At 46.3% G+C, this 100,981-nt stretch overlaps 1 protein-coding gene across 11 annotated transcripts; it reads right to left on the bottom strand.

Moving 5' to 3' along the window:
* Window positions 1-23,309: 23,309 nt before the first annotated feature.
* KTN1 (kinectin 1) lies at window positions 23,310-100,544 on the bottom strand. Of its 11 annotated transcripts, none has more exons than XM_063332385.1 (44): window positions 100,341-100,544; window positions 76,816-77,368; window positions 75,080-75,217; window positions 72,526-72,693; window positions 70,065-70,195; window positions 67,982-68,098; window positions 65,204-65,344; window positions 63,302-63,408; window positions 61,603-61,735; window positions 60,481-60,568; window positions 60,014-60,180; window positions 59,304-59,372; window positions 57,421-57,458; window positions 56,726-56,816; window positions 56,348-56,416; window positions 55,580-55,617; window positions 55,372-55,462; window positions 52,957-53,025; window positions 51,572-51,606; window positions 51,343-51,433; window positions 50,351-50,419; window positions 49,428-49,465; window positions 48,646-48,736; window positions 48,415-48,483; window positions 46,774-46,811; window positions 45,992-46,082; window positions 45,800-45,877; window positions 44,872-44,909; window positions 43,740-43,830; window positions 43,575-43,643; window positions 43,115-43,152; window positions 42,081-42,171; window positions 39,958-40,044; window positions 37,986-38,075; window positions 36,807-36,887; window positions 36,228-36,317; window positions 36,046-36,138; window positions 34,622-34,693; window positions 34,040-34,123; window positions 33,742-33,825; window positions 31,324-31,407; window positions 29,587-29,679; window positions 24,931-25,054; window positions 23,310-23,822 (listed from the first exon to the last, which is right to left on the bottom strand). In XM_063332385.1, exons 2-44 carry the CDS (start codon window positions 77,336-77,338, stop codon window positions 23,818-23,820), a joined length of 4,092 nt encoding a protein of 1,363 aa, XP_063188455.1. In that variant the 5' UTR covers window positions 77,339-77,368; window positions 100,341-100,544; the 3' UTR covers window positions 23,310-23,817. The 11 variants fall into 11 exon arrangements, with proteins under 11 accessions (XP_063188455.1, XP_063188461.1, XP_063188459.1 ...); XM_063332391.1 differs by having other exon boundaries at window positions 76,921-77,368; window positions 100,341-100,489; XM_063332389.1 differs by lacking the exon at window positions 33,742-33,825 and having other exon boundaries at window positions 100,341-100,489.
* Window positions 100,545-100,981: the final 437 nt, after the last annotated feature.

Raw genomic sequence — 100,981 nt, 5'->3', positions numbered from 1 at the left:
TCCCGCCTCCCTGTCTTCGCTGGGCACCCCCAAAACAAAGAGCCCAACCCAAACCTGATTCCCTCCCGCCGCTGCATCTTGATGCTCCTACCGCTGTGGGACATCCCATCTCCTGTCATTGAGGTGGCAACGAAGCCACCGGCACCAGCACAGAGTGACACTGGGGTAAATGAGGACAAACTCCGGCCTTTCTTTACGGTTGGAGTCCGTGATCTTAAAGGTCTTTTCCAACCTAAACGATTCTATGATTCTAAATGATCCTGTGACTCTTCCCAGCTCAGGTGAGCCCTGCAGATGTGCAAAACAGCTGGATAAGCGGCTTCTACTGCAAGGACAGGAAATACTGATAAAAATCCCTCTAGCTTTTCCCTGATTTGGGCCAAAATCCTGATTCTGCTGATGCCAGGACCGGACTGGAGGAAACCTGCTGCTTTCACCACTACATCGGCCACCAGCCACAGATTTTGGTGTGAACACGAATGTAAGGTGTTGTAGACGGGCTCAGGGGCTGCTCAGCTGGGCTAAGGGGAAGAAGGACACTTATTCTGCCCACACACACACACCGTACAGCATCACTGTACACACAGCAGTGTGTACAGCACTGTACACACACTGTACGTGGTTATTTTAGCCAGAAACCTGAGTTTTCCCTCATAGATCAGGATTTTTCTATGGGCCCCGTAGCTTTTGACACCTATTTGGCCAGAGCTGGTTCAGAAGCAGGGAAAGCCCAGGCAATTCCCTCCTGGGAGTGGCCTCACAGACATTTTGCCAGAGCCTGGTCAAGACAGGATGTGGTTGGGTCTAAGAGTCATCCCCAAACCCCTAAAAACAAGGGGCAGTGCCTGCTCTTAATGCAAAACACAGTAATTTGCCCAAAAGAGCTACTGATATATATGGTGTGTCCAAGAATGTCTACCCAAGAGCCCGAGAGGGGAAAAATAGAGCCTTTTCCTAAAGTGTCTGAGCTTCATCTGAAAATTAAATAGGTGTTTCTGCCCTTGTTCGTGACAGGACACTGCCCAGATGTTGCGTGGAGGCACCTCCTTGGCTTGAAGGCCAGGTGCAAGGCTGAAAGCCATCATCCCATCACGCGCCAGGCCAATTTGAGCACCATGTAATGAATTTTCTTCTGAAGGAACGAGTCCTTCCTTACATTTCCGAAGCAGGCAGTATTTATTGCTTTGTTTACACAGTGCTGCTTGGATCCTGGTAAATCACCGATGTCTCTCCTGACCCCAAGGTTTGCCCTGACCCTGATATTCACTTTGCCCACCTGAAGCAGATGCTCATGTTTGAGCACAAGGTGGGTCAGCAATGTAAATGCAACACGTGGCTCTGAGCCAGCACCCGTCCCGAGCCAGCAGCTCTGGTGTGGCTGGGAAACACAGAGGCTGAGCAAAGCCCACACGTCCGTGACCGCTAATTAATCCAGGGAAGGGATTAATGCCTGGCTGCCAGGGAAAAATGCAACACTTCGCCGCTCGGGAAGAGCCAGGAGAGGAAAGTGGTGCTCAGCCGATGCTGTAACCAAGAGGTGTCCACCCTCTACAGGGAGCTGCATTTGTCCCCAGCATCACCCTGCCCGCTGAGCACACCGTCCCCGGGGGGACACCCTCCCGGCCTCTCTGCTCTCTCCCTTCCAAAAAAGCCTCTCATTTTTTTGTGGTTGCACAGCTCATTTTCACCATTGCAAGGCGGGAAAGCTTCTCCAGTCCTGCCAGCTCCCACCCGAGCACGGATGCTCATCCCCTGCCCTCCCAATTCTCCCTGCCCCATTTCCTATCTCAGACCCCCACAGCCCCATCCCCACCACCCCCCCAATCCCACCGGCTCCCCCACAGCAATACCCCCAACAAGCAAGGATTCGTCCCAGCTCAATTTGATTTCCAGGCATGGATTTTGTTGGGCAGACCACTGTGCTGAGCTCCCGGGCAGGGAGCTACCATTAATTCATCGCATGCCACTCTGCAGCCAGCCAGCAGTTTGTTATCTCACCTGAGAGCAAGGTTAACCTTTTTTTCCCCACAAATAAAACTTTCCACAATGATTATTCACCTTAACAGACGGATTGCGGGAGGAAACAGAGGAAAAGACATTTCTAGGAGGGAGAATTCTGCCTGGGAGCTGGAGCCATCCCCACGACCCCAAACACAAAGTCAATTGTCGGTCAAAATCTTCCTTTGCAGGGTTCAAAGGACAGGCAATAAGCAAGCTCAAATTATCGCTGGGCCTTAATGAAGTTGCATTCAGCCTGAGCAGAATTGCCTGCTTATTCATGCAAATTCACTGTAACCAGCTTACGCACACTATCCAGCGCAGGGACCTGTGGGAGATCCTAGTTGCCTGGGGGAGATTAGGAGAGGAAACTCAGGACCTCATATCGGTGCGAGCAGCTAAGGTGCTTCCAAATATCCTGATTAATTCCCAGATTGGCCCCGCATTAAGGCAGTATAATAGGCCCTTATTGTCTGAGTGCATATGACTGTTAATGATGGGGAAAGTCCCCGAGCGCTTGGGACAACCTCCAGCCGAGCAGCCCTACACTTCCAACCAGGGAAAAACAGCATCGCATTGATCAGCCGCTTCCCGGGCCTTAATCAATACTTGCTTTGACTACGTGGAAGCGCCCATTTATCTGTCGTGTGCAGATAATAATGAGATTGTCGAGGCGGCCAGCTGAAATAAATGCTTCCTCCTGGGAGGATGCTAACAACCCCTGTGATGCCGGCATCAGCGGGAATTCTCATTTCTCATTCCTGCACAGTTGCAAATTTTAGATACAAAACCTCCTTGGCTTTTGGTGTCTCACGGATGCATCCACAAGCCACTGCTTGCCAGAGCGCACTGGGGCAGGCCTATGTTTTGCACAAACCGGACAGGCTCCCAGGGTTTGCTCTGGAGAAATTTGGGCACTCGACGCCAATGACCCTCACCCAGCTTCAGCTCTGCCTTTGGGAGGAAACCTGCGTGAATCTCCAAAATCTCACTATCAGTGAGTCCAGAGGCCTCTCTGCAGTCATCCAGGCGGGACCAACCTCATCCAAGGTGGACTTCTGCCCCGACATTGGCCACCAAGGCCATGCCTGCCCTGGAGGAAATGGGTGCTGGCAAGACACAGCTCACCTGGTCCTGAGATAGAAGTGAAAAATGGGTCAAGTGAACCCATCCAGGGTTCATCTTTCATCAATGGGATGAGCCGAACATGGAGATTTACATGCAGGCACCCAGGGGGACTCCTCCTCTTGTGGCCATTAGTCCAGAGACACCTGCAAGAGCAAAGGGAGTTACTCCAGGTGCAAGAGCCACAGTTTAGTGTCAGTTTTCAGTCACTGTGGGGTAAATCCAATGTAACACAAGCACACACCATCACTTGTGTGCAGCTGCTGTCTTGCAAGCGATGGCTGTGTTTGGCCTTGCTGATGAAGCCCCATAGGAAGGAGCAGCTGAAGGAGCTGCCCAGGACTCGGGGGATGGAGGGAAAATTGAACAACATTGGGCTGGGAACCCCACGAATCTCATTTTTTTGTACCAGATGTAAAGTTTAAAGCCAACAAAAAAAAGGAGATTACGCGCATTTAGCTCAAGGCCGGGGTTTGAAGAACAGGAAGAGACAGGGCAAAGGAAAAACCGTGGGGCACAGCACAAAGGGCAATGTTCAGCACAGACCATTTGCTCCCCAATTAGACACTTCCCACCCCCAATTTTTAAGAGCAGATAGCACCTGTCTCCAAGTGGTGCTGGGGTGTTCCCAGGGCAGATGGTGAGCCCGTTCATGGGGGAAAAGCCACATTCCTACAAAACGCATGAGCAACGCTTGCTCTTGCATGGCAGAAGAGGCAGCCCATATTTTGTAGCTTCAGGAAAGAGGGGTACCTTTAGAAACGTGTTATTTTTCCGTTTGTTATTTTCCTATTTTTAACGAGGCTGTTGCAGGGACACTAATATCAACTTCCTTTTCCTTATCAGCTGAGGGGAAAAAAAACCAACAGGCTGCTGACCCCGGTTAACTCCTTCCCGCAGCCGCCAGCAGCAGGGTGCTCCGCGCACGTTAGCCACATCCCCTTGAGGTCAGTGGGCTGCGGCTCTTCCCAAGGGTATCTATTTCAGACCCAAAAAACTCCCCTGCTGCCACAAATCAACAGCTGAAGGGGAAAGGGGGGCTTGTTTTTAACTGAGCCTGTTAAAACCACTGGGTGCCCGTGAAAGCACGTAAGAGCCACGTATTTCCAGGAGCAGCTCTGTGGGCCTGATACAGCCCATCCACATTCCACTAGACACCTTCAAACACACCTGAAAGTGCAGGGCTGGGGCACTAAATATCTAAAGACAAGAAGGACTAAGGGTGAAGGTGATTTAGCAGGGGCTGGACAGAAGATGGGCAGGACAGCCAGGGTTCAAACCCAGACCTTCCTTCACTACAGCACTGCTCCAGGCTGTCCAGGGGGTGGTGGGATCACCATCATTGGTGTATTATGGTTTTCAAGACCCTAAAATACTCCATCCCCATTGCATTCAACTCCCCCCTGCCATGGAAATGCTCCAGTCACAGGGTTTGTATCTCTTCCACCAGTCCAGAACCACCAGCCAAGCGAAATGCTGCCATGACCCAAGCAAGTCCCACAAGGAATTTCTTGCAGACAGGGCCAAACTCCAGCTAATCTAACAGAAAGACACGGCTGCAAAACATACACGTGTGGCTATAACCCTGGAAAGCCAGAGTTAATTAAGCCTCTCACTGGCAAAAAGCTTTTAATTGCATTGCAGCAGCCTGGCTGGAGGCTGGGAGGTTTGTACAGGGAGACTTCCCGTGCTCACACTGCCGTGGGACACCAGCCCGTCCTCCGCAACGGAGAGCCCAAAGCAGCAGAGGAGACAGTTACCACGTGGAGGTAGACCCAGCACCAGGGATCTGGTCCTGCTCCCCAGCCAAACCCTCATCTCCAGCCCCTCCAGTTCAGGTGAAACCCTGGAAGAGTTTCCAACCCTGACTTCTCCCACGGGTCCTGAGCAACTTCCCTCCGGCCCCACACATTGCTCCCAGGAGGGGTAAGAGACCTCCTCTGCCCCTTCTCACCCCAAAATACTGCTCTGGAGACCACTCCTGCATGGCTGGCATCAAGCCCATGCTCTTCATTCCTTGGGTATTTAGGGCTGGACCCACAGAAGAGTTTAAGTCTATCCAGGATGGAAGCGCTGGTTGAGACCAAAGGTCCATGTAGGCGCAGAGCCAATCTCTGCCGGTGCCCAAAAACTCAGCCCCAAAGGGAGAGCATGATAGCAGTATCCCTGCCAGTGCCAGAAGTCACTGCCCCACACTCTGCTGTGCCTAAATTCCCCCTCTGCCCACATCCCAGAGCCGGGACCTGCTCTCACTCCACTTCCCAGGCAGGATGCCCCATCTGCGAGTTTGCACAAGCAAGAGGCACTGAATCCTCACACTCTTACACTAAAAGGAAACACACAGTCCCTGTCCCTTTGCCCTCTCATTTTCAAGTTCCAGCTTGAAAACTAAGCCACGTTAACCCCCAGCCAGGGCTGCCTGCCCTGACCTCCCTGGCTCATTCCCACCTTCCTAATTGCCTCCCGGTGCCTGGACTTGTTCAGCCCAGCCCTCACGGTGGATCGTGGCTGTGATTATCTGTGGCTCTTTCAAATCCCTGCGTAGCTGCCAGGCTGCTCCCTACCCAGGGAGAGGAAAGTGGAGCAGCTCCTGGAGCTGCAGCCGGGCAAACACAGCCTGGAGGCAGCATAATAAGGGTTATTAAGAAATGAGATGCTGGGACTCATCGGCTGGGAACAGGGAAAGGGAGATGCTCCAGTGGTGGAGTTGAGGTAGAAGCAAGGTGCTGCTGCACCAGCAGAAAACCCCGGGTTCTGAGAGCCAGCGGTCATCGGCTCTGGTACCGACTGACCTTGTGCTGAAAGCCCTGTCCCTTGGCTAACAAGTCCCAAGCTACACCTCCACTGCTGTCACCCAGACCCTGCAGCTCCTGAAACATGGACAAAAGAGCAAACTCTGCTTTGCAGGGCCCACGCAGAGGAAGAGTTGGTTCATCTGGATGCTCTCCTCCCCACGAGGAGGGACGGGGGAGATGGAGACATGGGGATGCATCTCCAGGAGACTGGGAGCACCAGCTACACCCAGGAACACCTCTCTGGGTACCAGTAGGGTCAGCCCAGGACCCCACTTCCCAGCCAGTAGATGTGCACGGAGATCCCAACCTGCTCATCCAACGTGAGCCACCAGCGTCCCATCCCCACATCTCCTTTTGCTACAGGGTTTTGGGTCCCTTCCCCCAGCCCTGCTACTCCAGGATGAAATTCCACCCGTGCCTGACTCTGAGCTCCGGGAATATTTCCAAACGGCACGAGAGCGTCACGCTGGGGGGCAGCTCCAGTGCACAGCAGCCTCTCTGCCACCCGGCTCCTCTGGGATAACGATAGCAGCCTCCGTCCCCCAAAACAAATGCAATTGCATCCTACGCCTGCGCACCCTACTCCCCCTAACAGCTGGTGCTGTGGCCAGTGGGGACGGTGCTGCTCCCCTGGGGCTGTCACCACCTCTCTGCGGCACCCTGGCTACATCACGCATGGGCCAAAAAGGGGCAATGCAAGTTTGGCATCAGTCTGCAGTATCGAAGCCTTCCCGGGGTCACCGTCAACTAGTGCGTTGGCAAAACAGGGATATGGTGGGAGCAAAGCTCTTTCTGCTCTAGTTTCTGTAAATAAGCAGAGATATCTTCATTTATGGGCAACACCACACTGAAGAGGAGCGTGGTTTTGCCCATGGGCTGACCCTGCCTGCTAAGAAACCCATCACCGCATGACAACCTGCCTTTTCCAGCTTTTGGGGATTTGGTTGTAGGTAAGATCCAATGGTAGATCCAATGGCAAATCCAATAGCAAATCCAATGGAAAATAGGGCCAGGCAGCCAGGGGCTGGGAAATCGCCCTGGCCCATCCGCCCAGCCCAAGGGCAGATGCTGCCCAGGTCCCTTTGCAGAGGATAGCTTTGAGCATCCCTAAGGCAGGCAGCACTGTCATCCCTCATCTTCCTCATCCCCAAAGATCCTCCCCTCCCGCCACCCTTCCCAGCCACCCACCTCCAGCCCCAGCACATTCAGAAATGAGGACTTTGCATCTACAGGGGCAAAATACCTCTATTTTAGAAAAAAAATAAATTAAAGCCTCGGTGCTTACGTGGCAGGCAGGAACACACCAAGCGCGGAGTGCCAATGCTTTCTCCAGCATCATTCCCTTCCAGTGGCAGCGGCTGGACCCGAAGCTCCGTTGAAGCTCCATCACAGCGTAAAGCTAAGGCAGCTCAGTGCCCCTCTGCACATGAAAAACAAAACCCACGAGAAACGCAGTGAGAAGAGCAACGCTGAGCCCTGCAAGCACCGAACGTGCGGCTGGTTGCTGCTGCAGGGCTCAAGCTCCCATCAGCGCCTCTGCCCTGGGGAGCAGCAGCCCAGCAGCACCATCCCAACCCAACAGAAACCTGCTGCTCTACGTCAATAAGCCACCCCAGGCCCAGCACTAAATAAATAAGCCATCTCAGGTCCAGCAGGCAGCATCCTCAGTGATGGAGACCAGCCGCAGTCCCACCGACCCACCGCTCGTGGCGGAGGACTCGAAGGCTTTGCTCCCGTCTAAAACACCTCTTGCAAGGAGGTTGTTTTGGCTTTTTTTGGTTTAGGGGTGTTTTTTATTTTTTCTTTTTTTCCCTTATTTCCTTCTATGCTTTCCATTCAAAAATAAAAGCAATGGCAGATCTTTTCAGGAGCAGAGAATAAAAGAGCTGTAAAATAAGGCGACTGCGTCTGAAAAGCCGCTGTCTGTGTTGTCTGGGCGTTCGGCAGTGCCCCTGCTTCCCTTTTGAAGTGTTCTTGTAAAACCCCATTATTCCTTACTCAAACACACAAAACAACTGCAGTCGGGCCCCTGTTTGAAGGAATAATATCTTCGCTTCCATGCCAGCACTTTGCCACTAATGTTTTACTGCCTTTAAAGCACTTCACAGCCTCCCTCTCCCCGTGTCCCCTCGCTTTTCACGTACCAAGGTGTTCTGCGGCTCCCAGACATGGGCTCCGGCAAACCCGCCGTCCAGCCCTCGCTGCTCCCCCTCTGGCGGGATGAGCTCCGCGGGGCCTTGGCACGAAATGAGACTGCTCGGCCCATCACAGGAACAGGGCTTGGAGAGATTAAAGACCAAAAGGCAGGTCCTGGGGAAACCATTCCTCTGCTTTCCACCATCTCCCGGGCCGAATTCAGCTCCGCTGCTCTAAGCATCCGGCAGTAACAGAGCAAGCCCCAGCCTCGCTCTCCACATTGGGATTTATTTCCCTGTCCTGTATTTATTTACCATCTATTTTCTGGGGTTTTCCAAATGCAAGGAAATCTCCCCCCACCCCCACCCCAGGTGAAAGACTGGGAGAAGATTTCCCCAGGAAATCTTACCGGTGGGTCCTGCGGGATGCCCACCCCCAGCCACAGCCACCCCAGCGCTGCCCCCCTCCCATCCCTCACCCAGCTGAAAATTCACCAGGGTTTCCCTTCTAAAGGCAAAATAAAACACAAATATTCCTTAATCAAGCAATAGCGTTAACCAAAAAGACCATTGTCATGGGATAACGCTATCCCTGACTCCCCACAAATGCAGGGAGGTGCAAGGTATTTATTTCCAAAGGCAGAAGGAATGAATCCTCCAAACACTTCTATCACAAGGACATAATTTCCATTATACCCTGCGACTGGTGGAGATGTAATCGTGTCACTTGATGGATGGCAGCGTACGAGGATGCCAATTGCATTATTGACCCGCTGAGTCCGGGCTGCTCCCGAGCATTGCTTGCCTTGGCCAAGGAGAGACCGGAACGTCATATCCACACAAGTGCATTTTGGAGGTGCGCGAGGCTTTTTCAAACCTATTTCTGGTGGAGGAAGGTTTCTTTTCACAGCAGCAGTCCTATCAGCTGGGTCCCATCAATTTTAACGCCCCGTTAAAACGCACCATTTCTGAAAGGACATGTGGCAGGCACAGAAATTGCAAATGAGGTTGTTGCCACCTGCTCCCGCAAAATGCAAATTATATTAATGCAGGACAAAGGCGTAACTTCACCGCAGCCGGCTGCTGCCAGGAGGCCAGCGGCTGAACCAGCGCAGCACCAGTGCTCCCACCAGGCCACAGGGACTGGGGGAACAGCACCGCACCCGGGCATGATCAGGACCTACTGGGATCATCTCGCAGGTGATGGGGATGCACGGATCCCTTCCATGGGATGCATTCGCCTGTCTCCTTGCCAGGGCTGTACAAACTCAATTAGCAAAAAAAAAAAAAAAACAAAAAAAACCCAAAAAAACTCAAACCAAGATGTCTGTAGAATCATAGAATTGTCTAGGTTGGAAGGGACTTTTCATATCATCAAGTACAACCATAATATTTATATGTCAATGAAATTGCTCCTGTTGGTGTCAGAGCAGCCGGCGTTGCCATCACAGGGATGCTCTTCCAGGCATTGAGTAACACGGTCAGCAGCCAACTGTCCTCACCAAGCCCTGCAATTAGTCAAAGCATTAGGATGTATTTTAAACCCCTCTTTTATGACTGCTGTGCGGTCAAGGAAACATGGCAGGGGGGTTGGCTATTTCCAGGGAAGGAAAGAAATTCCCCCCCGCATTACATGGGGGCTCCAGCAGACATTGCCACTGTGCAGGGCTCAGCCTCCCCTCCTGCAAACCACCCATCCCTTAGAGCCTGGGGCAGCTGCCCAAATTTTTAAGGCCGGCCAAAGTCCACCACCGACTTCTCTCATCCACCTCCTCAAAGAGGAGAAAGACCTAAGGGCGACCTGCGTCCCCGGGAGCGCGCCGGTCACGTGCGGGGCAGAAAAATGCAAAGCACAGTAATTATCTGTTGCAGAGCCCTGTTAATGATTAAGTTTGGGAGACGCTAACAATCAAGCCTATTGAAAAGACTACAAGGGTTTCAAAGTGTTTCCTCGGAACCATGTGACGGCAAATTGTTCGGGGTAGACGGCTCTTAATTCAAATGCTCGTTGTCATGGGGACAGGATAACACCCCTCCTATTCAAGGATGCCACACAAGAAGCCTACTATTTGCTACAATAGGCTTTTTAGTCCAAGCTACACTTTATAAATAGCCAAAAAAAAAAAAAAAAAATCGGGAGATTAATATCAGCGCTGACCTTCCGTAGCACAACGGAGCCGAAGGGCCAGTGGGTACCAGGGCTGAAGAAGAGCTGTGAGAGCATGGACAGATGGATGGACAGAGGCGGGAAGCGGATCGCTGTGGCCCGTGCTCTCACGGTGTTGATGGAGCTCAGCCACACGCGTGTGGGCGGGGAGTTTCTTTTTAATCCCAAAATGTCACCGGCAAGGTCGCCTCCTCCTTGCACTGGAGCCAAAAAGCAGCCTGGATGCTGCCAGGCACCAGGAGACGCCAGCTCCTGCAGACCTCCGTAAGGGCAGGAGCCCAGCACCAGCTGGGAAACCCTGTTGGCATCAAGGACCCTGTATCTGGAGCAAAATCCCACGAGGGTGTTCATACCAGCACGGTCGGTTTAATGCATTGAAATGGTGTAGGTCCTGCTGATAAAACCTCTGCTCTCACCAGTGGGATGGGAGCAGAGGCCTGACGATGGAAAAAGGCAGCTCCATGGTGCACGAGGAGGAGGAGGAGATGGACTGGATGTCCCCAGCATCACCCACCTTGATGCACCAAAGCAGACACCCACCCCAGACATTGCTCCAGCCTCTCCGCAAGCCATCATTTGTCTTGAACCTCTGTGCAGGACCAAGAGCCCCTACACCCACCCTCTGCTGATTACCCTTAATCTCACCTGACTGGCTCCAAAAAACAGCAGGAGATTTATCGGTTCCTGCTACCGCGCACCACGTGCAGAGCCCCAGGAGGCCCAGCAGCATCCAGGGCAGGAAGAGGCACCTACCGCTGCCCCAAACAAGGGCCATGGGGATAAAGGTGGGAGACACCAGCTCACGTCCTGGGGAAGCTTAGGCCTAAATTGAACGAGAGAAGCCATCACTGACAGTAGAAATATTGTCTTCACACAGGGCTGGGGTTACACCAAAGAAGATCCTGGGGAAATCAAAGAAAAACAACAGCCAAGAACATCTCTTACAGCAGCCTGAGCAGTATCCTGGGCTTGCTGGAGTTGTGTGTGACTCATGTTTCTATCAAGTCACCTTGCAGCCCTAGTCCCCTCCGCAGAGCCCACCATACCCCTCTGCCTGCCCCTTCTTTCTCGTGTGGGTGACATCTCTGCCATCGGTCACAGCCAGGCACCAACCACAAAGTGCTACCAAATTCCAGGATGTGGCCAAGGAAAACCACCACCAGTCAACAGCTGAAGGAAAGCCAATGTTCCTCCTCATTGCTCCCACACATGGGAGGACGGAGACCCACCTTATTTCCATTCCCTGAGTCCAAACGGGACTATTGCACCACCTGAACCTACCGCCAGCCTCCCCTCTTCCACGTTCCCCCAACTTCTGAAAGACTTCACTTCCCAAAATCCTTGAGTGACAACCACTTGTCCTGAAGACACAAAGGACCACGAAGGAACTGCCTCGGCTTCTTCCAAAGCCAGGTATCCTCAGACCAGCTGCAGCACCACCCATCCCATGGCGTCTCTTCCCCCATGCGTAGCCCTTTGGAGGGCTCTCCAATAGCTTACGAAAAGCCACCAGGCTTTGCTGCTTCACCCAACACCTATAATCACTGGGACAACTGATTAAGTGGCACACATGATCCCCAAGGAGATGGTAAATCTGATTTCTCGGCATCTGCTAACAACAACCTGCTTCAAACTCCTTAGGACCCAGAGCGGTGTCTGAACCCAGCTCCCCCCAGGGAAAAGAGCAGCACTCGCTCGCCCAAATCAAACCCTCCCACAGGGAAGTCGTGGAGCTGAAGCCTTCAGGCAGGTTCTGCTCCTTTGCTCAGAGATGCCGAATTTAGGGCTAAAAATCAGCTGTAGCATCAGCAGCTGCTGCGTGAGCCATTCGCTCGCCTTCTGCTCACAGGGGCCGGGGAAACATTTGTACTAAATATGAAATCAGTTTCCCAGGAGCTGCTAAAACACGCTAGGAATTTCTGGAACAAATCGTGCCGGCTTTAGAGAGCTTTGTTCACATTTGGGGTTGCAAACACAGGACCGACGGCTGTACGGGATTTAACGACGGATCCCTACAAGCGCATGTGTTTAATCAGTGCATCTCCTTGCCTCGGGACACCAAAGTGGGCTCAGGGAGGGACTGGTTAAGCTGATGGGTGGTTATTAAATAGGTGGCAACCAGACATGGCTCAGGACTTCCCACGCTGCAGGTCACTGCAGCTGGGAGAACACTGCGACATCCCTACCCAGCCCCTGGGCTCTGCCCTGCGGTGGTGGCTTTGGAGACAGGGCAAAGGCCTTGGAGGGCTTTGGTTCCCACCCTGCCTGAAAAGCCTTTTTTTTTTTTCCTCCCCCCTTAGGTGAAGCACAAACCACCCAGCAATCTCCCTGGGGCCAGGAGCAACGCAATGGCACTGGAGGGCCCCCACCAAAGTGTCCTCACCTGCTCTCGGTGAAGGCATCTCCGAAAGCAACCGGGGCTTCACGCTGCAGGAGACCATGGGCTGTGACAGCTTTATTGTTTCCCCTGATGAGGAAGGAGGAAAACCACCACCTTCTTGCGTGGGAGCAGCGCTGAAGGGGGAGAAGCGACCTGCCAGACGGATGACTCATTTCCATCGCCACCTCCTCCTCCAGTGCTAAGCGCCCTCGGAAAAGGAGAACAGGAGGCAAAATCCTTCCCCTTTCAGGCTCCCACTTTGCCTGTGAGAGGAGGGGAAAAAAAAAAAAACAACCACAAAACAAACACACAAAAACCACAGAAATACAGCCAAAACTTCATCCCTGCAGCCACAAAGGACGCGTGCTGCTGCCCAGGTTGAGCAGTGATGGGGCGAAGGCTCTCAGAGCATCACCCTCGGGTGCAGGCTTGGACCACATCAGCAGCTATTAGTAACCCCCGCGAACTTGATTTCCCAGCCCTGGGTTTCCCCCACAGCAGCATCCCAAACCGAGAGGATTGGGGAGGGGGGGGACAACCCGGCTCCCGAGCAGCGGCATGCCCCAGCCCCCCCCAAAACGAGCTCTGTGGAGACATGTGCTGTAGCAGCCCCCAGGGTGGGCTGCTGGCCAGGAAAATCTCTATCCTCGTTGCGGAAACGACTGGGAAAGGCACAAGGGAGGGTCAGGCTTGCCTCATCTCCAAGCCAGACCTGACCAGAAGGCTCCTGCAAAACCAAGGCCGCCTTCACCGCTCGCTCCCGCGCCTGGTAACCAAGCAACTTAAAGCCAGGTAGGAAGAGACGCGAATCATCCAAACCCCGCTTAAAACTGGCAGGACACACACCGCCGGCCCTACCGTTGCTCTGTGCAACACGTAAATACTTCAGATGCACGATATTAATTAAGATGCTCTTCGCTCAAGTGTCTACGCTGCAGCTCTGGGAGACGGAGGTAGGAAATGGCGCAATTGAGGTGCAGCATTTTTAATTGACCAGTACACGGGATCCATTGTGAGCCATGACGGACAGAAGAACCACACATAAATAGTTGGGAACCTTTTCTGCTGCCAAGTACCAGCCCGTTTTGAAGGTCTTCCTACCTCCAGGATACCTCATTCACCCCAGTCAACAGCAACAAGAAGAGACTCGGGCCGTTCACGTAAAAGTGGGGGGGGGGGGTTGGTGGGAGAAAAATTATGAAAATGGTAAAAAATAGATGAGAGGAGAAGACTGAATAAAGTCAGGATGCAGCAGCTCAAAGCCTGGGTGGTTGCTGGTCTACGTAAGCTTAGCTGCTTTAATCCGAGCAGTCTTCTCCGATTCATAAGACACCCATCACCCTGCTCCCAATGTACACAGTGCGTTTATTACACAGCCGGTGAGCAAATGGTAACGGAATATTTTAATCAGATTTTAACAAAATTAAAGCCCGTGCGACCCGAGTGGGAGAGCACGGTAAACACCTTGAAAGGAAGGTTTGACGCGCCTTCCCAGCCCGCTGACTTCAGGTTGGCTCCGTGAACAAGCGGCGCCCACTCCGCTCCGGCTTGGACAGCAAAATGACGCAGTCCTACCTCCTCGCCGCTGCACCCGTCCCGGCACGATGCCCAGCGATGGAAGGGTTTCTCCTAAGAAGGATCCCCCCCACCATCACCTCCCACCACTGCAGAGTGCCCCCAACACGTAATCCCCCTTTCTCTCACTATTATTCCCTCCTAACGAAGGTGTCTAGCGACGGGGGACAGGGGGAAGCGGAGGAGGAACCTCCCCTTTCCAGAGGGAGTGATTAGTGAAAGGTTTTTCTATTACTGGGTTATCGCTCCCCATTTTTTCCTTAATTGAGGCGGTGCACCTCCATCCTCTAAACTTCAAGGATGACAATAATTAGCACAGCTAGCCTTTATTACTCTCATCATTTCTCCCCTTCAGGAAGTACAAGATCTAATGCACCAGCGATGAATACGAAAACGGGCTTTGCCAGGCACACGCTTACGGACCTCGGAGCCGCCCTGCCATCTTGTAATGAGCGGATTAGCAGAGAATACATATGTGGCCCTTTAAAAGAGAATATTTATTAAAAATACATCAATATATCACTGCTGTGGCACACACGCAGCTTATTAAGAAGAGACCCCCCCCCTCTGCTGCCGACAACAGCCAGCTCGGAAACAGAGACACAGAGATAAACAGCGGCTCCCGTAATTAAGAGTAGCCCTCGCATTAATGCTGGGTCCTGTTACAGCAGCCTATTGCTGGCCACGGGGCCAGGAGAGCCGAGACAACAGCAAAGGCTGATCCTGAAATGTGGATTTAGGTTGTAAAAGGTGAGCCTGTAACACAGATGTTCCGGAAAAAGTAAGAAAAAAAAACACCCCTGTGTTTGAATTTAGCCATCCTTGGGCAGCGTTAACTGCCAATTAGGAAATAGCGCTCCTTGCCTTACGGGTTAAATACATACATATATCAGAGAATCACAGAATGGTTTGGGTGGGAAGGGCTTGGTGGTTAAGGTTGGATGGAAAGGTTGGAAGGTTAAAGTCCATCTAGTTAGTCCAACCCCCTGCCATGGGCAGGGACACCTTCAACTAGATCATGTTGCTCAAAGCATGGGGCATCTCCCACCTCTCTGGGCAACCTGGGCCAGTGTCTCACCACCCTCAGCATAAAAAAATCTCATCCTTAGATCTAGTCTGATAATTTAAAGCCATTCCCCCTTGTCCTGTGGCTCCCCTCCCTGATCCAGAGTCCCTCCTCAGCTTTCCTGGAGCCCCTTTAGGGACTGGAAGGGGCTCTAAGGTCTCCCCAGAGCCTTCTCTTCTCCAGGCTGAACCCCCCCAACTCTCTCAGCCTGTCCTCACAGCAGAGGGGCTCCAGCCCTCCCAGCATCTCCGGGGCCTCCTCTGGCCCCGCTCCAACAGCTCCGTGTCCTTCCTGTGCTGAGGGCTCCAGAGCTGGAGGCAGCACTGCAGGTGGGGGCTCACAGATGATGCGTTTGTATATATGATGTATATACATGTGTGTGTGTATATATATATATGTGTGTGTGTATATATATCAGATCAAAGCCCCAGTTGGCACAAGATGTGCTTAAAACATAGTCACGGCAGGACCCCTCTCCTCATCTTAGTCCGTAGCATTTTCCCCTTTACCCAGCTATACGGGATGAAATCCCTTCAGCTTCCAAAAGGAGACGAGACACCGGTTACACAACCCTGCAAACACAGACCTGCCAAAAACCCATCAAATACCGCAAGATTTACGATCAACTCGCCCCAACTGGCAACAACAGGAATCCGAGAGCAAAGAAAACTCGGGGAGGGTTTGTCTTTCTGCCTGTTCAGCCCCTCCGGCCCCCAGGCGCCTGGCAGCAACACGAATACGTGTGTTTAAAATACACCTGTGCGCTGCGAAGCTCTTCGCAAGACACCTCTCATCAGGCGGGCAGAGAGCCAGAGCGAGAGCACTCTGCCGCACGTCGCTCAGGGACACAGCAGCAAAACCACGCACTGGCCCCGTTTCCACCCAAAATCAGCACGGAACCCAGCCGCCCTCCCCAGCAAAGCAGGGGGAAAGAGGAGGTGAAGGATGGGCATGTATATATATATATAAAAAATAGACATAATATATGAAATATATAGAATAAAACAAATATATGTATTATACACATATACACACACACATAGAGAGACGTTTGCCTTCCCCAGAAGTCATGTTTTCAGGCATTCTCCCTACAAACACTTATTAAAGGGAGGAGCTGCGTGCTCCCCCCGCGCCAGCGCCAGGTTGCTCTTGCTGGTTTTCCTCAGCAGGTAGCAAAAGCGCTTTGAGAGGAGGGAGGTATCAGTTTCTCCTTATCTCATCTGGGGAAACGTGAAGCTCACGGTTACGAAATGCTCTGCTGGGTTGGGAACAGGGACAGATCCTGCTACTGTCAGTACAGCCACCAGCACAGTCTCCTTAATCCAAGACTATCACTCCACTGCAGGAGCAAGCTGGAGATTTAGGAAAACCATCCTATAGGAGACAACTTACTGTTGAGGAGTCAAAGTCCTGCTGTATAAAACCACGGACAAAGGATATAAACTGGGGAACTTGCAAAACAACTATTTTTTTGCCACATGTAACAACTGGTTGAAGGCTGCTGGTCCCCCAGTCAGACTTGCTGAACACCCAGCGAGGCTGCGGGGGAAGCAGCACGTGAGATTTCGGCTGTTGTGTTTCCTCACCCGATTTACAACTGCATCCATTGCATTAATAATGACCAGCCAGGACCGGCGTTGCTGATACGAACCCGCTCCCACTGCTCCTGAAATATTTATTGATTTTAAAGAATTATATCCCAACGCCTGATGCAGCTCAGGTTGTTTTCAATAGGGCTGGATTAGGACAAGCCTATTTGCTTAAGCAAGAGATCAGGCCTTCAAGAATGGCCCCAGGCAACATTAACGTACCGTAGAAACATGTCTGGGTCTGAATATAAGCTTCAAAATGGGCTCAGGCTATTCCTTCTCCGTGCTTTAAGATGTTCTTCTGCCAAGAACATCATGAGAGTAAAGCCCATGGGCCTCCCCAGGTCCCCATCCATCTCATGGCTTTTGGTCCCACAGAGAGATATCAACAGGACCCACAGCTGTATTTCACGGAATCACAGAATACCAGGTTGGAAGGGACCTCAAGGATGACCTGGTCCAACCTTTCTTGGCAAAAGCACTGTCTAGACAAGATGGCCCGGCACCCTGTCCAGCTGAATCTTAAGCATCCAACGATGTATTTGATGGTGACTTTGTCAATAGAAAGAATTGCTGATGGCCAGCCGGAAAGCAAAAGCCCACCGGGACCTCCCAGCACATTTGAGCTGGATACTAACCTTAGATCTCTAAAAATTAACAGGATGATCTTTATTACAGCGTGAGCTGTCTGCCTGGTCCCCATCCCTTGTCCAGCTGAGCACAGAAGGGGGTTGGGGCCAGTGCTGCTTGTGGAGTCATGTGATAGTTGCAGTGGGGCTGAGAATGAAGTTTTGGGGTTTGAGGGGGGGCAAAGCTGCACAAAAGCAAGCGTTAATGCCCAAGCACCCGGGATGTGAGCCTGCCCGTCCTGCAGAGGAAGGGTAAACATCTGGCCTTTGCCCCTGCGGTGCAAGAAGAATCTTTGCAAAAACAGGGAGGGGGGGGGGAAAAACCCCACCATCTTCTGCAACATGGAACAGGCCCTGCTCAAAGGCCCAAGTTTCCCCCCAGTTTAATTAGCTCCTCAGCCATGCAGAGCCAGCTTCCCCAGGCGCCTGGAGATGTATTTTTAGGTGCAAGCGCTCCAAAAATAGAAGCCTCCCCGCAGGAAGCTGAGATCAGCCATCGAGGAGCCACGTGCAGGTGGCACTGAGGATGCTCCAGCCGAAAGCACAACCCGTGTCCATCCCCGAGCACAGGGGAGATCAAAACAGACTCCCTTCGGGCAAGGGCCTCGGGACCTTCCCAAATATATACTTGGCAAAAATAAAAGTGTAAAAATAATCAGTCTTTTGTACAGATCTGAGTCGCATCCCACCTGATCCACCCCAGAAGGACCACGGTTTCTCCTGGACGTCTGCTGAAGTGTCCCGACGCCACATGCCAGCGCTGACACCCAACAGGCGGGAGGTGCCCAGCAAAGGCGGTGGGGAGCAGGACATTCCCTCATCTCCGTGAATGATGGAGACAGGCAGAAAGAGGAAAACGCTCATCATATCTGCCGGGCTCGGGTTGTATGGCAAAACTCTTCCCAAGCTGTTACAAATCGTCATTGCGGGTATTTCGGAAGGAAGGTATTTTGTTTTCTTTCCTAGGAAGAACACCAGACTGGAATGAGGGGGAAAAAAAAAAAAAAAAAGAAATATGTAACTTTTTTCCTCCTCTACCAACTGAAAAAGGGCAATTCAATTTTTAGAAGGCTTGGGGATGGTTTAGGTGTTTTGGCAGAGTAATTTTTCATTTACAATGGTTTCCAATTGACTTTTCTTTAAAAGAGCCCCACCCTGAGTAAAAAACACAAAGGGGAGTTCTTTGGTCCTGACTCTGGTTTTTGTTTCTTCCAGGAAGAAAAAAGAAAAAAAAAAAAAAAAAAAAGAGAGAGAAATTGGTTTTGGGGAAACAATTTGGGGGGAAAAAAACCCATTCCATCAGGCTGGCATGATTTCTCTCCCAGCTGCTGAGCCCAGGGATGAAGGTGACACCTGCCCCTCGCAAGGGTTTTGTCACTGGTTTGGCAACGTGCACATGGTTTGGGGGAACGGCTGGTGGCTGAGAACAAGGAGAGGTGGTTTTGGAAGGGGACACACCACAGGCAACCTTCTCCAGTGATCACCAGAGCAAGTCCTGGCATTCCCATGGGTTGTCCCTGTACTCCTGGTCTTACATGTAGGCTTTGAAAACTCCTCAAGGCCTTTACTGACCCGTTTGCTTTGGCGGAGTCTCACAGAGGACAAGATCCAGATGAAGCTCCGACAGGCTGAGGCCACTTCTCAGGTCTCTAGTCCTGCCCCTGCGACAGGCAGAGCTCTCAGCAAAACCAGCATCATTCATACCTTCAGGAAGCTAGTCCAGGCTTATTTTAAGCAAGTCCAGGAAAGAAGATGCCCTCCATGAAGACACTTGGCTAAACCTCCCTCCATCGAGCACCCATCACTCCTCTCTCGCCACCACAGGACACTGCTGCAGGGGAGCCACAGGGATTTGTCAGAGCAAGCTAGATCTCCAGAAACAGGTGGAAGAAAATTACTACTTTTCCAGCATTCAAGCTATCTCCATTTCATTTTTAAAGTTTTTGGAGACTGAGCATCCCATAGCGTTGTCAGAGGCTCTTTCTCCGTAAGACCTTTCCTCTCCAGCCAGGACACGAGTGTTCTGAACCCATGGAGAAGAATTTGCTGGAAGATGACATTTAACCAAACAAATCTGAGTATATCAAAGGGCCCAGGCGATGAAGGGAAGCTCCTGCACTGTGCCGTCCTCACCTTGGATTTGGACTGCCTCCTGACTTTGCATCCTGGCTAAGTTTAGCCGACGAAGCAGGCAGAAATGGTGTTTCTCCCCTCCTGGGTGCTTCCTTAAACTCCTACCTGGCCAGCAGCAGCTCTCCCTGCTCACAGCTTCCGCCAAGATCTGCAGAAGAACCCCCCAGTACAACCCCCCTGTCCAAGGCGAAAGGCAGAGCCCTGCCAAAACCAGCCAGGCAAGAGCCTCGGTGACCAGCATATGATTCAAAGAAATTCCCATCTGACTGCGAAGGGCACTGCAAGTGCTGCCGAAAAGGGCCAAGGTCACACACCAGGCAAGGGGGACACTGGGACCATGGTGGCAGGGACCCCCAACAGCCCCATGGCACCAGGAGCCCTGGGGAGAAAACACAGCTGCGCCGCCGCAAAGGGGTTTTGCGGCAAAATCATTTGAATTATTCGGGGTTGAATTAAAGTTGCATGAGATTTCTTTTTTAATCACGATAATAAATAGCCGGGTGAGTCATTGCCCGAGAAAACCCACCGGCAGCTATGACATGAACAACGTGCTGCTGGCGTCTGCTGGGAACAGCTGGGGAAGGGTGGGAGGTTCCTGCTTAGGGAGGACGAAGAGGCAGCACAACTTCAGCGGGAGTAAACAGACGGCTCAGAGCCTCCCCCCGCGTTTCTCGTTTCCCTTTGGAAGGGGCTGGTAAAGAGCAGAAAGCAAGAACCCCATTTTGCAGGAGAAATCGGGCCCAGCAACGCCCGACAGCCAGCACCGCACCGCAGGCAGCTTACAGCGCACAGCTTCGCCCAGCGCCAATCACGCCGGCCTCGCAATTAAATAAATAAATAATACCCATCGCCAGCATCCGAACATCTCCGTTTGGGCTTTTTCCAAGAAAAGCATCCCTGTATCCATTAGCTATTGTCTCCCTCTAGCGCGGGCAGAGCCCAAGCTGCCTCCTGCCGCGGCTCCCGACCAGGCTGGAAACCAAGGGCTGAAGGTCTGCGGAGAAGCGGAGGCTCGCGGTGGGGCTGGGACAACGCGCACGTACCAGCTCTACCTTTGTTTTGATGAATCAGCTCCCCACACACATACGGTTGTTTTTTTCCGGTCTTTACGCTTCATCGCAGCAGATGCTCAGGGCAGGAGGGATTTCTTAGTGACCCAATCAGCAAGCTAAAGCCTTCCAAATTTCAGAGACGACTCCCAGCAGCCGCATTTTACCAAGGGCTAGAGAGGACACCAAGATGGAACAGCATCCATTCCCCTTCCCACCGGCTCCAGGGGAACCATCCTAACCTCTCTTCACCCTTCAGAGAGGGGATTAGGGTTTGCTCAGCTGGGCTGTTCAGGGGATCTTTTTACAGCTGCCTGCAACGCCTCCGTACGTCTCCTAAAGCAAAATAAAAAACCTGCACTTAAATTTCAAAATGAAAGGTCTCGCATCCTCTCCTGTGAGGATTTCTGCTGAGAAAGGGAATGATGCTGCAAACCTCTCCCTTTCAAACTAAGCACTGCAGCAGCACCGTCAGCCCTTGCTCCGCAGCTTAACCCCACAGAAAATCAAGAGCCCGGAGACACAGATTTCTATCTCCATGCTCACCCCACCTTTGCTTCTCCAAAGGTTGCACCCAGACACGCTCCAGGCACTGCCTTCCCTTCCAGGAGCATTTCTTCCTTAAATGAGGCACCATCAGCATTTGAAAACCCGTGGGTTTTTTAGGAAAAAGAGACACCCCTTCACCGGGAGACCCCAGTTTTCATTGGGACATTGCCAGCGCCAAGTTCCAGCTGAGCAGTTGGAAGGGAGGCGGGATGAACACAGCAGCTCCCCAACCTGCTCTGCCTTCGTGGCACCACACTGGGGACAGACACAGGCAAACCGACCCTGCCCCACTTGGTACCTGTGCAACCCCTGTCTCACCACCAGCTTTCTCAGGGTCTGCCAAAGGAACTGCCCCACCTGAACACAGGGAAGGAGGTCCACAATGGAGGGAATCCACTGGTGCCCATCTCTGTGTGATCTCCAACCAGCAACGCACACAGCAAGACAACATGCAGGAAGGCCCCGAGCACCCCTAGACCAGTTATCCACAGATCCTGGAAGCATTGTGACCTGGTGAGCCCAGGGAGGATGGGAAACAGTTCCTTGTGAAGATTCCCTGCTGTCCATTGCTCTTATCCATAAGGGCAAAGGAGAGGAGCAAATCACACAGCCCAGACCCACATGCATGGGGGAGCCAAAGGAGAGTATCTGATCTAGGAGAAGGTTGAGCTTCCACCCAACCACACACCAGAACACGGATACAACAGCAGAAACTCAGTCTGCTCTCCCACACGACCACCATAGGCAGCACCTGCCTCCACCACCAGGCATTTTACTGAGTGACAGAGCTTCAAAGAGGAGGAGCTTCCCAGCCAGGGTGGCCATGAAGACTCTCCAGATGGGCAGGATGTTGCCATCAGAGCAACACCACAACACTCCCAGCCCAAACTCCCACCACTGAAGCTCGTGGGTTATGTTCATAAATAGTTTCCAGTCAAATCTTCACAGATCCATTAAGCTGCTACTTACCCAAAAAAATAGGTCTCTCGACATCTGCCAAAGGATCAGCCTCCAACCATAACCTGGGCAAGTGTGGAGATCCTCCAGGGTTCAGGTTTTCCTTAGATCTAGTTGCAGGAGATGTCCCTGGCACTAGAAATGCTTTCTACTTCACCTATAAAACAGTTAGACTAACAGCATTTGAGTTTTTACTCCATGAAATAACATCTCCAAGGAACATGACAGCTTTAACGGCGACTGTTGAAACCCAAGGGTAGCTTTTGTGATGAAACATGGGTTTTTCACTTTTCTCTCCCTCTTCTGAGCTATTTCACAGCCCTCAGCAGGGCTTGCATCACCCAGGAAACCACTGGGTCCATTCTTCACCTCCTGGCTGGCTGCTCAAGAGGGGTGGATGACAAAAGAATATTAACCAAAAAATCCCACAAAGGTGAGCATGAAAAACTCAGAGTGAGCAGTCTGAACCATTTTACCACTTTGGCCCCTGTTTTGTTGCCTTCCCTCAGACAAATCATGTCCTCAAGTATTATCAAGAGCCCAGGAACATCTCACCTTCCTTACTGGAGAATCTTCTACAGAACTGAAGGGTTCCCCTAAGAGACACTTAAAAACCCAAAGCAGAGGAGGGCCACCTCATCACCCCACATCCCCCGAAAAAGCCCCATCCCAATGTCCCTCCCCAGGTTTGTTCCCAATGAAGCCCCCAGTAACAGAGCATCCAACCCACCCCAAACCTCCTTCCACCACAGATTCCCATCCAGGAGGCAGGTCCAGGGCAAACAGAGATACTTGGCATGCCGGTGGTGGCCAACACCCCCACAAAAGCTGGCTTTGCCATCCAAACCCACGTTTCTAACTGTTCCTCTCCCGTCTACTCCCCAATTTTTCCCCAAAGACATTACACGACATGGAACCACAGTTCGCCTGATGGTTTTCTGGGGAATTCTTGTGGGCTTTTTAAAACCTTAGCGCCTTTTCTTCAAAAGAAAGACTTGCTCTGAAGCTTGCAAGCACCCCAATTTGCTGCTTCTCAAGCTTGTGCCTCCTCCTCTGCCCAAAACCAAGTACAGCCTGATGTTCGTTTCAGGGAAGGGAGAGGTGGAAATCTCACCCGAGTCATCCCCATTCAGTTCAAAGAAGAGAGCAGGAACACCTTGAATAATAGCATCCCTTTATTTGCTGACACCATTACAAAAACTGATTACATTAGCAACCAAAAAAAAAAAAAGGAAAAAAAAAAAAAAGGAGTGTTTACTTGAGGTTGAAGTCAGAGGCAGCTAATCCCAAAAATGTAATTAAGTAAAACAGTGTACAACATCAGTATTAAAATGTTATATCCCATTGGTGACTTTACCACGTTGGAGTTTTCTGAACAAGTTTTATTGAGCAAAATAAGATAAAAGATTATGTGTTTACTGTCTCTCCAGGAATGTAAAGGTCTAATTATCCAAACAGGTTCGTTTTTATTATAAAACTAAACTCTGGAGGTGTCTACAGAGTTGGGGTTTTTTCTTTAAATCAGTAGTCTAACAAGGATTAGAAAAGACAAAACTCTGTTCAGTGTTTCTGACGAAGTAGAAAGGGTGAAAACATAAATAAGGCTTTAATTTGGCAAAATATAATACAATGCCTTCTGCTATCCTCAAATTAACGATTCCCCCGTGACTTCATTCTGCAAGAGAAACACAAAACGCCGGGTCAGCCGAGCCGTTTCCAAAGGGCAGTTGTTCAAGCAAATCTGTGCCTTGCCAGCCTCTTCGTTAGTACCGGCCTGCAACGAAGCCCAGGGGAACGAGACAGGGTGGTGGCAGCTGAGCAAGAGCAGCCTCCAAGAGCAGAGGCCAAGGCAGAGCCAACACCTTCCTCCCATCTGCACCGAGCCCGTCCCACCAGACTGGCCTCACCCCACCACCAACACCATATTACCGGCCTTAAGACCAGCTTGTGCCGCCCATGCAGAGGCAGGAACAGAAAAAAAAAAAAATAATACCTAAATTAGGGAAAAAAACCCAAGTCCCCATCCTCAGTAGACGAGGGGAAGTTCTGACACTTCTTGTAGCAGCTCGTTCAGTGCCAAGGCTTTGCTGCCCCCCAAATGGCACAGCTCCCAACCTGTCTTCAGACCCCGCTCACAAGCTGCATCTGCTTCCTGAGAAAGTTTAGCATCTCCAGTTTATCCAACCGTTAGCTAACTTTGGGTCATTTAAGAAGTTTATCAGAATGATGCAGTCAACCACAAAGGCCCAGGTTTCCAAGTTGGCTGTATATTAAAATAAAAGCCTTGTTTGTGTTGTCTATAATTGGATGAAGAGTTCATGCCAGACTGATGCTACAGATACTCATATCCCCGTGACCACAGCAAGCCATTGCCCGTAACTCAGCGAAAGCCCAGTGGGACACTTTATATCCTCCATCCCAACACAGTCAGAGCATAGAAGTGTAGACATTTTGCTCGTGGAACCGGGATGAAGGAAACAAGGCACTGGGAGAACAAAACTTTGGGAAACCTGCTGCATGAAGCAGAGGCAGTGGAAGGGAGGGATAGAGAGTTACGTGCCTAGAGAGGGACATGGGAATGTGAAATTAGTCCCAGGTAACTGAAGTATGTATCCGGAGAGGAACAAATCCACTGCCTACTAGAAGCTTTTGATGATCTGCACACTGAAAGTCTCAGATTTTGACACCTGACTTGTTAAATCTGAACGGGGTCCTGCCATCACAGACCAGTGTCCTTCCTGACATCCACCCTGTTCAACCAGGCGGCCACCAGTCGCACCTACCTACTAGCTGGTAGTGTTCTCGTCCCTTTGACAGCATTTGGCTTACTGACACGAGCAGCTTCTTGAGATGACCTACATCCTGGTTAAGATTCACCGCCACATTTAGTCTTTTATCAGTCAATTCCTGGAAGAAGAAAAAAAAAAAATCATTAAAAACTCATTTACAATCTAATTACCAAGAAAGCCTAGAATTAGATCCTCCGTATAAAATTACAACTCGCTGCGCAGATGGGAACAATTCTTGTAAGTCAGAAGGTTATGGCCACATTTAAAGAGAACACAGTTCAAAGTCAAGAAGCTGTTTCCCATTCCAGGGAATTACCTGTACAGGCTGAATGGCAGTGAGAGCATCCCTGACCTCCAGCTCCCATCCTCCCTGCCCAGGCCTCCGCTTACTCGCTGCTTCCAGGAATTGTACTCATATCCCCAGAAAAAGTTATTGGCCCGGGTCGCCAGGAGCCCATCTGAAAACCCCACGCAGACAAGAGCACGTGCTTCACTCCGCAGACCAAGCACAGCGGAAGGGATGACTCCTGACCCCCACAGCTGTAACAACAAGGCTGCGGGACCACCAAGGACTCGGTCTGTAGGTGGATCTGTGGGATGGTGTCCTCAGCAGCATGCGATGCCCAACACAAGGCAGCTCCAGCTGTGAAACCATTTGAAACAGCTGGCTGGAGACACACACCTTTCCCCACCCACACCGCAGCACCAGTGGCTCCTGTTCAGGCTGGGGACATGGGCTGCTTGCCCACCAGCTGTCCCCACAGCTCCACCCTCCGCTGCAAGCCCTTGTGAAATCCCTGCTTGCCAGAGACACCCAGACTTGGATGAGGACTTCACGAAGCAGTCTAAGGACCAGTCATCACAGAGAAAAGGCAAAAATAAAGCTACTGAGAGCTAAAAAACTGTTTTCCTGTGCTGAGGTGAAAATGACGAGCTTGCTTTTTAAAACAAAAATAAATGCTTTTTTTTTAAAGGAATTCAACAGTTTATTGATAGGGAAGCATCACAACTTGAAACGGACTCTTTCCCCCTCCCCAAAGCCAGTCTCGCTGAGCTAACAGGGATATAATCCCTGTTTTATTACCTTTATTGATTAGCTCCTCCAGAGACATACAAAGAACTCCACATCTAAAACACATTACTACTCTTTATTCAGCTCGTAATACAGCCGTGCAGATAACCCGTCGGAGAGTTTTCCTTTGCAATTTAGCAGCTAAAAATACGCAAAATCCACCTTGGAGTCAGCAATACCGAAGTACCTGATTCTCAATATGAGCACAGAGGTGTTTGCAAGCGCTCAGCGTTGGCCAACTCCGCTCCACCTAAAAGTGGTTTTACTAAAAGAATGAGACTGATGCCTAATGCTGTTGCAAATCTCTCCCTGGAGTTTCAGGGAAATTAGAGCGAGTTCAGAGAGGGCCACTTTCCCAGCTCCCATTTGGATGGAAATGCCGCAAGCCTCGCTACTAACGCAGAGCGGGCAGTAAATCAAACTCAACCACCTGCACCATTACGGAAACTACTTTGGGCTCAGGCAAGAGAACAAAGCAATATATTGCAAAGCTCTTACTTAAGTGCAACCGGTAAACAATTTTTCTACTGTAAAAAAATCATTGGGAATCTGTATTAGAGTAGCCTTAACCTCTTTTACCCTTATTAAAGTAGAAAATCAGGTCGGTCAAGACTAAGACTTCGCTTAGCAATCTCATCCAGACTGATGAAAGTGGAAAGGCAAATGCAATTAGCATCCCAGCAAATGAATGAATGGCGGCACTGACCAATAATGCTGGGTATGAAAGTGTGTGTGCATTAGCGTAGAAACCATCACGAGCAGAAGCAATGAAGGAGCCTTTCAATTCACTCTCAGCCCTCGTCTCTGGGAGGAGCTCTTCTCTCCCTTCTGTCCTTCCTCCCCGCCTTCTGGTTTGTGGCTTCACTTCTATCAGGCAGTGTTTACTCATCAATTACAGACATCCCCAGCCCTCTCACGGCCAATCCTGACCAGCTACTGATGGATTTGGGCTCAACACAGCCACACAGTGGCTTCTGCTGACCTAGGAGCGCAAAATCCGCCTTATGCAGTCATTGCTGTGCCCCAGCCCCATGCTCTCTGTGACTCAAGGGAAAGCGTGTCTTGGGGATGAAGAGTAAGAGGATGGTAGTGGGGAACCCCCTGCCATCACAGACCCAGTGGCTAAGACAGGAGCTGAACGGACAGATTCCCCTCTGCCATGCTTTAATCGTACGGCATTTCCAGTTTTCAATGATGCACACACAGTTTTACACTGAGATCTGGGGGGAAAAGCACATTACATTTCACGTAAGCCTCAGAAGTTTACTGCCTAAGCAAGCTGATGAATATAAATGACGTCCTTAAAGAATACTAAAAGGCACCCTTTAGTCATCATCTAGTCCCACAAGTGACAAGGAAGCTGATTAGAAAAACCAAATGGTCTATTTTTAAATAGAAAGAAAAGGAGTCTAAAGAAAACACACAGAACGTGTTTGAGGGTTTACGCAAGCATCATTTCTCAATTTTGTGGGTTGGTTTCAGTACCCAGAAGGAATAAATATGCCCATTTTCGAGCATGTGTTTTCAGGTCCTTCTTAAAAAAAAAAAAAAAAAAAAGACACTGTTGCTAGGTGGAAGTGGCTAGAAGACTTTCTTTTTTTAATCCGAGAGCTATTTTAAGCTGAATTTTTAGGCTTCTGGGGAGACAGCTTCTTTTTTCCCCTCAAAAAAAGAAAAAGAAGCAAAAAGGGCTTGGGGAAGAAGATAAAGAAAATGTTCTAATTCCAGCCTCTGCAAATGGCTACCTGTCAAGAGTGCCGTTTAGACAATTAACGTATTTTTCCTAACGAAGGCTTAATTACAGGTTTCTTAGGACTGTTTTTCCACACTCCTCTTCAGAATAAAGTGATGGATATTCTCAAGGAAACCTGGTTTGGGTTCTGCAACGCGCCCACGCAGCAACAGCAGAGCAAGGCACAAGCCAGAGGGGTTATGCCAGTTAAGGCTAGAGCAATTAAATCAAACTAGCATACTTGAGCCACCACAGGGCACATCTAATGACACCCGGCTCTGAAGGGCTCACCAGCGTCACCAGACATAAAATGCCATGGCTACTGGCATCGCTGTTCTGCTGTACCACTCTTGGATAAGCCATAGAGGCACAGCAGAGAGCGAGCAGTTGGGCACTGGTCTGAGAAGGGCTTTTCTTCTCCAACCTGCTGCAGGCAGGGACACTGAGCACCCGATTGTCACTGTCACTGCCTGGTCTCTGCTGGCAACACAGGAGAGGGCTCGGCAGACCTACCATCTCTCCAGCTCTCAGGGTGGGACACCCATGGTCTCACAGGCCCAGCTACAACTCTGGCTCAGACACAGTGAGCCCACAACGCAAGGGTCGATCAGCATCCACAACTGATTGCTCTGGAAAAGCCATTTCATTTCTGCTAATGACTACAGAGGCAAAGGCTTTTCTACAGTACTCCTTAGAGGACTCCCGAGCTTCCTCCCGCAGCTGATGAAGCTGCTTATTTTCAGCAGCTAAAAGGAGTCGATATAAATTATTTGTCCTACCAGCAAGTGCTCCTCTCCCCCTCAAACGCCAGTGTTTCCTTCCACTCCATCCATCAGAAGAAAATGGGTAATGAGTTCCATTGACACCACTTAGCTGTGTAAAACGTGCTGGGAAGGCATCTATCTGCTTTAGCCTTCCCCTTCCCAATTGCCTTCTGGAAAGCTGTTCTGAAGGTATTTTGAATTTGGTGTGAAAGCTCTCTTTTCCAGAGATGGGGAAGCCCAGTTCCAAAGCCACGACTCAGCCACTTGTACAGGTGGTGTCTTTTTAGGGCCAGCACTGGGAGCACCAGTTACACAAGCAGTTCAGCAATCATCTGTGCAGAGTAGCCCACGGGCCCAGGCGAGTCGCCTGCAAGTGTGAAAACAGGCCACCCCAGAGTCCACCCAATTCCAGCCCCTGCAACTGCAATGCCATTGCTGGAGAATAAAAACACCATCGGTCTAGAGAGTCCCGACTCACAGAACAAAGCAGAGATTCCCAGGAGCCAGGACCAGCTGAAGATGAATTCTAGCACCTACCAGTGGCTAAGAACACGCTCTTGCCCACAGCTACAGAGGACCAGGAGGGTCAATGCTCTGGCAAGAGACATTCTCTGCCCTGGTGTCAGAGGGCACGGAAGACCGCCTTCTTTCTTTGGCGTTACAGATGTCAGCAAGTGCCGACCCAACAGTTAGCATTCTACGCTCATTTAGTTATCAGCAGATTTATTTTTAGCTTCCCTTCTTGAAGGGACAAGTCTGGGGATATTCCCGCTTTTGTCCAAACCAAACCAACAACCCACTGGAAGCCCAGATCTCCTGTCCATAATTTCTCCCCTTCCTCCTTGCAAATTGAAGCCATGGGAAAGAGATCACGATCCAGATGACAGCAGCACTCCCAATGCATCCTCGGGATTCAGCTCCAGGACACCACCCTGACAAGTTGTAGGACAGGAATTTTCACCAACCTTAATCTACCATCAGCAGCACATATTCTGTTCCTTCACTGGACCTCACTTCCCAAAGTTCATACTTTGCATGAGATTTGAGTTGCCCCTGAGCAGGGGCTCAAAAGAAACACTCACCGACTCTGTGCAAACATCGCTGTTTTCAATAACGTTGGCATCCCCAACAACTTTTCCAATTTCTCTCTCAAGAGATGCCAAAGACTCCTGGGCCTGTAGGAGAGGGGAGAAAAAAAAAAAAAAAAAAAAAAATCAAACCCACAGAGGAGGCACAATTAGCAAAGGCTGAGATGCAAAACCCCACCTCCCCAAGAGCACTAGAGACACAGGAAATCCTTGTTCAGGAGGAAATCTGTTTTATGGCAGATTTGCCCAGGGGACTAACACGTTTGCCAAGATTGACATGTCTCCTTTACAATCAGGATGTTGCATGTCAGCCTGCCTGCATTTGAAAGCAATTCTACTGGGAAGCTTTAATAGTCTCATGTCAAGTTATTAGGAAAAATTGTGCAGCGATTTTTTTTGTGCAAGCGTTAACAGCACAGGCAAAGCCTAATCATAGATCTGCATTTATGTAGAACATACCATGAACTAGGGACATCAGCATCACTCACTTCATATGTCAACATCCCATATAATCATCCCGAGCAAAATGTTTTAAACACCTTATTGCAGGAGGTCTCCTTTGTCTTCTCACCTCCTAGAACTGCTTTTGTCATCATCTGTCCCTTATCCCAGGACAAGGCTCTCCCCACTCCAGCCCTGCAGGAACACAGTCTAATTTCCCTGCTGTGCATCTCCCGCAGAAGGAACACGGTGTTACACAGTCTGGAGGCCGAGCTCAGCCACTCCGCAGGCTATTCTTGCCTCCATTTATCAATTCTCCCCCAAGAGGTTCATTTCTGGGGTGACAGACAGCACTGAGACCTCTCACGCTTAAAGATTTCCCACTCCAATCCATCTTCCATCTTGCAAGAGCGACCACTGAGGAGGAGCAGAGGTAACCCACCTGCTTGTCTCATCAAGCTCGCGTAGAGCTAACTTTATAAAGATTTGCGGTCTCCTGGGTTCTAGCCAATTTGTAACTACGTGCAAACAGGCAGCCAGCTTGTAAACCAACTTGTAACCGCTACCCTTTGAGACTGGATTTAAAAGCTTCAGGCTGTGGTGAGGGTGTAGGACTGTGGGATGGGCTTGTTATTAGAATCATGAATGTGATTAGAATGTGTTGGGTTGGAAGGGACCTTTAAAGGTCATCTAGAGCAACCCCCCTGCAGTAAGCAGGGACATCTTTAACTAGATCAGGTTGCTCAGAGCCTCATCCAGCCTGGCCTTGAATGTCTCCAGGGATGGGGCCTCCACCACCTCTCTGGGCAACCTGTTCCAGTGTCTCACCACCCTCATTGTAAAGAACAACTTCTCAATGTCTAATCTAAACCTGCCCTGCTCTAGCTAAAAACCATTGCCCCTGGTCCTCTTGCTACATGCCCTTGCAAACAGCCCCTCCCCAGCTTTCTCGCAGGTTGGGTTTCTTTAAATAAAGAATTATTTGTCAGCCCCAAATCTTGTTCCCATTGTCATAAAATTATCACAGACAAGAGATTCTTTCAAAAAAGCTTACTAAACAGAGCTGTTTGCTGCATTTTTATCATTTAGCAGACATGCGGGTATCTTGCATGAGCTCTTACACCCACAGTCCCAGTCCCCTGGGGAAGCAACGAGTGGAGTAAGACACCCCACCAGGCAGGCAGTCTGCTCAAGCTGCTCAAATCACCACATTTTCCAGCAGTGCAAGATTACAGAACTCAAGGGTTTCGATGACATTTAGATCTGCAACGGTTAAGGGCCTCTTCTTACCTTGGGCAAGTCACCAGCTACCTTCTGTCTCTCGTTTTGATCAACTTTGAGTTTTGATAGTGTTTCGTTTAGCTGTGTTTTCAGCTGCAAAATAGTTAACAAAGAAAATCAGTTTCCCCTCGCATACACAGAGCTTTCATCTGTCTGTCCCACAGATTAACCCAGTGCACACTGACTGCAAAGGGAGTAAGACTACGAACAATTATCGCACACGTTGGATTAGTCAACACGTATGACGAGGTTTACAAGGACAGTCAAGGAAGAGAGACTCCATCTGTAAAGATAAATGTAAAGAATGGAAACTACAGAAGAAAAGACATGGTTGGCATCAGCTTGATCACAAGTGGTTTTGACTTTTAAACTATATTGCCAGTAGGAATATTAGCAATACTGAAAGTACGTAAGCCTCTCCAGCACTCTTATTACCAGTCAGCCCAGACTTCAACTTAATTCACGGCAAATATGCAAAAACGTAGATTGTCATCTTCCTAATTCAGGCTACGCAGTCACTTTCCTGCTGAATAAACTAAAAAGCTCTGCTTGTCATCTTCATAAAGCACCGCTCACTACAACTATGTTGACTTAACCAGTCTGTTAATGTCACATCAAGGCATGAATCACTGACAGGGCTATATTAAGTTGTCGATTGTGTTTAGAATCAATCCAAAAAAGTGAAACTATTTCAGTCAAGAGGGCTGAATGCTTTTGTACCGGCTACCTTAAACTACAGCCTTCCAAAGGATATAAACATTTTTTTTAAAGAATATTTTGATTGCTCTTCAACACAGCATGCAGAACCAGCCACAACACTTGAGGCTTGAGCCTCAAAGAGGAGCGCTAACAAGAAGCTCGAGTGCCAGTTTTGTTGGATTTGTGCCTCTGAAGTGCACTGTGCTGATGTTCACTATTCCTCCTGTCAGTCTTCTTGGGAGCCAGCAGGGGATTAAAGAAGTGAACAATAGGCTACTCAGAGCCCTGAGTTCTCACAGATTTCCAAACCTACGCATTATGTTTGTCTCACCCTTGCAAGGTTCCCCCCTTTGGGACACCTGGACTGGTGGACGCTGGTTTTCTACATTTTGGGGAAGCACTGTGGAGCTTCAGCTTCTCTCCTTACTCGCCTTATAAATTAGTGGGAAATGCTTTTTGAAATCCCATCGTTTCCATGCCTCAACCTCCTGTAAAAATCACTCACGTACACTGGACAGCATTCCCGAGCCATTTGCACAAAGTTAGTTGTTTACCGCCTCCTCACGCTTCCACCACCGTCACATTGCAGCCAAGCTGCCCTAGCAGGGAGCTCAGCTTTTTAAGCTTTTGTTGTTACAGACGTAATAGATTGTTGTCTCTTATATTCAAGAGGTTGGCGTTTACTGATTAACTCCCAGATATGCATTCAATTCCCATTTCCCTTGCCTTCAAAATGGGAGGCTTTGGTTGCTGAGGCGGGATGCTAATCAATGCTATACTAGACTTGCCAAGCATACTATTAACTTAAGCGGATTGTTATTGTCGTGGGTTTTTTTAAGAAATCAACTATTTTAACCCAGTTACATTAGTGGCAGTACCCTGGTGAGATCAGCCTGCAGTGACAGGTTGTACCATCAACCACCCTACAGCACAAAGGCATAGTGACAGAGACAACCTTCCCCAATTCTGGCTCAAAAGCAAAAAAGCACTGTTAAAAAACAATCAGAAGAAGGATCTGACTGCTCCTGCAGCCTTAAAACACACATCACTGAGACAAGCAAGAAGTGAAAGGGCTCAAACTGGAAAACCATGCATCTTTGGGTCTACAGGTCTGGCCTGGGTTAATCCAACTCCTTCTTGAGAAAAGCTGGGACACGAGCATTATTGGCTGGAGAGCATTTCTAGCCAAAGACGCTGTAACACAGAGCATGCACAAAGCCAGCACAGCTATTCAGCCACATCAGGATGCCAGCTGCTGAACAGCTGGACACTCTGAATTCATCTAACATTGGTTTGGGCCAATTTCTGTACACAAAGAGGAGGATGGAAAAGGCTCTGCACAGTCAGAGCACAGATACCACAGTTGCATCCTCAAAAGCTTTGGAAAAAAAAAATAATCCTCAAGTAAAACCTGTTAGAGTTCAACTTTTGTTGCTTCAAGGACATTGTATTTGCTGTTGCGTATGTCTACACTGTAAAACATTGATTCTCAAGAAGTTTCAGGAATGAAAGTCTTACAGACTTTGGAAAAAGTCTTAAGAACCAGACATGCTATTGTTAGGAGCAGAGAAAGAGACAAATTGTAAAAGTCAGACTACATAAATGATTGCAATGGACAAAAATATCAAGCTGAAGAGGTTAGCAGAACAGACAGGATTTGAAGTAAGTCTCCGCTTCATAAGTATGCTGGGAACCTAGTTTGTACCCAGCGGAGAACAAGCTTCTTACCAAATTTAACTCTTCATTCTGTCTTACTGCTTCAGAATATGAATCATCAAGTTTTTTCTGCAATTCAGTCAACAGATCTTTGAGCTGAAATGAAGTTTATTTAGAGTTTTAGGATTTGTCTCCGTAGGATGCCCACTTTTCTTCTGCTCAGTTATTAGTGTGTCACTCTACCCTAAGGTCACAGTATATAAACTCCTCAGCCACAGGGGCTAAGCATTAGATTAGTTTGCCAGCCAACTGGTAGCCAAACAAAAGAAAAAAAGTAAAAAAAAAAAACAGTTTGGTCAATTATGTTTACCTCTCTGACTTCTGAAACATAAGTAGATCGTTCTATTTCTGCCTTTTCTAGTTCACTTTCCAAATGTTCTCTCTCTTTTTTAAGCTAGAAACAGAAAAACAGAGTTAAAACAGATGTTTTCAGTGTCATCTTACAGTATCGTTTTCTTGATTTATTATTAGCAATAAATTTCTATCAAATACCCCACGACATTTAGAGAGCATTTCAAATCCAGTGATTGCACAACACACATTTAAAGTGTTACACTTCAAAAAGATAAAGAATCAAGCCCAAGATTGTCAACAAGCAGTAAACTGCTCAGTCTCACAAGGAAAGAGCCCCAGTAAACTGCTCAGTCTCACAAGGAAAGAGCCCCAGCGGGTAAGTACAGAAGTAAAAAAAAAAAAAAAAAAAGGACAATTTCCAGTACCCAGCTTCCCTGCTCCATAAAAACACTGTCCAAAAGATTCAGTTTAAACTACAGCACAGGCTGCACTGCTTGGAGGGGAGAAGTTCTAGGAAGTTTAGTTTTACAGCTTAAGCCTAAATCATGTTTTAAGTAACAGAAAGCTTTAAAGAGGAAAAAAAACCACCTGCACTTACAGTTTCAACTTCTTTGATTCCTTCCTTTAACCTCTCTACCTCGTGCTCCAAAGAAACAACTGAAGAATGCATCTGCAGTTTTCAAGAGAGATAAATATATCATTTAGTTGGGCTGGTCTAAGACAAACTCTCCACATACACACAAGCTTGCTTCTACGATTTATAAGTATTAAGGATGAAAGCAGAGTGACTGAATAAAAGATGCTCACTCAAATAATTCAATGTACTGAGTCTCCATTAGAACACCTTTCCTACCTTCTCCCAAGGTAAGAAGTTCTTTGACGTATTTAGAGCCTAGATGCCTGAAAGATTTGGAACACAAGGACTAAGACAGTTGTCCATTAGCCATGGTAAGAAAAATATTGTTCCTACACAGGGAAGATTGTCTCCATCCAGGCAGTATATGTAGCCAAACCCAGCATGTTTAGCCTTATTAGAGGCTGCGTAAGTGCAGCAGATGGTAGCACACCTACAGTTCAAGATCTGACAGCCTTTTATAAGCCCCTCAAACAAGATGTTTATAAATCATCTGTCTGTGTGCTCCAGGCTCATACTCCAGCAACCAAACTTACTAAGCAGAAGTACTTTAGAAAAAAAAATTTCTTTCAAGAAAGCAGTTTGACCTACTTTTAATTCGAGATTAGGAAAGAAACATAAAAGGCTTTTTTCTTACCACTTCTGCTAGCAACACAGCCTTCCTAAAAAGGAAAGCTTTGCGGGCAATTTCAAATATAATTAGTTGACTGTAATGGATTAAGCACTATTTTAACAGCTTCCAAAAAATTGTTATGATTATATGATACTTAAATTTTAGCACAAAGAGTCTGTATCTGTTCATAAATGTACTTTGAAAAAAACAGGTTTTTAATAGAAACATGGTCTGAGTTGCCAGGATCAGAAAAATATATATTCCTGGGCATATTAATGGGACACATGTACATTCCTGAATCTTTGGCTTCCTCTCCTGTCAGCATTAGTATTACTACATGCTCCTGGGCTGCCTCCTGCATCACCTGCAAAGGACTTGGACACAGCCTTGTCAGAATGATCAAAGACCTTGTATCTGTGCTGCTCATTTGTTCTTGCTACTGTAAAGATGGCAACAGAAATAGCCAGACAAATCCAAAGGCACCAACAATTCCTCCACTTTTTAGGTTTTTAAATGGGAATACGTTCCTCAAAAAGTATAAAAGTCACTCTATGCATAAAACTGAGTATCAGAGCACCAAAAATCCTATTGTTATAAGGAGGGATTAGTCCTGTTATACTGGTTGCAGACTTCACCTTTTCCACCCACCGGTCACACACACATCAAACCAGGCAGCCAGGGCTGTTCTGCACCTGCCTTCACAGCCCACAAACACCCTCTGTGACTTCAAGCAGAAACCACCCGGCTGCCACAAAAAGCAGATCTTCAGAAATACCTGTTTAAGTTCCTTCTGTGATTCTTCAACTTTTATCTTCCATTTGCTTTCTTCTTCTTCCACACTCCTCTGTAGCCTTTGTAAAATCCCCTCCTAAGAAGAGAGAAGGGTTTGAAAGCTTAGAGCAGAAGAAAGGCAGCTTGCAACATCACAAGGCGCAGGCAACTGGGCATCCCGCTTACCGTCTCCGCCAGAACCGATTTGTATTTCTCACACTCCAGTTGCAGCAGTACGTGCATCTCCTCGGCCTCCTTCAACTTCTGCTCCATAGCCTGGCAAAGGAGAAGAGGGACCAGAAGAGTCACATCTCAGCTGACGGATTTGTGTTCTATTATTTATCTTATTTCAACAAACCAGCCGGCATCATTCCCGTTGACAAGTCTGTCTTTCCAACCCATGGAAAGACAACAGCAAGTGCAACATTCACCTACAACTCTCTATACTCAATCACAAACTTTTTGTGAGTTATCGCAGTAATTCTGAGTCCCCAGAAAAAAAAAAAAAAAAAACCAAAAAAAACCAATTACTTGAAAAAAGGGAACAGGGATTTTGAATTTCATGAATGTTTTCATAACTCCACAAGGTGCTTTTTGAAAAGGCAAATACATTTCTAATTTACAAGGTGCAAATATCTAGAAAACAATTTTCTTGTCGCCTGTTTGCCAATCTGAACTTCACAATCCAGAGCACAATTTGCAAGATTTATACCGGAAAAATACACTATGGCACACCCAAGGAAGCTGCCCGCTGCTTGTGCCTACCTTGACGTCTTCAGATCCTGAAGCCTCTCTCAAGTACTCTTTAGCCATCTTTTCAAACCCACAGATCCATTCGCTATGACTCTGTTGGGAAATGCATTGGGTTAAAGCTCAGAATAACCTCAATAGATCGACGTTCAGGATATTTGTTTCCCAACTGCAAGCTTACGGGGCAGTGTTTCAGTCCCCAAATTCCCCGGAGCTAACACGCAGCCCAGTTGAGCCGGCAGTCGGCAGGGAGCAATCCAGGAGGACGAGGTTACGAGCAAGACACAGGTCACAGGGACTTGAAAGTGCCGAAATACAACTGGGTGACAGAGGTCTCCCTGCAAGCGGTGGGGCTCTACAAGAAGTGTTTGAAGACTTAAGGGAATCTTTTCCAAAATCCTGGAGCCGTTAAAGCAGATACTTGCCATATAATTCTAGGGACCTCGCTAGGAAGACTGAAACCTTCCAGAAAGAGTCTTTTTACAGACTATTTCTAGGTCATCAGGAGACTAACTTTAGTACATTTGAGAATACTTTTCAATATGAATATGCAAAACCTCCAGACGTTACAAATCAAACGCAGACCCCGTTTTTCCAGCCTCACTTCACATCATTCACATAATCTAAACCACACGAACCCATTGCATTTCCCTCGCAAACAAGTGAAAGCCACCAAGAATATAAAATTGGAAATTGGTGGTTTTCAAAAGGAAACTTTGGGAACAAAACAAACCCTCCGGAATGGTGTTAACTGGCAGGGAGGCAGCGCAGCCCCTTTGGAAGGGGCAGCCAGCCCTTATCTGCACCGCAGGCAGGGAGGATGGATCTCCGCCATGCCAGACGGCGAGCAAACATGCAGCAGACCTTACCCACCCCTGAAAATTTACTATCTCGGTTAGACATAAGATAACACAGGCAGATCAAACAGATGGTGGTTGGTTTTGGGTTTTTTTACTGCCCCAACAACATAATAGCTTTTCTTTTGTTTGTTTTAACACTTTTCTTGAAGGAAGTCTGCAGTTTTGCCCCTTTGCTCCTGGCAAGTACAGGCAAAACCAGCAGAAGACACTCATGTCCCACTGCAAAATCCTTGGGGCAGATGGGACTGTGGGAAACAGCTCCAGACTGCCCAGTGCAGCAGGACCAGAGCTCCCCATCCCCCAGACATAGAGCAGGAAGAGCCACTTCTCTTACCACATTAGAAGGAAGAGAGACTTTAGGAAAGAGCTTCTGGAGTAGTTGGCGCGTCTCCACCTCGACTGCTTCCAAATGCTGCTGCTTCTCCTAAACCAAGAGAAGGGCTCACATGAAGTTGGGCAACACGCTCCACAGACCTGTCAATAGTCTCTTCTAGGCCTCGAGTAACTTACTTAACCCAGAAAGTCTCTTTTTTTTTTTTTTATAGTGAGAAAGGCTCTATAGTCTCTAAAATTGCCAGTAAATTCCTTCAAAAATTGACACTGAATTGCTTCAGAATTTGGCCTTCGCATTTGTTCGTGCTTGTAAGCTTTTATTTTCATTAAGTTCTCGTCCAATCTAGCCTGTCTGTACAGAAATTACACCATCGTTCACTTGTTCACAACACAAGACAAACTACACTGTGCTGAGTAACCGCGTCCACAGATCACACCTACCCTGCCACTCAAGGTGAGCGATCTCAAACCCAAGAAATTTGGTCAATCAACGATTTTTTTTAAAAAATCCATACTTAAAGTGATTTTAGGTGGGGAAAAAGAGTCACCATAAATTAACATCACCACATCAAAACCAGATCATTAAAGTCAAAAGGAAACTTTGTGTTAATGCACATTTGAACCAGGCCAAGAAAGCAAGACTGTATCTTCTAAATATTACTTTGAAGAACTCGAAAGGGAGACCCTTACATCCTCCTTCCCCAAGCTTGGATGCAACGGGAAATAATTATTAGAGCTGTGTGACAATCTCCGGGTTTTCTTTGTCATTGCTCTGCAAATATAAATACACAGAGCCAAGGGCACCACAGATCCATCGTTCCACTTATTTAACATTAAAATCAGACCAGCCACTGTCTGTTTGCTTGCTCTGCCAGTGGCAGATTGGTTTGATTTAGCCATATGATGCTCAGGCTCCCATATAAATTTAAACGCAGAAAGCCTGAAATCACAGAAGGCAGCTTTCAGCAAGAAATCCTTCCCTAATATTTGGGTTTGTGGTTTTTTTTCTTTGCCATCAGTGTTACTGCGCCTTGCTGCTCTGAGTTCCTCTGCTGCAAGAGATCGGTGGCATTAGTAGGCTGAGATTCAGAGACAGAAACGGACAGGAGACATTAGGTTGTGAAGTTGTGCTAAGTGCGTTAGTTTGCAGCAATTTAGGAACCACCCAGAAGTGGCAAATGGCTGTTTGATGAAGTCTTCTGACTGCAAGAGAAAGCAGGCAAGCGTTAGCACACAGCAAAAGCAGGTACACAACTTTTTGGGGCCCAGCAGAGAGTGGAGACACCTCCGAAACACAGACGCACAATCCCAAACCAGAGCTTCTCTGCTTCTAGCTACCCGACTTGTGTTTTTAAAGTCATTTTGATGCCTTTTTTTTTTTTTTAATTTTTTTGACTTCTGCATAGTGACAATTAACACCAGATCAGGCTCATAGCAAATGCAAGCTCCTTTCAGAGCCATTCACGCCCTGTATGGTTTTAAACATTGGCTCTGACCGGGACCTGTCGAGCTTCCCATGCTTTCAAGGAGGAAATTCACAGCTGCGGTGACACCGTTTTCCTAAGAAGTTCACGAGTTTTTAAATAATAATCTAGTTCTAGTTCTTCACGGGCCCAATAAATTTATTCGAGCCCAGTGAAAAGCCCAGTAGATGAAAGCAGGTCGCTCACCAGCACAGTTTTCGTTCTAGAGCTCCCCACAAAGAAAAAACGATTCACGACAGCTCTAACAATTATGCAAACAGAAATCAAAAATCAGCATGCCCACAAATTAAGGATTAAAAAAAATAATAATAATAATAAAAGAAACCTAAAGACAACAGGAAGAAGCAGAGGTGAGAGTATATGAATGATCACCCAGAACAGACTATATTTAAATTGCAGTAAAAGTTAAACGCCTCCATTTCAATTAAAAAACCAGCTGCAGATCTGCTTCTAGCTTAATGCATCGTTTCTAGCAGTTAACATTACAACCTTGGCAGTCTTGTTCACTTTGTCCTGCAGCAATTTTTCAGTTGATGCCAATGCTTCCATTGCTTTCCAGTTTTTCTCCCGAAGGTCCTAATCATTTTTAGAAAGAATGATTTCAGTTCAGCCAATATTCAAAACTGTTTCCGCTTTTACTTCAGAGATATATTTTGCATTACATTCCACCATTTGCATTTAAATGCTGGTCACTGCAAGATGATTTTGCCGGGGAAGATGACATACACTAGCAAAAACAAGTGTGATGTTCAAAGTGTTTGAATGAAAAACGGGGGGGGAAAAATGCCAATTTCTGCCCAACCTGCCCCCAATATCCAAAACTGATCCAAGTGTTACTGCCGAGCATATCGCTCCAGCAACCCCACACTTTGACTGCACTTGTAAGAAGAAAAGAGGGAAGTTTTCAAAAGTAGTGAGGAACACAGACACCAAATCACAGATTACACAACAGAGTGTTAGGCATGTCGCGTTGCAGAACCCAGCATGGCCCCCAGTATACATGGAGGTGGACACATTTATGCCCCTGATCTTGCAACCAGATCTAGCGGCATCGATCCTTATGCCTCAGCCCAAACCTACTACGCCAGCACGGATTTTTTTTTTTTTTTTTTTAGAAACACAAAGCTCAGGGCCTCGGTTGGCAGCACTGACCCCATGCAGCTCTCTCCACTGTGCCCAAAGAAAACTGGTTTGCTCACCAGTGCCCTCCTCGGACGTTTTTCGGATTTCACCAGTGGTGGGCACAGCCCAGCACCCCAGCACCGTGAGGAGATACCACCGTGCCGTGCCGCGCTCCTGCATCTTTCTTGGCGAGGTCATCAAACGTGTACTCCACAAGACGTCAACATGCAAGCTCAGTCAGAAGGCTGAGAGCTCTTATAAGAGGAGCCTCACAGCTCTTATCTAGGAAGGATGATGGGACTTGCGGGGAAGAGATTACGGTGCTTGGGATTTAGATTTTTTTTTTCCCAGGCCCTTAGAGCAACCTGCTTTAGAAAAGGGCTATTTTTGAAAGGCTGTGTGTTTTTAATTCACCACACAAAGTGGCATCCAAATCCTAGCGTGTACCTACACTAGTTTTGCTTTACCACTTCCATTTGCCCACTATCCAAAGGGCTGTTTCACAGGACATAAAGTCAAGACTGGATAAAACTGCGATGTGGAAAGGCATGGTCTGCCCTTAGCAGTAGCCAGATTTCTGCCTGCACCACGAAGGGTACTTAGACCTTGCAATTCCCCAGGAAACAGGCACACATATGTTCTACCCTTCCAGCTCATCCATCTTCTGAAAATACCCAGCCATTTTCCCCTCTATGCTTTATTTCAGCTCTTAAGCAACACTACTTCAGTTAAAAATAAAGCTTATTGCATGGTATTCATTGGATTTTATACGCCATCAAGAAGAGACAGGTGAGCTGAAACCCCTGTACATTAACAACTTTCTTCTACATAACTCAAAAGATGCCATTCTCTTGCCCTGCACAGATAACGTATTACGAGGAGGTAACTTCACAGCTCTGTGATGGAAAATACAATCTTTACTTCCACCACAAACAGCCCATACTGCATCATCAGAGGCTGCTGTAAAGGAAGGCTCATTGTCCCTCACCTCCTTCAGAAGATCGGGATTAGATACTCTCAGGAACAGGAAGAGCCAGAACTGAGACCCCCTGAAGGTAATGTCTCCTCCCACATCCCCGCACAAGGACCACAACTCAGTCCGAGCACAGCTCTCTTCATCCTCCCACCCTCTCCCCCCAAACCCCCTCTTCTTCCTTTGGCAGAGGACGTGTTTCTGAACAGGACTAACCAGGCTTGCATCCAAGTTGGAGAACCTGCTGCGGGATGTGTCCCCCAGCAAGTCTCCTCCCTCTCATCAAATCAGCAGCTTGTCAAAAAGCTGACGAAAACTTGGAGCAGTAAAGCAAGGTATGTTTAGTCACTCCCAAGAAAAGAGAGGAGTGTCCAAGGGAGGCAATACGGCAGAAAACCGCCAGAAACATTTTCTAAGCAGAACGCCCTAGGCATTGGGGAGTGCTGTGCACACAGGTTTGGCTGTTCTTTGGGGTTGTTTTTTTTGTGGGGGGGCAGCGGGGGAAGAATTTCCTTACGTTGTTCTTTTTCCTCTGTTGCTCAAAAGCATTTCTCTGAGAGGCGAGCTCATTTTGGAGACTGGCGATTTCCTTCTCTTTCCCTGCAACCCTGAGTTAGCAAAAAGAATCACAGACAAGTCAGAAGACATTTACGAAATTTCAAATGAAGCCCTGACACCCTCTCATATACACACTAACTTTCCTTCCCTTCCAGCAACACATTCTCTTTGAAAAAGCTGCTCTCACTGACTTGGCAGTATCGCTCGCTTCCTACTGCTCTGTGAACTGCAGGCTGCCAGAGCAAAGCCCATTGTAAAGCTGTTGTTTGCCTACAACAGGCATCTGCACACATTTATCAAGGCCACGGAAAGGCAAGGCATTAGACGAGGATAAATCAGCCAGCCCACGCTAGTACAACATGGCAAAATGGGCACTGCCTGCTGGATAAGAGCATTCTTTTTCAAGCACCCAGTCCACAATTTATAAGTCATTTAACTTAAAAAGAAAAATAATTCAGCCAGCCAAAAGTGCATGACAGTGGCAATTTGTGTAGCGCAGTATAAGCTGGCATGGCATTAGCTTCCACATAGTTCTTTAGTGCGCTTTAGCTCTACATTGTAACACACTTTTTACCCCTGAGATTTTTCCCTGGGAAGAGATTTCCACCGAACGATTTTATAATATGAACAACCCTCTACTAAGCTGAAGTTCCAAGAAAAAAGCCTGTCACTTTTGCTTGAAACACCAGCATTTAACTCTTCAGACATACAGCTGGGCTGGCATGCGTTTAAAATTAAATCACTCAAGGCTTGCTTGCATTATGGGCACAACATACTGCAAGCACTGTCTGCAGAAGACTGCAGCTGAGGATTATTAATGCGAGTAGAATCTCTATGTTTAAGCTTTATTAGACAGTAAAGTGTTTTTTTTTTACTCGCCACTTCTCACATGCTGATATTGTACATTTGGCATTTATTTCATCTTTTAAGTTTCCCAAGCAGTAAGTGAAATGAAGCGCTTATCTCTCGCATTCAACTTCTGGCAGTACTCACGCTTGCAGAAGCTCCTCGCTTTGGACAGCCAGAGATGCCTACAAACAGATGAGAAACTCATTAGGAGCAGATCAGCAAAGAGTGAGGCAAAGGGTGTGATGTGCCTCGTTAAGCAGGCACCACTGTGACACTAAGCGGCTCTCTTGGCCTTCAAGGGAGTCCCATCCAGCCTCCTTTGGCCAGAAGATCCCTGGCTGTGACACAGCGTGTAAAGACAGGGGTGGAAAGCTAGGCAGGAACACAGGAGGCGTAAGAAAGAGCACAAGGCTGCAAACTTACACAAAAAAGGGAAGCAGGAACAGAGAGGCAACAGCCAGAAAAGCTGGTTTAGTGCAACCCAACCCTGAAGCTGTCCCTGGATTTGCACGGTCAGTGCAACAGCTGGTTTTCCACACCATCCATACAAGCTACCACCACCCACTTTGACTTCACCCAGTAACACTGCAATTGGAAGCTGTACCTGTTTGCAGTTCTCCTGCTTTAATTCTTGAATTTGAGCTTTGAAAGATTCGTTCTCCTTTTGCATGTCCTGTTGAAAGAAGAGAAGCAATATATATACATATAGATGTACACTCAACAATACATACGCTCCTTAAAACACAAGACACTTGTATCAAAACTTTACCTGCAACTGTTTCACTTGGCTTGCAATTTCTCTCTCTTTTTCTTCCACTGCAGCTTTCAACTTCTTCATTTGTTCTTCTTCCCCTTTCAACCTGCAGAGATGGTTCAGAAGGCAAGAAAAAAGGGTTAAAGTAAGAATTTATGCTAAAAAGGGACAGAAACTCTAGCTGGGACAGTTTGCAGCAGCAGAAGATAAGTAAATTTTGTATGCTGTATATAATAAGAAGCCAAAAGGAGAGCACACACACATATGGAGAAGAAACTATTGCACTATGGCTTTAAACCAAGGAAACTAACAAAAATACATGCCAGCTGCAACAACGTGCATTGCAACCACTTTACCTGCTAAGAACTGGCCTGAAGCTAGCTAGTCATTCCACGTGCCAATCCACAAACACCAGTCACAGCTCATCTCAACAGCGTTGAGAGCCAAAGTGGGAGAGAATCCATTGATCACCTGAGCAAATCCTGCCAGCCAGCTGGCTCTGAAGGTGCCAGGGGCAGTCCACTAAAGGTGCAGCTGCTTTAGGTACCACGTACTGGCTATACAGGAGCTGTGCTGGGAGGGCAGCACATAACAAGAGCTGCATTAAAGACAGAGCCTTTTTTGGCACGGTCTCATACAACCTTCCTCTAACTTAGAGCAGCCAGACAAAGCAGAGTCAAAACAGAAGGAAGTCTGGCAGCTTTTCTCCATAAAACAGGAGCTGGAGAATTGGCTACTGCGTCTCAGACTGAAAATGGCAAACTGTATTTGTTCATTGCATTTACCGACTCAGCCACAGGCACTTAAATCCACACTCTTTTAAACACACTAAACAGAAGGAGAAATTATCACCAGAGACAAGAAGCGGCAGCGATTTCACCAGTTAGTAGAGCCCTGGGTGATCATTCACTTTTGCAGAGTGTATGAGCACCAGTACTTCGGCACGCCAGGCAGGGACGCCAGACGCTTGCTATTATACACAGCAGCAGACGCGCTGGCTGGTGTACGTCCATCGGCACTAACAGCTTATTTTAGCAAAGCCCATAAAATTCTTGAACCAATTCATACATTCCAATTTAAGACAAATGCCAGCACTGAATGCTTATTATCAGCAGGCGCTTGAGAAACTGCTACTAAGCGTACTCACAGGCTCTCCAGGTTCTGGACTTGGGATGCAGCAGGTACCTGAAAAACAAAGCAATTCCCAAGCTCATTTTTATAGCACAGTAAAGCTTTCAAATTAACAGCAACTCCTTGCATGAGCAGAGCCACCACACAGCTTGCAAGATACTTGCCAAAGAAATACCAGGAATTTTGCATCAGACATCGCTCCAAGAATATCTAAACACATACTGGATTTTAGAAGCACAGCTTATACTAAGCATCCCGAACTTCACACCAGCCAATTTCTCTCCATTCCACCTTTCCCCTGGGACAAATGCCTGTCTAGACACCCACCCAAAATAAGAGTGCAACTTAGTTTCTCCCCTTTATCGTTGGCAAAAATCCAAATTGAGCTAGAATACCATCTGATTGGAAAAATTCTCCCATTACGTAACACCTGGCTTCAAGGATGTCCCGTTCCCGGTTCTCGAGTCTAGTGCAGGAAACCAAAAGCCAAAATATTCCAGTCAGTTGCAACTTCTTCAAAAGGTAAACGCAGAAAGGAATCACAGCAAAGCCTGACCACTTCAAGGAGCTGCTATGCTTAGTTACAGCAAGAGTTCCTCCATGACCACAGGCCTACAGAGATGCTACTTCAGTCTGACAAGGAGGGACCTACGACACAGCTGCGATTCTGTCCATCAGCTTTGAAGTTTTCAGACCGCCAAAGCTACTCATTATGCGTAGTATCATCCAGGTTAAAGAAAAGCTCTCAGAACTTGTCATCCATGTAAAGCCCATTTCGGATGAACACAGTTGGACTAGTGGGCTCTCTGCACTGTAGACTGCCAGTTCAGTCAAGTAGGATTTAAAATAGCTCTGTAGGTTGAAGCCAATGCAAACCCTTTGAGAGAGGTAGAGGACAAAAAACACCTTCCAGTTCAACTGAGCATCCACTCTGCAGGCCATACCTGTTGGAGCTGTTGCAGGTTCTGTTGTTCTAACTCCTGAACTTTACTGGTTAATTGTGCAATTGTATCCTTCTGACCCTTCAGACAAAAAAAAAAAAAAAAAAGTAAGTTTGGAAGTGTAAGTGTAACTATTCCACAGCCAGAAACACCACAATAGAACTTATTTCCCTTTAGAATACAAAGGAAGCTTACCTGCAGCCATTCTCCTTTCTTAACAATCTCTTTCTCCTTCTCTTCCAATAAGGCCTCCATGGTTTTCACCTGCTTTTCCTTCCCCTTCAACCTGTACCATTAAACATACAGACACACAGCATAAACCCTTGCTTTTTTTTTTCTTTTTTTTTTTTTGGATGGATAAAAGACATCCTGTGCTTTGCAGCACGTAACAAAAGCAGCATATGTGATCAAAGGCATAAACACAATTCATCTGCTAAAAATCAATGTGTGAACACTTCCACTTCAGTCTGGGTTAGCAGGAGATGTCCTTGATCAATGGTACTGCTCATTAAATGAAAGCAGACAAATTCTGCGCTGACATATATTGCAGGGGTTTCGTACACATGTGCTCTCCTCATCTAAAAATATTTCCTTCTCCCTCCCCAGTTGGGGACACGAGGGACCGACGACTGTGGTGGCTCAGTTCTCATGTATCCACCCAGCTACAGCACAGATATTACACCAAATTAAGTTTGCCATAGTGCCCTGCCTACGTCCTTCCATCCTGACTTGAATTTAATCCCTTGTACTTTAATTGGGGCTCATGAAGCCATGCAGCTCTTCACCTCGTTTGCTGTTGTCAGACAGGACCGGGTATTTCTAATAAGGCCACATGTCTACTAAGACCACCGCTAATGGCCTGGATCACTTCACACGGAGTGCAGACACCAGGCAAGAACATTTTAACTTAAATTAGACTGGAGCAGGGAAGTGAGGGGTGCACAGGGCAGATCAGACGCGTTCACAACCGTACTTACAGAGTCTGAAGTTCTTTGACTTGTGATGTAATCGACACCTAGAGAAAACAATCAGTACTTCAGTTCAATGCACACGGAAGAGACATAAATGCTATAAACTGCTCTAGGGAGAAACAGGGGAAAAAGCCATTAGACGTTATTAAAATAGGCACTATTTGTCACAGTTATGTAAGCATAAACATGTTTTTTTGGTGGGAAAATATATTATGAGAAGACAAGTGTCTCTACTATTTACTTTCTCCACATTTAAAATGTGACTTTCAGAGCAGAAAAGAAAACAGTGCAAACGGGAACACAAGCAGGCCCACCGGAGCACCATGAGACACAAAGGAAGGAGCAGACACCGACGATGACAACCATCTCACTAGCAAACATGGCGCAAATCAGAGAGATCATCCCTGGTCTTTGCACAAGCAAGTGCTTTTTAGATGCTCTCTGCAACGTCAGCACTCCCTTAAATTCCCATTTTAAGGCTGAACGTGGATTGAAGAAACAAGATTTAGTGGGAATATTCCCTTTGAATTTTGTATAAAAGCCTGACAGTGGCTATCTGTGTAGATACTGCCTGTCCAAACAGATTAGTTAGTCCTCTACCACAACACGGCAGGAGTTTCCACATTCCCAAAAACCTCTTTTTGCTTGCAGGATACCAAAAGCTGCATATACACCACCTTTGGAGCAAGCATCCCTCATAGGCAGCTTTCCAGAGACAGCAACTCTAAACTGCATTTTGTTCTGGGCTCTGTGTCAGCTCCAGGGAAGGAAACTCACACAGATAATTCCTCCAGTTCCTGGGAATTTGCTTTGGAGGAAAAGCCCAAGACGGAAACACATTCTATGCAGCTCTGCCTAAAAAGGACAAAACTTTAATGCTAAGGAAAGAAGAAAAGGGGGTGACATGTCGGAATGTAGCTAGAAAGACTGAAAAAAAAAAAAAAAAAGTGCAGACCAAAAAAACCAACCCCCACACTCCACACAAACAAGCAAGCAAACTTCCTGCCAGCACAATGGATTAAGCTGCCTGCAGAACGGGCTCCCTAAGGAAACGCGGGTTCCCGTTGTTTTGGATGCTAAACAGCGAGCATGCCAGAAAAGCCAATACTCCTCCATTTCTGCATTCCTGACAGCTAGAGTAAAACTTAACCTGCCAAAAGACAGGCTTTCTTTGGACACTGGAAAGAAAATAGTCTTAGGTTTACCTGGAAACCAAATCCTATTTGGGCCAGTAGTATTGTTCTAGCAACGCAGAAAGGCCAAAAGGAGAAGCACCTTCAGCACTTGAAATTTCTGAGGTGCCAGCCTCCAAACGTCCTAGGGTTTCATGCTTACTACAGGGACAGCATGCAATGTGCCCAGCCAGAGCTAATGCTACAATGCTTTAAGTTACAGCAATTCTCGCCAAATTTCATACTAAGAGTCCAAAAAGCTAGGGCATCCAGAGGAATGTGGTTTCTGAAGGACAGCAGTAGTTATACTACGTATTTACGGCTTTATAGCCAAGAATAGTGTAAGCTCCACCATTAAAAAGTTCCCTTACCCAATGACATTCACCAGTGAAAGGAACACACACTACAACAGAAATGAGTGAGCAGCGCATCCAAGGCAAGGCTGTTTCACGCTTCTGGGACTAAGGTATTTTACCTGTTTTTCCATCTCAAGCTGGGAATTTCCTACTTCTTCTTTCAGAGCCTCTATTTCCTGTGTCAAAGCCTTTTCAATGACAAAACAGACAGGATTGGACAATGGAAACACAAAAACGCCACAAAAATGGATGCTACAAGTTCATCACTATAGAACGCCATGCAGTAACGAATAAATGGTAGTCAGTGGCATCGACACAGAGAAGAAGGTAGGTATTGCAGAGACACATACCTGGACAGTCTTCTCCTTGCTCGCTACTTTAAGGATTTCAGCTTGTAGGAGTTCTTCCACTGATTTTATTTTTCCATCCTTCTCATGGATCCTTAAAAAGAGGAGAGGAACAACATTAGCTGGCTGAACAAATGCGCCAGTTGAGCAAATACACAAGCTTTGGTTCTGCTATCACATCACATTCCAGCCTCTGGAATCCCCAATGGGACCTCCCACTACTGCAGGTGCCATCTCTCACTGCAATCCCAAATCCAGATACAACAAGGAGAAGAAAGAAACAGGAGGAAAAAGACTGGGAATAGCGCAGAACAAGCTGGCTTTATATAACCAGTAGTTCACTGGTTATGCCAAATAGATACAATTACTGTCTAAAAATGCAAATTAAGGTATCAATAGTCCCCAAAATGACACGACACAACTTCAGCCTTCCCTGGACGTTCCAGCAAAGTATTATCAACTTCAAACAGACACCACACACAGAGCAAACAAGCGCACTCCTTTTAGAGCTCCTACTAAAGAATAATTACCTGACAATTCAGTGCAATTCCTCGTCTAGTCAAAGTTAGGCTTATAAATTTAATTGCTTAGCAGAGAAGCAACTGGATTTTCAGAAGGTATTGATCTGACGTGACGTGTTTCCAAAGTGCTAATGCTTCCTGCCACACACACACACACTTCACCCAGTTAAAAGCAAATCACTTCAAGGAAGCAAAACACTTGTAGTCATGGAATAAGGACAGACAGAAGTAACAATCAGAAATGAAAACTGTGCAGTAACTTACACTTTCTGGAGTTCTTCCACCAGGGATTGGAAGGAAACCTGTTCGGAAACAGAGCTGCAGCTTAGAAAAACAGAAGAGAGCAAAACAATCGGAAGAGTTGAGGGGTAAGGAATAGGGAGCTTCACCCCTCTGGCACTGGATAAACTATGAAGCAGCCTAATGATTTTATCTATCTGGCTGCTACTGATAAAATTAGCCGTTGCTCTCCAATTCCTGGCAAACCAATAATACCAAGTCTGCTGCAAGTTCCAGGAAAACAAAAGCAGGCCCACTCCATCCTTACCGGGAGAGGCCGAGGTTCTGGACCAGTGTCCGATCAGTTAACCTTTTGTACTGTCACTACCGTACCCCCCGCCACAGTTATTCCGCTTCTCCTCTCCCATAAAGGATTTTCTAGAAATTAAGTGCTCTCCTGAGCTGTCTGAGCAGAGCTGGGTGTCAAGGAGAGGCACTTCCCAATGGCACTGAGTGCACATCAAAAATGATAATACTGTGACAGTGCCACTGAACACAGACATAAACAGAAGGGGGCTAAATCACACTTGGGTAAGCGTGGATTAACATTAGAAAGCTCAAATATGCATAACGAAGCTGATGCTTTGTCAGCTGCCTACCAACCATGCTTGCTGCACTTGGCTTCTGACAAAAAAGCAACCCACAGCCATTTCAGTACGTGGCAAACTTAAACCAACCCAGAACCGCCACTGAATTGGAACCTTTATATCTGCCACGTTTCTGACACTTATGCAAAGGAGGTCTTTCACAGACGTATCAGCTTCCAGACCAACGCTGGAAGAAAACAGGATGCTTTGCCAACGGGCTTCAAAGACATCTTCACCTTTTTCCCTTGACTTTTGCAACCACAGCAAGATTATTTTAGATTTAGTTTACGTGTAATAGAAGTTTTAGATGAAAAGTACTACCTGCTCCGATTGCTGAATTTGCAGACTTTGAAGTTCTTTTCTCAAGGATGAGTTTTCCGTTCGCAGTGCCTTTGAAAGCAGACACACAGATAATGAAAGACTCATTTGCTGGGGAAAAAGTGTTAAGCTTGACGGCAAAGTCTTTTTTTTTTTTTTTTTTTTTTTTTAGAACAAATGAAAGACTTCGAAAGCCTGAAAGAGACCCCCCCCTCTGCAGCAGCTGGAGCCAAAGTATTCAATGGACTAATTATTCATTGCGGACAACTCAGAGTGGACTGCAATCTATAGGAAGCTAGAATCCAGGGAAACAAAGATGTGCTCACATCTTTGGCTGTTTAGTAACCTGACAGTTTGCTAGCGTGCCAGCCCTCCCCGGTACAGTGGTCACGGTGATACACCTGGAATTTAGGGACACTAAGAAAGTGAGCAGTATCTTGGCTATGCTCAGGTAGACAGGACACAGCTTTCCAGCAAAATCCAGTTGAAAACAGACAGGGATTTTTTTTACTGGCTTTCCAGATTTCTCATCATTAGCTCCTTAACAAACAGGACAGGAAGAAAACGCCTTTAGCATCGCCCCAGAAGTGTCACTGGTTTATAATCCATTTAACCCTTCGGATTACCAACTAAGCGAAAAGATGCAAGAGCCCCATACTGCCAAGTTTTGTAAAAACACCCGTTCCTAAAGACAGATTTGTTGCAGATTGGGCGAAACATACAGCTCTGGAGACGTATTCACTTTATTCCAAGACACCAGACAAACATCCTAGCAAAATCTGCTCTAGACTAAGCAGAGAGAAGCACTTACTGCACACCATCAATGCTCATGCTTAGCCCATCTCACCAAGAAGGTTTTAACCTTGTCTCCACGAGATGCTTTTCCTATTCAACGGGAATGATCTCAGACTGCACTATAAGCACTCAAACATACACTTTGCTCAAGAGCACTTAATCCCTACTTCCCCATAAAAAGATCGTATGAGAGGTTTTACCTTCAGTTCCTCCTCTTTATTAGCCACCTGTATGAGTCCTGCCTCAAGCAGCTCTTCAACGGTCTTGATTTTATCATCCCTCTCTCTCATGCTGAGAAATCAAAAGTATTAGGAAAAACAGAGTTAACTTTTGAAGGCAGTTTAGTAGCTACCAACAATAACCATGCTGCCAACAAAACCGGATTATTTTTTTTTTTAGCCTCTGATTCAAAAGAAAAAAGTTTCTCACCTTCTCTCCATCTGTTCTAACAAGTCTTTGTTTGCCTATGAAAAACACAATAGGGTAATCATTAATTTGATCAATAATGATTTGGGATTTTAAAAACATAAATAACTGGAGTGCATCAACTTAAGCAGAACCTTAGTTACCACACTAATCCGGAAGGGAAAAGAAAATAGGGGCAGAATGTTCTCATGGTGCATGATTAATACCAATGCTGAAAAGATGTCACCCTTTCAGGGGAGGTACAGATCCAGCCCAAACGCCTTGATGATTTTACACTGATGGACTACAGGAGTTCTGTCGACAAGATGCTGCGGGACACAGAATCCCAGTGAACCTAAGGAGTGTTAAGCATGCCGAGCCCTATGCAGCATCTAATCCCTAGCAGCCAGCTCAGTACCTGAAAAATCTGCCTCTTTCGAGCATTTATTGAAACCACAAGCTCCACCTGAGGCTCACTCAGTAGAACATTTATTATTTCTCCACAACACCACACTACGAGAGACCACACGAGGAACATAAGCCAGCTACCAAGGAAAAAAAAAAAAAAAAAAAAATCAGCCCCACTATTTCCAAGAGGACAGCAAATCAGCCAGACCCAGGGGAATAAGGCTGCAAATCTGGTTCTCCGCCAGAAGAAAGGGAGCTGCTCCAGACAGGGAGCTGCTGGCTAGCAGACACCAGTGCAGAAAAGGAAATAAGTTTCCTGTACTGCAAGTCTTTTTCCAGTGTTTCAGGAAGTTTTCTCATTCCACAATAGTACAAAGTCAGGGGTGTTCACAAGAGCTCTCCCAGGCAACACTCACAAAGGAGATGGGGCCGAGCGACAGAAGAGCTTTGAACCTGCAGCATCCTGCATGAGTACCAGTCAGACTGGTGGCAGCAGGGGTGCCATGGGCAAAAACACCAAAGAGGAGGGACAAAAAAACATCATGTTGTAAATAGTTTTCCCATTCCATGGGTCTGTTTTTTGGTTACTACTGGTTTGAGGATTCATTCCAGGATGGAATAAAACAGGCAAGGTAAAGATCTTACTCTGGTCTCCCCAAAGCCCAGTAAGAGCCCTCTCCCCTGCAAGGGCCAGTTGCTCATTCGATTTTTTTATTCCCCAAAATTGCCATTAAAACTGGAAGGAGTTACAGAAATAAGTCTTTGCTTGTGTTAAGCTGGCATTCTTTGGTGGGTGGGGGTGGGGAAACCCAACATTTTGTTTGGACACTCTTGACTAGGTCTAGAAGACAGCCTTCAACACTCCGTGGAACAGTAAATACCCAAAAAGCAACAGGTTTTGACACCAACCAGCTCAGCCTAGGGCCAGCTTAAAAAAAAAAATACTTAAGTTAAAAAGAACAGAAGATGTTTGATACAACCTCAGTGAACACTGGCTATACCTGCTCAGACAGGAGAGTCTGCAGCTTCTGAACTTCAGCTTGCAGAGTTGCGTTTTGATCCTTGAGAACCTGTAAGGAAATTTAAATGCTGTATCAGTTCAGAACGGCAAACCCGAACTACAGCATTTTCATTTTGGCAGTGAGTAATTAAACAGCACAGAAGTCATTACAGAGAGTTCTTTGGAAGCTACAAGACTACAAAGAATCCTTTCCCCTTCTTCCTTGCTTTTCTAGATTAATACTTTAGTCCTTATGTTCCCATGAGAAATTCAGCTGTTACCATCTTTATTCCCTGGCAGAGGATCAGACCAAGTGTGAGAGGCAAGAGAAACTACATTTTCCTCCTAAAACAGTATCGGCATCATGTCAAGATTTGATAGCTGCCTCTTACAAAACACTCATCTGGTGAAGCAAATGGTCTAGGATCACCTCTCCCATTCTCTTCAGCTGCCTTAATGCTGAGGATGCGCAGCAAGGAAGCGGGAGATGGGCTGGCACAGCTCCCACACTTTGGTCCAACTGCAGGCTGGAAAGAGGCGAATCAGGAAGACAAACAGCCATACTGCAGACCTTGCCTTCCCTCCAGCAGTCCACAGCAGCCCTTAACAGAAAGGCCACCTGTCTGTATTTCTCATATATATTTTTAAATCCTCCTCTATTACTGCTTTTTTGTTTTACAAAGTCTTTTTAAAGACTTGCTAGGTGCTTTACAAAAGTAAAGAGCACGACACGTGATCTATGCTTCAGAGCCAAAGCTTTCCAGGGACGACACAAGCAGGAAGGGACAGCAACGGTAAGAATTAAAAGAATTACTCTGTTCTGAACCTGCCTGTTCTCTTTTTCATGTGCATGGGAAAAAAAGGAGCACTTCCTCAGGTGGAAGCATTTAGTACAGAGCTGGTCTGGCTTACATTTGGGATCAAAGACAGGAGGAAAAAGAGACTAGAAGGGCACACAATATTCATGCTGAGAGCAGGCTATGGATTTCCACAGTACCATGATGATGACAGTCTGTGTTCAGTTCCCTGTTCACCTTCCAAGAACTGCCAGGATTGCCTCCAGATGATTTTTGCCACTGAGTTGATTTCAGCACATAACCATCCACAACACCTCCAAGGCCTTTTTCCTGCGTAACAGTTGCTACAGAAACCATCACTCTAAAGGAAGTTCAGATTATTCTTCCTTGTACTCATTTTCACCACTTCATCTCCCATTTTAAAGTGTTTCACCACCCAGAAAGCCCTGAGAGCATCACTAAAAGCTGCCAACTTACTCAAGCCTACCACTTCTTCCCACTCTGCTCTCCAGACTGCTTATGCACCCATTACCCAGCGCATGCTTCACTGAAAAGTCAGTTGATAGCTTTATTATGAAAATCCACTAAAGCTGTACTCTGTTTCCTATTCTATTAATTGAGCAAACTTCTTCCCTCTTGTTCTCTGACAGCTTAAGAGAAACTACAGAGCCTTGCAAGGGATTCTCATCAAAGTCTCTTTGAAAGTGCCACTTTAATATCTGATCTAAGTTTACCACCTGCTTGCTAACACCTTCAAAGAGCTCCAGAAGACTCCTGAGGCATGGCTTCCCCTACAAAAGCACACTGCCTCCCCCATACCCACCCTCTCAGTTCCTCGCTAGCAAACCTACCACCTTGACATGATGAGATTCAGAGTGAGTGACCTTCCACCAAAAGCATCAGAAGAACCACAATACCCAACAGGGGCTTTAAAGGGGTTAAAAAGATGGAGTCACCACCTTTCTGGAGCAACAGGTCTATTTCTAACAGGTGAAGTTCAGAAAAAAAAAAAAGCCCAAGGTGGCAGAGGGCAAGGAGGAGTTAAGCTGCTCTCTGCATACTCCATCTAGAAACAAGTACCAGCTTTGCTGTGCAGGCCCCAGATGTCAGAACAAAAAGCTCCAGCAATTTAGCTGCAGCCTTACAAGAAACAATTTGGAAGACAGCAGGAGAAAAATAAGCATTTTTACATCTACCTTGACAGGGAGGGAAAAAAAAAAAAAAAAAAAAAAAAAAGACCTGACAGCACAATAACCCAAGCAACAAAGACTCACACCAACGCCTTGGAAGTCATATCAGAAGGCAGAATGCAGGGAAACCTCAATTGCTTTTACTGAAACACCTCCTCTTCCAGATTTGAAAGACCTCACTCTTCAAAACTGCAGACACCACACGTAACTTGTGTTACCCCATCTCTTACTTTGCTGCAAGTCTGTTGCTACTACTGTGACATCCCACGTTGCTTTTGCCTTGCAAACAGAATACTGCAATTTACCTTAACACCCAAAAATCAGTTCTATTTTACAAATCAACATTCAATTGCATAAACTGCTCCACAACCTCCAAAGCCTGGAAAACTTCCTGTAAATAAGCACAAGGATAGCTATTCTGTATCTTACCTTGAATTCTTCTTTTGTGTTTGAAATCTGAGCAAGCTCTTCTCGAAGCTGATCTTCAAGAGCTCTTATCTTGTCATCTTTGATGTGAATGCTGAGATACAGAAGAACAGTTAAACATGTTTCCTCACCCAAGTCTTACAAAAAGCATCTATTCAAAAGAACATAAGAAACTGACAAATATTGTTTATCACATCCCAGAGCTATTTACCTTTTCTGCATCCTTTCCAGCTCATGTGCAGCAGCAGCCTAGATATAAAGAGGATTAACACAGACTTAGGATACATCACATGATTCAATCAACCTTTCATTCCACGATATTAAAAAGCTAGAACAAGTCATTTGGCCTCTCAGCACATGACTCACCAGCAAGAGTGAAAGGGGTAAGCTTGTCTTCGTGCACTTCTAAAACACCAATATATACCAGGCAAGCATGCAATTACGCAAAGGGAAGAAGCTCTCCAAGAGATTGCTTTGACAAGCAGGCTTATCTCTAGTTAAACACTTCATTTCCACCTCTATAATGAACAAACCACATCGCAGTAACAGAAGGGCAGAACTTTGTTTGGTTCTAAAAAGATGATTATGGTGAGGTGGGGGTTTTTGTGTGCTTTTGGATTTTTTAGAGGGATTCCTATGACCCTTGTACGCAAGTGCCATGACTGCATATTCAGGCACAGTTGTGTTCACTCCTGTGAAGTGTCCTGCACTCGGCACGCCTGCAAATCTAAAGCTAGCAAGCAAATTGCTTGGATATCTAAGTAGGAAACAGATTTCACTGGTGGAGAAGGGAGGGTAATCAGTAAGTCCACCACCAGCTATAAGAACGCTAGGGAATCACGTATTAGCCTGATTCTCTAATCTCACACCTTTAACATGCTTAAGCACAGCTCAAACCAACAGATCTGCATTTGCATTTATGCCAAAATAGGTAGAAGGAAGAGAGTATATTTAAATATTAAATGGACATTTATTTTACCTGTTCATTTGTCAGAGCCTGTAACTTCTGTACTTCTGATTTCAGTGATAGGTTCATATTCTGTAAGACCTGAAGGAAGGGGAAAGAGAAATACATTTGCACTTTGCATTGGTAAGTTCACTCTTCAGTGCAAAGTACTTCAGGTCACTTTTTGAAGGAGTCTAGAGGTTACAGCAAGGAAAAAAACTAAAAGTTTCTTATCAACGGCTGCCCAGCATCAAGCACTGGCTTTGCCCAGGAAGAACAAAATCAGGAGACTTGTAGCCAAAGGAGGTGGTTCTAGATCTAAAGGCAGCCACCTTGTGGGCTTCATTTCGTACGTGCAGCCAATGAGCCCCTCCCTGTACAAGCTGGCATTTACACATGCTTTTATTATACCTTGAGCTCTTCCTCCTTGCTGGTTAAGTTGGCATGTTCATTGCCTAATGAGTCCTCCATCTGCTTTATCTGTTTGTCCTTTTCCGCAATCCTGCACAGATGAGAAATGATGAGATATCAGTACTAAAAGGTCTTGGATGCAAGCGGTACACTAAGCATCAGGCTAAATACAAGATACATGCTGGCCCTTAATACAGCTCCTATTCTGAATCCTGCTGACAACACGCTTTGGGTGGAAAAGCTTTTCCATCCATTTTACATGCTGTTTGCTTGCCAAAAACATATAGGACATTCTCTAGCTCTGACTCAACACAACAACTACCCCATCTCCCAAAGGGAGAAATCTCCTGGCACAGCCATACAGCCCAAATACTAACGGTTCTCATGGTCACGCACATTCCTGCACGCTGCACTGAACCCTGCACACAGGCAGCGGTAAATAAGAGAGGAGATGTTGCTTTCTGTGTAGCAGAGAGCCACGTACAATGGACTCCAAACCTGAGGCCAGACACGGAAGGGAAATCCGCAGGAAGCAGTTTCCGAGCTCTTAAGTCAGTCTCGTGAGAAGTTAAAAGCACAGACAGCAACATCTTTCACCAGTCCCTCCCATACGCGTTGCACGTGCGTGGAGGAAAGACAGCAAGCATTAAAAGCCAGTAACACCTCTGAAATACCAAAGGAAAATGAACACTCACACTTTGTGTAGTTCTTCTGCCAGCACTGAAGCTGAGGTCTGCAAAAGGAAAAAAAAAATATATATAAATAGCTGAAAGTAAAGCAAGTCAAAGAATCATCATCTACAGTGAGCCAGGAATAGCATTTGTAAGATTTGTCTAGTTATTTTAAACTGGCACAGGACAATTCCAACTATTTCCTGGCTAAGGAATGTTGAAGGAATACCAGCACATACTAATGTCCCTTCTGCTTTGTCCTAAAGCAATACGAAGGGAAAAAATGAACCATCTTATTTGCCCTTTACCAGATTCAAACAAGCCATGGGGATCACCAGCACTTGTTTCCCAAGGATTAAGTGCTTTACGGGACATTCTGCTGACAAACCACTCAAAGAATTTAGAAAAGAAAACCTTGCACAGTGCATCAGGACTTGGGTTAGGAACAGAAACAGCTGCATAAAACCAGCAAGCGGGTTCCCCCGCTCCTGGAAAAAGCCTGTTCCTATGTGGCCACCCACAACGGGGCAGGAGACACCCATCACACCGGTTATTAAGGGACCTCTGCAGACTCTTCCACATTCAGTTTGGTAGCAGCTGTGGCAGAACTTCCATGTTCACTTGTGCTTCAGATACATGGTTCTCCTTATCCGGCCTTAACCTCCCCCAAAATCCTGGATCTCACAGAGCTTGTGCCCATAGGACCCTACAGCAATTCCTGTACTGCCTTATCCAGGTCATACCATAGAGAACAGCATCAGAGAGAAAAAAAAATAATCAAAGGGAACAAACAGTTCCAGTCCCAGAGGGTCTCCTTAATAACCAAAACAGTTTCATCAACCCTGATGTCCAGAGCAGTATCCAGTCCAAGCTCACCTCCCCAAAGTGTTGTTTTCACACACAATTTCCATGGTGGAAAAAGGGTTCTGCATTTTCATGGCTGGTGGGGCTACATGCGGAAAGCCCAACCCTCCTTTAAACAGCCTCCTTGTGTAACTCAGACCAAAAAAGTAAAGTCTCCCTAGGGATTTATTTTCAAAGCCCTTTTAAAGGACTGGGATGGAAGGAGCAGGTCATGAAGATGCTGTAAATCCAGAGTGTCTCCCTCTTCGCTGCTCTCCCCACACAAAGGGTTAAAACACCAAGCTCTTCAAGCAAAGCCCAATGACACATTTTCAGTCTGACGTTGAACTTAATCAAACCACATCAAGCACATCCATGACTAAAAAACACAGCAAAGGAACAATCTCCACTTGTGCCCATGGAAGTTAGGGCCTTGCTGAGCCCATTTCTGTGACCTAGCTCTACAGGGAGGCAACTTCAGCAACTTTGAGGTTTTATGTAGTGTTGACAACAGAAATCATTTCTCAAAGAAACTAGTCAAATTAAAATTTCAGATATTAAAAGAATTGGGAAAGGCACTGTGCAGGTTTGGCGTTTTGTTTGGTTGGGTTTTGGGTTTTTCTTCTTTCTGCACAGAAATCACCACTGGAATGAACAAGCAGCTTTATATGGGAGCTACCATAAGACAGTGTTTCTCAACTCAATGCACAAGGGAAAAGTACGATCAGGAGGTTCACAGGAGGACTGCAAAGACCCAAGAACCACAAGACAGAATTGTACACATGCAAAGCTACAGAAAACAAACATTCAAAAAGGTATTCTATCCTTTGGTTATAAACAACAGCTGCTACAGGAGGAAATAATTGGACTTTTTTCCCCCAAAAGAACAGCAGAAGCTTAAGTTTTAAACCAGTTTGAGAAACATTAGACAAGAGGATGCTAACAAGTCTTTGCTTTCAGCATTACATATATCATACCCAGCTACAAAAAAAAAAAAAAAATCTGATTTTTAATGAAACTTCACAATCCAAGGCTACAAAAGAAAGTCTGAGAACATGCTGTACCTGGGCTGCCATTTGTGAATGAAACTTCTGAAGCTGAGCATTCAAAGCATCATTCTGCTCTATCAGCTCCTTGTAAGAGAGCACAGAAAGAAAAGCAGGCTGAGATCTGCAGCTAGACAACTTTTCCTAGGATTAGCTCTTAGCCATGATTACGTTAGTAAGAACAGTTCAGGATTTATATGTCAGACACTTGCAAAAAATGCTATTTTTCTCCCCACTAAGATCAACCCATTTGAGTGGAAGCATAAGAACCTGTTCTGTATCAAGAGAAAAATACTCCCTGCCCCACCACACATCATTTGGTTTCCCTGAAGCCCTCAAGAGCACTGTCCACGCTGCCTGTCACCACCTGATGCCAGGAGAAGAGAGATCACTCCAGAAGAGCTCAAACATCAAAAGTACATGGCTGCTCTTCCAGGGTGTTCCCCAGACCATAGCATCACTTCACAGTTTGGGAAATTGCCTGGGTCAGCACATTTTCCTGACTTTCCCAGAGCGTTTCTCAGGTCCGAGATAGCCCCAGACCTCCTCACAGCACCACACGCACGGTCTCAATCCATAAGTGATGATATAGACTGGCACACAGTTTACTCATTCTTTATTCAGTGGGAAAGCTTTACTAAAGCCAGATTTCAAGGCTACTCCTGCATTTCCATAGGCACAAAGTGGGAGGGAAAATACAAACCCTTAAGATACTTGAGCAATATTACCTGCACCTGCATTTGCATGGAGTCCTCCGCAGTAGCTCTCTTTTGCTCAGCCTCCATTAACTGCAGCATCCTCTGCTCCAGCTGCTGTTTTGACACCATCGTATCAGTAAGTTTACTGTGCAAGCTCTGGATTTCATTGTCTTTGGCCACAAGCTTATTCTGCACATCTGTAGCAGAAACATCAGGATTTTAATTCAGAAGTAAAATATTTAACTTTGGGGGGAAATAACTTTCAGTGTAAACAGGGAGGCTGATTAGAAGCCTCATTCCATCAAGCCAAGGTTCAGCTCCCTCATCAGCATTCAAACTCACTGGTATCGCAACACACTATTTCCCCGGGATGCCGAAGCAATACTGACTTCACCTGAGCTTTATTTAAGCCATTTACTCCAAAATGCCCCTTTTTTACAAATGGCAACAGCCAAATCACTGCAGTAAGTGTTATTAGGGAATTCTGTGATACGTGCCTTGCTGTGCTGCTTCATGTTCTGCTGTTCTTTTCCTGAGATAAGCCTGGATTTCTTCCCATCTTCTCTCTGCATCCTGCTGCTGGACCTTCACATTGAAGAAAGAGTTGATGAAAAGAAGTCTAACCTTTAATTTATTTTTTGAAACATGCAGAGTGCCTCTCTCTTTGGTGCTATTCCCAAAACATATGGCAATGAAGTAGAATTGTTTCTTGTTTCCATTAGGGCACATCAGAGAGACAGAGTGCCCTGTAATCCTTCTCCCAGAGTAGTTTAGCCTATTCATTTGAAAGGCAAATTGTGAACAGGATTTTATTATAGGCTCTTAACAGGATGGTTTCTGTAATATGGAAGTGTAGCATCTTTGCCCTGTAAGCTCAGAGTTAACACCAGAAGCCAGACTAGCCATGCATCACATGAATCTGCATCTAGTAATTAAAACATGTCTCAACTCTAGATACCAACTCTCCACCTGCAAGGGCTAGAGGCAGGGACAACTTCTGGTAACTAAGACTTAATTGCAAATATGAAAAAAGTAATGAGCTCTGGATTGGCTTACTCACTCAAAACAACTAGGTTTGCCTTCTGAAAAAAAATAATTAATACAAAAGTCCTTTTCTTCCAAAGAAGAGGAGACAAATGCATCCAGACGCCAGTCCATTTACATCTTAGCACTTAAAAAAGTATATTTAAAAATTTAAATATACATTTAAGCAAAAGCATGTAGTTTCAAATAAATAAAAACCATGCAAGGACAATGCCATCTGGATGAACTACTCCAAAGTACCAAATCTTGCTGGAATTTTACACCCATAGAAAGCTGAGTTCAACACCCCCAGTTAGGCTTTTTAAAGATATTTACCTGGAAAGGTAAGTTTCACTTCACAGGGAGGTTTGTAATCACTCAAAACCCAGAGTATTGCATAAAAACATTAAATAATCCCATAGGCTGGCTCAGCCTATCTGAAAATAGATACTTGCACATACAAAGATGGCAGAGAGATTTAGTGGCCAGGGAAACAGCTACAGCAATTCTCGCACCCCTCACATCCCGCCTGATTCAGAACTTGGCTCAGACAAAGCCTCGAGCGCAACTTGAGAGGCACAAAAAACCCAAGTCACCTTTAGCTGTGCAACCGCCTGCTCTGCGTTCTTCTTCTGGAGCTCCTCTTGCTGCAGCTTATTGCTCTTCTCTCCCAGCTCATTCATCAGCCTGGCGTAATCCTGGCGCAGCTTGTTCAGCTCAGCCGACTGCCTAAAAATAAAACATTTTCACAGCTTTTCTTACAAGAAGCACAGGCCATAAAAACAGCTACTCAAATATCAACATCAAGTCCTATACTTGGGCAGGGTTTTTCCCCCCCACCCCACTGCTTCATCCTAGGAAAGGGATGAGGGTCAGGTACTCTTGGCCATCAGCACAGCAATACAACCCCCTGAGTCAGAAACAAAAGGTCAGCAATAAGCCACAAGCATCAGTTCCTTTAAAACGTTTGCAAGCCGATGGGCGTAATTTGGACAGGCTTATATAAACAAAAGAGGCTGAGCATAAGGAAAGGTCTCACATGGAAATTCACATTCCTTTCCTCTTCCCATAAAGGATTATTGATCTCAAACTTACTCAAGCTTATTCCTCCTGGACTACTAACTGCACACATCTCTTTGGACTATACATTGCCTCCTGGCCTTATCTATTAACTTATGAAGGTATCTGATGCGCTCTCTCACTTAGGGAGAGAAGATGCATTTGTAGAGCTCAAGGGAAGAATTCTAAAAGGCTCCCTTTTGTCTCTAACTGAACAAAAAGCATTTTATTTTTATCTTTAAGTTTGCCCGAATGAAGGATTTTTCAAGGTAACTGAGAGATAACAATGAGTTATTGCTACAAAGAGGGCACCCCTAAAATCAGAGTACCCGTTCCCTTCTTCTAGTGCTCAATATAGTGACCTGCCTATATATGTGCAATATACGTATGTGAGCAGAAGGCACCTCCGCTGAGCTGTGCTTGGCCGCGCAGAAGCTGTTAACAGACCACCCCACACAGAAGCAGCATCTCTGCAAGAACAGCATAGCCAGAAAAGCAAGATATGGAACCCTTTTTAACTCCTGACAATGGTTTTAATGTTCTAGTCCCCAACAGTAACAAATCAAATATCTGAGGGCGTATAAAGTGCCAGTTTTGCTTTCTATAGGCTGAAGCTCGCTGTCAGCAATTTACTCATCTGACTCCGCACCTTACTGGGGCACTCAGCTTTCACCACAATAAATACAACCCTCTCTGCCAGCTCAGGGGCAGCTCAAGTCATAACTCACAAAAGACAAAAACCTTGAGATGCCTTTTTGTTTCTCCAAATATTTGCGACACCAGCAGATAAATCCAAGTGCCACCCTAGCAGTACCATTAACTGCAGGGTGCTGAGATTTTTTTTTTCTTATTGCAAGACTGATTTATAAGTTCAGAGCTGTTGTTCTCCCAAGAGGCCAGTATCAGCGCCTCTCCTAAAGCCCCAGGGGAATGGATACATACCCTGCCAAAAACACCAACTGTGGCTGAGCACTTCTGCACTTTTCCATTCGAGCCTCAGCACCCACACTCTTAAAAGCTCAGGCTTCAAACTGATAGAAGACAGTAATCTGTTTTGAAAGCCTTGACTCGATGCAAATACAAATAGCTGCCTCCCCAGCCCAAAATAACCATGTTCCTACTGTAACCACAAATTCAGAGACAGCCAAGGAGATGGAAACAAAAGAAGCAGAAGCCAAGACAACTCCTCAGGGAAAGCTTAAAAACACACAGAGCTTCGAGTAGCTGCTAACATACTTGCTCTCCATTTGATTGGTAGAAGTACTGACAGCATCTCTCAGGATACCGTTTTCCTGCTTCAGGTGGCTTATTTCTGCCTCCATCTGCTCACGGAGTTGCTGGAACTGATGGGGGGGAAAAAAGATCAATTCTAAAACAGATTAAACTAAGGAGAAGTAAAAGACCAGCAATAGTAGGTAAGATATCACCATAGTTTAATTAAACAAAACTAAGTGGATTTTTTGGAAGGGGGCACTTCCTTCCTCACACCCCCACTCTTCAGTTAAATTAGGCAACTCAGACCCTCTTGCTCAAATAAAAGCACTGATTTCTTTTTATACCAGTGTACCAACTGTGCATCAAGGCAACTTTTAATTTTTAAATACAAGTAGTTCTTTGAATACCAAATGCTCAGCTGTATAACTTTAGATACTTGTCAATAACTGGTTATCAATAAATAATGTTTCCAAAAGGTAATAAATTAAATGCACCACAAATTAATATTACAAGTTTACAAAGCCTTTAAATAAAGCAGAAAAAGTATAAGATAACTAACAATACACTGATTATAGCATGTAAACTGCAAAAGGCTAGTCCTCATCTAACACCCTGAAGTCAAGATTATGAAATATATCCTTTATTTAGGCAATAATATGCTTTGATCGCATTTGCAACATGGTTCCAAACTGAGGCAGAAAGAAGCCCTGATAACCCAAGGCTGCTTCAGAATAGTGCGAACAAAAACAAAAGACAGGATTCAAAGGAAAAAAAAAAAAATGGACTCTGCATACGCAGACAATGTTATAGCTGGTCTTACAGCCCAACAGCCTACTTTGGAAACCCTCCAGCCCTACACCTGTAATATCTTCTTCCTCCTACTGGTGCCAGTTTGTAGATATGTTTGACACCATTTCCAACACCCAGTTTCATCAAATGGCTGACTCACCAGTGAGGATTTTTTTATATAAAAAAAATCCAAACAAAGGTTTGCATAACAACCACAGGAGGAGACAGCCATGCCTTGCAGGGCAACCACCTCTAGCTTGGCTTCTCTTGATTACCCTTCTCCTTTGTGGTTTTGTTTTTTTATTATTTATTTTTAACGCTAACAGATATACAACAGAAGCAGGGCCACAAGCCCCATACAACTAGCAGCTTTGACAATAAAATTTCAGCTTCCCTGCAATGCTGCAGCGCATCGGCAGGGGGAGCAGACCCAGAGCCTTGGCTCCTCTGCGCATCCTTTCTCCAGCTTCGCCTGCGACAGCAGTCAAGTTGGTATAAGAGGGTCCATTTGTCTTAGAAAACTTTAAGTCAAACCTTTTAATCTGATGAAACAAACTCTTCTGAAGTCACTCCATTTCAGCGCAACATCAGGAGACAGTAACAAGGGTCTTAAAAAAATGCAAGTGCTTGCCCTTCAAATAGTCTCAGCAAAACACTCCCCCAGGCAATGATATTTCTTATATATTATGCTGTTGTCACTCTGTACTATAAATTTTAAAAAATTAGATTTATCAGCTGGTAAGGGTCAACAGAATTTGTGGCTCTCTGAAGTTGAGTATTTCAATTAGATTTTACACTTTAATTGAATAACATTTCAACAGCATACCACAAAGCAAGAGTAACTAGATCAAAGACCGGCTGCCCAGCTAGCACTGATCTTTCACAGGCTACAAAAGTCACTTATGAGAACATTTTGTCTCTCCTTTAAGTCAGGAAACTGACTTTAACACGCAGTTTCCCATCCTCATGCAGATGCGTTACACCAGCTACCAGCACATCGTATTCAACGCTCATGGTAATTAGTGAAGCCAATTTCTGTGGAAGCAAACACCAAATGCTGTACCCTGGCTAAAGCTAGAGGCTGATCTGCTTGTGCATGAACATCAACTCCAACAGTTTTGGTAAAGGTTTTACCTTTATCTTCATCTGCTGAGATTCTTGGTAGCTAACGTGTATTTTACTCTGAAAAGTGCCGTGCTCCTTTTCTAGCGTGTTGATGCGCTCTCGCATTTTCGCTGTAAGCAAGCCGTTTCTCTCCTTTTCTGCAACCAGCTCCTTGGGTGGGAAGGGAAAGGAAAAAGGGAAAAGAAGTCATCTACTGCTCCTTTCTAAAGTCTAATAGCCAGCCTTTTAGGATAACTAAAAATATAGCAAGAGTGCACCAAACCAAATTCAGCATCAGTCTTCGCTCAGAGAAATTACAGCGTTAGACCTGACCAAAATTCTAGCATCTTTATGAGGATTTAGCATGATTTCACATTTATTAAAAAGAGGTTTTCCAATTTCAACACTGATCTTCTGTTGTCTTAGAAGAGCTGGAGACTTATTTCTATCGAGTTTGGCCAAATTACACAGTGCTAACAATTAAAACCATGGATATCACACAGGGCAGAGCTTAGATTTTCATCCCAAATTTACCTGCATTCTTCTGTTTTGCTAAAGAACTGTGACAACCCCAAGTTTTGCAAAACACAATAACGTAGGTAAAGAACTGTAGCAAAAGAAGAGGGCATTTGAAAGCAAGTAATTGCTTCGTAGCACGTTGCAAAGCCAACAGTTTTGCCAGAGGAGATGGGCTATTAGTACCCAGCAACAGCCAGAGACACCCTGAATCCCACCAGCATGATGCCGTATTATAGCTTTCAAATGAAAATACACATTGCTATTTAGATTAATCATTTGTTAGCCTGTAATTCAACCCAGACACATGAGAAATCCATAGAGCTGCTCCTCTGCAATATAAATGCACTTGGTGTAGTAAGCAAAAACATTAAGTGCAGCTTTCAGCAAGCTCCTGTGGCAGAACGAAGTATTTGTAGCATCCAAGTTTCAGGTGTCTCCATCTACACAGCACAGCACGCAGCTCCTCACCGTGCCAGAGAGCCTTGACACATAATTTAAGTGCTCTAAATTATTAGCCTGAATACCCTCCATCTCTTCAGAGTCATGATAGCTTCTTCCCCGTTTTAATTTAAATAAAAGCTATTCTCCCTTTTAGGTCCAACTTACTAGCTTCAGGAGGCTGCTCCCCCCGAATGAAATAAGGGACACGAGTTCCCAAGCCCATGTTCACAGAGGCATTTAGGAACCCAAGTCACAGCCCAAGTTTTAAGTCACTTTTGCAAATACAGTGCAAACAGCTCGGCACAAAGCCTTCTCCGTGTTATATTTGCATCTGATGAGATGCAACAAATATAAGGGCACCAGGACGTATTGCAGCTTCCTCCTACCCCTCCATCAGTTCCACCATCCACCTGCAGCCCCCAGTGACCCTGTCAGAGCTGTGCGGAGATCCTGGGAAGATTAACTTTCACCTCACTCATGCTTTGCCAAATACCTCTGAAGTCACGCACCTCGTGCTCTCATTTATCCTCTCCAGTTATCATTTTTATCAACACCCCTGCAGAGACATCTCTGCACCTTGAAGTCCCTCTATGGCTTTTGGCAGTCTTTTCAGAGAAACATATTAATTAGAAGGTAAGAGCTTTCTGTCAAGCTGAGCTTTTTCCCCTGATATTCTAGCACGGCAGCAACTTCATTTTTGCCCATCTTCTCCCAGCTTTCAGGAATGCCCATTAATTTCTCTTTCTCCCTTCCCTCCCCAAGTCGAGATGGCAAAACCCCCAGTGACCCCTATTCCTCTGCAGAACCTGCCTTGCCTTCACAGGCACCACTTTGCAGATGTTGTTCTCCCCAGCTGCATCAGCTTCCCCCACACCAGGCTCCTTCCTACATTCCCTCTGCTTCTCCACCAGCAGAAACCTCCCCCCCTTCATCCTGCAATCCTGAAACAGAGCTGCTTCTTGCCCCTCAAAACATCACAAGTCCTTTCTCTATATATTGACTATCACAAACCTCTCAATCACATAAACACCTACCTGTGCCCTGCCAGGAGCTCACACAATATCCACTCTCTTCTTCTCATCTGCCAAGGCTCCCATCTCCCGTGTCCTCTGGCCACTCTGCTACCATCTTTAGGGCTTTCTGTGCCTAACTTTTGTCCCACGACGTGACCTTCCCGTGCCTAATGCCCATGTGCTTCCAAACTAGCCAAAACACAAGAATCCTCCCCCCAAAAGGCTCCAATTTGCTCCATATCTGCCTAATTATTTGCTCTACCGTAACTACTTTCCTCTGAAATCTTCACTAAATGAAAAGAAGTCAAGTTTCAAAAACTAGCCTTGACAGTGGTGCATCAGCAACCCTGTAAGTCTAAAGCAATCAGAGCAGCAACTCAAGGGGCTAAGCAGGCAGCCTGCACTTTCTGCGGCTACCTTCTTGAAGAGAACTGATAATTGTTGTGCCAAACAGCACACAAGCATGTGAATGCTGGAAGACATACCAAATTAAAAATGCGATGCAGAAAAGTTGTTTAACATTTGCATCCACAAAACCGTACAACACTCATGAAGGAAATGTTCTTACAGTAGCCTTCTGAAAAGAAAGAGAGTCTCAGCTTGAAAATTTCAGTAAATGAACTCTCTGGAAAAACTACTGGGAAATAGCTCTGCATAAATGCATTAATAGCATCATAAAATGAAACATAGTGTCTTGGTAAGCTTTCCCAATGTAAAAACCTCCACCTTTCAATTTATACTAAGCTCAGCAAACCAGCATTTGCTGCCTGCAAGTCCTACACACCCCTGCTCCTCTCCCACAGCCCTCTACAGCCACAAACCTCTTTAGATTTACCTGGGTTAGCTGCTTGCACTGCTCCTTTGCAACGGCTGCCTCCTCCTTCATCGCAGCGAGCATTTTCTCTTTGTCTTGTAGCTGATGTACAGCTGCAGCGGACTCAGCCTTGCTAGCCTGCAGCAAAAGTACACAAAAATGATGATACACACCAGAGGTACTTGCAGAACATGCTAGCAGGCGGCAGAGCAAACTTGAGAGGAAGAAACAGCCCCTCCTGCCCCCGAATTGCACGTCTGCACGGCGTACATGGCACCACCAGTACCCAATTCTGCTCTAATGGACCCTGCAGCGCCGATTTCATTAGAGAAGGAAATGCATTTTCAGACATACTGAAACCAATTAAGAGAATAAATGGGCTCTTAAGGTGCTTCCGCATTGGAAGAGAGCTGCTGTGGTGGCACTGGGGAAAACAAAGAACAGCCATTAAGAGAAATAAAGGAAAAAGACACAGAGATGCTGAATCATTCAATAATTGAGGTTGGAAGGGACTTCCAAGATCACCTGGTCCAACCCACACTCATGGACAACAGGAGAGCCTCCAGTTGTCATAATTATGTTTTTGCTGGCACACTGACACACAAAGTTTCAGAGATCCTACAGGGAACAGAACTGGACAGGAACGATCCCCACAACCCTGCCACTTGTATACTGGCCCTAGAACGAAGTAACTGTGGGAAGGGGCAAACCTTCTAAAGCCTTGTGCTCAGACTTCACTCCGTGACGCCTGATAACTGAAGAAGCAAAGAAGCATCAGCCCCACAAAAGCACTCTGAATTTGTTTGGAAGTTTAGTGGTATTGTGTACGTACGCAGTGCAACACACTATCAGTGTCTTGCATGAGCTACAGCCGGGAAAGTACATTTCCCTCTACAGAAAATTACATTTCTTGGTTGTATACAAACCCAGGAATCCACTTTGATCCTACAGGTTTAGCTTTAACACCAAACCTTCCTTTAGAAGAAAAAAAATACAGCAAGCAAGCTGGCTGCTATTCCAAATAAAACAGGTAATACCATTGCAAGGGTACCACTGTTGGGTTGTCAGTCAAGCACTGAAACAGGGGCCCAGAAAGAACATGAAGTCCCTGTCCTTGGAGGTTTTCAAGACACAGATGGAAAAATCCCTGAGCAACTTGCTCCAAATTCAACATTGACCCCATTTTGGGCAGTTGGACCGCATGACCTCCTGAAGTCCCTTCCAGCCCACATTATATGACGTGCTACTCTGTTGCGTTACTCGAATTGACACACATCCAGTTCCCCATTTCTGTTCTGGTACCATATCTGCAGAAGAATACAGAATTGCAAGACTTCAAATGTGACAAACAGGATGTTACAAGCACAAAGTGACAATCGTAATGAGTCATGGGAGGGAGGAGCAGGTATTTGGAAGACATTGGTGGTCACCCACTCTCTTCTGTCTTAATACAAACATTTAAAAATAAGAAAATAAAGACTGCTGAGCACTGGCACAGGTGCGGTCAGTCCCTGAAGGTTTCAACCCAGACTGGCTAAAGCCTTGAGCAGCCTGGGCTGACCTCAGAGCTGGCCCTGTAAGTAAGAGGGTGGACTACAAACCCCCCGAGATCCTTTCCATATCCAAATTGCCCTACAATCCTATGAAAAATATCCATAGTAGTCAGCAGGCTAGAATTTATAGACTTAAAAAACACAGAAATAGTTGATCGAGTGCACAGCTACAGTAGGTTTTTCTTAATTTCTACTATAGCTTATCCCATTTACACATCACTCCTGAAAGTCACCAGATAGCCTTCCCCTGTGCCAACACACAGGCGGCAGCTGCAGCCCTACCTTATATACCCTACTCTCCGTGGTTATGTCTGCTCTTTACGAGCGGTCAAAAGCCTGTCTAGCCAGCCCATGGGATGGCAGATGGCAGCACACAAGACATCTGACAATCGCTTTCTGCATGCAAAGCAAGCGCCGACCAGCTGGGAAAAGTCTCCCAAAAACAGAATGCAGAAATCACAACAGAACATTGATATCACTAATTTGACAGCATCTCTTGCAACTTCTGCTTATTTAACAGCCTTCTCTCCCCCCAGCCCAGAGTCATTCACCTTCTGCAAGACATCATGAATTGCACTGGATTTTTCCTTTAACACCTCCACTATGCAACGGGCCTCATCTTCACTGAAGATCATGTTCTTCATGGCCATTACAAAGTCTTTAAATTTTACTTCAGCATTCTCTGCAACACAGAAGGGAGGATATATTTACTTTGGACTCTGTACAGAATTATTTATTTTGCCTCGAAACAGCATGCAATAGGGTATCATTATGCATTACATTTAATTTCAGTCTGAAATGCCAAGAAGCAAGAGGTCACGAACATTCAATAAAAACAACTTATCTCCAATTTAAATCTGATAACAATCTGCCAGCTGACAGTTTTAGGAAAAAAAAAATCCCACCACTTTGTTTGTGCAGTTGGTAACATTTATAGTGTTGCTAGCAAGACGACAAAAGCATAACACAGATTTTGTGGGGAAAAAATAGCATGAACGTGAAAACTTGAAGAGTCCTTTCTAGTGTATTGTGATAGTAATTCAAAGTGAGCTCTCAGTTTAAAGGACAGCCTGGCTCCACAAGTAATATGCAAAAGACAAGGTAACAAATTTAAGAACTGGCACATTTCTGATTAGAATATACAGGAATCAGAAAAATATTCCATCATTTTAAGTTTGGAAATGAACTGCTGCAGGAGGAGTTCAGCAGTAGGAAAATAAATCAGTAAGTGTTTAAAAAGACATAAACAAGGAAACAGGATTCAACCTAACTATGCTCTTGCAGGAAAACTTGTGCATTAAAAAAACAGGCTGCACACACACAGGTCATTAGGTGGCCCCCTAACTTAAGTAAGTGGAAGCACAAAACCGAGGCATCCAGTATCTCTGTCAAATATTCACCAGTGCGCAAAAGTTCGTGAAGGGATTGAAGGGGGAAAAAAAAAAAAGGAATCTTAAAAGTGGTGTTTGGTTCAGAAAAAGCATCCCAAAGCTCATGGAGAAGCGTCCAGGTTTCCCATCACAGGTACTAAAAACGTGCCACACAAACCCAAACCTCTCCAAAGTTTGAAAAATGAATGAAGAACAAAAAAGTGCTGGTGATACTAAGCCCTTAAGAGAAATTACCGAGCATTAAAACAAATCACTGAATAACAGCATCCAGGGAGGTGTGGGGGAAGCACTGAGAACTTCCAGCATGCTTTCTCCTCATCCTAAATCCAACTGAGTCTTGGCCACAGACTTCAGATCACATCACTGCTGCGCTGACATCACGAATGATGTGATGCTGTTACCAGGAATGTGTCAAAATCCTGGGAGCAGAGGCTGGTTAGCCAGGAGTCTACCGCAGCTTGGCCTGGACCAGCCTGAGCCCTGTGCTCCCTCGAGGCAGGAAGATCTTGCCCTTGCACCCAAGAAGCTTACAGTTAGAATGGGGGAAGATTTCTATATTGGGAGGGCAAATCCCAGCTGACACAGGAGAATTAGGAGCTTGTATAGAAGGTTACAGCTTGCAAAGGAAATGAGAAGGGACGGGTGCACATGAGAGGCTTTGACGCTGCAGGGCAGTAATACGCAGCCATTGAACTAGAAGCACAAGGGGAGCCTCAGGCAAGTGGGAATCCAATCTAGATACCACAAAGAGTCGCCAGGAAGCTTTCAAGTGAGCATTTTAGAAGACACTCCAAAAAGAGGTTTCAAAGAGTGCAGTCAGTGACCAGACAGTGTTGGCAAGCCAACCTTCTGTACAAACCTGAGCAGGGAGCCACTGCTCGGTCAGTCACTTAGTTTCTCCTCTCTGGCTGCGCACAAATTTGAGGGTCTCACCTCATGGCTCACTAAGTTTGGCATGCTTTGAGCAGGTCAGTGGCCTATTTAGCATTACAGGGTGGGACACACCGCTCATGAATCACTCCAGGCCTCCACAGGAGAGGATGAAGGAAGCTCCTCTGTCCCAATCAAGTCCAACTGCATTAAAAGGAAAATCCGAAGTCTTGCTGGGAAGTGCCAGACTCAATCTCCACCAGTGATTTGCTTTGGGTAACTCTGTGCTGCACTCAGAAATACACACTGGCTCATCAGCCCAAACTAGCTCCGTGAACGGCCCTAGAGCTGCGCTCCCAGTCTCACACAGACTCCAACAGCTCATGTTGAAAGCTCCAGAGTCCATCACTGTTAGTGATGCCTGAACTATCTACTGTAAAACTAGCTCACATGCATCTGTGTGGTCTGTGATCACCCGTTTGCTCGCTATGAGGATACAAAAGCCTACAGTCAGCGTTAAAAGGATTCAGATGGCGCAGCGCCCTTTCAACAGTGCCAAAGACAGGGGAGAAACAGGCACAGACAAGAACCAGTGTCCTGCAACCACAAATCTTTTCCTCAAATCACTTTTTCCAAGCAAATAAGAGAGCATACCCCTCCCCACATACACAGCATGCCTCCCCTGTTCAGGTTTCCAGGCTGAAGGAAAGGAAAGACAGACCTAAGACAGACCACATTATTGGTTCCTTACCTTTATCTGTTTCATTCTTCAGTTTCTTGCCACTGCTCTTCTGGATCCCCTCATTCATGTTTTGTTTTGCTACTTCAACCACTTCTCGCTTTTCCAAAGTGCCAGTGTCAGAATTATCCATCAAAGGAATATATGTAGTTGCTTGAATAAGAGGTTCATCCACCAAAACTGTAATCAGAAGTCCACAGGATGCGTTAAAGCTTTGTAATAATTAACATCAACGTTTTTAGAAAAGGTACATAACATACAAGAGAGTTGGATTAAAGCATCTCTAGAGCTAGTTAGTTACAATCTCTGTTTCTATTATCCTTCAGAGCTTAACTCATTAAAGCTCTTCAGGTAAGTTCATTAAATAAAGGTCTCTAATGCATAGTAATTTAATAGCTTCAATTAAATTTCTATTTCCAAAGCTGCCTTTTAGCATTTTAACAAGTAGCAGAGAAGAACCTTTAGATTTTGACTTTCATTTCACTTTAATGAGAAAGTTGCAAACATGGCATCAAATGAGATCGGTTTACTTGTGGCTGCATATGAAGTCATTCAGCATCTCTGAAGCACAAGTATAGTAAAGCCTTTTGCCCCTATTCTGTTAAAAACCGATACCTTACCACCAGCATTCTCACCCAGATTACATCACCAGTGAACTAAACCGTTTAGGCAGATTGCGCAGTAGGGATAGCAATCAAGCTTATTTCACATGCAGACTCAACTGCACTTAATGAAGATATCTCATCTGTCAAAGCAGGCTTTAGGCATCATTAATATTCAGAGAGGTACCCAGAGGTACTGACCGACCTCGGGCCTCCATTCACACAGCACTGCATAAATGCGGTTGATGATCAGCCTCTGCCCAAAGAGCTTTTCAGCCTGCGCTGCTGAGACAAAAGCAGGGGAGGGGAGAGGAAGAGCGACAGACCAGGGACAACGTACAGCCAGCAACAAAGCTGGATCTGCTGCTTGTCCAGCGCCTGAGCTGCTGGTCCACTTTGCCTGCAGGACGAGACACTACCCGTGGAGCTGTGCCACAGCAGGAAAGCTCATTGACCCAAGGCTGATGGACAACAGATGCCATACAGCAGACCAGAGAGAAGAGGAACTGGGTGGGATGCAAGGTTTCAGGCCAGACGAACACGCACTCCTGGCTGCCAGAGAGCTGGTTAGAAAACACTTTATATTCTGGCTGCTGTTAAGAAGCAAAATAGGCTTATGGACCATTTGTGTCACCTGTTGGGAGTCTTTCCACTTAAGCAGCCTGCAAACACCTGCAGGTACACTGCAAACTCAGAAGTGAGGAGAGCTCTCCTCTAGCAGAACTATCCACCATCTAATCCACTTACCATCTTCACCTTTCCCCTTCTTCTCCTTATTAACTTTCCCTCCTCATTTTATTACCCACCTTTCAAAAGTCTATTTAATATCAATGAGACATCTTGCAGCGTCAGTAACATCCGAAATCCCCATAGTACTGTCTTGGCTAATCTGGATGCCCACTACAGCTAATGTTTGCTCTGTCATTTTGAAGAGGTGGCTTTAAAAGAAAAGAGCTTGCATTCAAATAATGCATGAGCTATTTCTGTGTAGCACTGACAGCTTAGCTTTAATGCTGGCTGAGCTGGTATCGACGCTTATTTGAGTATTAGCCACATACAGACAAGCTTGTGGTTAATGAAGTGGTCCCTCAGAAAGGGCACTGGATGCATCAGGAAGAGCACAAAAACATCCGTAAAAGACAAATCACACAGCAGGTTCCTCATCAGTAGTTTTCTTTCAGGAATAATCTGGAAGTTTTTCAGTTTTTATAAGATACAGGAACCATACGCTACTTGGAACCCCACCAGGGTTCCAAGAACCTGGTCTGACCAGGGCCAACAACTGATCTGGACCCTAATGACCTGATCAAAGCATAATGGAAACAGTGACCAACACTGTCTACTCCAGGAGCAGTCCACCAGCTGCCAACTTCTCCATAGCTGTCCCAGTAAAGAAGAGTTTTGAGAAGCTAACAAGGTGGCCTCACAGAACTTCATGGTCACGCTCTTCCCAAAGGCCCAGACACAACGGCACTCATTGTGAAAAAACAATCACAGAGGCAGACTGCGCCAACAGGAGACAAGAAACAGCATCTTGGCAGAGAATGAGAGATGACAAACAGTAAGAGCCTTGACAGCAAAGATGAGCAGTTTGTGTTGGAGCAACGGCTAGCTAACAAAAGGACAATAAGAGAGGAACGTGGTCAAAGCAACTGGCTAAAAAAATTGCAGTCTTGTTTGGGGCAGACAACTGCAGCAGTTCTAGACATGCCTCGCTCAGAGCAACTTAGAGCCTGCTCAGCTTATACTCTAAGCTAACATATTACTCCTCAATTCAAGGGTGGATGTTTGGATCCAAAAGAGCTCACGGAAAGGTGCACATCATCCCGTGTGCAGTGGTACCGGATGTTCATAAAATCACAGCATCTCAGGCTGAACAATCTTTCCTACCTGGAAATTAAAGTACGGATAGAAAAAAGGTTTTATCAGGATTATCTGACCTAAGTCACAGACTGTATTCTCACCGTTATCAACTTTCTGCTTCTTTGCAGAGACTTTCTTCTTTCCCGATACATTTTCTTGCTTTATCTCTTGGTGGAGCAGGACCGGGTCTTGCTTTTTGGCAGGAGATACAACAGAATCAATCTTACTATCTTGATCATCTGTAACAGACAATTAAGACAATATGCTCTTCTGTACACTCTCATCATCACTTTTAAGTGAGTCAATCTGTAATAACTACCGAAGTCCACCCCCAGAAGAGAGAAACCCACGTATTTTAAATCAGAACAAAGTCATCCATATATATGTACACACACGCTCACAAACACATATGCTTCCCATATCAGATGAGACCCCAAAGCAACAGAAAGGTTTAGGAGTCAAGAGCCACAGCACCTAGTGTTTTGACAGACAGGAATCTTATCTGCAAGCAGAACGTACAGCAACGCAAGGAACAGTTTAATAAACCCAATCCAGGTTTTACTGCGACAGAGCAGACAGCACATGTTACCCATATCAGTTTCTCATTTGCAGGAAGTATTTTATTCCCCTCCATGAACCCACCTGGGTATTTTACACACACACCCCCAATAGCTACTGGGACTGTGAGAAGCAGAAAATAAGTCTTTCACATTAGGGAACTGTTCTTTTAAAAAGTTGTTTCTAGTGAGAAATTTTTTATCTTTTTGGACAGCCCCTGCTATATAATATTCTTGTCAGAGCCAACACACACAATACGGGGTTATGGTGTTAGCTCCTGTAATCAAGGATAAGAGTTAGTTGTGGCTGCCCTCAGAACAGTGCTTGCAGACCACATTTTAACCATGCCACAGAGATTTTTGGAGAACACCCACAAACAAGATTTTTTTTTTTTTTTTTTTAACAGTGGGTGAGTCTTTTTTCTCCCTTTTTTCAGAAAAAGAAAAAAATCCACCACATCAAGCAGCAATGTCATTCTTTTTCCTCGCTCCCTGTAGCAAACCTGTTATGCCCGCATCTCAAAAGGGTGATCTGCAAATGCTTTGGTTTTCACTTATTCCTATTCTTTTTTAACTTCTATTCATAGTCAGAACACGCAGTCAACACACTGAGACATGTCTACTTCTGCTGAGGATACAGTCAAGACAGTGACAAGTGATTCTGACTACAGTTTTTGGTCCGTTCTAGGTTGGATGTTTCCATTACAATGACTAGACCATTCTTTTAGCATCAATTCAATTATAGATGTGTAGGAGGTGGGAAGCAGCTCTAAGTGCTACTTTCCATGAATCAGCCACCAAACACCTCTTTGTACATGAAGTCCGCACTTAAACAGTGATTTGTTTTGCACAGGCTGCTACAAAGTTTCCCTGGATGCCCTTCCTTATCAGACCAACTGCTCTTAGGACTCCACTTTTTCATAGCTTGACATCAGAATGCACACAGCAAACACCTAAATCTTCTTTCAGGTAATCAAAACGTTGACAGCTTGAGAGCAATGCAGCCAAACCATAGAGCAAAGCAGAGATACGAGCTACTCTGTTCACTCAACACTCCTTAGTAGAAGGAAAGCAAGGATGGGAGGAGGAAAACCAGAGCATTGCTGCCAGATGAAAACAGGGAGAAAAAGTGAACAGCTCATTAAAAGGAAAAGGTTAGAAGTGAGCTTTGCCCCATAGAGATCAGCCAGAACAGTTGTGAGAGAGACACTCTGTGGCCTTGCAAAAAGCAGAACACGATTTTGGCGTTCTGTGCAAGAAGCGTATGCAACATCAGATACCCATTCCATTTTTCTGCTTCTTCTGCCCAGGCTTCTTCTTAGATGCTGCTGATTCAGATGGTGGAGTGGGCTGTTTTGTAACAGGGACTGGTTCTACTTTCTTGCCTGAAGACTTGGATCCTTCCGACTCCTTAGTTACATGATCATCTTGAACAGCCTTATGCTTCTTCTCCTTCTTCTTCCGTTCTCTAATGCCAGTAGATGCTTCGGTCACGCTCAAGGGAACAGGAGCAACATGCTCTTCATCCGTACCCAGGGCATCAGCGAGCTTAAAGTCCCGAGGTGCACTTTCAGAGTCAGACTCGTGGATGTTCCCATTCTGAGCTTCTTTCTTCTTGTTCTTCTTCTTCTCCATTTTCTTTTTATCAGTCTTGGTAGGTGGAAACTTTAGGTCCCTTCTCTGTTTTGCAAGGACTTCATCATATAAAGTTTCTTTCATGAAAAGCCAGAAGAAGAGGAAGATGACTGTAATAACCACAGAAGGAATGAGGATGATAAAGTAGGTAGACTCATAAAACTCCATTGTGCTTTTTCTTAGCTATATTTAAAAAACCTATAGGGGAAAAAAGAAAAAGAAGAAAAATTAGGTTTTGAACGTGTTTTCTTCGATATTATTTACCCCACCAATTTTAATAATAAAAAAAGCTTTGTCTGTGTTTTAGAGAAGCCTTAAAATAGCTTTTGATAAAGTTACCGAACTGCATCAGTGATGGAACAACTTCTGGAGTCATTTAGCATTTGCTTCAAAATTGTTAACTAGGATAAGAAGGAAGTGCAGTTTCCAAGACTGCTGATCTTGGAAGAGAGTAGTTCTCCTCTTTCCTTACTTTTCTTCAGCTTCCTCACTCTTCCTTTCTAAGTGAATTCCATAACATTAAAGTTTTTGATTTCAGAAATACATGAGACAGCACTTTCAGAGGCCGTGAAATAAGGACCAGTATATGCAGAGCAACACTTTTTTTTTTGTCGTAAATCAAATATAACGAATTAAGATTTTTATCTTGGCAAGTGGGAGTTACATTTCAACTTCCTTTTGTTCCCAGATTTATGACAGCTTCAGAAGTGGAATGTGGGAAGGAGGGAGAGAGAGCCCATAAAGTCAACCATAAAGAATCAGCTATTTTCGAAACTGCTTTTTGAAGTCTAAAACCCAGTTTTAAACTCATGAAAATTACACACATTTATAGGAAAGCAGGGAGATCTGTTACTTATTTGGTGCATGTAACAGCATACAACTTCCAGGGCACTAATAAATCAAATGACTCCATGATAATTTGCTGAAAACACAACTTATGCCCCAAGCATTCTTTTTTTTTTTCTTTTTTTTTTTAAAAAAAAAAGCAGGAACCACAGAGTTAAAGAAGTCAGAATGAAGCTAAAAACCTATCTTTGGGGACAAGACAAGCCAGATTTTCCTATTTAACAACTGATCACCACAAACGGAGCTGGATTTTTGCAGAAAGAATCACAGAATGGTTTGGATTGAAGGGACCTTAAAGATCATCCAGTCCCACCCCCTGCCCTGGGCAGGGACGCCTCCCACCAGTCCAGGCTGCTCAAAGCCCCATCCAGCCTGGCCTTGAACACCTCCAGGGATGGGGTCTCAACAACAACTCAACAACAGAATTCAAGTCTTCTCCAGACTGTTTGTTCCAGGGGGAAAAAAAAAAAAAAACACCACACACCACAAAACCAAAAAAAAGCACCAACTATTGAAAAACAACAATCAAAACTGTAATTAAGCAAGTGCAACTCCCAATTCAACAACTCAGTTTAAAAAACCACCATGGAAAGCACGTGCTTCAACTACATTTCCCTCTACACAAGAAAAGACGACTCTTCAACTCAACTGTCCCTGGGGAGACCCATTCTTGTCTTCATCACCTTCTCTGCAGCCACTGCCCAACTGCAGCATCCCCCAACACAGCCAAGACGTGCGATGGTCCCCAAAAAACACTCGGAGAAGCTTGTACCGCTAGTGACCCTAGGCACAGTTATACATCAGTATGTCCTTCTGCTTCTCCTCAACCAAGCTGAGGACGAGAGCTTCACATAGGCTTAGACACAAGCAAGATGACCCCAACAGAGTTGGAGGGGGAACTGCTCTACACCTTAAACAATACTGCTTGGAGTATTTCCACGGCTGCTTAGAAAAAGAAAATAGATGTGGCTACTGATGGCACAGGGAATAAAATTCATGTAGAACAGGGAATAAAATTCATGTAGTTGCATGAAGTTGCATGGTACAGGGAGAGGACAGGCTTTCCTTTCTTCTGGGCAGAGGATTGCTCTTTAAATACCTGATAGTCTTACATTTAAGGTTGCTTTACCTCAACTCCTGGCTGTGCTGGAAGCTGCTCTCAAACTGGCTTGCCATCCTGCCACGTTGGCGAGAGCTTGGTTTGGAGCCTGGCTCTAGCTCAAGAGGGAAGAGTTGTTATATGTAATAATTTCTTAGTATAGTATGTTGTAACAGAGAGGAGTTACTGTGATAATATATTTGTACAGTGCATTGAGCAGCACAGAAAGCAAGGAGTGGGAACTCTAATTTGGCTATTAAGTTATCCAAACAGAAGATTAACATTTCAATACACTAATTATTCATCAGTTGTCTTAACCGTAAGTCTCCTCCCAGTTTGTAATTATTTTCTGCGTACTTGCAGCTCACTGAAAAGGCTTGGGTCTAGAGTTACATCCAGCACAGAAAGTTTCAGAAGGGCTGAGAGGGATGGGAGGAAAAGCTTGTCTTTTAGGAAGAAAAAGCACAGATGCTCACAACTAAGCTGGAGCTTTCAAAATGATTAGTTGCAGCTACCTGATAAAACCAGCTTCCTGCACTAAGTGATCTAATATTAGTCACCTCTTGAAGGAAGCAGATCTTGAAAAGTTGTCTCAGCCAAAGTCAATATTGAATGCTTACGGGAGAAGATAATCCCCAAAGTAAATATGTAATTAAAGCAGAATTTTCAGAAGTGTAATTAAGTTGATCATTACAATATATCACCACAACAATTTACAATACCTAACCACAAAGATCCCGGAGAAGTCCACCTCTGCCTTGCCGATACAGAAGCACGCAGCTGGCTGGGAATTCATCCCATTGCTTCAGCCACGCTGGGAGGATCCCACCCTGCAGCCGTCCCTATGCTTTTCCTAGTGCCCGAGGCCAGATGCTCAGCTCGAATCATGCGCTTAGCAAAACACATGTTGTAGAAGTTTGAGACATCAAGTGTCAGGAGGTGTGATGGTCAAGGCAGGATGAAGTTACAAGCAGAAAATGACTGTTGCTTTGAGACCAGAGAGGCTAGACGTGTGTAAAAGCTTCATCTGCTTTCAAGAGGAGCTGTAACTACATAGTTGTAACTGCTAGGCCGAGTGGGGAAGAGGGACTGGACAAGATGAGGTCTTATCTCAGAGCTGGCCGAGTACCAAAGCCCTGCCGAACCTCCGTCCACCGCCCTGCTCTCCCCTCCCGACTCAACTCCACTTGTGGAATGGCATCGCTTGCACCCTGCAGCCTGGCAATGTTGAGTTTCAGAGCATCAGACTCAGTCACTGCTCCCGTCCTCCTCTCGCTCATCAGGGTGAAGCAGAGCGTGAGGCAGATGAAGGCTTCCACCCCAAACACTTATCAGAGGCATGAAGATTTGATCTCCAAAGTCCAACGGGGAATTACAAACGCACAAATCCAGGGAAGCAGAGTTCAAAAAAATGAAGTAAAAGCCTGAGAATGTAACTAGAATTGATTAAGAACACCTGGGAATGGCGAACAAGCACTCTACTCTGATAGTTATACACTAGTTTTCTATCTCAGCCCAGCATGAGCAAGGGCATTTAAAAATCACTTCTAGAAGGATACATTGCTGCTGGTATCCTTCATGCAGAATGACAAGATGACATCCTTCACCATCTGGCCCTTGTCAAGACATCTTTATGAAGTGGCATCCTTGCCATGGGGGTAAAGAGACAGTGTTTTGGCTCACACACGGTTCCCAGTTGCCCTCCGACAACCTACAATTATTTAAAAAGTTTCTCTGTTCCCATTTATACCTCTGTATTACACTGACAAGCCATCTAGAAAAAAAACAGAAGCAATCTGGGCCGGGGGGGGAAAATCCTACACCATACAAAAAGAAACAGGACAGAGAAGTTCCTTTTATTAAACCAGAAAAAAGTGAATGCTACATTACGCATACCAGCTTAACTGCTGCTCAGGATTTAGTTTTGCCATTCCTTCCATTCTTTTTAGCTATTGAAACGTGAGATACCCTCACAAAAATATTAATTCTCCCCCCTGGAAGTGCTGCAAGGGGACTTCTCTCACTCACAGCCCTCTCTTGGACAACTTCTGGTGGTGGCTGCAACAGCTCTCCCCAGCAAGGCACACCCGGGAGAAACTGCACGTACACACCTCCTCATTGCTGCCAACAACAGGCCCAGCGACTTCAGCTACGTTTAAAGTTCAAGGTATTTAGTTAAATACTCACCTTTCATCCATATATGATATTTATTGATATTTAACCTGATATTTATTGGGCACGTTTCTCAGAGCCGGGCTGCCCAGGGCCCGTGCCAGGCTCCCCACTTGCAGACACGCTCCTGTCTCCTTCGTTAAGTCAGGAACTCACAACATCCCTTCAGTCATTCTGAGAAAGGGGAACAAACCGCATCTGTCCCAGCCTGCGCGCAGACTCGGTCACTGTTCCCATCCTGCGTTTAACAAAAGAATCGCACTTTTGTTCCCCGAAACAGAGCCCGTGCCACAGAAAATAACTATTTCTGAGCTCCAGTATTATTGCTTGCACCTGACTTCCTCTGCTAGTTAACACTGCCCTGCATTTCGTAACACACCCTTCGCTTTTTGCATTTAAATCTCAAGTTTCACCCTGCACAGATACCACATTTCATGGGATATTCATCCAGTTCGGTCCAGGGGATTAGCTTACTTGAGGAGACAGAAATAAATTATAGCTGCATCTGGCTAATAAGTCACTCGTAGCCCAGCCCCAGCACATCAGAGGCACAGCTTCTAGAAACACTTGGGTCCTGAGATGCACGTAATCTCCAGGGATTTGTGTCTCTCTGAAAAACTAACATTAAGGGGGGAAAATATAGGTACAAAGGTAATTTAAAAAAAAAAATACTAAGCAGTTTAAGAGATACCACATATGATTTAGCTAAGGCAACAGTTTCCTTATTTGGGGTATTTCCCTGAGATTTTCTCAAGCTGGCTAGCTGACTAAAAGAAAGCCCTCACTTTCAACAGTCGTGAGGAATACAGCAAGAAGTCCCAAAGGAGCATCTGTATTCAATAAATTCCTCAAATAGATAACAATATTTTTTCCTTAACCTGCACACAGGAAGCAACACACTCCATATCAGCCAGCTGCAAAGAGGATCCTCTTGGGAACAGCTTCGCTCCCAAACTCATCTTCCCCCAGAGCTCTTTGGGAGAGGAAGCCCAGCAGCTTGAGCTGGACAAGGCAACTAAACCCAGATCTGCCACACGTAAAATATAAAATTAAATAAGATGTTTAGCCACGGTGGGAGCAACCAGCTCTCTGTGACTCTGTTCATGAGCATTAACTAATTAAAGCACTCTTGGGCTCCCTAGGAAGGAGGGCTGCCAGAAAAACTTAAAGGCAGTTCACTTAACATCAGCATTGCTACAGTACGAGAAAAATCTGCAGGTTGAGAGCTTTGGTTGGTTTGGATTTGGTTTTTTTAAGCCGTCCTGTATGTCACTGAAGAAACAAGACATGTTCTTCACGCCCCAAGACAAGACGGAGGACAGCAGAGCTTCTGCACGGTGACATCAGGAGGCAGCGAGTGAAAGCCGAGCTGTCAGAGCAGGCAGGGATTTCAGGCCATCAAACTTGCTTCAAGTTCATTAACACCTGGCTAATTTCAGCAGGTGAGCAACGCTGGGAACAAAGGGAGCCCTGGCAATGACTCAGCATCCTCCTCACCCTTCCCATTCAAGGGTTACCCATTCCCAAAAACCACACTGCCCAGTGAACACCAGTGAGGAGCCGGCTACACCTGAACACCATTTTTAAGACAGGAAAATAAGATATCACATATAAATCTCATCTGCCACCTATGTAAGGAAAAAGGCACAGCTTCCAGTAAAAAAAAAAAAAAAAAAATCACACACAGTCTTCTCACAAGTCATTAAATTTGCACAACTAAGAGGTGCATGTGAAGCACCCACCACCTAGAACAGCTAAAGGGCTAAGTGGCCCTGCCAGTTTTGATGTGGATGGGAAGATTTAACCTGCTTTTTTTTTTGTATTCTTTCTAAACTCTACTTGTATAGCTCTATTTCCATGCTCTGTTTACAGAAGTCCTTTCAAAACTAAGACCGGGGGGAAGCATAACAAACAGCAGTTCAAGCTCAGAGTCTCTTTCATTTAAATACTTGCCCTGACAGCATGATTTATGCAGCAGCAGCAGAAAGCTGTAGACACTCGAAATTACAGACTGAGCCATTCACGTATTAAAGTTCTCCTCTCTGGGAAGGAGTCCTGTTCAAGTGAAGCTCAGCAGTGCTTGACACCCCCTACAAACTGCTAACAGCAAGAGGAGAATGAGACTTGTCAATAAATCTTGCTCTCCTTCACTTGATTACACTGATACAATTAAGCCATTTGCAGCGCACAATCTCAGTGCTTCTCAAATACCCTCTAGGTAAATATTTTCCATTCCAAACATGCCGCTGTTTGTACCATCTGTTGGGCTCTGTCTGCTCTCAGTTGCTTGATGTTAGTTAACACAGACTCACTATTTATTAAATTCCAGAGAAGAGCAGCTTCGCTTCAACAAAAGCCTTTACTTTTAGGTTTTGGTTTGTTTGGGTTTTTTTAATACATCTTTAGAGCCAACACCTGACAAATTGCAGCAGCGATGCCAAGAGCAAGCCGAGAGCGCAATATGGCTACAGGAGGTTGCCACCACTGTCTGGCAGATGACCTTGCTCTTGTCCAAGCGGTGAGCACCCCAGTGCCTCCCACAAGGGTTTGCCGGGAGAAGGCAGGAGGTTTCCAGCACAGCCCGGCCCTCCAGGCAAGCTCAGACAAGCTAAGGCAGGGCAGGGATTCTCCGGGAGGCAGCTGACACCCTGAAACCACCTGGGCTGCGGGATAAAGCCCAGAGGTGGAATCAGCGTCAGTGAAAGCAGAATGAGCAACCTCGAATTTATCCGGGGATAAAAGCATGCATGTATATGCAGTTGGCACGGAGCGAGAAACGGGATGGAAAACCACGCTCCGCTCTGCTGCCCGGCAGCTTGCCCCAATACCCCAAAACTGCACAGATCCTTCCCTCCAGCAACCCGCGGGGTTCACCAAAACATGAGCATGAAGACACTGATATTGTTCAGGAGACCAAAACATTTCTCGCATTCGCGAGAGCAAGTTATTTCAAATAAAAACTGGCACCCATCAAGGCTAGAAGCAAGCACCCTCGGCTCTACCAGACACCAGAAACTTCAAGTTTTCCATTAAAATCACTAACTTCTAACACACGTCTATTATCTCCAAAGTCAAAAGATAACAAGTTATCTTTACACTACCTTCTTCCAAAGTGCCTGTAAAGGATCAAACGCTTCTTTCTTCCAACAGGAGGGTGCTGGGGGAGGACCATGCCCAGAGAGGGCTCCCAGCATTAGGCTGCAAGCGTGCATCTTCCCATCACTATTTCCAGGGAGCTCCTGAGGCTTCCCCAGATCCTTCCATCACACACTCGTGTACAGACATGCTCTGCCCACAACACCGTGAACTATTTGAGAGGCATTTAAACACCCGGAGAGCAGATCTGACATTTGTTCTTCAAATCACCGCTCACTTCTGTGCGTGGAGAACTGGGAAATTACACTTCTCAAAATACGAAGGAAAAAAAACACACTAACTACATTTTCTCACAAAGGACCAAAGAGCAGTAAATTCTAAACTAAAGGTTCAACACAGACACTGATTTTCTCAGCTTGTGGCTTTTCTCGCATCCCAAGCGGGTGGCGATGGCAGCCAAGGTCACTCGCTCGCTCCCGCAGTGGCTCCAGCCAGAAGATCCCCAGCTACATCTGTTGTTTCCCCGTGGTGGGCATTTTATCAAAGGGCACAGTTCAACAGCAAAAGAGGCTGCACAAGCAGCCATAGGAATCCAACAGCATGAACAATTCTGCTGATGCTAAGGCAAGGAAAGACGTCAGTAGAAGCCGGGCAGCAGTCAAGGCTCACTTCTCCAAAGCCAACAAACCCAGCCAGCTGCACCTTTTAGCCACAACTTAGAAAAGAATTAAGTTTACATTTCTAGTAGTCTCAACATATCCACTTGATTAAAACCAACCTCCGCTGTTCTCACCACGACACTGCCCAGCTGCATTGCTATGCATGGCTTTGGCAGGTTTGCTCAAGGTGTGACAACACCTTGCCGTAAACCCAACATTGATTAACTCCTTCATTCTGGCTTTGCAGGCAATGCTAGAACTTGGGGTTTTACCCAGGCCATATTAATGCAGGATTACATACTAAAAATAAGAGACAAAGCTAGCAGATTAATAGCCAAGGCTGAGTTTAGATCATTAGTCTGAGAAGCAGTTCTGCAAGTCCTGTAGTTTTTGAGCATCAAGGGGTCTCCTGCAACACAAACCCATCCAGCAGCAGGAACAGGGTGAGAATTTAAGCCAGGACTCTTGGGTCAGCCAGGCAGACGCATTAAACACGCACAGCCGCACCTGAAATGTGTTTGTGCCCAGCGCCTGGACAGGAGGAAGGGATCAGCCATGCCTATTTTGTTATCCTGATGAGCCGCCCGGAAAGTTCACAGAGGTTTGCAGATGCCAAGCTGACGTGCCAGTCCACAGCAGCTCGGGTTTACCACACACAAGCCACTTACACAACTTTAAAGCCACTATGCGCTTCCACAAAGGCCTTTTCACATCTGTTGTAGTCTACTGTATAAATATACATTCACAGTATAATCTTCACCTTGGATCCATCAGAGCACAGCTATCATCTCCCAAAGCCGGGGGCAGACAGGACACAGCAGCTCTGGTGCAGAGCACGGCACAGCCCGCATAGGCTCTCTCAGGGTTTTGCCGGGGCTCTTTCAGCCGTCACAACACCCTTTCCGAGGGCACAGGGTTTTTGCATTACCAGCACAACTGTCCTTCAGCTGGGTGACAAAGCTGGGTCACCCATCTTATCCCCTGCACCATCTGCTGACATAACTGCAGGCAGTGTCATTCCCAAAGTTGGCTCTGCCAAAACAAGGCAGGTGAAGAGTCTCAGCTGTGAGGGTACCAGGATTTCTTCCTCCAACACGGCTTAATCCTTTTCTGACACAGGAATAAGTTGCACCAGCATAAGTATATTTATTCTGAGACTTCTGCACCTACCTTTGCCATACTCTAACTTGATTAAAACAAGCTCTACAGCACCCACAGCAATTACACAATTGATCCCCCTCTGGCCACAAATGAGGCAGAGCCTCAAATTCCAAGTAAAAAGATTTGAAGATCATCTCTTGAGAAATTTGAGGCTGCTACAGCCTTTTCATCTATTTACACCCAATTCAGTCTCTGCAAGCATGGAAGGATAGAGGAAAGCAGGTACAAGCAGTAGCTTCTCAGTACTCAAATTCCTCTCATACTTTCACAGCAGTCTGCAAATAAAAAACAGCTGGAATGAAACCTTTTTCCTTTCCTAGTGTATATAGTAAATATAACTACCTAAATATACATTCCTGTATTATGTATTCTTGTTTATATTTAAAAAAAATAAATGTAGAATAAGAGGAGACAGAAACAAAGGAAGAAAATGCCTTCAGTCCAGCTTTTTTTTTTTTTTTTGCCTTAGCAGATTGCTGTGAAAGTATGAATGGCATCTGAGTACTGGGAGGCTAATGCTCATTTTTAAAAAAAACAATCCAGGTTTTTATATAAAAGAGCTGCAAATATCCAAGTGTATTATCTGCCTGTGTATCCCAGAAGAGGTAATTTTACCTCCCCGCGAGCCTCGTACGACCCCACCAACGCCGTTTCTTCCCAGGCTGCCAGGCAGGAGCAGTGCTGTTGCCTGGGTCTCACCTCCCCGGGCAGGCACAAGCTGTCCTCCACTTCGAATCCAGGGCAAAGCAGATGTCCTCAGTGCCAGAACGATGGGAAAACCATGACAGATTGCTAACGAGGATGGCATTTTGTTTAGGGGACATATTTCTGAAGTTTGCACATACCTACAAAAAGGTCTGTCTTAATTTATTGCTCGATTCTCCAAATTCCTATTCAATTTTTCCCTTAACCATATTGGTCAGACCACATTTTGGCCTACTCACTTGAATTTCTTCAGACACACAAGAAAGTTTTAAACCTGCCACTTGTCCTGCAGGTCTCCAGACCACCCAATACTAAAGCTTTTCTCCAAATTTCTCACCAAAGCAGCAGCAGCAATGGAGAAGAAAAAAAAAAAAAAAAATCCAGCCTTGAAGGACTGGCAAGTCGTTTGGAGCAATGTTTAAGCGGGTCCGTATAGCTGAATTTACTAACCTTCGTACCTCCACACCCTGATGGCGTGGAGGCTGCCAAAGCTATCCCATAATTGAGCCACATACGGCCCAACAGTGTCACACTGGGGCTTTCACCAAGTTTTCCACCCACGCTGAACGAGGTCTTGCAGGAACTCGGGGTGCACAGAGGTAATGGCACAGGGGGAAGATGAGATGCCTTGAAATAAACAAGAGAATTTGGAAATTTTCCTACAGCAATGTATCACTGAAGTTTTCCTGCAAGAATATATTAAATTCATGGTAGAAGTATTAACTTCGTTCATATTAGAATTTCTTTCCCCTACAAAAATAAATCCGGCAAAGATATTCTTAGTATGAATACCATAAAAGTGACTTAATCCAGACTTATTTTTAAGCGTGTATTTAATGGATTGAGAACAGAAGTCATCTTCTGCCAACAAAGACGGGTATTAAACCAGGAGGATCTATCTAGCACCAGACTTCTTAACCATACAAGATTTTACTGAAGCATGTGCCCACAGTCCTTCACCCTGTTGCGAAAGGAACAAAGGAAGAGGAAATGACTAATCAGAGCAGCAGCACATTAATATATTTTGGTATGTGGAAAGGGAAAATGTAGCGTGTATTTTTAACATTCCCCACAGGAGAAGGCACTACCATACGTACACCAGCTGCCACGGAGGCTCAGCAGCTCCCGGGAGGGGGGAAAAAAAAAAAAAAGTGGAGTTGTGTCCCGGGGAGGAGTCCTGTGTTTTCCATTTCCCAGCACAAGCTCTGCTGGAAGCACACCGCAGTGCAAGTGTGGTTGGTGAGTCGCCTGACGATGTCTTCGCCAAACAACACACTTGGAAAGGAGGCAGGGCTGGGGCTGAGTGATGTCTCAGCGATATCGGGCGTACTTTGACTCAAACCATAGGTGAAACCCAGACTGGAGAGGTGTGTCGGAGGGAAAAGGTGAATTTCTTGGAGCCGTGCCGCTGGCAAGAACTCCTGCAAGTCCCACCATCACCCAGATCTACTGAGCACGTGATGCCCTCACCCACAGGATAAGAGATAGGGGGAAAGAAGTCTCTCCCTGCCCCGGGTGCCATCTGGCAAGTCACAGCTCACCCACGTGCCACAGAGCACAACCCCATCCCGCACCTTCCCAAGCTTAATTCCCGCAGACTCCTCAAAGCTCTCCATCACCTGTACACGCAAAGGAACCAGGCTGCCAGCAAAACACTGCGCCTTCAAGTCTTTCCTAGCAATTACTTTCCCACTGGTGTCCCAGTACAACTGGATTTAATAGCTGGTTTTTAATCCCACACGGGATGCCACAGTAACACATTTGCTCAGAGCAACAGGGCAGAAGCCTGAAGGACTACTGTCAGAAATCCAAAATTAGAGCCTTTCCTAAAAGGGATCAAACCAAATCAATCTAGTGACAGCCTGCTCCAGTCATTTGTGCAGTGGGATGGCACAGCACAAAAGCATCGCTCGCCCAGTAAGAGAGGAGCTGGACCACTGCCTGCCTGTCCGGCTGCAATTGTTCCTGCACTTCATAATTAAGGGCTACAATTCACCCTTCTTCTAATGCCAAACCCCTAAAGACTCATCATAACAAAACTGTTTTAAACACTAAATGGGAAGCTACCGCTGAACCAACTGTAATTGTTCAGATCCCCCGAGCTCCAACACCATTAAGCGCAAAAGATGCAGAGAAACTCACATTTAATGTTCTTGCAGAGGGATTTGTAATCAGCCACCCCGTACACAGTTAGAAGCCTGAAGCTTAAGCAGGTCTTTACCCTGGTATTGCAAAATAACAACCCCGGTCATTCCACCAACAAGATTTTCCCATTATTTCTGTTCAGTGTGCTGTTCCACACAACTATACAAAGAGATTGGACCACTGACAAAAAAAAAAAAAGGCGCTTCATTAACCTCTCGGTGACTCAACGATCCTATTGTTAAACAGCAATGGACAACAGGAGAAGCCGCCAGCAGACAGATGCTCTCCTCTATATGAATGCCTAGAGGAAAACGAGATTGACCTGCGTTGGAAAGGCTGTAAGTTAAAGGAGAGTTGTTAACTCATAGAGGGTAATCAAAACTCGTAAGTGATTGTGAATCGTATCAGATCTAGATGCTTTCATGTGGTTTCTTCTAACTACCTGAAGTTTTAAGATACTATTTACTGCACACATTATGTCTAAGCGGTTGAGTGATTTCAGTTTTCTCTAAAGGGAAAGAAAGTGTGGTTGCTGCATCAAAATACTGGAAATGTGGCACAGACCTAGCTAAATGAGAGCATCAGAAAGCAGCATTTGAAACTAGATTGCTGTACTCCATTATTAGGCTAAATCTTGATAATTCTTCAGCTGGAAAGGGAGATGAAATCAACAGGCAAGACTTTTCTCCCTTCTCACCACATACAATACAGAGGGGAAAAAAAAAGTATCCATCAGTTAAACAACCAAAGTTCAGAGTGGTAATAAATTTTCAAATATGCCAAGAGTTTAAAACTCAGGAGTATGCAGCTAGTTCTCAACCCTGAGATTTTAAAAGGGCGACTTCATTTTAGGCTACATGATAGGAGGAACGCAGACTCAACATATAGAAGTCAAAGTTCCTAGAAGTTGACAAGAGGCATCATAAATAGAGTTATCATCAACATGAGCAGCAGAACTTCCAAACTAGGACTTGGGGAATACTACAAGCCTCCCCAGGCTGGAATTGCCTCCTCTTCAGCCTGCCCAGCTGTGCAGGCACTGCATCAGCATGCCTGTTTTTGCTTTTAATACCGTATACCACAGTTGTGATTCAGAAAGACACGAAAACATCGGAAAATCCAAACAGCCAGGCTTGAGCAGACATTTCTTGCTCCCCTTGCTTCCCCCCATGCACATAGAGCTACACTGCTTGGAACTACACCCAAGCGAAGGGGGCCGTGCCCAGCAGAGCTGCTTCCTGCAGCTCCCACCTTGCAGGGCAGGGTTCAAGCCAGAGGACAATGCTGGCATGGGAACAAATGGGTAGTAACAGGCCATGAATGCATTTTGACCACAAGTCGGAAAAACGCTCTCAGTCATCAATCCAAGGAGGTGCTCAGTGCTGCAATGGTGAAGCCGCAGCTTCCGGATAGAGCGTGGGTGCCGTGTTTTATTTCACCTGGCCATAAAGCAGCAGAAGACTCCTTCTCACCGCTCCTGCCACTTCACTACAGAGGCGAACCAGAGCCCTAGGACTACAGGGAACATGCTTTAACTGATACAAGAGGCACCTACCACTCTTTTGCTAGTAGCAATCAGGGCGTTTTAATCCATAGTCACCTTAGGAACAACACCTGCAAAAGCGGGTTGGATGTTATTACAGCTGTGCATCAAGTTTAAAATCATTTGCCAGATTAAAACATTGTTCATGCTGTATTTATAAAACCCTTTGAACACAGAGAATGCGTAGAGGTACGTTCAGGGCTGGATTTGAGCCACAGAAGCTTCTGCAGATAACGGGCTTCCTACAACACTGATATTTTGACTTTCTGCTCCAGCACGCAGGCTGAGCAGACTCCCATCGCCAAGTCCTCCCCAGCAGATATGAGATAGTCTGACTGCTCCATAGCAAAGCTGTCCTTCAACATTTACCCTGAAGTATGTTATCACACAGGCACAAAGATAGCACTTCTATATCCAAACTAGATCCCTTATGCTGCAGAACACGGTGCTATTGATACTCCTAGAAGTCAAGTTTCAAAATGGTTAAGGAACTGGAGAGGCTTTAGAAGTGATCCCTAGAGCACTGGCACCGTACAAGTTACCCCAGTGTATTTCAAAGTATAAATTGCATTATGAGCTGGAACTTCTAACTCGATTTACAAGCACAACATGAAGCTTAAGAAACAGCTATCGTCATTTCCCTACTGGGACAGATGAAGTGTTAAGGTCCCTCTCCATTCTCCTTTGAGACACTGCCTGTAGCCCATTTATCAAGGGCAGAACTAAGAGCTCCTCATCTACCCAAAACACCTCCTGCACTACGACAGGGACCTCGCTGGCTGTAACTCCACCAAGATACCATCCTTTCAACTCCCACACCAAGGATACGTGCACCTAAAAAGTAGCACCACACATTCCTCTCCATAACATTTCTTTTCACCTTGTTAACCTCTCTGTGCTTCATTTAACAGTCTGCTGAAGGTACCCGCACATTAAGCATTAAGAAATGATACACAGTCAATGTCACCTCAGTGCCCAGACCCTTTGGGATCTGGCAGGCAGCTTAAGAAGGTCACACACACCCAGGAACCGTTGCAGTATTTCAACAGACTCCAAGGCAATATTTGCATCTTGTCTTAAACACCCCGAGTAGGAGACTAAGCTCCCCTCCAGCATCAGGGAAAAGGCTCCAGCTCCTCCACAGACTTGCTTAACACACCTGAATTACAGCTGGGCCACGCAGTGAAGGAACCTTCTTTTCCCACCTTCCTTGTGTGGCTGTTGATTCCGCAGGTGAGCGATGTTGAGGCTCGCTGATGTTTCTCTGAGCAGCAGCAGCCCCTGCAAAACTCCTTCACCATACTGGTCCTAGTTCCACAATCCAGTTCACTGTTTAAGTCCAGATACAGCACAATGTTGGGAGCTGGATGACAACACAGAAGAAACTCCCCAAAAGATGTGTTCAAAGTGCATCTCTAAGGGTTTCCTCGTTTTCTTCCCTTGTGACCATAAAGATCAAGCTTGTTAAAAGTTTCCTAAAGAGACTTCAAATATGCATTTCACTGTTTTCAGAACATTGAGTTCAAGTCAATACCCCAACATCTCAGAGTTCTCCCCTAAAAACAGCCTCATAACCCACGCGCACACACACCTTCAATGCACTCAGCTTTACTGATCAGCACAGCTCTGATCTGAACTCAAGAACAGGCCAGGTTGTTAAAAAGGCCTAAAAACACTCAGCAACAGAAAAGCAGAGTAATTGAGGTCATTTCTCTCACGCTTCTCTGGGTTCTCACTCCCCTTGCTTTGCTGTCCCACAATCTGCTCCTCCTTCCGCATGCGAGGAGTGAACTAACACTTCTCCGCATCAACTTACTTGCCTCCAACTTTGGTTACACCTCAAACGATTACTCCAGTAGCCTCTAATGGGGAACAGGGATTAAGAAATCTACTTAGAAATAGGCACACTGGATTTGAAGCCAAGAAATTCTTCTTTTGGCACAGAAGCAGCATGGAAAAAAGGTAGAAACTGGGAGACTGAGGGGCAGGAGAGGTGAAAAGGCAGGCTTGTAATGGAAACATCTGAGGAAGAATTTTCACAAGCCTTTAAAACTTCTGAAACCCAACCCCTTCGCTAGCACTTTTCACATGCCTCAGACTGCAGACCACGTTACGCAAGTCGTAATTGTGCCTCAGCAACCTTCCCTCCCACCCACGGCACTCTGCACCTCGCTGAATCCATGCGTTGGGGTACATCGAGGTGGAGAAGCAGCCTACCTGTTCCACAACCGGCCTGGTGTACCACCACCTCTGGAGAGAAAGCCTACCTTTGTCATGCACCTTGAGCTAGGCTCTAACCCATTAAAAGCTACTTAAAAAAAAAAATATCTGTTTTTACAAACACATGCACAGGCTAAGCTGTAAAGAGGTTTACTAAATTTAGCACGCAACCCAATCCTAGTGGTAGGGTAGCACGGGCTGTAGATATGGAAGTGACTTTAGGTGAAGGTAATGAGAGAGGGCTGGTGGTACTCCCCACTGAGCTGCCATGGGAAAGCCCAGGGCACCCAGTAAAATCCGAAGACAACCTCCATAAATCCTCCCTGCAGCTTGGTGGTTTCCAAAGTTTTGAGATGCTACCTCCGCCTCTCTTCTGGACAATGCTTTTCGTTGTCCACGCTAGGACAGGCTTGGTGAGGACACCTTATTGGCAAACAGTGGGGCAAACAATTCGTCCTTGGTCAGAGTTTGAACCTGGAGAAGTGAGGCTTTGATGGACCTCCACCACCACTGCTGTAAATACAAACCGAGGCAGTGTAAAGAGAAAAAGCAGCACAGTCCTTTATCAGCCCACCACAGCTGAAGCCGCACACACTGCCAACAGGTATTTACACAAGCAAAGGTTAGCAGGTGTGACATGGGATACAGCATTCACTCATAAACTCCATTTTCTGCCAGTTTCCTAGCACCGCACCCCACTGAGAACCACAGACACTGCCTGGTCCAGGCCAAGTCTCCCCAGCGACCAGCAAGATAAAGGAGGCAGAAAAATCCCCACCCAGCCCCAGGGGAAAGAGCCCTTCCTGGCACAGCACTGCTACACTCCAATCATTGCTCAGATTTGGAAATGCCCTCTGAAAGACCAGTTGGGTATGATCTGCCCTGCTGCTGCTCTCGGGTATACCTGGAGCCGAAACAGACAAGGGCAGACAAGATGCTGCAAGTGGTTTCATGTACCTGTTTTTAGGTCCATGCACAGCATATAGCATTAAGAAAAAGGTAATGCCTACATGAAAAGCCAAGCTGGGATGTCCCCACACAACATAATGACTTAGAGGACAAAGCAGTGCTAATTATCACAGCAGCCTTTCAAACTGGTTCAGGAGGCAGGAAGAAACAGCGCTTTCTGAGACCAGACTTGGCTTCCCAGCCACACTGCAGTGGAGACCCTGAAAGGAAGGCATATGGGAACAGCCTCAGAAGAGTGGTTTCCCACTCACTCAACAGCTAACTGCCAGCCCAGGAGAGCCAGGGCAGCATGCCCCGGGGGCCGGGTCACAAATGGGACCAAGAGAACAGCATCAGCAGGCGCTCTTGGCATCTTCAACCACAAGTACCTGGCCTCAGTTTTCCCTTCTGATAAATGGGAGAGTAAGCACCCTCCATGCTGCCTGTGCGCCAGGGCAGGTGGAGAACACTGTGCCAGAGCCTGGCAGCAGTGCAGGGCAGAGAGACATCCATGCAAGTGAAATGCAAGTCACTGGCTTTAAGCACTCCTGCCAGACAGCACTCCCCACCAGAAGCTTGGGAACCATCCACTTCCTCCAATAAATTGGGCTTTTTTCCTTTGTACTCACTGAGTACAGACTTTTCAACTTAAAACCTAACAGCAAACAGGCAGAAGAAAAAGAGAAAAAAAAAAAAAAGAAAAAGTAGTTGTAGCCAGTGGTCAGATCAAACAAGTAATCATAAATTTATCAGCTGACTGATATTATAGGCTCTCTTATCAGTCAGTCACAATCCGGTCCAATCCTGGTGCGCTCCCCAAAGAACTGCACCTTGTGCAATAGCTTAGTCATCTTCCTTGACAGCTACACACTTGCAAATAGATTATGAGTCCACTCACATTTTCCCATGAAAATTCTCCCCTCCACCCTACTACAAGCAGGACGGGAGCGGAGCACTGTGGAGCCGAGGAGCAGGCAGCTTGAGCAGGCAACTTGCCCCCGCACAGAGGAGGAGATAGCACTTTTTATCTGCTGGACTCAACAACTTCCTTCCTGCGTGGTTGCAGACAGACAAAAGACACCTTTTCACATCACAGACAGGAACGAGATGTACTGAAACTTGTCACATCCCTGAAATAAAATACCCTGCTTACCATTTTCAGCCTATACAGAAGAGCGTAAAGCAGAATTAAGCCACCGTTTCCTCTACAAGAAACCTTTGCAGGGTGGGATTTGGAAGCAAAAGAATAAGGAGCCCGAAATAACACAGGTTGAGTTTATATTACTCTGGCAGGTGACACAGCTAAACGAAAGATGATAACACCGGACCGAGGTACTTCCCCTCCGCAGGATGAGAGCTGGATTGTTTTTGGAAGCGCCATGAATCACAGGCATAAATATATCAGGCTTTAAAAGCCTTCAACACCCACGTAATTCTGAACTCCAGCTTTATGTTCCCTGGGTCATTCAACACATGCTCGACGAGCTGGACACCAGTCAGGCGGGCTGAGAAGGTTAGCTATTCAATTAATACAACATCAACACACCTCTTCTGAGACGGAAAAAGCCCTCCCCGATGCTCAATTAGTCATTCAACTACAACTTGAAGGAAAACAGGAGTTTTGCTCTATTTCCTCAACTTTACAGCATAAAAGGGATTAAAGATGTTTCCTGCAGCAGAGCATAGTGATGTACTGGCTGTTCTCGAGCAGAGCAGGGATTTGCAGGACTGCCTGGCTGCAAGCAGATCCAGCCCGGGTAGCGGGATCAGCCAGGAGGAAGGGTGCCCAACGGAAAAGAGCAAAAACCTGCAAGAAATGCTGCTTCCTATAACTTACTACCACTAAAAATCCTGCGCATCCGGCAGCGACAGCAGCAGGGAGCTGTTAATGCCAGCGAAGGACCATGCTATTTATAATAGGGATTATTAGTGTGAGAAAATTAGTAGCTTGCTCGCATTTACAAACACTTTCTCCAAGTTATAATGCAGCCTCAGTGATCTACAAGCAAAAGATGAGGTTTCATTTGAAAAAGAAAAAATGCTATCCTTTAAAATACATCTTCTTGGGAAGAAAAGGGGAAGGAACTTCATCTACTTCTTCTCTTCAGTAACAGGAATTTAGAGCTGTGAATCTTGATAAGCAGCGTAGCCACAAAGCGCTAACAAAAACCAAAGAACGTGGCAGAAAACAAGGAGAGCTGCATGAGAGTAACTATTTTAATTCTGATTAACACACAAACCTTCCAGTTCCTGTCCCTCTCCTCACCTTCCCATCCCCCACCCATTGCACAGCAAAATTCAAGGCTTGAAGGTCCTAAACTACTTATTTGCATAATAGAGTTGCAAGGAGACAATATTCTTTAGTTGTGTTTGGAAGAGTCAGAGCTTTCCAGAGTTTTCACGTGCATATGTGCAACACAAACCATTTATCTTTTTCCCTGTTTTCCACAGTCTCCAAGAGACTTCGTTTAAAAAAAAAAATAAATAAAAATCACCTTTAGCTAAATGGGAAGCATTAAAAAGGATCATGAGATTTGCATTCTTTAGCACCTCAGATTACTACAATTTCCACAGCCATGACTTCCCCCTTCCAGCTCCCCACCAAGCTTAAAGAATGCTCACATTCGAGTGGATTTTGGCATTTCTCATACCAAGACACTGGAGCATCCAGGCCGACAAGATGGCAAGGCAGCAGAATTTGTGCGTTCCCAGGAGATCTCCGTTTAATTTTGCTGCATTGATAGATAACGCACCAAGCCTGCGCTCTGCCCACGACCTATATTTAGGGACCAAGCTGACCTGACAGTGCCCCCATAAGCTCATTTATTAAGATTCACTTATTCATTCTAATATAATCTAATTAGACTGCAGCAGTCCTGCACTCAGGCATGGCAGCGACCGAGAGGGGACGAGTTCAAACGCAGGGAACCTGGCCCAGATGCTACTTTAGTTCTCACGTGGAGGCAGGGGGGGAAAAAGCCCTCGCAGAGGAATGGCAGGAATTGCGGATGCCTGCGTACCGTCTCACTGCTCGGTGCAGCACCTGGATCCACTCTGCTTCTCCCTCCAACCAGTTACACACCAATTCTTCAGTGGGAAGAAGCAGCAGAGTCCAGATCAACATACGGTGCTTATCGATGCAAGGGCTGCTGCTCCTGCTCCAAACTCATTGGAAGTTAACAACCACCATTACACGCTGCAGGGGCGAAAAAGGCAGGAACCCGAGTCTCTCGGGCAGCGCCCACACCAGCGGGCACAGATGCATTCCCAAACTACAGACCACAGGCATCAGCCTGGAAAAAGCGCCAACAAGTCCATATTGCAAGAAATTACTTTAAAGGCTCCATTCTGGCAGGAAATGTGAAGATTTCAAAGCTCAGAAGTACCCCCTCTCCTGCAACCAGCTGTAGTTCAGGCATGCGAACAGGAAGAAGCTTTTATGTTTCTCAAAATATAAATAAATACTATTTTTTAAAAGGCATTATGTGTTTTCTTTGCTTGGACATCTTGTATAATGATGAGAGGAGAAACAGATTCCTAAGAGTCACGAGCTGGTAGTTCTCCAATCTATCATCTCTGTAGTTTATGCACAGTCATTAACAAGAAGTGATTTGTCTGGGACAGATTTAGCCCAGCAACTCCCTGTCTCATTAGCCTAAAGTGATCACCCAAGGAACGTCAAAAAGTTTGAGAGCTCAGTGCAGTGGGTAGGCCCCCAAAAATATTCTTTTTTTTTTTTTTTCTTTAACAGTCCAATCCTACTGTTTTGCCAACACAGAGCAGGAAGTTTAAGAGCTAAACACAGATGCATAAAATTCCCTTTATATTAAAAAGGTTTTGATGGGTAACGGCAAGAGGTTTTTACTGACAAGGAAACCCCGAGAATATTGACAAGAGACCAACAGGAGGAGACTTAAACACTCTGACTTGTTTAACCTATCAAAACAAGTGGTCAAGAGGGGATCTGATTGCTCCCTCTAATTACATCAGGGAGGGAAAAGAACTATTTAAACCAAACAGCAACACTAGAAGAAAAACAAATTATACGAACCAGCCATAAACACCATGAGGACAGAAATTCAGCAAATGCTCAGAGACTTAGAGGAGGGTCTCCAACAGCTTTCCCACAGGGATGGGGACGAAGAATAAACCAATCAAGTTTTACCTTAAAAGCAGTTATGTTCAGAAAGGCACCCATGGCACGGATGGGTGCTATAAACGGGGAAAACTAAACTTGATCGGGGGCTCTCTTCTGCTCTCGGGTTCTTATGGGCCCGCTTGCTGCCACGGCTTTTGGAGCAGACAGTGGGAATGGGAATGAAGAATTACCCTCCTGTCTTCTGCTTCTTCCCACCCCTCCGCGACGGCACGGGCGGTATTCACGCTATTTACTCAGACACGTCACTGGGGTATGATCAGGGAACTAAACTTGGGAGCTGAAGCTCTCGAGAAGTCAATGGTGAGAGGTGGGTGTCTTGGCAGCCGCAAGGGAAGGGATTAGGAGCAACGAAGTTCGATGCTTAAAATAAAACACATGTCCTCTCCACCCGTGTCCTTATGCTTAAGGGTCTTGGCCAAAACCACATTTAATCTATACCCATCACCCCCTGAAATTCACAGGGGAATTTCAGTTTCTGAAGGATTTTGTTAACCCTGGGTTCACAGTGCCAACGACCAAGCAATGATTAGACACTTTTGAGCCATAACCATCTAATCCCCAGCAGTAAGAGCGGATGATGCAAAGGAAAGCTGGTACATGGCTTACTTCAATAACAAACACCACAGTTTTATACAGGCTCGAGCAAGCCTCTCCCTTTTCTTCAAGGGGTTTCAAAAACACAGTAGTCGGCCAACTAAGTTATCTGTAATAGGGGGTTTATGGCAGCGAGGGATAAAGGATCAAATTAAAAACCAGTTGTGTTCCTCCTATTCTACTGCTGCTGTTCCTGAGAGCAGAAAGCACCTTCTTGAGACTACCTAGATAAAGGGGGTGAAAAAAAAACCCACAAATTTAAAAAAAAAGCCATTTGGTAATAACTCTAACAGAGAATTAGTGTTTCCATCCAAACCCCAACCTTTCCCTGCTGCAGTTACACACAAAAGTTATTTTAATCACAGTATGCAGAAAGCAGCATCAGCATATGAGGCAAGAGAAAAAATATGTGGTAAAGCGAGTTGCATAGCCTGTTCGCAGACAGAAATTACAGTGCAGTTATAGGGAAGAGGTCCACGAGGCAGAGAAACGCTTCCAGCCCAAACCAAAGAGGAGGACATGAGTGATCCACCAAGAGAACGGGCAAGAAAAATACGTGAAAGAAAGTGGAACGTGGGAACTGAATCCCCTTTTAACTTTCACAGCCATCAATTCCAACTTTCCTGTGAGGGATTTCTGCCTTGTCTTATGTAAAGAGATGTTAAATAGAACTTGTCAGTTACATCTGCTAAATACGGCATGTGTGTTGTTGGACAGAGGCAGCAATAGAAACACTAAAGAAGAGAGAAAGAATTTTAAACAGGACTACAGCAGAGGATCAGCCCAGCTCTTCTTCCACAACTCACTTCCACACAGCAAGAAATCACCACCTTCGAGTTTTTCTAACAGCTATCAAAACACACAGAAGAGCCTTTGGGAAAAAAAGGTTATGAACTGATAAGCCTTAAGCACACACATTTACTAGAAATCAGCATTTGGCACTGCCTAATGCAGAAAAGATGCTATGCTACATTACTCTTATAACCACCTACTTAATTAAAATGCTTCATCAATTGGAATTGGTCGGGTACAAAAGATGTAGTTTTGCCACCTTAACTTTTCCTCCCCCACTATTCTTCCCCCCCTTTCTTGTTTTTTCCCCTGTATCGGACGGCACAGGCGACTTTGAAAAATAAAATCCCCCCGCCAAATGCAGCCTATGAACACGGGGAAAAAAGCAGTATACCCTCCTGTGCGCAGATACCACCACCGGAGGAACACAAAACGGGCCCGGCTATTTTATACCTGGCAAAAAGCAACGTTTCACTGAAGTTGGCAAGGCCAGCCGGGCACTGCAGCATTCAGTCCACGCTGACACCCACAGGGAATTCTTATAAAAATCAGATTTTGGGGGTAAATTTTGACTAAGGCGCCCCGCACAGGTGGGTTCCTCTGGCAGAGGGCAGGTTGCGACACAGCCCCGCAGAAAACGACCGATACATCGGGCTGTCTTGGGTTTTTTCCCCGTTTTTAACGGTTAACCTGGCTTCGGGAAGGTGACCGGGAGATGCGCTGGGGAGGCACCGACGGCCCCACAGCAGCGGCCGCCCCCCGCCCCACGGCCGCGGGTGGGACCGGCTTCCTCCCCCTCAGACTCCCTAGGCCTTCCCCCCTCAGGCTGGCCCCGGGAGAGCCGGCGGGGGCCGCCCAGCCACAACCCGCCAGCCGGGCCGCAGCCCCGGGGCCCGCCCCGCCGCCCACCTGCGCCCCGACCACGCCGAGGCCTAGTCCCGCCGGCCCTCGCCGGGCAGGCCGCGGGGAGGCCCCGGCCTCCTCTCTCCGCGCCGCCGGACCGGGGGCTTCCCCGGGCGGGACTCACTCACCGTCAGGCGCGGCGGGCCGAGGCGGGCCGGGCCGGGCGGAGCGGGACGAAGGGGACGGAGGAGCGGCGGCAGCGAGCCGGTGCCTGCGCGGCGCTGGCGGGCAGGAAGAGAAGGGAGGGCGGGAGGAGGCGGCACCGCACGTCCGCCGCGTCTGCCGGCCCCCCCGCCCCGTTAAAGGCGCGACGCCGCCGATGCCGACGCCCTTCCCCGTGAGGATCCCCCCCTTCTGCGGCGGTCCCGAGCCCACCCGGGCCGGGGGAGCCCAGCCCTGGAGGCAGGGTATGGCCCACCCGCGCCTCCTCCCACCCGGGTGTCCCACGCGTGTGAGGACATCCGTCCGGAGCCTTCCCTTGTGCACGGGGGATCGCCCCACAGACACACACCCCCCCCACGCGGGAATCCCACCTCCCAGACCCCTTCTCACGCAGGGATTCGACCTCCCAGACTCCCCCCACTGGGGTATCTCACCCCCCAGATCCCCTCCACGCCAGGATCCCACCTCCCCGATATCCCTCCCTTTGGGGATCCCACCCCGCTGACCGCCCCCACGCAGAGATCCCCGACACCCACGCACACACATACGCAGGGACCCCTCACCTATTCATGAGGCTCACCCACCCACACGGGTATCCCCTGGGATC

Source organism: Chroicocephalus ridibundus, chromosome 4 (assembly GCF_963924245.1).
Source record: "Chroicocephalus ridibundus chromosome 4, bChrRid1.1, whole genome shotgun sequence".
NCBI lineage: Eukaryota > Metazoa > Chordata > Aves > Charadriiformes > Laridae > Chroicocephalus > Chroicocephalus ridibundus.
Note: the sequence above shows the minus strand (reverse complement) of the source record. Positions and strands in the feature narration are given on the sequence as shown.

Bases quoted from the DNA above. Each gene is read 5' to 3' on its own strand.
- KTN1 (XM_063332385.1), bottom strand. From the start codon at position 77,338: ATGGAGTTTTATGAGTCTACCTACTTTATCATCCTCATTCCTTCTGTG. The intron at 55,463-55,579 runs GTAAATAGCTCT...TCTGTATCTCAG, and splicing joins CTGGAAAGGATGCAGAAAAG to CATTCACATCAAAGATGACA. The intron at 34,124-34,621 runs GTAAGTGCAGGT...TTCTGTTTCTAG, and splicing joins GAATCAAAGAAGTTGAAACT to CTTAAAAAAGAGAGAGAACA.